The sequence below is a fragment of the Pristiophorus japonicus genome, chromosome 10, assembly GCF_044704955.1.
Source record: "Pristiophorus japonicus isolate sPriJap1 chromosome 10, sPriJap1.hap1, whole genome shotgun sequence".
NCBI classification, from domain to species: Eukaryota; Metazoa; Chordata; class Chondrichthyes; family Pristiophoridae; genus Pristiophorus; species Pristiophorus japonicus.
This window is the reverse complement of record NC_091986.1, coordinates 205,474,662-205,618,840: the sequence shown is the minus strand read 5'-3', so window position 1 is coordinate 205,618,840 and position 144,179 is coordinate 205,474,662. Positions and strand designations below refer to the sequence as shown.

The following is a 144,179-nucleotide window of genomic DNA, read 5'->3' as shown; positions in this document are numbered from 1 at the left end:
GGAGCAAACTAAATGGCAAGAATTCCGATTTCTAAGATACTCCGTTCTACACCAGTTGCTCCAAAAAATCAGGAGCAACTGAGGCCGAAACTTGGGCCCTATGATTCCGGGAGGAAGTCCTCGGCCACAGGGAGAAGACGGTTGAGGAGAACTCTGGCAACAACTTTCCCAGTGACTGATAACAGGGAGATTCCCCTGCAGTTGCTGTAGTCGGACTTGTCCCCTTTTTTAAAGATGGTCACGATCACTGCATCTCTGAGACCTCCCGGCATGCTCTCCTTCCTCCAGATGAGAGTGATGAGGTCATGTATCCGTGCCAACAGTGCCTCTCCGCCATACTTTAGCGCCTCAGCAGGGATTCCATCGCACCCGTTGCCTTGTTATTCTGAGTTGTTTTATGGCTTTGCCTACCTCGTGTAATGTTGGGGTTTCACTGAGGTGGTGGCGGGTCGCATGCTGTGGGATGGAGTCAAGAACACCCGAGTCAAAGGCAGAGTATCAATTGAGGAGATCTTCAAAGTGCTCCTTCCAGTGGGCACTGACAGCCTCGGTATCCTTGATGAGTGTCTCCCCATTCTTGGCCAGGAGTCGGGTGGGGCCTTGGGAATTTGGACCGTAGGTGGCCTTGACTGCAATGAAGAATCCCCACATATCTTGGCTGTCAGCCAGCTGCTGTATCTCCTGTGCTTTCTCCATCCCCCACCTGTTCTTTAGGTACCGGGTTTTTTGTTAGTCCTCAGCCTTGTGCCATCTGTAACATTGCTTTGCTGCTCCCGAGTTGGGTTGTTGCTTGAGGCTCAGAAATGCTCTGTGCTTGCGAACTATTAGTTCTTGGATCTCTTGATCATTTTCATCAAACCAGTCTTGATGATTTCTAGTTGAGTGACCAAGTGTCTCTTCACAGGCACTGGTTATAGAGGCCTGGAGGGTAGACCCAAGCGCTGTGAGCATTCAGCATCTCAGGGTCATCAAGGCACGCCAGATTAGCTGTGAGGCACTCGATGTATAGGGCTCTCTTAGCTGGGTCTCTAAGTGCCCCGGCATTAACTTTTTTGCGGCACTGCTTCTGCTGTCCCCTCTGCTTTGGTGCTATGTTAATGTACTGTTGGAGGTGCCACCTTACTGATGAGATGTTAAACTGAGGCCACACCTGCCCTCTCAGAAAAAGGTGCAACTGAGTACAGTGATACAGAGAAACATGATAAAGTAAAAGATCCCATGACACTATTTGAAAAAGAACTGTGGAGTTCTCCCCAGTGTTCTGGCCAACATTTTTCCCTCAACCAGGATCACTAAAGCAGATTATCTAATCACTCATCACATTGCTGTTTGTGGAACCTTGCTGTGTGTATTAAATTAACATACATTACAACAGTGACTTCATTTCAAAAGTACTTGATTGTACCTGATGACAGGAAGGGTGCTCTATAAATACATCCTTTCTGTTATGTCTATAATGACTCCACAAGGCAATATGTTGTACTTGACCTGCAGTGACCTTGGTCCTTTATTCCAAACTCCAGAGTGCTGTGCCAGCATTGTGTGCAGCCTTTTACACAGGGCCCTGCCACCAGGGCAGGAAACCTCCGGTCTCCACCAGTTGCACCCTCTAGTGGTACCAGCATGTATGTACACGGTGTGAACCTTATTGATATTACATCAGGTAAACAAGTTTCCATCTTATACAATCTCACAATGACTACACAAAGAGTATATCCATAGTCAGCATATTCAAAACTTACTGGACCTAACTCAAGGCAAACAAGCGATCACACCTCGGGCCCACCTTGATCTATAAGTGATCCACTTACAATTTGTACTAAACAACAACAACAACAACAACAACAACAACAACTTGTATTTATTTAGCGCCTTTAACGTTGTGAAACATCCCAAGGCACTTCACAGGAGTATCATGAGAAACAAATTTGACACCGAGCTACATAAGTAGAATTTAGCGCAGGCTTGGTCAAAGAGGTAGGTTTTAAGGAGCGTCTTGAAGGAGGAAAGAGAGGTAGAGAGGCGGGGAGGTTTAGGCAGGGAATTCCAGAGCTTGGGGCCTAGGCAGCAAAAGGCATGGCCACCGATGGTTGAGCGATTATAATCAAGAATGCTCAAGAGGGCAGAATTAGAGGAGCGCAGACATCTCGGGGGGGTTGTGGGGCTGCAGGAGATTACAGAGATAGGGAGGGGCGAGGGCCATGGAGGAATTTGAAAACAAGGATGAGAATTTTGAAATCAAGGTGTTGCTTAACCGGAAGCCAATGTCGGTCAACAACAACTTGCATTTTTATGGCGCCTTGAGCTTAGTAAAACAATTCAAGGCGCTTCACAGGAGCGTTATCAAATAAATTAGCTTCATTAAATCCATTTTTTTTTTGCTTTTTATGGGACCTGGGGGTTTTAAGCAGAAAATTGCTTTCAGAGAACCAGCAGCAGCTATGGAAGCGTAAATAATAAAACCTGATAATCACAATGAGTCATTTCCTTGTCTCATCTACTCTTTATCACCAAATTGGCTGTCACAAGGAACTGTAAAGTCTTTTGGAATGGCCTTCTTCTGTGCCCTATAATATGATATGATATCTATGAACAGGTGTCGTGGCCAATATTTATCCCTCAATCAACATAACTGTTACGCTCATAATAAATGATAAACTGAGTACTGTGAGCAATGAGTAAGTGTGACCTTAGCTCCTTTAATTAGACTCCAGAGTGCAGGTACTGCGTGGGGGGCCTGCTTATATAGAGTGCTCCCAAGTGATGCTGGGATCCCTTGGGACTCCAACAGGTAGGCCCTCTGGTGGTGGTGGTGTGATACAGGTTGCCAAGGGTTAAATACATAACAATAACAAAAACAGATTATCTGGTCATGATCACAGGGCTGTAGTAATACCCGCCCTCCTGTATGGCTCAGAAACATGGACCATATACAGTAGACACCTCAAGCCGCTGAAGAAATCCCACCAATGATGTCTCCGCAAGATCCTACAAATCCTCTGGGAGGACAGACGCACCAGCATTAGCGTCCTCGATCAGGCCAACGCCCCCAGCATTGAAGCACTGACCACACTCGATCAGCTCCGCTGGGCAGGCCACATAGTTCACATGCCAGACACGAAACTCCCAAAACAAGCGTTCTACTTGGAACTTCTTCACGGCAAACGAGTCAAAGGATGGCAGAGGAAACTTTACAAGGACACCCTCAAAGCCTCCCTGATAAAGTGCAACATCCCCACCGACACCTGGGAGTCCCTGGCCAAAGACTGTCCTAAGTGGAGGAAGTGCATCCAGGAGGGCGCTGAGCACCTCGAGTCTCGTCGCCGAGAGCATGCAGAAATCAAGCGCAGGCAGCGGAAAGAGCGTGCGGCAAACCAGTCCCACCCACCCCTTCCCTCATTGACTATCTGCCCCACCTGTGACAGACACTGTGGTTCTCGTATTGGACTGTTCAGCCACCTAAGGACTCATGTTAAGAGTGGAAGAAAGTCTTCCTCGATTTCGGGGGACTGCCTATGATGATGATAAATGCACGTTTTTCTTTTTTCTTTCATGGACCTGAGAATGAGAGGATTCAAGCTTGTGCTTGTCTGCGAAAAGCAACTCCCAGTGTCAGCTGGGAGGTGGAATACCAAGTAATGGTGAGTCACTTACCCGCAGGGAAGAGAGGCTTCTTCACCAATTGGGAACTCTCCTGCCCCTCCCAGCAGTTGGTTACTGAGGCAACCAACAAGGCATGTTTAGATTTACAAACTGCATCAGATGGCATTCACTCAATTCTCTCAATTCTGGCTATAATTCAAGGGAAAAGAAAAACGATTTGCATTTATACAGCTGTGACCTCAGGACATCCCCAAACGCTTCACAGCCAATGAAATAATTTTGGAGTATAGTCACTATTGTAATGTAGGAAACTCAGCAGCCAATTTGCGCACAACAAGCTCCGACAAACAGCAATGTGATAATGACCAGATAAACTGATTTTGTTATGTTGGTTGAGGGATAAATATTGGCCAGGAACACTGTGGAGAACTCCCCTGCTCTTCTTCGAAATCGTGCCATGGGATCTTTTACATCCAGCTGAGGGAGCAGACGGGGCCTCAGTTTAACGTCTCATTAAAAAGATGGCATCTCCAACAGTGCATAAGAACTTAAGAATTAGGAGCAGGAGTAGGCCATATGACCCCTCGAGCCTGCTCCGCCATTCAATAAGATCATGGCTGATCTTCCACTTCAACTCCACTTTCCCGCTCGATCCCCATATCCCATGATTCACCTTGAGTCCAAAAATCCATCTGTCTCAGCCTTGAATATAGTCCCTCTTTACTGCACTGGAGTGTCAGCCGAGATTTTTGACCTCAAGTCTCTGGGGTAGGACTTTTGATGCCACTAGTCAACTCGGAAATGGAGAACTAACACATTGATAGAGTACAAGGGGGCTCTTGTGAAGTTGGGGCTGAGGCCTTTTTCTCCATCTAACAACCCTAGAAACATAGAAACATAGAAAAATAGTAGGACTAGGCCATTCAGATCTTGGAGCCTGCACCGTCATTCAATAAGATCATGGCTGATCATTCCTACAAGACCCCTTTCCTGCTTTCTCTCCATTGGGTGTTGTGTAATGAGAGAGGATTAATTAGCAATCTCGTTGGGGAAGAGTGACCATAATATGGTGGAATTCTACATTAGGATGGAGAATGAAACAGTTAATTCAGAGACCATGGTCCAGAACTTAAAGAAGGGTAACTTTGAAGGTATGAGGCGTGAATTGGCTAGGGTAGATTGGCGAATGATACTTAAGGAGTTGACAGTGGATGGGCAATGGCAGACATTTAGAGACCGCATGGATGAACTACAACAATTGTACATCCCTGTCTGTCATAAAAATAAAAAAGGGAAGATGGCTCAACCGTGGCTATCAAGGAAAATCAGGGATAGTATTAAAGCCAAGGAAGTGGCATTCAAATTGGCCAGAAATAGCAGTGAACCTGGGGACTGGGAGAAATTTAGAACTCAGCAGAGGAGGACAAAGGGTTGGATTAGGGCAGGGAAAATAGAGTACGAGAGGAAGCTTGCAGGGAACATTAAGACGGACTGCAAAAGTTTCTATCGATATGTAAAGAGAAAAAGGTTAGTAAAGACAAACGTAGGTCCCCTGCAGTCAGAATCAGTGGAAGTCATAATGGGGAACAAAGAAATGGCAGACCAATTGAACAAGTACTTTGGTTCGGTATTCACGAAGGAGGACACAAACAACCTTCCGGATATAAAAGGGGTCAGAGGGCCTAGTAAGAAGGAGGAACTGAGAGAAATCCTTATTTGTCGAGAAATTGTGTTGGAGAAATTGATGGGATTGAAGGCCGATAAATCCCCATGGCCTGATGGACTGCATCCCAGAGTACTTAAGGAGATGGCCTTGGAAATAGCGGATGCATTGACAGTCATTTTCCAACATTCCATAGGCTCTGGATCAGTTCCTACCGAGTGGAGGGTAGCCAATGTAACCCCACTTTTTAAAAAAGGAGGGAGAGAGAAAACAGGGAATTATAGACCGGTCAGCCTGACATCAGTAGTGGGTAAAATGATGGAATCAATTATTAAGGATGTCATAGCAGCGCATTTGGAAAGAGGTGACATGACAGGTCCAAGTCAGCATGGATTTGTGAAAGGGAAATCATGCTTGACAAATCTTCTGGAATTTTTTGAGGATGTTTCCAGTAGAGTGGACAAGGGAGAACCAGTTGATGTGGTATATTTGGACTTTCAGAAGGCTTTCGACAAGGTCCCACACAAGAGATTAATGTGCAAAGTTAAAGCACATGGGATTGGGGGTAGTGTGCTGACATGGATTGAGAACTGGTTGTCAGACAGGACGCAAAGAGTAGGAGTAAATGGGTACTTTTCAGAATGGCAGGCAGTGACTAGTGGGGTACCACAAGGTTCTATGCTGGGGCCCCAGCTGTTTACATTGTACATTAATGATTTGGACGAGGGGATTAAATGTAGTCTCTCCAAATTTGTGGATGACACTAAGTTGGGTGGCAGTGTGAGCTGCGAGGAGGATGCTATGAGGCTGCAGAGTGACTTGGATAGGTTAGGTGAGTGGGCAAATGCATGGCAGATTCCGTATAATGTGGATAAATGTGAGGTTATCCACTTTGGTGGCAAAAACAGAGAGACAGACTATTATCTGAATGGTGACAGATTAGGAAAAGGGGAGATGCAACGAGACCTGGGTGTCATGGTACATCAGTCATTGAAGGTTGGCATGCAGGTACAGCAGGCGGTTAAGAAAGCAAATGGCATGTTGGCCTTCATAGCGAGGGGATTTGAATACAGGGGCAGGGAGGTGTTGCTACAGTTGTACAGGGCCTTGGTGAGGCCACACCTGGAGTATTGTGTACAGTTTTGGTCTCCTAACTTGAGGAAGGACATTCTTGCTATTGAGGGAGTGCAGCGAAGGTTCACCAGACTGATTCCCGGGATGGCGGGACTGACATATCAAGAAAGACTGGATCAACTGGACTTGTATTCACTGGAGTTCAGAAGAATGAGAGGGGATCTCATAGAAACGTTTAAAATTCTGATGGGTTTCGACAGGTTAGATGCAGGAAGAATGTTCCCAATGTTGGGGAAGTCTGGAACCAGGGGTCACAGTCTAAGGATAAGGGGTAAGCCATTTAGGACCGAGATGAGGAGAAACTTCTTCACCCAGAGAGTGGTGAACCTGTGGAATTCTCTACCACAGAAAGTTGTTGAGGCCAATTCACTAAATATATTCAAAAAGGAGTTAGATGTTGTCCTTACTACTAGGGGGATCAAGGGGTATGGCGAGAAAACAGGAATGGGGTACTGAGGTTGCATGTTCAGCCATGAACTCATTGAATGGCGGTGCAGGCTCGAGGGGCCAAATGGCCCACTCCTGCACCTATTTTTTATGTTTCTATGTTTCTATACCCCTTGATCCCCTTAACCGTAAGAGCCATATCTAACTCCCTCTTGAATATATCCAATGAACTGGTATCAACAACTCTCTGCGGCAGGGAATTCCACAGGTTAACAACTCTCTGAGTGAAGAAGTTTCTCCTCATCTCAGTCCTAAATGGCTTCCCCTTAATCCTAAGACTATGTCCCCTGGTTCTGGACTTCCCCAACATCGGGAACATTCTTCCCGCATCTAACCTGTCCAGTCCCGTCAGAATCTTATATCTTTCTATACCCCACCTTTTAAAAAAAAATGTTCTCGGGATATGGAAAACACTGTCAAAGCTACATTGATTGTCCAAGGCCAGTTTGCCCGAAGAAAAAGCCGGTTGGTGTTGTCTTTGAACCACTGCAGCCTTTCCACCATCTACAAGGCACAAGTCATGAGTGTGATGGAATACTCTCCACTTGCCTGGATGAGTGCAGCTCCAACACTCAAGAAGCTCGACACCATCCAGGACAAAGCAGCCCGCTTGATTAGCACTCCTTAAACAGTCACTCCCTCCACCACCGGCACACCGTGGCTGCAGTGTGTACCATCTGCAAGATGCACTGCAGCAACTCGCCAAGGCTTCTTCGGCAGCACCTCCCAAACCTGCGACCTATGCCACCTAGAAGGACAAGGGCAGCAGGCGAATGGGAACACCACTACCTCCATGTTCCCCTCCAAGTCACACACCATTCTGACTTGGAAATATCATTGTCACTCGGTCAAAAGCCTGGAACTCCCTGCCAAACAGCTCTGTGGGAGTACCTTCACCACACGGACTGCAGCGGTTCAAGAAGGCGGCTCTCCACCACCTTCTCAAGGGTAATTAGGGATGGGCAATAAATGCTGGCCTTGCCAGCGACGCCCAGAACGAATAAAGTAATTAAGGTAAGGGTACTCCCAGACTGTGGTGTTGGGTCGGGAATTCCAGGATACTGACTCATGAAGGAATGGTGATATTACATTCAAGTCAGGATGTTATGTGACTTCAAGAAAAATTCCGTGAGCACCATCCTCCATCCGTTCCATTAAACAGGAAGCATGGACCGTTCCTCCCATCCCCTGAGCAGAATTTCAGTCATTCCCCCACCCTTTAATTGAGCTGCAATATACCTGCCTACCTCTGATCACTAAGCAGAAAAAATCATGCTAACCTCCCCCACTCAGCTGTCAGCTGTGGCTCAGTGGGCAGCACTCCCACCTCTGAGTCAGAAGGTTGTGGGTTCAAGTCCCACTCCAGAGATTTGAGCACAATAATCCAGGCTGACACTTCCAGTGCAGTGCTGAGGGAGGGCTGCACTGTAGGAGGTGCCACCTTTCAAACGCAACTTTAAACCGAGGCTCCGTCTTCCTTCTTTTTGGACGTAAAAGATCCCATGGCACTATTTGAAGAAAAACAAGGGAGTTCGCCCCGTGTCCTGGCCAATATTTATTACTCAATCATCATCACTAAAACAAATGATCTGGTCATTGTCACATTGCTGTTTGTGGGAGCTTGCTGTGCGCAAATTGGTGACCTTCCACCATGTCTGAGGCGAAAGAAAACCTTACCCTCCACATCAAAGGAAAATGTCAGCCCTGCACACTGAAAGCCAGCTCTTGAGCACAAACTTAAGCTTTCCCTTTACCTTGTGAAAGACAACCCCAAAGCCCACCTCCCCCTACCCCCATTGAGCTCTTAATCAAAAATGTAGTTTTTGACTTCATGGTCTGATTTCAATGTTGATGATTTCTCAAGAATAAGTGAATAGAATCATACAGCACAAAAGGAGACCATTTGGCCTATTGTTCCGGCCCTTTAAAAGAGCCATCATATTATTCCCACTACCCACTCCGGCTCTTTCCCCACAGCCCAAATAGTTATTTTATTTTCAGGTACACGCCGGATTAAAGCACATGGTATTGGGGGAAATGTATTAATGTGGATAGAGAACTGGTTGGCAGACAGGAAGCAGAGAGTCGGAATAAAGGGGTCCTTTTCAGAATGGCAGGCAGTGAAAAGTGGGGTGCCGCAGGGCTCAGTGCTGGGACCCCAGTTATTTACAATATACATCAATGATTTAGATGAAGGAATTGAGAGTAATGTCTCCAAGTTTGCAGATGACACTAAGTTGGGTGGCAGTGTGAGCTGCGAGGAGGATGCTATGAGGCTGCAGAGCGACTTGGATAGGTTAGGTCAGTGGGCAAATGCATGGCAGATGAAGTATAATGTGGATAAATGTGAGGTTATCCACTTTGGTGGTAAAAACAGAGAGACAGACTATTATCTGAATGGTGACAGATTAGGAAAAGGGGAGGTGCAACGAGACCTGGGTGTCATGGTACATCAGTCATTGAAGGTTGGCATGCAGGTACAGCAGGCGGTTAAGAAGGCAAATGGCATGTTGGCCTTCATAGCGAGGGGATTTGAGTACAGGGGCAGGGAGGTGTTACTACAGTTGTACAGGGCCTTGGTGAGGCCACACCTGGAGTATTGTGTACAGTTTTGGTCTCCTAACTTGAGGAAGGACATTCTTGCTATTGAGGGAGTGCAGTGAAGGTTCACCAGACTGATTCCCAGGATGGCGGGACTGACCTATCAAGAAAGACTGGATCAACTGGGCTTGTATTCACTGGAGTTCAGAAGAATGAGAGGGGACCTCATAGAAACTTTTTAAATTCTGATGGGTTTAGATGCAGGAAGAATCTTCCCAATGTTGGGGAAGTCCAGAACCAGGGGTCACAGTCTAAGGATAAGGGGTAAGCCATTTAGGACCGAGATGAGGTGAAACTTTTTCACCCAGAGAGTGGTGAACCTGTGGAATTCTCTACCACAGAAAGTTGTTGAGGCCAATTCACTAAATATATTCAAAAAGGAGTTGATGTAGTCCTTACTACTAGGGGGATCAAGGGGTATGGCGAGAAAGCAGGCATGGGGTACTGAAGTTGCATGTTCAGCCATGAACTCATTGAATGGCAGTGCAGGCTAGAAGGGCTGAATGGCCTACTCTATGTTTCTATATAATCCAAGCAGCTTAATGTAAGACAGTTCGGTAAGTCATATTTAGGAATCTAGTAATTCCTGGAAATAGACTAGCAGTAAACCCCAAATGGTTCCTTGTGACCAAGGTGAAGGGATTAAGGATTTGTCTGGTGCCTTTTGGATTAATATAATAGTTTACTGATCCTTAATGTTCTTACAAAGGTCAGGAGACTATTTGACTTTTCATGGGATGTGGGCGCCGCCGGCAAGGCCAGCATTTATTGCCCATCTCTAATTGCCTTCGAGAAGGTGGTGGTGAGCCGCCTTCTTAAATACAACTGAATGTCTTGCTGGGCCATTTCAGAGGGCAGTTAAGAGCCAACCATTTTGCTGGGGTCTGGAGTCACATATCGGCCAGAACGGGTAAGGATGGCAGATTTCCTTTCCTAAAGGACATTAGTGAACCAGATGGGTTTTTACGACAATCCGGTAGTTTCATGGTCACCATTACTGACACTAGCTTTTTATTCCAGAGTTATTGAATTGAATTTAAATTCCCCAGCTGCTGTGGTGGGATTTGTCTCCGGATCATCAGTCTAGGCCTCTTGGATCACTAGTCCAGCAACATCAGCATGATGCTACCATATGTACGCATGATGTGGATGGGACAACATCCCAGCCCAATCCTGTCCTTGCTCAATACCACCACCCCCCACCTGTACACCCACACACAGACTCACACAAATGCGCACTCGCGCACGTGCACTCGCACACACTCACGCTCACGCACCGCACACGCACTTGCTCATGCACACATACACACGCACCCACACACACACGCACACACAGATTCACACGTACACCCACTCGCTCACGCACACGCACTCGCTCACGCACACGCATGCACACATGCACACACAGACTCACATGTACGCGCAATCGCGCACGCACCCACTCATGCACACACACCGCACATGCACTCGCTCACGCATGCGCATGCATACATACATACCCATACCCCCACACGCACACACGGAGTCACACGTACGCGCACTTGCGCACTTGTACTCGCACACACTCACGCACACACACATACACTCCCTCCCACACACACACGCACACACACGCACACACTGTGCAAAGTGTTTGCTGGATAATGATTGGGAGCAGGAGACCTGGGAGGTTTTTTTTTCTGGGAGGGGATATTTAATTAAGGAAAGAAAGACAATGAAACTGTTTTGTCTTCCTCCCTGCAAGGGAGGAAAAGCAACCAGGGATGTATAAAAAAAACTCTGTTCTGAATAGCTGCCTGTGGCACGAGAAAGGAATTTTTTTACTGGCAGAATAACAGGCATTTGATCTGAAAAGCACTATGTTTGGTGTTAAGCTGAAACAAATTAAATAATGGCCCACCCCGACTTTTCTGTCTTTTCAAGTGGAGAGATTGGTTCAGCAACCTCCAATCCCACAACGGAATAAATCATCCCCAGTACTTGGCCTGCAAAAAAATTCACAGAACTACGTTAAGTATAAAAGGGTTGGGTATTGTTTCATCACATTAATTTTGCCGCGTCACAAGACGTCTTGGCAATTCACTAAAATGTAATCAACTCAGACCGCAATGTCTGAATCATTGAAAAGACTTTGAAACTTGTTGCTTTCTCTTAACTCCTACCCCTCATAGGAAGAAAACAATCGCTGGCTCTTAAGTGGAACAAGTTAAGTTACACTCTGAGGCCATCCCAGCAGGGTGTTCCAGATTGTATTTGTTGGCATATGTCAATAGTTAAGCCTCCTTACGTCTAAGAACAGTAATGCACTCTGGAGGCAAAACAATATTGAATTACGTAGAATTTACAGCACAGAAACAGCCCAATGTTAAATGCAAAGCAGATGTTTATGCTCCACTCGAGCCTCCTCCCTCCCTACTTCCTCTAATCCTATCAGCATATCCTTCTATTCCTTCCTCCATCATGTGTTTATTGAGCTTTCACTTAATTCACCTATACTATTCACCTTAACTACTCTCTGTGGTCGCAAGTTTTGCATTCCAACCACTCTCTGGATGAAGAACTTTCTCCTCAATTCCTTATTGGACTGTCTTATATTTACAGCCCTGAGTTTTGGATTTCGTCCCAAAAGCAGAAGCATCTCTCCGTCTAAACGCCCCATCCTTCTGGTTTGCATTAATACAAAAGCAAAATACTGCGGATGCTGGAATCTGGAATAAAAACAGAGAATGCTGGGAATCTCAGCGGGTCAGGCAGCATCTGTGGAGAGGAAGCAGAGTTAACGTTTCGGGTCGATGACTCTTCGACAGAACTGGAGAGTGTTCGGAAAGAACAGATTCTTAACCAGCACTGAAAGGGGGAGGGGAAGAAAGAACAAAAGGGAAGGTCTGTGATAGGGTGGAAGGCAGGAGAGATTAGAGAGACAAAAGGGATGCTGGGCCAAATTGAAATGGTAATGCCAGGAGTTAGAAAAACATTAGTCATATTTCCAGCATTTTTTGTTTTTATTTCTGGTTTGCATTACCTGGGGTGGGGGGGGGGTAATCTTCCCCCTCACTGCTGGAGAGTAAACTGGTGGAGTGGAACGCCTGGCCATTGCAGGATCCGCTTGCCATTGCTCCCATTGATTTCAAATGGATGAAGGATGAGAGGTGATCTCATTGAAATATGTAAAATTCTTAAGGGGCTTGACCGGATAGATGCAGGGAGGATGTTTCCTCTGGCTGGGGAGTCTAGAACCAGGGGTCACAGTCTCAGAATAAGGGAGCGGCCATGAGATGAGGGGAATGGGACCTGTTGTACAATCTCCTTGCCATTTTTCTCTTCACTCAACATAACAAAAACAGATTATCTGGTCATTATTACATTGATGTTTGTGGGAGCTTGCTGTGCGCAAATTGCCTGCCGCGTTTCCTACATTACAACAGTGACTACACTCCAAAAGTACTTCATTGGCTGTTAAAGCGCTTTGAAACATCCTGTGGTCGTGAAAGGCGCTATAGAAATGCAGGTCTTTCTTTCTTTCTTTCACTGTGACTGGGAAGTGAGTATTTTCCAAGTGCAGTGAAAAAGTAAATCGACTCTCATGTCTAAATTCAGGACTTTTTATTCGGAACCCACCCTTGTTACTTGTGTAAAGGTACAGCCCTTCCAGAATCGCCTTCATATTAACCCTTTCTCTGCTGCTCTTGCTTATGTGTTGCAATAAATAAGTGTTTCAATTGCCCCAACCACTCAGAACATATAACAAACTGAACATGCAATGCAAAGTCAACTTGTCAATCAAGTGTCAAAAAATAACACATTTATCCCCTGAGTCATTAGAAAGAAAGGCTTGCATTTATATACCGCCTTTCACGACCTCAGGATGGTCCCAAAGCGCTTTACAACCAATGAAGTACTCTTGGGGGCTGATTTTCATCAAGGCCTCTGCCCGCCCAAGTGCCGCCCAAAGTGCCGCCGATGGCCGCCGAGGTACCGGATGGTACTTTGGGCGGGATATTCATGGCCAAGGCCCCTCGAAGGTCGGCGGGCGCCAGATGGCAGTGTATGCCACCAATCTAGGTGGCAGCGGGCAGAAGATCTCATTCTCGGCGGCAGAGGCACTTGCCGCCCAAGTGCCACCGAGAATGGAGTCGGGCCCACGGAGGGTCGAAGAGCTGGAAAAAAATATCACCAATAGAAAATACAAAACCTATCCAAAGACCTTCAGGGGACCCCATTCAGGTAAGTCGCTGTTGAAAAAGAGTATTAAAATGTTCACTTACCTTTTATTCAGGTTCTTCATACTTACCGTCGGGGACAGACCAGCCTCCAGCCAGCGATCCACCCCCGTTCTGTCGCCGATTCCCGCCGACTCCCGCCCGCAGGAATCTGGGAGCTCAGTGAGCGGGAGGTCAGTTGCGCCACTCGGCCGTCTGCTGATGTCAATGGGTGGTTCCCGGAGGCTCTCCCCTCCCGCCCACTCCAGGCCACTTCGAAAGTGGCACTGGGTGGATCTTCAGGAGGAATGTCAGCGGCAGTGGGAGGTGAGGTGATGAAAATCATCCTCTCGGGAATATAGGTCTAATATACTCAATCTCTCCTCATAGGACAATTCCCACTCTCCCCGGAATCAGTCTGGTGCACTCCCTCTAAGGCAAGTATATCCATCTTTAGGTAAGGAGACCAAAACTGTACACTGTAAAGTCCTGTCCCCTCAGTACAGATTCATACGAGGCATATAGTGAAGTCAAGGTCACTCTGGACCTGCACCTTTATTTCACAGCTCTGGAATGCTGCACTTGCCTGAGACCTGTCCTTATGTACCTGTCTCTTGCAAGTGCACCCCTGGTGGTAAGGTATGCTGGTGGTTGCAGGTCATATCTTATTACAGTCATGTATTACATGTTAGAATACAGTTATATATAATAATGTAAGATACATGACATACACAGTACTCCAGGTGTGGTCTCACCAATGGCCCAAGGCAGATCAAAGTGGAGGTGAAGCATCCGGGAAGGCGTCGAACTCCTCGAGTCTCTTCGCCGGGAGCACGCAGAAGCCAAGCGCAAACAGCGGCAGGAATGTACGACAACCCAAGCACACCACCCACCCAACCACCGTCTGCTCCACCTGTGACAGAGACTGTAGATCGTGCATTGGACTCATCAGTCACCATCGTGTGGAAGCAAGTCATCCTCGACTCCGAGGGACTGGTTAAGAAGTATATAATTGTAGTAAGACTTCTTTATTCTGACACTCCAATCCTTTTGTAATTAAGACCAACACACCAATTGCTTTGCTAATTGCTTCTTGTACTTGTATGTTAACTTTCTATGATTTGTGTACAAAGACACCCAGGTCCCTCTGAATACCAGCATTACCCTACATTTTCTGGGATTTGGTAAGTGGAGTGGGTCTCCATGGAAGAGACAATGTACACTCTTATATCAGCTCTCCCTATCTCTGCAGCTTCCTCCAGCCCTACAACTGTCCAAGATCTCTGTGCTCTGATGGATTTCATTCGCAATCCAGGGCAATTCATTCTTTACAACCTATATAAGTCTTGGAGAGGGACTGGAAAGCAACACCCTCTACTTTGTCATCATCATTCATGGACTTGCTCCACTTCCGTCTATTACACTTTCCTTGCCCTCCCATCCCCATCACCTTGCCCCTTTTACCTACTTCATTAAACCTCTTGCTTGCCCACAGGATCAGGCCCTCAAATCTGGCACCAAGTTCATGGTCTACAGTGATACCCGCCCTCCTGTATGGCTCAGAGATGTGGACTATATACCGCAGACTATATATCGCTGGAGAAATACCACCAATGATGTCTCCACAAGATCCTACAAATCCTCTGGGAGGATAGATGCACCAACGTCAGTGTTCTCGATCAGGCCAATATCCCCAGCATCGAAGCACTGACCACACTCGACCAGCTCCGTTGAGCGGGCCACATCGTCCACATGCCTGACACGAGACTCCCAAAGCAAGCCACTCTACTCGGAACTCCTACACGGCAAGCGAGCCACAGGTGGACCGAGGAAACGTTTCAAGGACACACTCAAATCCTCCTTAATAAAATGCAACATCCCCACCGACGCCTGGGAATCCCTGGCCCAAGACTGCCCTAAATGGAGGAAGAGCATCCGGGAGGGCGCCGAGCACCTCGAGTCCCGTCGTCGACCAGATTTGAGGGCCTGATCCTGTGGGCAAGAAGAGGTTTAATGAAGTAGCTAAAAGGGGCAAGGTGATGGGGATGCGCAGTTCGAAAATCCACAGCCGCATTTTATTGGAACACCCTAAGGACATGAAAACTAAAAGGGATCGTCCTATACATTTTAAAATGAACACTTTTGGCCAAGTAGTGCACTGTTGTTTTAACTCTATGTATTTTAAATGAACATTTTTGGCCAAGACAAACCCTCAAACCAGGCAGGCTGGGAAACGTGTGGGCGGATACAGACATTGTGGAGTCTGGCTCACAAGCGCGACAGAGGCACTGGCCAATTGGGGAAAAGTACATTCTGGCAGGCCAATCAGGGATTGAGTCGGGCCTGAAGCAGGGAAATCCTCAACCAATGGGACTACCCGGCCCAGTTTGAAAATATGACTCACCCATAATCAACTTATGAATATGGACCATTATCTACCTAATTAATATGGACAATGGACAATAGCCCAGAGATCACTGTGGTAATTGACTCCCGGGACGTTACAATGGACCAACAGATGTTGAGACACCAATGTGCACTGAAACAATACCCTGATCCTCACACCTACCTGTGACATCTTCTGATTACATTGTGGAGTCTGGCTCAAAAGCAAGACAGAGGCACTGGCCAATGGGGGAAAAGTGGATTCTGGCAGGCCAATCAGGGGTCAAGTCGGGCCTGAAGCAGGGAAATCCTCAACCAATGAGCACTAGCCGGCCCAGTTTGAATATAGCAGAAAAAGCAGCTGGAGGAATAGGACCTACAGAACCACAGACAACAACAGAGGAAGCAACATACCATCGTACGGGCTCTGGACTCGACTCGTGTGCAGAATATACAACCCAATTACCGAGAGGCCTAACATCGTCTCAAGCAGCCAAGCCGCACACCGAACAATGCTCCGAGGCCAACCAGCTGAAGAACCGGAGACCAAAGTAACTGGGAGAGGCAACATTCACTCCAGCTACCCCGTAAACCAACCATCCGAAGGCTAAAAATAAACTGTCAAAAGGGATCGTAAGTATTATCCTGGGGTCAGCCTAGGTCAGTCAGGTAAAAAGGGGGCTGTGGGGTGGTGTTGGAACTGTCTTGTAAAGATACAATTGTGTAAGGTTTTCGTTGTGTCTGTTTCTTCCCATAGATTTTCATAGTTTATAAGTGTGTGTCAGATATGTGTTTTGATGAAGTTTGACCTTGTTGGAAACTTACCGTGGTTAATAAATTGGACTTACCCGTTTTTTTGTTACAAGTACCACTTGTCTCTGAGTGTTTTGTTTTCCCCTGTGAAAACTCATAATCCACCAAAATTCTGAGCTTAGAACCAGATAGGGGTGCTAGAGCGCTTCACAACCGCCAGTTTAGTGGTCAGCAAGCCATAAGCTGCTGGACCGTCCCCTGGAAGGGACAGAGAGGCCTAATACACCAACAGCCACCAAAGACCCCCGTAATTGGGCAGAGCAAAAACCCCCTACAGCAGGCAGCGGAAGGAGCGTGCGGCAAACCAGACTCCCCATCCATCCTTTCCTTCAACCACTGTCTGTCCCACCTGTGACAGAGACTGTCATTCCTGTATTGGACTGTACAGTCACCTGAGAGCTCACTTTCTTCATACACTGTTGCTTTGCCTTTGCCTTGTAGGACAACATTTTTCTGCAGTCCCCTACTTATCCATCTGCCTTCCCTCGTTAACCCTCATCCTAAGCTTGTCCTATACTTTATTATAGTACACTTGGGCTTGTTGGCTTTGCTTTGCCAGAGGAACCCGATACTGGAAGTGCCTGAGGGCAGAGGCAGGCAACAACATGAAGAGTACCAATAGGTCAGGGATGGGCCTTATTGCCACCTGAACAATGGACGGAGTTTCATTTTAATTTCTTATCTAAAAATGGGCAGAACAATACGGCATTCCTTCAGAATATAAGAATATAAGAATTAGGAGCAGGAATAGGCCATACGGCCCCTCGAGCCTGCTCCGCCATTTAATATGATCATGGCTGATCCGATCATGGACTCAGGTCCACTTCTCTGCCCACTCCCCATAACCCCTTATTCCCTTATCGTTTAAGAAACTGTCTATCTCTGTTTTAAATTTATTCAATGTCCCAGCTTCCACAGCTCTCTGAGGCAGCGAATTCCACAGATTTACAACCCTCTGAGAAAAGAAATTTCTCCTCATCTCAATTTTAAATGGGCGGCCCCTTATTCTAAGATCGTGCCCTCTAGTTCTAGTCTCCCCTATCAGTGGAAACATCCACTCTGCATCCACCTTGTCAAGTCCCCTCAATCTTATACGTTTTGATAAAATCACCTCTCAATCTTCTGAATTCCAAAGAGTAGAGGCCCAACCTACTCAACCTTTCCTCATAGTTCAACTCCCTCATCTCTGGAATCAACCTTGTGAACCTTCTCTGAACTGCCTCCAAAACAAGTATATCCTTTCGTAAATATGGAAACCAAAACTGCACGCAGTACTCTAGGTGTGACCTCACCAATACCCTGTATAACTGTAGCAAGACTTCCCTGCTTTTATATTCCATCCCCTTTGCAATAAAGACCAAGATACCATTGGCCTTCATGATCACTTGCTGTACCTGCATACTAACCTTTTCTATTTCATGCACAAGTACCCCCAGGTCCCGCTGTACTGCAGCACTTTGCAATCTTTCTCCATTTAAATAATAACTTGCTCTTTGATTGTTTTCTGCCAAAGTGCATGACCTCACACTTTCCAACATTACACTTCATCTGCAAAATTTTTGCCCACTCACTTAGCCTGTCTATGTCCTTTTGCAGATTTGTTGTGTCCAAGTCACACATTGCTTTCCGTCTCATCTTTGTATCATCAGCAAACTTGGCTACGTTACACTCAGTCCCCTCTTCCAAGTTGTTAATATAGATTGTAAATAGTTGGGGTCCCAGCCCTGATCCCTGCAGCACACCACTAGTTACTGATTGCCAACCAGAGAATGACCCATTTATCCTGACTCTGTTTTCTGTTCGTTAGCCAATCCTCTATCCATGCTAATATATTATCCCCAACCACGTGAACTTTTATCTTGTGCAGTAACCTTTTATGTGGCACCTTGTTGAAATGCCTTATGGAAGTCCAAATACAACACATCCACTGGATAACCTTTATCCACCCTGTTCGTTACATCCTGAAAGAATTCCAGCAAATTTGTCAAACATGACTTCCCCTTCATAAATCCATGCTGACTCTGCCTGACCGAATAATGCTTTTCCAAATGTCCTGCTACTACTTCTTTAATAATGGACTCCAACATTCCTAACCACAGATGTTAGGCTAACTGGTCTATAGTTTCACTAAGAACATGGCTGATCTGATCTTGGCCTTCAACTCCACTTTCCTGCCTACTCCCCATATCTCTTGCTTCCCTTAATATTCAAAAATCTATCTGTTATGTATGTAAACTTTATAATAGTGTAAGACTTGCCACCAGGGGGCACACCTGTTGGAGACCCAAGGGTCATCTGCACACCTCATGCAAGCAAGTATGAAAGGTTGTCTGTTATGCTGCTTCTTCACTCTGGAGTTTGATTAAAGAGACTAAGGTCACAACAGTTTGAGCTTACAGCATACAGTCTTGTGGAGTTATTCTGAACATAACACTCAATCTCTCTCTTGAATAAACTCAAAGACTGAGCCTCCACAACCCTCTGGGGTAGAGAATTCCAAAGATTCACCACCCACTGAGAGATTAAATTTCTCCTCATCTCAGTTCTAAATAACCGACCTCTTATTCTGAGACAGTGCCCCCTGGTTCTAGACTCACTAGCCTGGGAAACATCCTCCCTGCATCTACCCTGTCAAGCTCTGTAAGAATTTTGCATGTTTCAATGAGATCACTTCTCATTCTTCTAAACTCTTGAGAATATAGGCCTAGTCTACTCAATTTCTTCTCAAAGGTCAATCCCCCCATTCTAGGAATCAGTCTGGTGAACCTTCATTGCACGCATGCCTGACACAAGACTCCCAGAGCAAACGCTCTACTTGGAGCTCCTATGTGGCAGGCGAGCCCCATGTGGGCAGAGGAAACGTTTCAAGGACACCCTCAAAGCCTACTTGATAAAATGCAACATCACCCCCGACACCTGGGAGTCCTTGGCCAAAGACCGCCCGAAGTGGAGGAAGAGCATCCGGGAGGGCGCTAAGCACCTCGAGTCTCGTCACCGAGTGCATGCTGAAACCAAGCGAAGCAGTGGAAGGAGAGTATGGCAAACCAGTCTTCCAACCCACCCTTTCCTTCAACGACTGTCTGTCCCATCTGTAATAGAGACTGTAATTCCCATATTGGACTGTTCAGTCACCTTAAGAACTTGTCATGTATCTCACAGTCCTGTTCATCAGACCCTTCCGTGGTCGCCAGGGGTAGCCTGCTAAGCGCGTCGGCACAGTTGTCTCTGCCTGGTCTGTGCCTTATGGTGTAATCGTAAGACGACAGCATGAGTTGAATGCGCGCCGAGGCGTTGGCGTTTATTGCCTTGCTTTCGGATAGTAGGGACGTGAGGGGCTTGTGGTCGGTTTCTAACGTGAACTTGGCCCCGAAAAGGTATTGGTGCAACTTTTTGACACCATACACGCACGCGAGCACCTCCTTCTCCACCATTCTGTACCCGCGCTCCACCCACGAAAGTGACCTGAAGGCATAAGCTATGGGTTGTAATTTACCCGCACTATTGACATGTTGTAAAACGCACCCGACCCCGTACGCTGACGCATCACATGTAAGATCTAACTTTTTACCTGGATCAAAGAAAGCCAAAACACTGTTGGAACACAGGAGGTTGCGTGCCTTATTGAAGGCGCGTTCCTGGGCGTCCCCCCAAAACCAATCGCACCCCTTTCTGAGTAGCACGTGGAGAGGCTCCAGCAGCGTGCTTAAGTTCTGCATAAAGTTCCCAAAGTAATTGAGCAGCCCGAGAAAGGCGCGCAGTTCTGAGACATTCCGGGGCCTGGGTGCCAGGCGAATTGCTTTGGTTTTGAACTCTGTTGGGCGGATTCCATCAGCGGCAATCCTTCTGCCCAAAAATTCAACCTCGGGCACGAGAAACAGACACTTGGATTTCTTAACTCTTAGGCCTACCCGATCCAATCGCTTTAGTACTTCCTCCAAATTACGGAGATGGGAGTCAGTGTCCCTGCACGTGATAAGTGTGTCGTCTTGAAATACAACCGTCCCCGGCCTGGACTTGAGCAGACTCTCCATGTTGCACTGGAATATGGCAGCTGCCGACCTGATGCCGAATGGGCATCGATTGTACATGAAAAGACCTCGATGTGTGTTGATGATGGTGAGTAGCTTGGACTCATCGGTCAATTCTTGCGTCATATACGCAGTTGTGAGATCTAGTTTTGAGAAAAGTTTTCCTCCAGCCAATGTGGCAAATAAGTCCTCCGCTCTGGGCAGCAGGTATTGGTCCTGTAGGGAGACTCTGTTTATGGTAGATTTGTAGTCCCCACAGATTCGTACGGATCCATCGGGCTTCATGACTGGGATGATGGGACTTGCCCAGTCGCTAAATTCCACGGGTGATATAATGCCTTCCCGCAGAAGCCTGTCTAGTTCGTGTTCAATCTTTTCCCTCATCACATAGGGCACAGATCTAGCCTTGTGATGGACCGGTCTAGCATCCTGTGTGATGTAGATTTTGACTTTAGTCCCTTTGAAGGTGCCCACACCTGGCTGAAAGAGATGTTAAAATCGCTTTATAACTGTTGAGCAGGAGGTCCGTTCCTCTAATGACATGGTATGGACATCATCCCATTTCCAGTTTAGTTTTGCCAGCCAGCTTCTTCCCAGCTGTGCTGGGGAGTCTCCGGGGACAATCCACAGGGGAAGTCGGTTCACTGTCCCTTTGTGTGTGACTGAGAGCATGGCGCTGCCGAAGATTGGTACGATTTCTTTGGTCTAGGTTCTTAGTTTGGTGTCGACCCTTGTGAGTTTTGGTCTGTCTCTTTTGTGCGACCACAGCTGTTCAAATTGTTGAGCACTTATGAGAGATTGACTCGCTTCCGTATCCAGCTCCATGTTGACGGGTATCCCGCTGAGTAGGACCCTCATCATTATTGGAGGCATCTTGTTGTAGGAGCAGTGGCCATTGATCGTGTTGACCCGTTGTACACCGGTGTCCCGGGTACTGTCCCCACCGTCTTCTGGTCCGCTTTCCGACCCTTCCGATTCGTATACCAGCCGAGCTGCCGTTTTTCTGCCAGATGCCCTGTATAGTCGCAGTTTCTGCAAACAGCATGCTGAAATCGACATCCCGTTGATGAGTGCCTTCCCCCACACCTCCAGCACAGACCGCTTCCATTGTTTCCAAAGAATGAGCTGCGTCTGGCTGATCTCTCTTGAGCTTCTCTCAGTTTGTAGTTAATTGCGCGCATTGTGGGTTGATGAGGTGTGAACGGCCGTTCATGTGGCCCTTGATGGCTTCTGGCGCCACTGCCTGCTGTTGAGGGCCTGCTCTCTTACCTTTGTCTGTGTGTGGAGGTAGCTGCTTGTTTCACGCTGTGAATCCCTTGTTCCAATGTTTCATTAGTTGTCGTACCCGCAGTGTAGATCAACCTCATTTCTTCTTCTCCTGCCAAGAATGTCTGTGCAACCAGTGCTGCTGCCTCTAGGGTCAAGTTCTTGGTCTCTATGAGCTTTCGGAATATGCCTGCGTGGCCTATTCCTTCAATAAAAAAGTCTCTCAGTACTTCTCTCCTTAGTTCATCGGAGAACTCATATAAGCTAGCCAACCTCCGAAGTTCCGCCACAAAGTCGGGTATGCTCTGGCCCACACAGTATCTGTAGTTGTAGAACCTGTGTCTGGCCATATGTAGGCTGCTCGCTAGCTTCAGGTGGTCTCTTACCAGTGTGCTCAACTCTTCAAACGACTTGCTTGCTGGTTTCTCGGGTGCCAGCAGGTCCTTCATTAAAGCGTATGTTTTCGAGCCATAGCTGGTCAAGAGATGGGCTCTTCTCTTGTCTGCCTTGTCATCGCCTAACCAGTCTTTGGTTCCAAAGCTTTGCTGGAGTCTTTCTATAAAGTCCTCCCAATTATCTCCAGCATTGTATTTTTCATCTGAGCCGTTGTTCGCCATTCTGTGGATTCTGTAATCCCATCCTCATCGCCACTGTAAAGTCCTCTCCCTGCAGTACAGATTCACACGAGGCACATAATGAAGTCAAGGTCACTCAGGACCTGCACCTTCATTACACAGCTCTCGAATGCCACACTTGCCTGAGACCTGTCCTTATATACCTGTCTGGGACAGGTATCCAAGTGCACCCCTGGTGGTAAAGTAAGCTTGTGGTTACAGGTCATCTCTAGTTACAGTCATGTATAGCATGGTAAGATACAGTTATGTACAGTAGTGTGAGATACATGACAGAACTCACTTTGAGAGTGGAAGCAAGTCTTCCTCAATTTCGAGGGACTGCCTATGATGATGATCCTTCCTTAGGTAAGGAGACCAAAACTGTACACAATAATCCAGGTGCAGTCTCACCAGGGCCCGATATAATTGCAATAAGATATCGTTAGTCTTATACTCAAATCCTCTTGTAATAAAGACCAACATAACATTTGCTTGCTTAATTGCTTGCTTTACCTGCATGTTAACTTTCAGTGATTGGTGTACAAGAACACCCAGGTCCCTCTGAACACCAATATTTCCCAATCTCTCACCATTTAAAAATACTCTGCTTTTCTATTTTTCCTACCAAAGTGGATAACTTCACATTTCTCCACATTATATTCCATTTGCCATGTTCTTGCCCATTCACTCAGCCTTTCTGTATCCCCGTGAAGCCTCTTTGCATCCTTCTCACTACTTATAGTCCCACCTCACTGTGTACCAGCTATCGCTGGCTGAGGTTTCCGGTTGTTTTCCCATGATATTGCTCCAAGATAGATTTGCTTCAGTCCCAGGATTTCCGCTTCTTGCTCTACTGGTTTTACCTGTCTCATCACACTCTATCACCAGAGCATTTTATACTTCATTTTCTTTCAAATCTCAGGTCGTAGGGCAGTGGCAAAGCTGGTCGACCACAGTTATTAGTCAATTACCCATCTCTGGTTGCCTTGTGAGTGGTCATTATTGATAGGCTATTTCAGAGTCAACCATGTGGTGTGAGGGGATTCCTGTACGGGCTGCTCTGGCATACCCTCCATTTTGCCATCCTCGTCTGCCGTCCGGACACGTCCTGGTGCACCATCCACAGGGCTCCCTCCACAGGAGTCCTCCCATTATCTATTGGGGACTTGGCCTGGAGGGTGTTGCACAGGGCAGTCCCATGCAATAAATTTTAAGTCGGTTGACCGACTCCCAGTCCACCTGCATTTTCTGCGGCCTGGAGGAGTCTATGTTCCACATCCATGTCGACTGTGAGAGGTTGCAGCCCCTCTTCCACTATTTGAAGGGACTGCTCTTCAAGTTTTGGCTGCACGTCAGTCGCACACTCCTGATCTTTGGTCACTCCGTGGGCGGGGGTTGGGGGGAGCGGGCAGGTCAAGGGACCTCCGCGTGGAACTGCTCCTGGGCCTGGCCAAGTTGGCCATTAACCGCTCCAGGCAGCGGGCGGTTGAGGAGGTCGTTCGGCCCGGCCGGCTACCTCTCTTCAATGCCTATGTTCGCGCCCAGGTATCACTGGAGATGGAGCACGCGGTGTCCACTGGCACGCTCGAGGCCTTCCATGACAGGTGGGCACCGGAGGGCCTTGGTTGCATCATCACAACCGGGAACAGAATTTTAATTTAATTTGTTGCAGTTCAATTCAAATTTATGTTAATTTACAGACATTATTTGTCGTGCCCCTTTAAAAAGGGATCACATGCTTGACTTTTAATTGACAATTGCCAGTATTTAAAAGAGTCAACTGTGCAGTGTGAGGCAGGAATAGCCCAGACCAGGTAAAAGAGAAAGAAAAGAACTTGCATTTATATAGCGCCTTTCACGATCATAGGACATCCAAAAGCACTTTACAGTCAATGAAGTAGTTTTGAAGTACAGTCACTGTTGTAATGCAGGAAACACAGCAGCCAACTTGTGCACAGCAAGGTCCCACAAACAGCAATGAGTTAATGACCAGATAAGCTGTTTTCAGTGATGCTGGTTGAGGGATAAATATTGGCCAAGACACCGGGGAGAAATCCCCTCCTCTTCTTCGAAATAGTGCCACGGGATCTTTTACCACCACCTAAGAGGCAGACGGGACTTTGGTTTAATGTCTCATTTGAAAGACAGCACCTCCGCTAACGCAGCTTGCCCTCAGTACTGCACTAGAATGACCAGGTAGGGTTGGCAAGTTCCCATGAAAATCAGGACAAAGCATTTTTTATGATAATCCAATTGGTTATTTAGCTTGGTGCTTTCACACAGATGACCAGATGTATCAAATTCTGTTTCACAACCAGCCACGATGGAATTTGACTTCTAGGTTACCAGTTCAGTACCAAAACCACTGCACTACCATATTACTAGTTATTTTTTATTTTGATTGAAAAAAAATAACTTTATATCGCGCATTTAATGTAGCAATACATCTCAAAGCACTTAACAAGAGCGATATCAGTAAAAACAATTTTGACACTGAGCCACAGAAGGAGATATTAGGACAGATGACCAAAAGCTTGGTCAAAGAGGTAGGTTTTAAGGAGCATGTTAAAGGAGGAGAGAGAGAGAGAGCTCGAGACGCGGAGACGTTTAGTGAGGGAATTCCAGAGCTTGGGACCTTGACAGCTGAAAGCACGGCCACCAATGGTAGACCGATTGAAATTGGCAATGCACAAGAGGCCAGAATTGGAGGGGCACTGAGATCTCGGAGGATTGTAAGGCTGGAGGAGGTCACATAAGGAGGGTTGCTGCCATGGGAGGGATTTGGAAACAAGGATGAGGATTTTAAAAGTGAAATGTTTAATTTTTTTATTTGATGATAATTGGATGCTGAATGAGGGAGTTTCTGGATGACTTAAGATGGCCTCTCTCACCCATGACTATCTAATCTTTTTGTGCACAAGTACCAAGCTCCTTGAAGACTCGTTTTATTAATAATTACCTCCACTAGTATACCAGTGTGAACCGGTATAGTGTACAGAAAACACCCCCTCTCAAAGCAAATTGCCAGCACATGGTGGGGAAATGTGCACTGCTCTACACTCCCAAAACTGCTTTTTCTTATTTACGAAAGTAAAATCGCTTGAGATCCAAGGTAAAGTGTCAAGTTGGTCCAAAATCGGTTCAGTGGCAGGATGCAAAGGATAATGGTTGATGGGTATTTTTGTGACTGGAAGGCTGTTTCCACTGGGGTTCTGCAGGGCTCAGTAATAGGTCCCTTGCGTTTTGTGGTATATATCAATGATTTAGATCTGAATGGTAGGGTGTACGATTAAGAAGTTTGCAGATGACACAAAAATTGGCTGTGTGGTTGATAAGGAAAAAGAAAGCTGCAGACTGCAGGAAGATATAAACGGACTGGTCAATTGGACAGAACAGAGGCAAATGGAATTCAATCCGGTGAAGTGTGAGGTAATGAATTTGGAGATGGCTATCATCATCATCATTATAGGCAGTCCCTCGGAAACAAGGAAGACTTGCTTCCATTCCTGAAGTGAATTCTTTGGTGGCGGAATAGGCCAATAGGAGAGCCACAGACTCTGTCACAGGTGGGACAGATAGTCGTTGAGGGTAAGGGAGGCTGGGACAGGTTTGCCGCACGCTCTTTCCGCTGCCTGCGCTTGATTTCTGCATACGCTCGGCATTGAGACTCGAGGTGCTCAGCGCCCTCTCGGATGCACTTAGGATTGTCTTGGGCCAGGGACTCCCAGGTGTCAGTGGGGATGTTGCACTTTATCAGGGAGGCTTTGAGGGTGAAAGAGAATTCAAACAGGCTGCATTCAGACAGGCTGTGAAAATTCACAGACCCCCCAAGTCAAAGCTGCTACATGCAACTCAGCATGTTGCATGAAGTCATTAATCAACTTGACATTTTAGGACCTTTGGTAGCGAGCCAATTAAAGGTTAACAGGCTATTAAATGAGCCAATAAGGTCAAAGAAGACGAGTTATTTTCTGTAAATTGAACCAGATATAAGTACAGCCATTTTGGCCATGTGGTCTCAGAACGACAAAGGCCTGGCTTAAAGCCAAGAGCTTGTTGCTGCTGCCAAATAAAGTTACATTAAAACTACAACCGGAGTTCGCATTTCATTGAAAATTAAGAGATCTAACAATTTTGGCATCACGAACAGGATCGCTGAGGGAAGAAACTGAATTTTGGACATCGGACCTAATACTGAGGTAAGTATGAGACTCCTCTTTATAAATGTCCTCGGTCAAAAGTCTAAATTCGCCTCTCATTCTACGCGTTTCCGAAAGCCTCCGGTTTGCGAACCCTCCGGTTGGTAGTCGGCTCGAGGTCCCATAGACATCTAACTTCGGCGGCGTGTTAGTTAATTAATCTAATCGGCTGGAAAGCCTACAACTCGAGACCCCAGTAAAGAAATCAGTATTATGGCAGCAGGAGATAAGAGCAAAGAATTGCTTACAACTGTAAAAGGTGGGCAGGCAACACCTGAGGTTTCGATCAATGAAATCCTCCAACAGTTGAAAGAATACATAGAGCAACAATTCAACTTATCTAAAACCTGTATTAAGATCGAACAAAAGTACGGAACCTCCAAAGGACAATGGTTCTTGAACGAGATTAAAAGGGTCTGGGGAAAAACGACCCGTATGAAAAATAAAGAGCGAACTAGATGGTCCTTAGCCGTTATTGGACAGATCCGAAAGCGGAATGAAATTATAATGCGTTCCCAACATGATCGAGAACTGACCAGTACAAAGGACCAATTGCAAACTGTTTGTGCACAGCTGCGACAGAAAAGATTTGAACTTGAAAAGTCAGAAGCGGAAGTTAAAGATCTTAAAGGTGAAATTAAAGAATGGAAAAAATCATGAGGTTAAGAGACAGTAATAGGAAAAGGAAAATGTATCAGTCAATTCCCAGGGTACCCATGTTTGGATAAATTAAAAGCGCAAACCCGAAGACACGACCGAGGAATAGATACGGATTCTGAGTCCTCTGACGATACAGGGTCGGAGGATGAAGAATTAGGGGTGCACTTTGCCCCGTTTAAAAAAAGACAAGTTGTAGTCAAATCAGAAGAGGGCGGAATCAAAAAAACGAAGAAAAGGGTGTATGCAGAATACTTATTTCATGATCCGGCAGATCCAGAGAAAATTGATAAATGGTCCAAGGAGTTGCCCAATCCAAAGAAAGGGGGAGTAAAAACATGGGAACAATTGGACCGCTTAAGAAATATATATATCAACTTCATCCCTGGGACGGAGTGCAAATTTTGACCATAATGGTGCCAAAAACTCAGGGAAGAAAATTGCACGACAAGGTAGAAGAAGCTTTGGGGCAGAATGAGCAAGAATTAAACACAGGATGGGAGGCCATTAAACACTGGCTGCAAGCCTTCAGTCCAGCTAAGACAGACTGGGGAAAAATTGCAGCCTGCCAACAGAAAGGAACAGAGGAGGTCCTGGAGTATGATGAGCGGTTTAGATGCACGTGGCTAGAACATTCGGGTATGAATAATACGGATGAGGAAATAGATGAACAAGTGTTTGGACCCCTGAAAGCAGCTTTCGTGGCAGGTCTAAAGCCAGAACTGTCCAAAATGCTTAAGGTAGTGTTACCGGACTGGGAAGGTAGAGGAACTACTTTTGCAGCATTAGTGGATCGATGTAACCAATTAGATCGGGATATGGGAGCTAAAGTCCGAGCTGTACAGGCTATGGGATGGAAATCCCAGGATTCCGATAAACAGTCATTCGGAAAATTACCCGGAAAATGTCATTATTGTGGGAAAGAAGGTCACTGGGCCAAGACGTGCAGGGCAATACAGCAAGGTCGTGGCTGGGGAAGAGGACGCAGCCATGGATACAATTCAGCCAACAAGCCAGGCTTGTCACAAGATAACGACCTCATAGAAGCATTTAAGCGACTGACAATACAACAACAGAAGGAGTTACTTGGGATAGCAAAAAACGATTAGAGCCCACCCTGGTCCGCCTCCTCGCACTAATACAACAAAAGGGAGATGGGCTATATATAACTGTGAGGGTGGGCGATAAGGATGTGGACTGTCTTTTAGACACAGGGGTGGAATTGACATGCTTACCCCTACAATATAGAGACTTTTTGTCATTGGATGGTAGGGCACGTACAGCCTATGGAGTTTTATGGGCCATAAAATGGAAATTAAAAGGACAACACCGGTACTTATAGGGCTGGGTCCACATGAACTAACCATGCCGGTCTGAATAGGCGCAGTAGACCAACCCCTTTTGGGAATGGACGTTCTAATCCAAGTAGATTCATCGTTGCATTTCGAGGATGGTCGGGTGACATGGTCAATTAGAACTTTGAAGAAAGAAGAATTGAAGGAACACCCGATATGGGCTAAAGATAAGAACGATTGTGGCCTACTCCAGATGGAGCCTGCGTCATTTACCGGGACAAAGCCTCCATGCACTAAACAGTATCCCATCAGTCCAACTGCCATTGCGGGAATCTTACCGGTTATTCAGCAATTGGAGAAACAAGGGGTGCTTATTAAAACGCATAGCTCCTCCAATAGCCCCGTGTGGCCGGTACAGAAATCTAATGAGACTTGGCGTTTGACTGTCGATTATAGGAAAGCTAATCAGTGTATTGATCAAAAAGCTCCTTTGGTCGCAGATCCCTCCACCATTTTTAATGCCCTCAAACCGGAACATAAATATTTCTCGGTTATAGATATGGCCAACGGATTTTGGTCGGTGCCTCTGGCACCGGAGGTTCGACAGTGGTTTGCTTTCACGGTCCAAGGACAACAGTATACTTGGACTCGGTTACCGCAGGGTTTCCACAACAGCCCTACGGAATTCCACATGGCTTTATAAAGCCATTTGCGATAATTACCTCCCCTGTCATCCACAGTCATCCAATATGTAGACGATATCCTGCTAGCTTTAAACACGGAAGAACAGCATGAACAAGATTTATGAGTTTTGCTGGACCACCTTTGGCTGAAAGGACATAAAGCCAGCATCGACAAAGCACAAATATCCCAAGAAGAGGTTGTATACCTGGGACAAAAGATTTCACAAGGAAAGAGAGAACTGCAGCCATTCGGGCTGCTAAAAAAAACCACCACTATTCAGGAACTAAGGTCTTTTTTGGGATTGTGTAACTTTAACAGAAATTGGATTTACTCCTTCACACAGCTTTCTCAGCCATTGAATGATATTTTAAAGGGGAAACGTGCCTCTAAAGAAGCCATCACCCTCACTAAGGAACAGCAAGAGGCCTGCCTGAGTTTGAAAAAGGCTTTGTGTTCGGCACCGGCTCTGGGAATCCCCGACAGTGGTAAGCCATTTACCCTGTTTGTCCATGACAAAGAAGGATATATGACAGCTATACTGACACAAGAACATGGGGATCGGCAAAGACCTATTGGCTATTATTCGGCAAAACTGGATGCGGTAGCCCTCGGATGGGGAAGTTGCCTAAGGGCCATGGAAGCTACATGTCGAGCGGTAATGATCACTGCGGGTCTAGTCCTCGACCAAAAGCTGATTGTCAAGTGTCCCCACACCGTACATGCTTTGTTTTCTATGAATAGAATGTCTCAGGTGACGGCAGCTAGATGGACCCGCTGGACAGCAGTTTTGGAAGCTCCTAATCTCCATATCGTCCGGGCCAGCCCGGTTAATCCCGCAACTATGCTCCTGATGTCAGAATCGAGGGAGCAAGAGGGGGGAAAATGTGAAGAGCACTGCGTGGAGATTTTAAAAGAAACAGAAGAAGCAGCCTTAGCAGCAGAGGAGCCTCTGCACAACCCAGACCTCATCCTGTTTACAGATAGTTCCTCCTTTATTGACAATGGTACCAGAAAAGCAGGATGGGCAGTTACAACCTTATATGAGGTAGTGGCAAAAGGATGTTTACCCTCAGGAACGTCAACACAACAGGCCGAGTTACGGGCCCTGTCAGCAGCATGTCGAATAGCAGAAGGACAGACAGCTAATGTCTACACAGATTCCCGTTATGCTTTTGGAGTCGCTCACGACTTTGGTCTGTTATGGCGGAAAAGGGGATTCCTCACTGCTGCTGGTACACCTATCCGAAATGGAAAAGAAGTCCGAGACTTACTAGAGGCCATACAATTACCTCAGGAAGTGTCCATCCTGAAGTGTAAGGCCCATACCAAGGAAAATATCACAGAAGCACAGGGAAATGCCCTAGCCGACCAGGCGAGCCAATTAAAGGTTAACAGACTATCAAATGAGCCAATAAGGTCAAAGAAGGCGAGTTCTTTTCTGTAAATTGAACCAGGTATAAGTACAGCCATTTTGGCCATGTGGTCTCAGAAGGACAAAGGCCTGGCTTAATGCCAAGAGCTTGTTGCTGCTGCCTGAATAAAGTTACATTAAAACTACAACCGGAGTTCGCATTTCATTGAAAATTAAGAGATCTAACAGAAGGTGTCCTTGTAGCCTCGTTTGCCGTGAAGGAGCTCCGAGTAGAGCACTTGTTTTGGGAGTCTCGTGTTTGGCATGTGGACTATGTGGCCTGCCCAGCGGAGCTCATCGAGTGTGATCAGTGCTTCAATGCTGGGGATGTTAACCTGAATGAGGATGCTGATGTTGGTGCACCTGTCCTCCCAGGGGATTTGTAGGATCTTGTGGAGACATCGCTGATGATATTTCTCCAGATACTTGAGGTGTCAACTGTACATGGTCCATGTCTCTGAGCCATACAAGAGGGCAGGTATTACTACAGCCTTGTAGACCATGAGCTTGGTGGCAGTTTTGATGGCCTGTTCTTCAAACGCTCTTTTCCTCAGGCAGCCGAAGGCTGCACTGGCGCACTGGAGGCGGTGTTGGATCTCGAAGTCGATGCCTGCTCTTGTTGATAGGAGGCTCCCGAGATATGGGAAGTGGTCCATGGTGTCCAGGGCCGCGCCATGGATCTTGATGACTGGGCCGTAGTGCTGTACAGTGAGGATAGGCTGATGGAGGATCTTTGTCTTACAGATGTTGAGCGTAAGGCCCAGGCTTTCGTACGCTTCAGTAAATACGTCGACTATGTCCTGGAGTGCAGCCTCTGTATGTGCGCAGACGCAGGCGTCGTCCACGTACTGTAGCTCAACCACAGAGGTTGGAGGTGGTCTTGGATCTGGCCTGGTGACGGTGCAGGTTGAACAGCTTCCCACTGGTTCTGTAGTTTAGTTCCACCCCAGCGGGGAGCTTGTTGACTGTGAGGTGGAGCATGGCGACGGGAAAGATTGAGAAGAGGGTTGGGTCGATGACGCAGCTTTGTTTGATCCCGGTCCGGACGTGGATTGGGTCTGTAATTACGTGGTAAGGATCACGGCCTGCATGTCATCGTGGAGCAGGCGGAGGATGATGACGAACTTTTGGAGGCATCCAAAACGGAGGCGAACACTCCATATACCCTCACAGTTGGCAGTGTCAAAGGCCTTTGTAAGGTTGAAGAAGGCCATGTATAAGGGCTGGCGCTGTACTCTGCATTTTTCCTGTAGCTGTCAAACTGCAAAAATCATGTCTGTTGTGCCCCGTAGGGGACAAAATCCGCACTGCGACTCTGGGAGGAGCTCCTCGGCCACGTGAAGAAGTCGGTTGAGGAGGACTCTAGCGATGACCTTCCCAGTGGCTGATAGCAGGGAGATTCCTCTGTTGTTGCCGCAGTCAGACCTGTCCCTTTTTTAAAGATGGTCATAATTACTGCATCTCTGAGATCCCCCAGCATGCTCTCCTCCCTCCAGATGAGAGAGATGAGGTTGTGTATTTGCGCCAACAGTGCCTCTCCACCATATTTTAATGCCTCAGCAGGGATTCTGTCCGTACCCGTAGCCTTGTTGTTTTTGAGCTGTCTTATGGCTTTTTCTACCTCGTGCAGTGTTGGGTCTAACCGGGATGGAGTCGAGAACCTTTGAGTCAAAGGCAGAGTCTCGATTGAGGAGATCTTCAAAGTGCTCCTTCCAGCGGGCCCTGACTGCCTCGGTGTCCTTGATGAGCGTTTCCCCGTTCTTGGCCAGCAGTGGGGTGGAGCCTTGGGTGTTTGGCCTGTAGTTGGCCTTGACTGCGATGAATAATCCTCGCACATTATGGTTGTCGGCTAGCTGCTGTATCTCCTGTGCTTTCTCCATCCCCCACCTGTTCTTTAGATCCCGGGTTTTTTGTTGGACCTCAGCCTTGAGCCGTCTGTAATGTTGCTTATCTGCTCCCATCTTGGGTTGTTGTTTAAAGCTCATAAATGCCCTGCGCTTGCGATCTATTAGCTTTTGGATCTCCTGATCATTCTCATCAAACCAGTCCTGGCATTTCCTGGTTGAGTAACCGAGTGTCTCTTTGCAGGCACTGGTTATTAAGGCCTGGAGGGCAGACCATTCGCTGTGGGCATTCTGCGTCTCGAGATCGTCAAGGCACGGCAGGTTAGCTGTGAGGCGCTGGCTGTATAGGGCTGTCTTAGCTGGGTCCTTAAGTGCTCCGGCATTAACTTTTTTGCAGCACTGCTTCTGCTGCCTTCTCCGCTTTGGGGCTATGTTGATGTCAATGATGGATCGGATTAGGCGATAGTCCGTCCAGCAGTCGTCAGTTCCTGGCATGGCGCGGGTGATGCGCACATCCTTGCGATCCCTGGCTCGGACAATGACACAGTCGAGCAGGTGCCAGTGCTTGGAGCGAGGCTGTTGCCACGATATCTTGCATTTGTCCCTCTGGCGGAACCAGGTGTTGGTGATGACAAGTTCATGCTGTAGACATTTTGTCAGGAGTAGGGTACCACTGGAGTTGGCTTTCCTTAGCCCCTCTCTGCCAATCACACCCCCCCAGAGGTCTGTGTACTTGCCAACCCTGGCGTTGAAGTCACCGAGGAGGATCAGTTTATCACCCGTGGGGACACAGGACAGGGATTTTTCGAGGTTGGTGTAAAAACCCTCTTTGGCCTCATCAGTTGCATCGAGTGTTGGGGCGTACGCACTGATGACTGTGACGCACTGGTTCCGGGATCGGGTAAGTTGGAGAGTCATGAGGCGTTTGTTAGCCCCCAGGTCAACCAGCTCATTCTTGATGGCGAATCCGACTCCATGGAGGCGGCATTCTTCTTCTGGTTTCCCTTTCCAGAAGAAGGTGTAACCTCCACCTTGTTCCTCGAGCTGCCCACTGGGTCTCGCTTAGGGCGGCGATGTTGACATCAAAGCGTCTAAGTTCCTGGGCAACTATGGCGGTGCGGCATTCCGGCCTGTCGCTGTTGGGGTTGTCCATGAGGGTCCTGACGTTCCAGGTCCCGAACTTCCGTTAATGGAGTGGAAGATGCCTGTGCGTGAGTTCTTTTAACGTGGGGTGGTCATTGCACACTGGCTAATACACAGGCTTAGCTGAGTGAGGTGTTGATCCAGTGGCAAGGGGGTCCAAGACGACTGGAGACCAGGCACTGCTATATGGGCCTAGTTGCCTGCGACGAGATGTTGGCCACAGGCTCGGCGCTGGGTAGCGCCCTAAATTGTAGGTGATCCGAGGCCTGGTTGGGGACAGGCATTGGGAGGGTCAGGAGTCCACCGGGGTTCAGGGTGGGAGGGCAGGGGGGGTCACAGCCATGGAACTCACCACGTGATGGAGATGGAGAAGAGGCCAGGTTGCCGGTGGGGAAAGAGAGCTCCAGTCGTCACTGAAGGAGGAGGGGGGGCCAGTCGCCGATGTGGGTGAGGGGGACCCAGTCGTCCTTGAGGAGGAGGTCGTCTGTCGCCATGGGAGGTCCAGCCAACAAGACAAGGGAATACACAATAAATGGTAGGACACTGAGAAGTGTAGAGGAACAAAGGAACCTTGGAGTGCATGGCCACAGATCCCTGAAGATAGCTGGCCAGGTAGATAAGGTGGTTGAGAAGGCATATGGAATACTTGCCTTTATTAACCAAGGTATAAAATATAAGAGCAGATAGATTATGCTTGAACTGTATAAAACACTGGTTAGGCCATATTAAATCTTGTATAACGAGTCAGACTAGATGCTGCAAGCTCAAAGTAAGGTGTGACCGTAGTCCTTTATTACAGATCTCAGAGATCCTATCCAGCTTGTGAGGTCTCCTTATATACAGGTGCTCCCAAGGGATTGTGGGATCACTTGGGACACCAGGGGATAAGCGCTCTGGTGGTCAGACATGGTATTTACAGGTTTACTTACATAACAGGCCACAACTAGAGTACTGCATGGAGCTCTGGTCACCACATTGCAGGAAGGGTGTGATTGCACTAGAGAGGTTACAGAGGAGATTTATGAGGATGTTGCCTGGACTGGAGAATTTTAGCTATGAGGAAAGATTGGATAGGCTGGGGTTGTTTTCTTTGGAATAGAGGAGGCTGAGGGGAGACCTGATTGAGGTGTATAAAATTATGAGGGGCCTACAGTCGATAGGAAGGACCGATTTCCCTCAGCAGAGAGGTCAACAACCAAGGGGCTTTGATTTAAAGTAATTAGTAGGAGGTTTAGAGGGGATTCGAGGGGAATTTTTTTTCACCCAGAGGGTGGTGGGGTGCTGGAATTCACTGCCTGAAAGGGTGGTAGAGGCAGAAACCTTCACCAAATTTAAAAAGTACTTGGATATGCACTTGAAGTGCAATAACCTACATCATCATCATCATCATCATAGGCCGTCCCTCGGAATCGAGGACACATAGAAACATAAAAAATAGGTGCAGAAGTAGGCCATTCAATAAGATAATGGCTGATCATTTATCTCGGTACCCCTTTCCTGCTTTCTCTCCATTACCCTTGATCCCTTTAGCCGTCCGAGCCATATCTAACACGCTCTTGAATATATCTAATGAACTGGCATCAACAACTCTCTGCGGTAGAGAATTCCAGAGGTTAACAACTCTCTGGGTGAAGAAGTTTCTCCTCATCTCGGTCCTAAATGGCTTACCCCTTAACCTTAGTCTGTGACCCCTGGTTCTGGAACTCCCCAGCAAAGGGAACATTCTTCCTGCCTCCAACATGTCCAGTTCCGTCAGAATTTTATATGTTTCTGTTATATATGTAAACTTGTATATATTTTGTACAGCCAACAGAGGGCTCACCCCTGGAGTCCCAAGAAATCCCATAATTCCTTAGGAGCACAGGTATTTAAGGAGGCCTCACAGGTTGGAGAGGCACTCTGGAGACCTGCAATAAAAGACTACAGTCACACTTTACTTTGAGCTCACAGTGTTCAGTCTGACTCTTTCTCCATACTTAACAACTGGCGACAGATAGGCGAGATACAGATATCGAACCCAAAGATGCAGAGAACAGTGGGAATCCTGGAGAAATTTTCGGAGGGAGATGATTGGGAAACCTTTGGGAGCGACTCAACGAATAATTCGTAGCCAATGAGCTGGATGGAGAAGAGAACGCTGCCAAATGAAGGCGGTCCTCCTCACCGTCTGTGGAGCACCAACGTATGGCCTCATGAAAAATCTGCTTACTCCAGCGAAACCCACGGAAAAATCGTACGATGATTTGTGTACACTGGTCCGGGAGCATTTGAATCCGAAGGAAAGCGTTCTGATGGCGAGGTACCTATTCTACAACTACGAGAGGTCTGAAGGCCAGGAAGTGGCGAGTTATGTTGCCGAGCTAAGATGCCTTGCAGGACATTGCAAATTTGAAGGACATCTGGAGCACATGCTCAGAGACTTTTTCGTACTTGGCATTGGCCACGAAACCATAATTCGCAAACTTTTGACTGTAGAGACCCCAACCTTGAGTAAAGCCATAGCGATAGCCCAGGCATTCATTGCCACCAGTGACAAAACTAAGCAAATCTCTCAGCACGCAAGTGTTACTACCAGTACTGTGAACAAAGTGATGTTGTTTTCAAATCGCAACATACAGGACAGGCCCCACGTGCCTGCAGCTGCACGTCCGCAGATGTCTCAGAGTCCACCATCAAGGGTGATGAATGCAAGGCCAATAACACCTTGTTGGTGCTGCAGGGGCGATCATCATTTCCATTCATACCGCTTCAAAGGGTACATTTGCAAGGGCTGTGGAGCAATGGGACACCTCCAACAGGCGAGCTGCAAATCATGTTAAACCTGCAAACCACCATGTTGCAGAGGAGGACAGATCCACTGAGGATCACGACGAACCAGAGCCTCAGACCGAGGAGACAGAGGTACATGGGGTGCACACATTCACCACAAATTGTCCCCCGATAATGCTGAATGTTTAACGAAATGGACTCCCCGTGTCAATGGAGCTGGACATGGGCGCAAGCCAGTCCATCATGGGCAAAAAGACTTTCAAGAAATCGTGGTGCAGCAAGGTCTCAAGACCAGTCTTAACTCCCATTCATACGAAACTAACAACCTACACAAAGGAACTGATTCTCGTAATCAGCAGTGCTATCGTAAAGGTCTCCTTCGATGGATCGGTGCACAGGCTACCACTCTGGGTGGTACCGGGCAATGGTCCCACGCTGCTCGGCAGGAGCTGGCTGGGAAAGATACGCTGGAAATGGGATGACATCCGAGCCCGCTGACAACACTTCGTGTGCCCAGATCTTAAACAAGTTTTCTTTTATGTTCGAAACAGGCATCAGGAAATTCCAAGGAGCAAAAGTGCAGATCCACCTAATTCCGGGGGTGCAACCCATCCATCACAAGATGAGAGCAGTACCGTACATGATGAGAGAAAGAATGGAAATTGAGCTAGACCGGCTGCAAAGAGAGGGCATCATTTCCCTGATCGAGTTCAACGAGTGAGCCAATCCGATTGTTTCTGTCCTCAAGGGAGATGGCACCGTCAGAATATGTAGCGATTACAAAGTAACTATCAATCGTTTCTCCCTGCAGGACCAATACCCACTACCAAAGGCCAATGACCTCTTTGCAACGCTGGCGGGAGAACAGATGTTCACAAAGCTGGATTTGACTTCCAGTCTACATGAAGCAGGAACTGGAGGAATCATCGAAGGGTCTCACCTGCATCAACACGTACAGAGGACTTATATTTATAAGCGGTGCCCATTTGGAATTCAATCAGCGGCGGCGATATTCCACAGAAACATGGAAAGCTTACTGAAGTTGATCCCGCGCACCGTGGTCTTCCAGGACGACATCTTGTTCACAGGTGGGGACACAGTCGAGCATCGAAAGAACCTGGAGGAGATCCTTAGTCGACTCAAATGCGTGAGGCTCAGGTTAAAACGCTCGAAGTACATTTTCCTAGTGCCTGAAGTGGAGTTCTTGGGGAGGAGGATCGCGGCGGACAGCATCAGGCGCACCGATTCGAAGATAGGGGCAATCGAGAACGCACCGAGGCCACAGAACGTGATGGAGCTGCGGTCGTTTCTAGGACTCCTGAACTACTTTGGTAACTTCTTACCGGGTCTCAGCACACTGTTAGAACCACTGCCTGCCTTACTGCATAAAGAGGACGAATGGGCATGGGGCAAAAGCCAAGAAATATCTTTGTAAAAGCTAGAATATTGTTATGCTCAAACAAAGTGCTTGTGTTGTATGATCCATGTAAGCGTTTGGTAGTGACATGTGATGCATTGTCGTATTGCTTCGAGTGTGTATTGCAACAAGCTAATGGTTTTGGGAAATTGTAACTGGTTGCTTATGTATCCAGGAGTCTGTCTAAGGCTGAGCGAGCCTACAGCATGATTGAAAAAGAAGCGTTAGCATGTGTCTATGGGGTAAAGAAAATGCATCAAGATCTTTTTGGGCTGAAATTCAAATTAGAAACTGACCATATACCACTTATATCCCTGTTTTCCGAGAGTAAGGGGATAAATACTAAGGCGTCGGCAAGCATCCAGAGATGGGCACTCACGTTGTCCGCATACACCTACACCATCCGCCACAGGCCAGGCACAGAAAACTGCGCCGATGCTCTCAGTAGGCTGCCATTACCCATCACGGGAATAGAAATGGCACAGCCCGCAGATTTAGCCATGGTTATGGAAGCATTTGAGAATGAGCAATCATCCGTCACTGCCCGGCAGATCAAAATCTGGACAAGCCAGGACCCCTTATTATCTCTAGTCAAAAGCTCGGTGCTTCACAGGAGCTGGTCCAGTGTCACAATGGAAATGCAGGAAGAGATAAAGCCGTTCCAGCGGGGCAAAGATGAAATGTCTATACAGGCAGACTACCTTCTGTGGGGCAATCGAGTAGTGGTCCCCAAAAAGGGCAGAGACACCTTCATCAATGATCTCCACAGTACCCACCCAGGCATCGTAATGATGAAAGCGATAGCCAGATCCCACGTGTGGTGGCCCGGTATCGATGTGGACTTAGAGTCCTGGGTTCACATATGTAATACATGCTCGCAGTTAAGCAATGTACCCTGGGAGGCGCGGCTAAGCTTATGGTCTTGGCCCTCCAAACCGTGGTCTCGGGTACACGTCGACTATGCAGGCCCGTCCTTGGGTAATATGTTCCTTGTGGTTGTAGACGCGTAATCGAAGTGGATTGAATCTGAGATAATGTTGGCAAGCACGTCCGCTGCCACTACTGAAAGCCTGTGGGCCATGTTTGCCACTCACGGCTTACCCGATGTCCTGGTGAGTGACAACGGGCCATGTTTTATCAGTGCTGAGTTCAAAGAATTCATGATCCGTAACGGGATCAAACATGTCACATCTGCCCCGTTTAAATCAGCGTCCAATGGTCAGGCAGAGAGAGCAGTGCAAACCATCAAGAAAGGCTTGAAGAGGATAACTGAAGGCTCTCTGCAGACTTGCCTATCCCGAGTCCTGCTTAGCTATCGGACGAGACCCCACTCACTCACTAGGATCCCACCTGCTGAACTGCTCATGAAAAGAGCACTTAAGACAAGGTTCAGCCTGATCTACATGAACAGGTAGAGAGCATTCGGCTTAAACAAAGTGCTTACCATGATAGCGTAAATGTGTCACACGAGATTGAAATCAATGATTCTGTATTTGTCTTGAATTATGGACAAGGTCCAAAGTGGCTTCCCGGCACTGTCGTGGCCAAAAAAGGGAGCAAGATGTTTCAGGTCAAACTTTCAAATGGACTCATTCACTGGAAACACTTGGACCAAATCAAACTCAGATTCACGGACTATCCCAAGCAATCCACTTTGAAACCTACCTTTTTGACCCCCCAACATACACACCAGTGGCAACCGGCACTACGGTTGGCCACAAAGCAGAACTCATCATCCACAGCAGCCCAGCAGGACCCAACACACTAGGCAGCCCAGCAAGGCCAGCTGCACAGCTGCACAGTAGCCCAGCGAGGGCCCAACAATTGACTCACCAACACCAGCTTTCACACCTAGAAAATCAACCAGGACAAGAACATAAGAACATAAGAATTAGGAACAGGAGTAGGCCATCTAGCCCCTCGAGCCTGGTCCGCCATTCAACAAGATCATGGCTGATCTGGCCGTGGACTCAGCTCCACTTACCCGCCCGCTCCCCATAACCCTTAATTCCCTTATTGGTTAAAAATCTATCTATCTGTGACTTGAATACATTCAATGAGCTAGCCTCAACTGCTTCCTTGGGCAGAGAATTCCACAGATTCACAACCCTCTGGGAGAAGAAATTCCTTCTCAACTCGGTTTTAAATTGGCTCCCCCGTATTTTGAGGCTGTGCCCCCTAGTTCTTGTCTCCCCGACCAGTGGAAACAACCTCCCTGCCTCTATCTTGTCTATCCCTTTCATTATTTTAAATGTTTCGATAAGATCACCCCTCATCCTTCTGAACTCCAACGAGTAAAGACCCAGTCTACTCAATCTCTCATCATAAGGTAATCCCCTCATCTCCGGAATCAGCCCAGTGAATCATCTCTGTACCCCCTCCAAAGCTAGTATATCCTTCCTTAAGTAAGGTGACCAAAACTGCATGCAGTACTCCAGGTACAGCCTCACCAATACCCTATAAAGTTGCAGAAGGACATCCCTGCTTTTGTACTCCATCCCTCTCGCAATGAAGGCCAACATTCCATTTGCCTTCCTGATTACCTGCTGCATCTGCAAACTAACATTTTGGGATTTATGCACAAGGACCCCCAGGTCCCTCTGCACCGCAGCATGTTGTAATTTCTCCCCATTCAAATAATATTCCCTTTTACTGTTTTTTTTCCCAAGGTGGATGACCTCACACTTTCTGACATTGTATTCCATCTGCCAAACCTTAGCCCATTCGCTTAACCTATCTAAATCTCTTTGCAGCCTCTCTGTGTCCTCGACACAATCCGCTTTCCCACTAATCTTTGTGTCGTCTGCAAATTTTATTACAGTACACTCTGTCCCCTCTTCCAGGTCATCTATGTATATTGTAAACAGTTGTGGTCCCAGCACCGATCCCTATGGCACACCACTAACCACCGATTTCCAACCCGAAAAGGACCCATTTATCCCGACTCTCTGCTTTCTGTTAGCCAGCCAATTCTCTATCCATGCTAATATATTTCCTCTGACTCCACGTACTTTTATCTTCTGCAGTAACCTTTTGTGTGGCACCTAATCGAATGCCTTTTGAAAATCTAAATACACCACATCCATCGGTACACCTCTATCCACCATGCTCATTATATCCTCAAAGAATTCCAGTAAATTAGTTAAAAATGATTTCCCCTTCATGAATCCATGTTGCGTCTGCTTGATTGCACTATTCCTATCCAGATGTCCTGCTATTTCTTCCTTAATGATAGTTTCAAGCATTTTCCCCACTACAGATGTTAAACTAACCGGCCTATAGTTACCTGCCTTTTGTCTGCCCCCTTTTTTAAACAGAGGCGTTACATTAGCTGCTTTCCAATCTGCTGGTACCTCCCCAGAGTGCAGAGAATTTTGGTAGATTGTAACGAATGCCTCTGCTATAACTTCCGCCATCTCTTTTAATACCCTGGGATGCATTTCATCAGGATCAGGGGACTTGTCTACCTTGAGTACCATTAGCCTGTCAAGCACTACCTCCCTAGTGATAGTGATTGTCTCAAGGTCCTCCCTTCCCACATTCCCGTAACCAGCAATTTTTGGCATGGTTTTTGTGTCTTCCACTGTGAAGACCGAAGCAAAATAATTGTTTAAGGTCTCAGCCATTTCCACATTTTCCATTATTAAATCCCCCTTCTCATCTTCTAAGGGACCAACATTTACTTTAGTCACTCTTTTCCCTTTTATATATTTGTAAAAGCTTTTATTATCCGTTTTTATGTTTTGCGCAAGTTTACCTTTGTAATCTATCTTTCCTTTCTTAGTCATCTTTGCTGTCGTTTAAAATTTTCCCAATCTTCTATTTTCCCACTAACCTTGGCCACCTTATATGCATTGGTTTTTAATTTGATACTCTCCTTTATATTCTTGGTTATCCACGGCTGGTTATCCCATCTCTTACTCTTTTTCACTGGAATATATTTTTGTTGAGCACTATGAAAGAGCTCCTTAAATGTTCTCCACTGTTCCTCAATTGTGCCACCGTTTAGTCCTTGTTTCTAGTCTACTTTAGCCAACTCTGCCCTCATCCCACTGTAGTCCCCTTTGTTTAAGCATAGTACGCTCATTTGAGACACTACTTCCTCACCCTCAATCTGTATCACAAATTCAATCAGACTGTGATCACTCATTCCGAGAGGATCTTTTACTAGGAGGTCGTTTATTATTCCTGTCTCATTACACAGGGCCAGATCTAAGATAGCTTGCTCCCTTGTAGGTTCTGTAACATACTGTTAGACATAGAAACATAGAAACATAGAATATAGGTACAGGAGTAGGCCATTCGGCCCTTCTAGCCTGCACCACCATTCAATGAGTTCATGGCTGAACATGCAACTTCAGTACCCCATTCCTGCTTTCTCGCCATACCCCTTGATCCCCCTAGTAGTAAGGACTTCATCTAACTCTTTTTTGAATATATTTAGTGAATTGGCCTCAACAACTTTCTGTGGTAGAGAATTCCACAGGTTCACCACTCTCTGGGTGAAGAAGTTTCTCCTTATCTCGGTCCTAAATGGCTTACCCCTTATCCTTAGACTGTGACCCCCTGGTTCTGGACTGCCCCAACATTGGGAACATTCTTCCTGCATCTAACCTGTCTGAACCCATCAGAATTTTAAACGTTTCTATGAGGTCCCCTCTCATTCTTCTGAAATCCAGTGAATAAAAGCCCAGTTAATCCAGTCCCGCCATCCCGGGAATCAGTCTGGTGAACCTTCGCTGCACTCCCTCAATAGCAAGAATGTCCTTCCTCAAGTTAGGAGACCAAAACTGTACACAATACTCCAGGTGTGGCCTCACCAAGGCCCTGTACAACTGTAGCAACACCTCCCTGCCCCTGTACTCAAATCCCCTCGCTATGAAGGCCAACATGCCATTTGCTTTCTTAACCGCCTGCTGTACCTGCATGCCAACCTTCAGTGACTGATGTACCATGACACCCAGGTCTCGTTGCACCTCCCCTTTTCCTAATCTGTCACCATTCAGATAATAGTCTGTCTCTCTGTTTTTGCCACCAAAGTGGATAACCTCACATTTATCCACATTATACTTCATCTGCCATGCATTTGCCCACTCACTTAACCTATCCAAGTCACTCTGCAGCCTCATAGCATCCTCCTCGCAGCTCACACTGCCACCCAACTTAGTGTCATCCGCAAATTTGGAAATACTACATTTAATCCCTTCGTCTAAATCATTAATGTACAGTGTAAACAGCTGGGGCCCCACCACAGAACCCCACTAGTCACTGCCTGCCATTCTGAAAAGTACCCTTTTACTCCTACTCTTTGCTTCCTGTCTGACAACCAGTTCTCAATCTATGTCAGCACACTACCCCAATCCCATGTGCTTTAACTTTGCACATTAATCTCTTGTGTTGGACCTTGTCGAAAGCCTTCCGAAAGTCCAAATATACCACATCAACTGGTTCTCCCTTGTCCACTCTACTGGAAACATCCTTAAAAATTTTCCTGAAGATTTGTCAAGCATGATTTCCCTTTCACAAATCCATGCTGACTTGGACCTATCATGTCACCTCTTTCCAAATGCGCTGCTATGACATCCTTAATAATTGATTCCATCATTTTACCCACTACTGAGGTCAGGCTGACCGGTCTATAATTCCCTGTTTTTTCTCTCCCTCCTTTCTTAAAAAGTGGGGTTACATTGGCTACCCTCCACTCGATAGGAACTGATCCAGAGTCAATGGAATGTTGGAAAATGACTGTCAATGCATCCGTTATTTCCAAGGCCACCTCCTTAAGTACTCTGGGATGCAGTCCATCAGGCCCTGGGGATTTATCGGCCTTCAATCCCATCAATTTCCCCAACACAATTTTGCGACTAATAAGGATTTCCCACAGTTCCTCCTCCTTACTAGACCCTCTGACCCCTTTTATATCCGGAAGGTTGTTTGTGTCCTCCTTAGTGAATACCGAACCAAAGTACTTGTTCAATGGTCTGCCATTTCTTTGTTCCCCGTTATGACTTGCCCTGATTCTGACTGCAGGGGACCTACGTTTGTCTTTACTAACCTTTTTCTCCTTACATATCTATAGAAACTTTTGCAATCCACCTTAATGTTCCCTGAAAGCTTCTTCTCGTACTCCATTTTCCCTGCCCTAATCAAACCCTTTGTCCTCCTCTGCTGAGTTCTAAATTTCTCCCAGTCCCCGGGTTCGCTGCTAATTCTGGCCAATTCTTATGCCACTTCCTTGACTTTAATACTGTCCCTGATTTCCCTTGATAGCCACGGTTGAGCCACCTTCCCTTTTTTATTTTTACGCCAGACAGGAATGTACAATTGTTGTAGTTCATCCATGTTCTAAGAAACAATCCCGTATGCATTCTATGAATTCCTCCTCCAGGCTACCCCGTGCGATTTGATTTGACCTATCGATATGTAGGTTAAAATCCCCCATGATTAATTCCGTTCCTTTTCCACATGCCTCCATTATTCCCTTGATTATTGCCCGCCCTACCGTGAAGTTATTATTTGGGGGCCTATAAACTACACCCACCAGTGACTTTTTCCCCTTACTATCTCTAATCTCCACCCACAATGATTCAACATTTTGTTCATTAGAGCCAATATCGTCTCTAACAAATGCCCTGATATCATCCTTTATTAATAGATCTCCCCCACCTCCTTTCCGTTCTTGTCTATCTTTCCGAATCGTCAGATGTATGTTTAATTCCCATTCTTGGCCACCCTGCAACCACGTTTCTGTAATGGCCACCAAATCATACCCATTTGTAATGATTTGTGCCGTCAACTTATTTACTTTATTTCGAATGCTGCGTGCGTTTAGGTAGAGTGTTTTAATCCTCGTTTTTAAACCATGATTTTTAGTTTTGACCCCTCCTGCAGCCCCTTTATATTCAGTGGCCCTTTTTGTTTTTTGCCTTGGGTTTCTCTGCCCTCCACTTCTCCTCATCTCCTTTCTGTCTTTTGCTTTTGTCTCCTTTTTGTTTCCCTCTGTCTCCCTGTATTGGTTCCCATCCCCCTGCCATATTAGTTTAACTCCTCCCCAACAGCACTAGCAAACACTCCCCCAAGGACATTGGTTCCGGTCCTGCCCAGGTGCAGACCGTCCGGTTTGTACTGGTCCCACCTCCCCCAGAACCGGTTCCAATGACCCAGGAATTTGAATCCCTCCCTGCTGCACCATTGCTCAATCCACGTATTCATCTGCGCTATCCTGCGATTCCTACTCTGACTATCACGTGGCACTGGTAGCAATCCCGAGATTACTACTTTTGAGGTCCTACTTTTAAATTTAGCTCCTAGCTCCTTAAATTTGTCTCGTAGGACCTCATCCCTTTTTTTACCTATATCGTTGGTACCAATGTGCACCACGACAACTGGCTGTTCACCCTCCCTTTTCATAATGTCCTGAAGGGCCCCAGATCGACTCACATTGTAAATAGTTACACTATTGACTTTGGCGGGCGGAATGTTGTTGTATATGTGGACTTGTATATACTCTGTGCAGCCACCAGAGGGCGCATCCCGTGGAGACCCAAGGGATTGCATAATCCCTTGGGAGCACAGGTATTTATGGAGGCCTCACAGGTTGGAGAGGCACTCTGGAGACCTGCAATAAAAGATTACAGTCACACTTTACTTTGAGCTCACAGTGTTCTGTCTGACTCTTTCTTCATTCACAATAGTTTCTATGAGATTCCCTCTCATTGTTCTAAACTCCAGTGAATACAGGCCTAGTCGATCCAGTCTCTCGTCATATATCAGTCCTGCCATCACGGAAATCAGTATGGTGAACCTTTGCTGCACTCCCTCAATAGCAAGAACGTCCTTCCTCAGATTAGGAGACCAAAACTGAACACAATATTCCAGGTGAGGCCTGACCAAGGCCCTGTACAACTGCATTAAGACCTCTCTGCTCCTATACTCAAATCCCCTAGCTATGAAGGCCAACATGCCATTTGCCTTCTTCACCTGCTTGCACTCCCGAAGTGAGTCCTTAGGTGGCTGAACAGTCCGATACGAGAGCCATAGACTCTGTCACAGGTGGGACAGACAGTCGCCGAGGGAAGGGATGGGTGGGATTGGTTTGCCGCACGCTCCTTCCGCTGCCTGCGTTTGACCTCTTCACGCTCTCGGCGTTGAGACTCGAAGTGCTCAGCGCCCTCCCGGATGCACTTTCTCCACTTAGGGCATTCTTTGGCCAGGGACTTCCAGGTGTCAGTGGTGATGTCGCACTTTATCAGGAAGGCTTTGAGAGTGTCCTTGTAATGTTTCTGCTGCCCACCTTTGGCTTGTTTGCCGTGAAGGAGTTCCGCAAATAGCACTTGCTTTGGGAGTCTCGTGTCTGGCATACGAACTATGTGGCCTGCCCAGCAGAGCTGATCAAGTGTGGTCAGTGCTTCAATGCTGGGGATGTTAGCCTGGATGATGACACTGATGTTGGTGCGCCTGTCCTCCCAGGGGATTTGCACAATCTTCCGGAGACATCGTTGGCGATATATCTCCCGCGACTTGAGGTGTCTTCTATGCCTCTGCCTCTGAGCCATATAGGAGGATGGGTAGTACTACCCGCCCTTCCTGTAGACCATGAGCTTGGTGGTAGATTTGAGGGCCTGGTCTTCGTACACTCTTTTCCTCAGGCAGCTGAAAGCTGCACTGGTGCACTGGAGGCGGTGTTGAATCTCCACATCAATGTCTGCTTTTGTTGATAAGATGCTCCTGAGGTATGGGAAATGGTCCACGTTGTTGAGGGCTGTGCCGTGGATCTTGATGACTGGGGGGCAGTGCTGTGCGGGGAGGACAGGCTGGTGGAGGACCTTTGTCTTACGGATCTTTAGCCTAAGGCCTATGCTTTCACATGCCTCAGTAAATACATCGACTATATCCTGAAGTTCAGCCTCAGAATGTGCGCAGAAGCAGGTGTCGTCCGCGTACTGTAGCTCAACGACAGAGGTTGGGGTAACATTGGACCTGGCCAACCTATAGGGCTATCACCAAGTGTTCGAAATTGGGATTAGGCTGGATAGCTCTTTGTCGGCCGGCACAGACACGATGGGCCGAAATGGCCTCCTTTCGTGCTGTCAATTTCTATGATCTCCAAATAACATAGGTGTCAGACTGAACACCAACAGTAACTTCTAAACTCTCTCCTCATGGGCAGAAAAAGTACAAGAAAAAGCTGCCTAGCCTCATAGTTAATCTGTATTTTTTTTATGTTGCTTTGAGCTTTTTTTAAACAGCATTTTTACAAATCAGCCATCTGTTCTCAACATATTTCTTCAGCACAGCGAGCTCCACCTCACCAGGGTGGGGTCTGGTGCAGAAGTTAGTAGCTTTCACAACAAGGAAATCCTTGGCACTCCTCTGTCAATTTCGACTGGGCGTCGCCTCGTCCCGCCCAGACTTGAGGGGAGCTGTCGATTGGTGAAGCAGGGGGTTCGGGGTTTCTAATTGGAGGACGGAGCTGTCAGTCAGATGGATTGATTGACAGGAGCCCGGTGAGTCACGGTTTGAGCAAATATAGTTCCAGAAATTAACCGCCCCGCTCCGCCCGGCACGCAAAGTTATTCAAATAAAGTTTTAAATTTCGGCGAAAGTATTTGTGTATCGCATGTTTCTGCGGGAAAAAGTTGTCACCTTAGTTTAAATTTTGCAAAATGTTGATTTTGAAAAGTTGTCTCTTTGTCTGCCTGGCATTTGTTTTTGTCAGCACAAACGGTAAGACCTTTATTTTACTTTAACCCCCTCCCCCCAATTATGCATGTATATGTGCTTGTTTCAAAATTGTTTACATGTCTTTTTCTAGGTGATTGAGAGCCGAGGACGAAAGCTTCATTTTAGCGCCTCGCCCCAAATCTGAAGTTGCCTCTCTGGCAATAAAAAGTAATATTGCCATATCTAAGATAAAGCAGAGGGAGAGGATTGCGGAAATAGTCATTAGCGTCGTCAGCAAACTGTAAAGGGCAAGATGTGTTTAAAGTTTCGGGTGGAGAACCTTGGCTGAAACCACTTCTGTTAACTGGCACATCTTTCAGCACAGGCACGACGGGCCGAATGGCTTCCTTGTGTGCTGTAAGTGTCTGAGGGAGGATGTCTAAGTAGGAGAGGAAATTGTGCAGTGGCTGAACAAGTGGTCACACTGATATAAAAGCACGAAAATAGTGGAAGCAGTCAGCAGGTCAGGCAGCATTTGTGGAGAGAGAGAGAGAGAGAGAGAGAAAGCGAAAGAAAGAAAGAAAGGAAGAGTTAATGTTTTGTCAGAACTGGCAAAAGTAAGAGCTGGAACATGTTTTAAGCAAGTGCAGGGAGAGGTAAGGAAAGAACAAAAGGGAAGATCTGTGATAGGGTGGAAGGCAGGACAGATTAGAGAGACAAAAGGGACGATGGCGTGAGGCGGAAGGAGATGGTAATGTGACAAGTAAAGAAACAAAAGATGGGTCTCGTGGAGGCAGAATCGTTAACCGCGCCCGCTGTCTGATAAATGTAAGCCATGGCTGTGATCTGAAATTGTTGAACTCAATATTGAGCCTGGAAGTTGGTTTGTTGGAGGGAAGTGAGATGAGCCAAGAGTGGGAGATGCATGCTGGGTTGTATGCTTGGAGGAGATCACTGAAGTAAGGTGTGGCAAGGCCATGAGGGGATGAGAATTGATGTGCCAAGTTTACTGCCACATGAGCAGCCAGTGGAGCTTGGGAGGATGGCAGTGGGGTGAAGGCACAGGCTGCATTGCTTTGGATGAGTTGAAGCTTGTGGAGGACTCTCGCCAAAGAGTGTTCGAGCTTCAAAACAGCAAAAACATGGACCAGGCAACAGGGGCAGAAAGAAAGACTTGCATTTATATAGCACCTTTCACGACCTCAGGACATCCCAAAGCGCTTTACAGCCAATCAAGTACTTTATTGAAGTGTAGTCACTGTTGTAATGTTAGGAAATGTGGCAGCCAATTTACACACAATAAGCTCCCACAAACAGCAATGTGATAATGACCAGATAATCTGTTTTCAGTGATGTTGATTGAGGGATAAATATTGGCCAGGACACCGAGGATGTCCCTGTAACGCAAGAATAAATAACTTGCATTTATATAGCGCCTTTCATGACCTCTGGATGTCCCAAAGTGCTTTATAGCCAATGAAGTACTTTTTAAATGTAGTCACCATTGTAATGTAGGCAAGTGCAGCTATAACTCTCACACAGGGAAGGACCCACAAAAAGCAATCAGACAGTTAGTGCTTTTGGTGGTGATGGTTGAGAGAGAACTGCCCTGTTCTTTGATCAGTGCCACGGGATCTTTTACATCCATCTGAACAGGCAGATGGGGCCTTGAGTTAATGTCTCATTTGAAAGACAGCACCTTTGGCAATGCAGCACTCCCTCAGTACTGTACTGAAATATCAGCCTGAATTATATGCTCAAGTCCAGAGTGGGGTGTGAACCCAGAATCTTTTTTTTTAAGGAGGTAAGAACATTGCAAAAGCAAAGCTGCATGCTGAAGCTCATCCTATACTCCCAGATGCGTCAATAAGTGATAATATTTTGATGAGAAGGTGAGGGACCATGGGTACATAAGAACTTAAGAAATAGGAGGAGGAATAGACGTACGGCCCCTCGAGCCTGCTCCGCCATTCCATAAGATCATGGCTGATCTGATCTTGGCCTCAACTCCACTTTCCTGCCTGCTCCCCTTAACTCTCGACTCCTCTGGTGTACACTGGATGTGACTGTGCAGGTGGAGGAAGCAAAACTGTCAGAGGCTGCAGTCTGACAGGTAGATGGACTGCAGAGGAACATATATTTGTTTAATATTAACCCATTTCTCAGTTCTGGTGAAGAGAATTAACCCAAAATGTCACCTGATTGATCTGCTATGTGTTTCCAGATTTCGAGCATTTGTAAAATTTTGCATATTATCCAATTTCTTTCCTATGAAACCTGCTCTCTGTGTCCATCAGTTTTTTTTTGAGGTTTTGCCTCTTGCTCTGCTTTTTAATCTAAGATTTCCCAATTCATCATCATTCGTACATGGCCCAGTGCTGATGATATGAATAGAAGGATTGTTAAATGTGCAAAGCTGCCTCTAAATTAGTTTTGCCAAAAAATTGTGTTAGATCTCTTAATTTCCAATGAAATACGAACTCCGATTGTAGTTTTAATGTAACTTTATTTTGGCAGCAGCAACAAGCTCTTGGCTTTAAGCCAGGTCTTTGTCCTTCTGAGACCACATGGTCAAAATGGATGTACTTATACCTGGTGCAATTTACAGAAAAGAACTTGTCTTCTTTGATCTTATTGGCTCATTTGATAGTCTTTTAACCTTTAATTGGCTCACTACCCAAAGGTCCTAAAATGTCAACTTGATTGATGACTTAATGCAATGTGCTCAGTCGCACGTAGGTATGGGAGTCTGTGTTTTCTCAACCTGTCTAAATGCAGTCTGTTTGAATTCTCTATCAAATTGCAACAGAAACCTCACCATTTACACCTGATCTTTAGTAAGTGTCTGAATGTATCATACGATTTACAGGGTGATGAGGAAAGAGTGGGGGAGTGGGACTAATTGAAGAGCCGGCACAGGCACGATGGGCCGAATGGCCTCCTTCTGTGCTCGATGATTCTATGATTTTTAACTTTACTGAGAAACACGACCATCTTTGAACAGAAATGACTAGTCTTTTTTTTAGTGGTATTCTATTTCTCGTTTCATGCACAATGCTGACTGAAACCTTTTACTAATAATGTGCACAATACCAGGTTTTGTCATCAGTTAGTAATTTGTATGGAGCAGTCAACAATATCAGAAGAAAGAAATAAAGACATGTATTGATATAGTGCCTTCCACGACCATCAGACGTCTCAAAGCACTCTACAGCCGATGAAGCACTTTTGAAATGTAGTCACTGTGATAATGTGGGACATGCGGCAGCTAATTTGCGCACAAGCAAGCTCCCACAAACAGCAATGTGATAATGACCAGATAATCTGTATTTTTGTTATGTTGATTGAGGGACAAATATTGGCCAGGACATCAGGTATAACTCCCCTGCTCTTCTTCGAAATAGTACCGTGGGATCTTTTACATCCGCCTGAGAGGGCAGACGGGACCTCGGTTTAACGTCTCATCCAAAAGACGGCACTTCAGTGCAGTGCTGAGGGAGTGCCGCACTGTCGGAAGTGTCAGCCTAGATTTTTTGTGCTCCATTCCCTGGAGTGGGACTCGAACCCACAACCTTCTGACTCACAGGCGAGTGTGCTATCCACTGATGTGGCACCATGTTCAGTATTGGCACCAATGTCTTTTCATTTAAACCCACCCTCAAATATTTTTTGTGCGTGTGTGTATCTCAAAGTGTACAGAGAAACAAAGAAACATAGAAAATAGGTGCAGGAGTAGGCCATTCGGCCCTTCGAGCCTGCACCACCATTCAATAAAATCATGGCTGATCATTCACCTCAGTACCCCTTTCCTGCTTTCTCTCCATACCCCTTGATCCCTTTAGCCGTAAGGGCCATTTCTAACTCCCTCTTGAATATATCTAACTAACTGGCATCAACTCTCTGCGGTAGAGAATTCCACAGGTTCACAACTCTCTGATTGATTGAAGAAGTGCCTCCTCATCTCGGTCCTAAATGGTTTACCCCTTATCCTGAGACTGTGACCCATGGTTCTGGACTTCCCCAACATCAGGAACATTCTTTCCGCATCTAACCTGTCCAGTCCCATCAGAATGTTATACCTTTCTATGAGATCCCCTCTCATTCTTCTAAACTCCAGTTGGGGTCCCAGCACTGAGCCCTGTGGCACCCCACTAGTCACTGCCTGCCATTCTGAAAAGGACCCGTTTATCCCGACTCTCTGCTTCCTGTCTGCCAACCAGTTCTCTGTTGTAAGGGGTGGTTTTCAGGGGGTCAGCTTTCCCTTCTGACTTTGTATGAGCGGTTCCGAGTCGCTCCCACACCCTTGGTTCTAGACACTGGAATTATGAAGGGACTGTGACAGACTTGGACAGACAATCGGTTTCAAGGTAGGAAGCAGGTATGGCTTTATTGTGTTTAAAAAGAAGTAAAAAGGCACACCTTTAATAACACACACACAATAGTAATACCAATACACCCTGCGGGGTACAACACATTGAATAAAATGTCAAATTGCAGCCTGTGGGGAAAAGAATACAGCTTAACTCTAAATGGGGTAAAGAGGAGAATGCAGATACATTTATACAAGTTATCCCAGCCTCCCCCCTCCCAATTCCCCTAACTAACTAAGTTATAGCTCTGGGGGTTCAGGGGCTATACTCACCAATTCCTTTAGACAGTTGCCGGTGAATCGCAGTTTCGGGATTCGCTGCACTTGGCCTTCTAGGCGAGCCGGACGGAGGAGAGGAGAGGACTTCGGACTGCGTAGTCTTCAGTTGGGGTGCGTCCGATGATGAGGTATGTTGCGTTTTGGATGTATGGGGTAAGCACCCACTTTCTTTGGTTAGGAATAGTTTTAGTTAGTCCTTTTTGGTAATTTCTCACCTGTTGGGTCGTTCAGAAGTAGATTGTAGAGTGGAAATAAATGTTGATTCTTCGGTTTTTGCTGAGTTGGTTTCGGTTGGTCGTTTCGCTGGTTGTGGTAGCCCGGGTTTGTCAATTTGGATGCTGACAAACTTCCATTTCGTGGGCCTCATGCTCGGTCGGTCCTTGACGATTACTTGTAGTTTCCTTCATGACTCCATTTCTTCACTCCGGCTGCTTGTGTCTCTGTCTGTGTTCAAGTCTGTGTCCTGTAAGTTTGTGTTCTGTTAGTTTTTCCTTGTGATAATTGGGGGATAGATATACCCCAAAAAGGCTTTCTTATCTCCCTCCACCCCCTTCCCCCCCCCCCCCCCCCGAATCTTGCCCAGCTCTTTGTTTCGATTGTGCAGCCCAGCTAACTGAAACTTGATTAAGTGGTTTTAATCTGGTGTTAATAGGCTTTTCGAAGTTGATAAGCTTTCGTCCATTGTGCTAGTCTGGCCTGAGTCAGATATTTCTATGCCTGTTGAAAAGGTGTTGGAATATGTATGTGACATTTGGATCCTCTGGGTGGGGTGATACTGTTTCTTCCATGGTCGATTGTTTAAATGCTAATGTTTTCTAGGGGCAAGTTTCGAGGGTGAACAGTTCCCAGACAATTTGATTAGCTCCAATGTCCAAATTGAGTGAAGTCCCAACCCCCTGTTCTGGCAGTCTGTTCCGAAATGCTCCTTTAGAGATCTTAAACTTGTAAAGCTCTTGGGTATCTTCCTCAGAGTTTTTCCTAGGATACCAAAATGTTCATCGAGTTCCAAATTAAATTCCCTTTCCGATGAGTCCAAACCCTGGGGGGAGGGGTCTCCATGAATGCAGCCCCTTTTATCCCCTGCAGGCTTCGTATCCCCCTTTAAAACTCATTTGTGTCCCAAAGTTTTTTCCTTCCATTTTAAAAGTCCAGAAAGGGATTCTTCTCTGCAGGGGAAAGGTACCAGGAATCTTTGCGAAATATTGGTAAATTCTACACTATCCACGTCAATAGATTACACCCAATATCATGTGCTTTAATTTTGCACAACAATCTCTTGTGTGGGATCTTGTCAAAAGTCTTTTGAAAGTCCAAATACACCACATCCACTGGTTCTCCCTTGTCCACTCTGCTAGTTACATCCTCAAGAAATTCCAGAAGATTTGTCAAGCATGATTTCCCTTTCATAAATCCATGCTGACTTGGACCGATCCTGTTACTGCTTTCCAAATGCGCTATTTCATCTTTTAATAATTGATTCCAACATTTTCCCCACTATCGATGTCAGGCTAACCGGTCTATAATTCCCTATTTTCTCTCTACCCCTCTTTTTTTTTTATTGAACATCCTTTTACATAAAACGTTACCATTTTCAACCACCCTTGGTTTAGTTCTCGCTGCACTGGAAATGGAACGAAGTGTGGAACTGCTCTGCTGATATCTGAAACCACAATAAGGACACATGCAGATCTTGAGCTGGTACCAGATTTTTTTTCCATTCTCGTTTCAACATTTGACTCATCTTGACAGTTCTCTACCCAGCCTACTTTCAACGTTGACATATTTGTGTGTGATTAAGAGCTTTCTCCTTCAAGTATTTATTGAATTCTCTTTTTTTTTTTTGAAGGCTACTATTGAATCTGTATCCAACCTCCTATCAAGCAGTGCTTTCCAAATCCTAACCAAATGTTGCATAAAGTTATAGAGCTAGCTGGCTTCAAGACAGAAAGCAGAGAGTGGGAGTAAACGGTAGCTATTCACAGTGGCAGAAGGTGGGTAGTGGTGTTCCACAAGGATCACTGCTGGGACGATTGTTGTTCACAATTTACATTAACGATTTAGACTTTGGAATCAAAAACACAATTTCTAAATTTGCGGATGATACCAAATTGAGGAGGGGGTGGGGGGTGGTTGGGGGGGATAGTCAATACTGAGGAGGACTGCAACAAATGACACGAGGACATTAATAAACTTGCAGAATGGGCAAATAATTGGCAAATGAAGTTCAACACAGATAAATGTAAGGTAGTACATTGTGGTGGGAAGAATAGGGATGTCACGTATTATTGGAGGGTGAGCGCCTAGGTGAGGTAGAGGAACCAAGAAATCTCGGAGTACAAATACACCAATCGCTAAAAGTTGTGCCGCAGCTTAGCAAGTTCATTTATACAAAAAAAAGCAAACCAAGCACTAGGGTTTATTTCTAGAGGATTAGAATTGAAAAGTAGGGAAGTTATGCTAAACCTGTATCAAACCTCGGTTAGACCACAATTGGAGCACGGTGTGTAGTTCTGGTCGCCGTATTATAAAAAGAATATAGGGTTTAATTTCCCCAGTTATTTGTGCTGTTTTTTTGGCGCACGCTGCTTTTTTTGGTCTAAATTTAAATACCCAAGTTTCCCCAAAGATTGTACGCCAGTGTAACTCGGTTAGTTACAATTGTTTTAGATTAGTTTTTGTTACCTCATTGGGGGCGTAACCTGCCACCTGTGCCAATTCTGGCCATTTAAGCAAGTTTGATCAGCTCCGATTTACTCCAATTTTACTTAGGATGGCATATGTGACCGCTGTGGAAAAACTTTCTGGGCAGTTAAGAAAATTGGTGCAGGTAAAGAAATCAGCCCAGCAGATGCAGTTCCAGGGCCCGGACAGCAGCAGCAGAGCGTGAGAGTGGGGAGGCCCTTCGGCCAGGGATAGTAGTGGGTACCAGCAACAGGGGGAAGGCTGAGGGATGACCGAATAAGAGGTCTTTAAAATTATGAAAAGGTTTTGATAGAGTGGATACATAGAGAATGTTTCCATTTGTGGGGAAGAGCATAACTAGAGACCATCAATATAAGAAATCCAATAGGGAATTCAGAAGAAACTTCTTTACCCAGAGAGTGGTGAGAATGTGGAACTCGCTACCACAGGGAGTGGTTGAAGCGAACAGTATCGATGCATTTAAGGGGAGGCTAGATAAGGCTATAAGGGAGAAGGGAAAAGAGGGTTACACTGATAGATTTAGATGAGGAAAGACGGGAGGAGGCTCGAGTGGAGCATAAACGCCAGCATGGACTGGTTGAGCTGAATGGCCTGTTTCTGAGTCGTATATCCTATGTAATCATGTCGTCTTTGGTTCTTTTGCCAATCACCTTAAATCTGTGCCCTCTGGTTATCAACCCTTCAGCCATCTTTATTTACTTTATCTAAACCCTTCATAATTTAAAACCCCTCCATTAAATTTTCTCTTGGCCTTCTCTGCTCTAAGAACAACCACCCCAACTTCTCTAGTCTATTTATGTAACTGTAAGAACATGAATTAGGAGTAGGCGATATAGCCCCTTGAGCCTGCTCTGCTACTCAATAAGATCATGGCTGATCTTTGACCTCAACACTTTCCTGCCTGATCCCCATATCCCTTGAATCTATCTCTCTCAGCCTTGCATATATTCAACGACTGCGCATCCACAGCCCATTGGCCTGGAGAATTCCAAAGATTCACAACCCTCTCCTGGTGGAGGGGGTGTTGAGAAATACCCCCTCATCTTTCTTAAATGACTGACCCCTTATCCTGAGTCTATGCCCCCTATTTCTAGACTCTTCAGTCAGGGGAAACAACCTCTCACCATCTACCCTGTCAATCCCCTCAGAATCGTATATGTTTTAATGCGATCACCTCTCGTTCTTCTAAACTCCAGAGAGTATGGGCCCAATCTACTCAATCCTCATCCCAAGAATCATTCTAGTAATCTCTCATTCCTGGAAACATTCTAGTAAATCTCTTCTGTACCCTCCAAAGCATTCATACCAGCCTGTATTTGGGTCATCATCATCATGGGCAAGCCCTCGAAATCGAGGAAGACTTGCTTCCACTCTCAAAATGAGTTCTCAGATGGCTATACAATCCAATGCGGGAATTAGTCTCTGTCACAGGTGGGACAGACAGTGGTTGAAGGAAAGAGTGGGTGGGGAGCCTGGTTTGCCACACGCTCCTTCTGTTGTCTGCACTTGGTTTCTGCTTGCTCTTGGCTTGAGGTGCACAGCGCCTTCCCAGATGCTCTTCCTCCACTTAGGGTGGTCTTGGGCCAGGGATTCCGAGGTGTCGGTGGGGATGTTGTACTTTATCAAGGAGGCTTTGAGGGTGTCCTTGAAAAATTTCTTCTGCCCACCTGGGGCTCGCTTGCCGTGTAGGAGCTCTGAGTAGAGCGCTTGCTTTGGGAGTCTGTGTCGGGCATGTGGACAATGTGGCCCACCCAACGGAGCTGGTCGAGTGTGGTCGGTGCTTCGATGATGGGATGTTGGCCTGATCGAGAACACCGACGTTGGTGCGTCGATCTTCCCAGAGGATTTGCAGGATCTTGCGGAGGCAGCATTGGTGGTATTTCTCCAGCGCTTTGAGGTGTCTATGGTCCACGTCTCTGATCCATATAGGAGGGTGGGTATCACTACTGCCCTGTAGACCATAAGCTTGGTGCCAGATTTGAGGTCTTGGTCTTCGGACACACTCTTCCTCTGAACCTCCGACTAGCTCCGAACACGGGTTTGGGCCTGACCCCTCTCCGCCCTCACGCTCGGGCCTTCCTTCCTCCCTCCGGCAACGTTCGGGCCTCCCCCAGGAAGCTGGTCCCATTCAGCCGCAGAGCCTCTGGCGAGCACGTGGTGAGCAATTCAGGTAATGAGTGTGAAAGCACTTGTTTTTTTCTGGAAATTACGATCTGCCAAGCTCCTTGTTGACCTTTGTAAATGTGCTTTCATAATAGAATGCATTGCAAAAAATAGCCTTTGGTTGCAAGTATTAAATGTTAGATATCATAGTTTCATAAATATTTTTTTTTTTTTTGTAGCTGGAATTAATGAAACTACAATTCATTTTGAAATGATTTTATAGCTTGTGATGATAATGTTATACGAAAGAAAGAACAAATTGCATTTATATAGCAGCTTTCCTGACCTCAGGACATCCCAAAGCATTTTACACTGTTGTAATGTGGGAAACGCGGCAACCAATTTGCGCACAAGCAAGCTCCCACAAACAGCAATGTGATAATGACCAGATAATCTGTTTTTATGTTGATTTGAGGAATAAATATTGCCCAGGACACCGGGGGGGATAACTCCCCTGCTCTTCTATTGAAATAGTGCCGTGGGATCTTTTACGCACACCTGAGAGAGCAGATGGGGCCTCGGTTTAAGGTCTCATCCGAAAGAAGAGACCTCCGCCAGTGCAGCACTCGCTCAGCACTGCACTGGAGTGTCAGCCTAGGTTTCAAGCTCGGGTCTCCAGAGTGGGACCTGAACCCACGACCTTCTCCCTTTTAATCTTTTAGATTGAAGGGAGTTTCCAGCTGCTTGCTTGTAGCAGCTGCGTTCATGGCAAGCAAATGCTCGGCTGCGTTCTGTTTATAAGCGCTGTAATTGTAAACCGTTTATAATGAGCTGAGCGCTTGCTGAATGTAGGGCCAGCTGTTCCAGTACAGCTACAAACCATCTTCAGCGGTAGACCGACTTAGAACACCAGCACTTTAAACTGTGCTGCTAATTTGAAATGACGCCATTAGGAAGGCAAATGGCATGTTGGCCTTTGTTGCAAGCGGCTTGGAGTACAAGAGTAAGGAAGTCTTACTACAGTTGTACACAGCTTTGGTGAGACCACAGCTGGAGTACTGTGCACAGTTTTGGTTTCCTTATCTGAGAAAGGATATACTTGCCTTGGAGTCAGTGCAGCGAAGGTTCACTAGATTGATTCCTGGGATGAGAGGGTTGTCCTATGAGGAGCGATTGAGTGGGTTGGGCCTATACTCTGGAGTTTAGAAGAATGAGAGGTGATCTCATTGAAGAAAAAAAGATTCTGAGGGGGATTGACAGGGTAGATGCTGAGAGGTTTTTCCCCTGGCTAGAACTAGGGGGCATAGTCCCAGGTGAGGCGGCCATTTAAGACTAAGATGAGGAGGAATTTCTTCACTCAGAGGATTGTGAATCTTTGATATTCTCTACCACAGAGGGCTGTGGCTGCTGAGTCATTGGCCCCAAGTTTCCACACGCTACAAAATGGGCGTCCCTCCGAGTTTCCCGACGGCCTCCCCCCCCCCCCCCCCGCCGTCGGGAATGGCTGCTCAACTTGTGAGGCTTCCTGCAGCCTTCTCACTTTCTCCTTCCCCCCCCCCGCCCGCCGTCTGGAACGACTTCCTCCCCCCCCGCTGCGTTCGGTCGGTCGGGCCCGCACTCCCTCACTCCCTCCCTCCCGCCCACTCGCCGTCTGGAACGGGTTCCTCCTTCCCCACCCCCGCTGCGGTCGGTGGGGCCCGCACTCCCTCCCTTCCTCTTCCCCCCCCGCCGTCGGGGACGAACGGCTGCCTCAACTTGTGAGGCTTCCTGCACCATTCTCCCTGGCTGAAGCACTTTCACACAGGTAGGAAGATGGTTTATTTAATCTTTTCTTTGATTATAAATTTTTTATTCAGGTTGGATTTATTTGTATAATATTTGTATAAGTATAAATAAGGATTTATTGTAGAATTTAATGACTTCCCTCCCCCCCCCCCCCCCCACCCCCACCTCGTTCTGGACGCCTAATTTGTAACCTGTGCCTGATTTTTTAATGTGTAGACAAGGTTTTTTCAGTTCTACAAAAATCTTCACTTGCTCCATTCTAAGTTAGTTTGGAGTACATTTTCACTGTGGAAACTTTGAAATCAGGCGTCAGTGGCCGGACATGCCCCCTTTTGAAGAAAAAATTCTGTTCCAAAGTGAAACTGTTCTAACTGACTAGAACTGCAGAAAAAAAAATGTGGAGAATTGCGATTTCTAAGATAGTCCGTTCTCCACCAGTTGCTCCTAAAAATCAGGCGCAAATCATGTGGAAACTTGGGGCCATTGAGTGTATTCAAGGCGGAGATAAGTAGATTTTTGGACTCCGAGGGATTGAGCGGGAAAGTGGAGTTGAGGTCGAAGATCACCCATGATCTTATTGAATTTCGGAGCAGGCTCGAGGGGCCGTATGTCCTAACCCAGCTCCGAATGTGTTCTTGTGCAGTAAGCGGCGTTGAGCTTTTTTCAGTTGCTGGATACTCTCCCGAATATTGCACCGACTTCTTTCCTCTCATTGGGAGGATCAATGGAGCTTTCTTGGCTGCAAACATTACCAGAGCAAGTTCTGAGGAAGGGCCCAGACCTGATGGGTCTCCTCTGTCTGCGGATGCTGGTTGACTTGCTGAGTGTATCCAGCAGTTTTGGTACCAGAGGATTTGGCTGGAATACGGCCGAAATAAACTGCAGCAACTCGCCAAGATTTCTTCGGCAGCACCTCTCAAACCCACGACACTTGCCCTTTAGAAGGACAGGGGCATGGAAACGCCATCGCCTCAGAGTTCCCCTCCAAGTCACACACCATCCTGACTTAAATCGCCGCCTTTGCAATGTCGCTGGGATCAAAATCCTAGAACTCCTTACCGAACAGCACCTTCACCACATGGGACTGCAGCGGTTGAAGAGGTCCTATCGCCACCTTCTCGAGGGCAACTTGAGATGGGCAATAAATGCCGGCCTTGCTAGTGATTCACATCCTGAGAATGAATAAAAAATTGATCTCGGTACGGGCAGACAACAATATGTCATATTTTAGTGCTATTTATTCGTAGCAAACTGTGCTTTGGCAAACTAAAGTTACTTTCTGCCTTGGTTAATCTTTTGATCGTGCTAAAGTGACATCGTAAAAAGGTTATTTGTACATAAAAAGTGAATAACGAACATTTCTGAAATATATATAAATACAAGGAAGAGAATGGATGAGACATTCTCAGATTAGGGGACAGTCCCGGAGTATATTCAAGGCTGAGATCGCTAGATTTTTGGACTCTAGGGGAATCATGGAATATGGGGATCAGGTGGGAAAGTGGAGTTAAGGCCAAGATCAGATCAGCTAAGATCTTATTGAATGGCGGAGCAGGCTCGAGGGGCCAGTTGGCCTACTCCTGCTCCTATTTCTTGTGTTCTTATGACATTGAAAAGTGCTATCCCCAGGAATCACTGCAGGAATGCCAATTTTTTTTTTACTGTATATAGAATGATACAGGACAGAAGGAGGCCACTCGCCCTATCGTGCCAGTGCTGGCTCTTTGACAGAGCTATACAATTAGTTCCACTCCCCTGTCTCTACCCGCAATTTTTCCCCTTTAAGTATTTATCCAGTTCCCTTTTGAATGTTATAATTGAATCTGCTCCCACCACCCTTTCAGGCAGTGCGTTCCAGATCATAACAACTCACTACCAATGTTCCCCATAATTCTTTTTGGGTGCATGGCCCCTTTAAGGGGCTGCGCGGTCCATTCACAGTTGTGTACATGCGCAAACTTTAGCATTACAAAAGCTGGTCCCGGGCTGCATGGCCGCACAGTTGATAGGGAACGTTGCTCGTTAGCAAATTTGTTTTTCCTCATGTCGCTTTTGGTTCTTTTGCCAATGACCTTAAATCTGTGTCCTCTGGTTACCGACCCATCTGTCACTGGAAACAGTTTCTCTTCATTCACATAAATACTGTGGCTACAAGAGCAGATCAGAAGCTGGGTATTCTGCGGTGAGTGACTCGCCTCCTGACTCCCCAAAGCATTTCCACCATCTACAAGGCACAAGTCAGGAGCATGATGGAATACTCTCCACTTGCCTGGATGAGTGTAGCTCCAACAGCACTCTGAGCTCGACAACGTTGAGGACAAAGCAGCCCACTTGATCGGCACCCTATCCACCACCTTAAACATTCACTACCTCCACCACCGGCACACCGTGGCTGCAGTGTGTACCACCTACAAAATGCACTGCAGCAACTTGGCAAGGGTCTCTTCGACAGCAGCTAGGGGGTATAATCTTAGAATAAGGGGCCGCCCATTTAAAACTGAGATGAGGGGGAATTTCTTCTGAGGGTTGTAAATTTGTGGAATTCGTTGCCTCAGAGAGCTGTGGAAGCCGGGACATTGAATAAATTTAAGACAGAGAAAGACAGTTTCTTAACCGATAAGGGGTTATGGGGAGCGGGCAGGAAGTGGAGCTGAGTCTGTTATGTTCAGAATAACTCCACAAGATTGTATACTGTAAGCTCAAACTGTTGTGACCTTGGTCTCTTTAATGTAATTCCAGAGTGAGGAAGCAGCATGGCAGACTGCCTTTTATACCTGATTGCCCAGGATGTGCAGGTGACCCTTGGGTCTCCCACAGGTGCGCCCCCTGGTGTCAATTCTTACACACTAGTAAAGTTTACATATATAACAGAATCCATGATCGGATCAGCCATGATCGTATTGAATGGGGGAGCAGACTCGAGGGGTCGTATGACCACCTACTGCTCCTATTTTTTATGTTCTTTACCACCTAGAAGGAGTAGCAGGCACATGGGAACACCATCACCTCCATGTTCCCCTCCAAGTCCCACACCATATTCACTTGGACATATATCGCCGTTCCTTCATTGTCGGTGGGTCAGTATCCTGGAACTCCCTCCCTAACAGCACTGCGTACCTTACAGCACGGATTTTAGCAGTTCAAGAAAGTTACTCCCCACAACTTCTCACGGGCAGTTAGGGATGTACAATAAAGGCTGGCCTTACCAGCGACCCCCACGTCCCACGAATGAATAATCAAAAACTATCAAAACCCTTCCTGATTTTGAGCAGCCGGGAATCTCCCTTTAATGTTCTCTGCTCCAGGAAGAACGGTCCCAGTTTCTATCTCCTCTCCATGTAAATGAAGGCTTTCATCCCTGGCACTGTTCTAGTAAATCCCTCTGCACCCTCTCTCAGGCCCTGACCTCCTTCCCAAAGTGTGGTGCCCAGAAATATCCTGGAATTGGGAATAGAGGGAAGTGTATCCAAGTTTACAGTCAAGAAGCTAAAAGGCATAACGAGTCATGAAGAGCAAAATAAATTGAAAAAGGACATTGGTCATTTGAGTGGCTGAAACGTTCTTTAAAAAGGGAAGGATCCACAAGTCCAGCCAGAGAAAAGCTTGTGGAGTGATCTTCACTGATTGTATTGAGAAACGAGCCCTGTATAATTGCAGTAGGATACCTTTACTCGTAGTCCTGTTATGTATGTAATAACTCGATAGACTGAATACTGTAAACTAACACAGGTACAAACCTGGCTCTGCTTTATTAGGGCTCAAAGGAATTACATTACATGATGGCTTGCCTTTTATACCCGGGCCGCATGCGTACAGCCCAATGACCTCTGACAGTGGTGCCACCTGGTGGCGAGTAACCCCAAGCATACATACATGACCACTCCAATCCCTTGGGAGGAACGGTGAGAGATCGTGGTGGAGGAGCGGCAAATGAGGGTGCGGGGCCCAGAAGAGATGTGGGCCCAGGGACAGCACAGGCCAGCCCGCACTGCGATGTGTGTGCACACTATGTCTGCGCAGCAACAGTCACGACATGTTTTTAAAAAAAAAAAAAAAAAAAAAATCCACCACTGGAGTTCAGGACTGGAATAGCGGGTCCTTCATTGAAGTATCTTTAAATGCATCCCTTTTGGTGTGGAAGCAAGTCATCCTCGTTCGAGGGACTGCCTATGATGATGATGATTGAAACAATGGCTGATGCAGTGTAATATAATGAAGAGTCTGAAATTGTGCAGGTTGGATGCAAGGAATGCAGTCTAAATGTGAAAGCAGTAAGTGGGAGAGGACTAAATGAACAAAGGTATTTAGTGGTGCAGGTATATAAGTAATTAAAAGCTAGTTCATTGATGCCAAAAGTTGGGTTGGAATGTTGGGCTTCACCATGTGGCAAAAGCAAACAAGCACCACAATTATACAGAGCATTGGTCCGAGTGCATTTGGAATATGGTGTTCAGTTTTGGGTACCCCACCTTTAAAGATGATATACTGGCTGTGGAGAAAGTCCATCCTTGATTTCTGAAGCTCATAGCTGGGTCGAAGTAATTGAGCGGAGATAAGAGATTGGATATTCGCGTGATGTGAGCATTGCTGACCAGGCCAGCATTTATTGCCCGTACTTAGTTGCCCTGGAGAAAATGTAGAACAAGGGTAAATAATCTTTAAAATTCAATCGATGATGGTTAAAAGCAAATGTGGAATGCGTTGTCCTGTAACCCTGTAAGCGCAGCATGAATTGGAAGTGTTTAAAAAGCAGATGGGGAGTAAGGGTATTGGGAATATGGAGAAAGTGTGTTAAATTTGATGTAACAGGATAGAGCTGCCATGATGGGCAGAATGGGCTAAATGGCCACCAACAACAATAACTTTTATTTCTATAGCGCCTTTAACATAGTAAAACGTCCCAAGGTGCTTCGCAGCAGTGTTCTGAGACAAAACAAATAAATTTGACATCGAGCCACATAAGAAGAAATTACGGCAGACCTTGGTCAAAGAGGTAGGTTTTAAGGAGCGTCTTCAAGGAGGAAAGAGAGATTTAGGGAGGGAGTGCCAGACTTGGGGCCCAGGAAGCTGAAGGCAGTCATGATATTGCATGACATCTGTGTTCCGTTGTGGCACATACCACAAATGTAGGTTCTCTGCACATGAGAGGAGGCATGTGCAAGAATGGTATGCACAGAAAGGAAGCGAAATCGGAAACATAGTCATTTGTGCTATTTCTGTCACAAATTTTGCATTACTGCCTACTGTCACGCACGGATGAGTGACTGGCAATGCTGCACAGTCCTTCTGCAGAGAATGGAATACTGTGCTGCATTTTGCATTTGTCTGTCGATCTTGGGTCCAGTATCTCTAGCAGTCAACAAAACGTACCCAAGTTGATTCACGAGTCATGGGTTGTTGGTGGCTTGCCCGCACATTATTTCAGAACTCAAAAAGTCTTATTGGGGAGTCTAGAACCAGGGGTCACAGTCTCAGAATAAGTGGTCAGCCATTTAGGACTGAGATGAGGAGAAACTTCTTCACTCGGAGGATGGTGAAGCGTTCGAATTCCCTTTTCCCCCCCCTCCCCCAGAGGGCTGTGGAGGCTCAGTCATTGAGTATATTCAAGACAGAGATCAGTAGATTTTGGGGATATTTAAGAGAATCAAGGGAAATGGGGACAGTGCAGGAAAGTGGAGTTGTGGTAGATCATCAGCCATGATCTCATTGAAGTGGGCTCGAGGGGCTGAATGGCCTACTCCTATTTCTTATGTTCTAGCATGTTGTTCTTTATGCCATTCAGTGCATATTTAGTGGAGTGGCAGTTTTATATTATACAATCTTGGGATGTGCCAGGCTAGCATTTATTGCCCATCCCTAATTGCCTTTGAGAGGGTGGTGATGAGCCGCCTTCTTGACAACTGAGTGGCTTGCTGGGCTATTAAGAGTTTACCACATTGCTATGGGGTCTGGAGTCACAGAAGAATGGCAAATTTCCTTCCCGAAAGAACATTAGTGAACCAGATGGGTGTTTAAGACAATCCAGTCGTTTCATTACTGATACTAGCTCTTTATTCCAGATTTATTTAATGAACTGAATTTAAATTCCCCAACTGCGGTGGTGGGATTTGAACTCCGGATTACTAGTCCAGTAACATAGCCACTGTGCCACCGTTCCCAATATGGTCTCGGTGATCAAGGTGGCACTGGCTGGCCTGCTGCTGGCCAAGACTATATTTGCTGAGGCCTAAGCAATGGTCTCTATCTACCTGCTGGACATCTGCAACACTTCATGCCATGCTTCAGGCAGTCATTTGTATCCTTCTGATACTTGTGACCCATCATGCATTCACAGGACTCATTTGACTAATTTTCCATTCTCCAGCTCTCCAATTATTGGGTAGTCAGCCACCAAAGAACTCCCTTCAGGAGTGGAAGCAAGTCTTCCTTGATTCTGAGGGACTGCCTAAGATGATGATATGATGATGATGGCATGCAATAGAAAGAAAGACTTGCATTTATATAGTGCATTTCATGACCACCAGACATCTCAAAGTGCTTTACAGCCAATTCAATACCTTGAGTGTAGTCACTGTTGTAATGTGGCAGCCAATTTGCGCACAAGCAATCTCGCACAAACAGCAATGTGATAATGACCAGATAATCTGTTTTTTTTGTTATGTTGATTGAGGGATAAATATTGGCCAGGGCACTGGGGATAACGCCCCTGATCTTCTTCTGAGAACGCAGACGGGGCCTCAGTTTAATGACTCATCTGAAAGACGGTGCCTCCGACAATGGAGGACCATCGCAGCATTGCCCTGGAGTGTCAGCCAAGACTTTTTGTGCTCAAGTTGCTGGAGAGGGACTTGAACCCGCAATCTTCGGACTCCGAGGCCAGGTGGTGAAATTATGCTGCATGAATAAGTATAGCCTGCAGCTGGCATACATTCTCCACTGATAGGGGTGGCACAGCACGAAGATGGCCATTTGGCCCCTCGAGCCTGTGCTGGCTCTCTGCAAGAGCACTTCGGCGAGTCCCACTCCCCCGCCCTTTCCCCGTAGCCCTGCAAAATTTTTTCCTTCGGGTATTTATCCAATTCCCTTTTGAAAGCCATGATTGAGTCTGCCTCCACCACTCGGGCCGTGCTTTCCAGATCCTAACCACTGCGTAAAAAGGTTTTTCCTCATGTCGCTTATGGATCTTTTGTCAGTCACCTTAAATCTGTGTCCTATGGTTCTTGACCCTTCCGCCAATGGGAACAGTTTCTCTCTACCTATTCTGTCTAGACCCCTCGTGATTTTGAACACCTCTATCAAATCTCCTCTCTAACCTTCTTTGCTCTAAGGAGAATAACCCCAGCTTCTCTAGTCGATCCATGTAACTGAAGTGTCTCATCTCTGGAATCATTCTCTCAAATCCTTTCCGCATCCTCTCTAAGGCCTTCACATCCTTCCGAAAGTGCGGTGCCCAGAATTGAACACAATACTCCAGTTGATGCCAAACCAGTGTTTTATAAAGGTTCATCGCAACTTCCTTGCTTTTGTACTCTGCCTCTATCTATGAAGCCCAGGATCTCACCTTCTCAACCTGCTCTGCCACCGTCAACGATTTGTGCTCGTACACCCCCAGGTCTCTGTTCCTGCACCCCGCCCGGTATTGCGCGACCTTAACTGTGGGTATGTAGCATTTGTGTTGCAGTGAAATTTCCTTAGTCAATTCTGCTCTGAAACATAAGATCGTACACAGGAAAAGACCCACTGGTCCATCTAGCCAGTCCCACAGAGTTGTGATGTCCTATGGTTTGATGGTCATCTGCAAGCCTTCTACTACTTGACCCAGTTGTTCGTGTGTGAACCTTGGCGGTGAATGTTGGGGGTTACTTCTCCATGAGGGGCATCACAGTGGGCCTCTTGGTCCTGTGCATGCACTATACAACAGTGGCAATGCGCTAATATTCTCTTCCATCCAACCCACCTGCCCTGGCTGAGACCAGCTAACTCAACAGAGAACGAGAGATTGAATGTGGGGCCTTTTTGACAGCACAGAAGGAGGCCATTTGGCCTGTTGTGCCCACATTGGCTTTTTGAAAGAGCGGTTGTGCTTGGTCTCGCACTCTCGCCATTTTTCCATATCTCGAAGTTCCTCATCCTCCAGTACATAAGAAATAGAAGCAGGAGTAGGCCATTTGGCTGTTCGAGCCTGCTCCACCATTCAACAAGATCATGACTGATCTATCTTAACTCCACCTTTTCGCACTATCCCCAAAGTACCTGTCCAACTCCCTTTTAAAACTAATTATGTAATCACCTTCCACCAACTTTTCAGGAAGAGCTTTCCAGATCCCAATTACTCAGTGAAAACATTTCTCCTCCTCGCCCTTCTCGAACTTTTGCCAATGATTTTAAATCTATGAGCTCCGGTTATTGACCCACTCACCAGAGGAAACAGCCTTTCTCTCCTTATTCTATCAAAGCCTTTCATCATCTTGAAAACCTCTATTAGGTCGCCTCTTCACTTTCTCTGTTTCAAGGAGAACATTTCCAATCTCTCATCATAGCTGAGGTCCCTCATCCCTGGAAAGCTCCTGGTAAACCTCCTCTGTAAATGCATGGCTTCCCCCCAGTGATGTCATTGGCTGGCCTGCACACGGTGCCTCTGCTAATGGTGTGGCTTATATTGAGAACTTGTTACGTCAAATTGTGAATGCGTAATGTTCTGCCACTCCGTTCAATAAGCTAATATCTCAATGAAGTGCTGTACAATCTATATTAACAACTTGGATGAAGGAACAGAGTGTAATGTAGCCAAGTTTGCTGACGATACCAAGATGAGAGGAAAAGCAATGTGTGAGGAGGACACAAAAAACTTGCAAAAACACATAGACAGGCTAATTGAATGGTGAAAAATTTGGCAGATGAAGTATAATGTTGGAAAGTGTGAGGTTATGCACTTTGGCAGAAAAAAAATCAAAGAACAAGTTATTATTTAAATGGAAAAAGATTGCAAAGTGCTGCAGTACAGTGGGACCTGGGGATACTTGTACACAAAAGGATAGTATGCAGGTACAGCAAGTGATCAGGAAGGCCAATGGAATCTTGGCCTTTATTGCAAAGGGGATGGAGTATAAAAGCAGGGAAGTCTTGCTACAGCTATACAAGGTATTGGTGAGGCCACACCTGGAATATTGCGTGCAGTTTTGGTTTCCATATTTAAGAAAGGATATACTTGCTTTGGAGGCAGTTCAGAGAAGGTTCACTAGGTTGACTCTGGAGATGAGGGGGTTGACTTATGAGGAAAGGTTGAGTAGGTTGGGCCTCTACTCATTGGAATTCAGAAGAATGAGAGATAATCTTATCGAAACGTATAAGATTATGAGGGGGCTTGACAAGGTGGATGCAGCGAGGATGTTTCCACTGATAGGGGGCACAATCTTAGAATAAGGGACCGCCCATTTAAAATTGAGATGAGGAGGAATTTCTTCTCCGTGGGTTGTAAATCTATGGAATTCGTTGCCTCAGCGAGCTGTGGAAGTTGGGTCGTTGAATAAATTTAAGACAGAGATGGACAGTTTCTGAACCGATAAGGGAATAAGTGGTTATGGGGAGCAGGCGGGTAAGTGGACCTGAGTCCATGATCGGATCAGCCATGATATTAAATGGCGGAGCTGGCTCGAGGGACCAAATGGCCTGGATGGTGTCGAGCTCCTTCAGTGTTCTTGAAACTGTACTCATCCAGGCATATATGCCCCCACAATTAACACAATGGGAAACTGTTACAGCTCCCAATGAAAACGTGAGTGAATTGAACTATTTACAAGTTGTAACTAAATGTTTGATCAAATTTCTGTCTAATTACAGTCCTGTGAATCACCTTGGGATGTTTACTATGTTGAAGGTGCTATATAAAAGCAAGATGTTGTAATATCAAGTGACTTTTTTTTGCCTTTCAGAGGATGATCATGGGTTTGACCTTAGTGATGCTTTGAAAGATGATCCCACTGAACCTTGGGGTATGTATTGATGAACTGCCATTTTGTGAGTAGGATTTGGTTGTAATTTACCAATTCCGCTAATATTTCACCAACATAGGCAAGATTCAGGGTGGCTCCCGGGCGAGCCAGGATGTGCCCTGAAGCTCTGGCTCACAGGATATCAGCGGAACAACGTATATAATGGAAATGCATGCCACCACTCTCCATATCTCTAGCCACTCTGACTCTTACCCTTGTTGGTCATACATTGGTGGAGCCTTGCATTACCTTAGATTGAAGGCATTCTGACAGCTTCTTGGGGAGTGAACATTTGATTTGCTGATAATCCAGTGCTGATGGTCGCGAATTGGTTGAACATTCAGAGACTGCTAGCTGATGACATTGGGAAAGGAACATGCTGTATCGCATTACAACAGTTCCTACAATATGAGGGTGACTACACTTCAAACGCACTTCATTGGCTGTAAAGCGCTTTGGGTTGTCTTGAGGTTGTGAATGGTGGCGTATAAGAACGAAAGAAAGACTTGCATTTATATAGCGCCTTTCATGACCACCGGACATCTCAAAGCACTTTACAGCCAAATATGTACTTTTGGAGTGTAGTCACTGTTGTAATGTGGGAAAAGTGGCAGCCAACTTACGCACAGCAAGCTCCCACAAACAGCACTATGATGATGACCAGATAATCTGTTTTTATTATGTTGATAGAGGGATAAATATTGGCCAAGACACGGGGGATAACTCCCCTGCTCCTCTTTGAACTAGAGCCATGGGATCTTTTACGTCCACCTGAGAGAGCAGATGGGACCTCGGTTTAACGTCTCATCCAAAAGACGGCACCTCCAACAGTGCAGCATTCCCTCAGCACCGCACTGGAGTGTCAGTCTGGCTTATGTGCTCTGTATGAATGCAAGTCTTTCTTTCTTTGCTTGCAATCAATAACTCCCTAATGGCCCCGGCCTGCTGATGGTCTTGTAGGCCATGGGCCTAGAAGGAGCAGCGTGTTGTGGCCCGGCCCAAAAATCGACGCTGTCCTGGCCTGCAAGACCATCAGCAGGCAGGGGCCATTAGAGAAAGCAGCGTGCTGCTGCAGGAGGGCAACGGCTGATTGGAACGTGGGCAGATACAGCAGGAGCGACGAGGTCGGGACGAAGGAGCGTCAAGAGTTCGTAGAGGGATGTGATTGAGTCCCAGGAGAGACGAACATTTGGGTCCCAGAAGAGGCGAGGGCCCAGGGGCAGCACGGGCCAGCCCACACTGCGATATGTGTGCACACTAGGTCCGTGCAGCAGAGCAGGTCTCCAGTCGTCCTGGGTAATCCTTGCCACTGGGCCAAGACCTAGCTCTGTCAAGCCCGTCTGGTGGCTGGTGTGCAACGGCCACCACACGTTAAAAAAAATCCACGCACAGGCATCTTCCACCCTTCAGGATGTAGCTCCGGATCCGGAATATCATTGAAACACCTGTGAACTCATCTGTTTTCGGCATGGAAGCAAGTCATCCTCATTTCGAGGGACTGCCTATGATGAGACCTTTGGAAATCCTGCTGTTCAGTAAAATTGTGAAGCCTTCTCGGGCTGATGCTGGTTATCCAGGAACAGCAAACAAAGCATCATCGTCTCTTACTTTATACATCTACGTACGACAAATTGACTAATATCACCAGTGACACCTTGGTGTGATCTAGAGCAACAACAACTTTTATTTACATAGTGACTTTAACATAGTAAAACGTCACAAGGTGCTTCACAGGAGCGCTATCATACAAAATTTAACAAAACCGAGCCACAGAAGGAGATGTTAGGGCAGATGATCAAAAGCTTGGTCAAAGAGGTAGGTTTTACGGAGCATCTTAAAGGAGAAGAGAGAGGTGGAGAGGTTTAGGAAGGTTACAAGTTGTTGATGTTGAATTCAGAGTTTGGGGCCTTGGCAACAGAAGGCACGGCCACCAACAGTGGAGCGATTCAAATCGAGAATGCTCAAGAGGACAGAATTGGAGAAGTGCAGATATCTCGCAGGGTCCTTGAACGTGTTGTCGCCTCCCAAATCCGTGCCCATCTTTCCCGCAATTCCATGTTTGAATCCCTCCAATCCGGTTTCCGTGCCTGCCACAGTACCGAAACGGCTCTCATCAAAGTCACAAATGACATCCTTTGTGACTGTGACGAAGGCAACCTATCCCTCCTTGTCCTTCTTGACTTGTCTGCAGCCTTTGACATGCTTGACCGCTCCATCCTTCCCCAATGCCTCTCCACTGTCATCCAGCTCGGTGGGACTGCACTCGCCTGGTTTCACTCTTATCAATCTAATCGTAGCCACAGAATCACCTGCAACGGCTTCTCTTCCCTCCCCCGCATCGTTGCCTCTGGTGTCCCCCAAGGATCTATCCTTGGCCCCCTCCTATTTCTCATTTACATGTTGCCCCTTGACGACATCCAAAAACACAGCGTCAATTTCCACATGTACACCGATGACACCCAGCTCTACCTCACTACCACTTCTCTCGACCCCTCCTCCGTTTTAAAGAAGCGTCTTGAAGGAGAAAGAGAGGCGGAGAAGTTTAGGGAGGGATTTCCTGAGCTTAGGGCCTAGGCAACAGAAGGCACAGTCACTAATGGTTGAGCGATTTATAGTCAGGGATGCTCAAGAGGGCAGAATTAGAGGAGCGCAGATATCTCGGTGGCGGCAGTGGTTGGGGTGGGGGTGCGGTGTTGGTGGTTATGGGGCTGGAGGAGAGAGGAGATTATAAAGATTGGGAGGGGTGAAGCCATGAAGGGATTGAAAATAAGGATGAGAATTTTTAAATTGAGTTGTTGTTTAACGGTAGAAGTTGGGGACTGTTGTCACTTCACAGCCGCTGGCAGTGCCGTAGTTATGGGCAAGTTTGGCTGCAGGTCATCTTACGGCAGATGGCACAGCTCATTCACAAGCTCCCTTCAGAATCACAGATGGTGCAAGTCTTGCTTCTCTTAACAGATGTAAGTTTGTATGTCTGTCTGTAAATGCAGGTCCTAGCATGTTGGTGTAAAGTGCCTCGGGTGCTGCTGACCTGTTTCGCACCTGTCCACTGGTTTCACCTCTCCATCCTCCAAAAAACCCAGTGGTCAGATTCTCATGGAGAACAAATTGTAACGGTTGTGGGAGGGGGGCGGGGCGGTGGGGAATGACAATCTGAGTAGCAGCAGCAAAATATTAATCAATAAAAGTGATTGAGAAATGCTTTGGAAATTGTACAATGAATTGTCTTACAAGACTCACTGAATTTCATATACAGCTTAATCCCCAGAAAAACCTGGAAGACTTTTATATGATGGATACATGAATCACTGTTAAAAACAAAAAGCCTACGGAAATTGCGTTGATGTCTAAATAATGTCGTTAGGACAGTATTCAAGAATTGAACTGTAACTCTCAGCTCCTGTGCCCATCAACCTCAACCCACGGGTAATTTAAATATATGTACCTGTGTGTATGCTCACAGGTTTTTTAGAGCTATTGCATTGTGAGTGGCTTAGCCAGTCATGTGATGTTCACAAGCCTCAATAAAATCCCAGTCAGTTGAGTCCAGGTCATCCACCATGAAGTATGCAATTGTGAGCCTAGTGGATGACCTGATGTGATTGTTAAACCTTTGTTAATAAACCAACTAGTTCTCAATGGCAATGTGGTGCCAAGAATTCTAAAGCAAAGAATCCATGAAGCAAATACATTACAGTAATGCATATCATGTGCTGAGGAGACACGAGTGGCTGCTTGTGGCTGGGATATTTGTTGATGAATGTCTGTTGTTTGTCTGCTGGCTGTGGATGGATGGGTTCTCGTGCCCGGGTGCTGATGGTAACTTGCTGACTGGCTTATGGTTCGGCCCTCTGGTGGTTGTGGATGAATGTGTGAAATTGTTGGGCAGGAAAAGACCAGCTGGTCTTTCGAGCCTGTCCACGCCCTAAGACACCCACTGCACTATGGGTTATAACTGAAAGTTGAAGTAAGTTGAACTGACTGTTACCATTTCCCTTCCAGATGACGGTGATGGGTTTGATCTTAACGATGCTCTCAAAGATGATCCTACCAAACCCCCGAGTATGTATTGATGAGAAATGTTTTTATAGAAAGATTGGGTTGTAAATTGATGAGTAGCAATACTCACATTTTTCAAAGTGGTTTTTATGTTTTTTGCACAAAAGATTACATTTGAAGTCGTCGTCATCTTCATAGGCAGTCCCTCGAAACGAGGATGACTTGCTTCCACGCCAAAAATGGATGAGTTCACAAATGTTTCAATGAAGGACCTGATATTCCAGGTCTTGAACTACATCTTGAAGGGTGGAAGATTACTGTGCATGGATTTGTTTAATGTGTGGTGGCCATTGCACACCAGCCACCACACATGACAGAGCTAGGCCATGGTCCAGTGGCAAGGATTAACCAAGACTACTGGAGACCAGCTCTGCTGCATGGACCTAGTGCACACGCAATCGCAGTGTGGGCTGGCCTGTGCTGCCCCTGGGCCCGCGCCTCGAACTCGCGCCTCTCCTGGGCCCCGAACTCGCGCCTCTCCTGGGCCCCGAACTCGCGCCTCTCCTGGGCCCCGAACTCGCGCCTCTCCTGGGCCCCGAACTCGCACCTCTCCTGGGCCCCGAGCACAGAGTAAAGCTTCCCCTACACTGTCCCATCAAACACTCCCAGGGCAGGTACAGCACTGGGTTAGATACAGAGTAAAGCTCTCTCAACACTGTCCCATAACACCTTGAAGTACAGTAACTGTTAATAGAGGAAAATATGTCTTGAGTTGATGAGATGACTTAAATGTTCGATGGAGAGTTTTGAAGTGTAGTCACTGTTGTAAAGTGGAAAATATGGCAGCCAATTTGTGCACATCAAACTCCCAGAAATGAGCTATGTCCTCTGGTTCTCGACCCTTCTGTCAATGGGGTCAATTTTTCTCTCTCTCCTCTGTCTAGACCCCTCGTGATTTTGAACACCTCTATCAAATCTCCTCTCTAACCTTCTTTGCTCTAAGGAGAATAACCCCAGCTTCTCTAGTCGATCCATGTAACTGAAGTGTCTCATCTCTGGAATCATTCTCTTAAATCCTTTCCACATCCTCTCTAAGGCCATCACATCCTTCCTAAAGTGCTGTGCCCAGAATTGAACACAATACTCCAGTTGATGCCAAACCAATGTTTTATACACGTTCATCACAACTTCCTTGCTTTTGTACTCTGCCTCTATCTATGAAGCCCAGAATCTCACCTTCTCAACCTGCTTTGCCACCGTCAACGATTTGTGCTCGTACACCCCAGGTCTCTCGGTTCCTGCACCCCGCCCGGTATTGCGCGACCTTAACTGTGGGTATGTAGCATTTGTGTTGCAGTGAAATTTCCTTAGTCAATTCTGCTCTGAAACATAAGATCGTACACAGGAAAAGACCCACTGGTCCATCTAGCCAGTCCCACAGAGTTGTGATGTCCTATGGTTTGATGGTCATCTGCAAGCCTTCTACTACTTGACCCAGTTGTTTGTGTGTGAATCTTGGCGGTGAATGTTGAGGGTTACTTCTCCATGAGGGGCATCACAGTGGGCCTCTTGGTCCTGTGCATGCACTTTACAACAGTGGCAATGCGCTAATATTCTCTTCCATCCAACCACCTGCCCTGGCTGAGACCAGCTAACTCAACAGAGAACGAGAGATTGAATGTGGGGTCTTTTTGACAACACAGAAGGAGGCCATTTGGCCTGTTGTGCCCACGTTGGCTTTTTGAAAGAGCGGTTGTGCTTGGTCTCGCACTCTCGCCATTTGTCCATATCTCAAAGTTCCTCATCCTCCAGTACATAAGAAATAGAAGCAGGAGTAGGCCATTTGGCCGTTCGAGCCTGCTCCACCATTCAACAAGATCATGGCTGATCTTCTACCTTAACTCCACCTTCTCGCACTATCCCCAAAGTACCTGCCCAACTCCCTTTTAAAACTATTTATGTAATCACCTTCCACCAACTTTTCAGGAAGAGCTTTCGAGATCCCGATTACTCACTGAGTGAAAACATTTCTCCTCCTTGCTCTTCTCGAACTTTTGCCAATGATTTTAAATCTATGAGCTCCGGTTATTGACCCACTCACCAGAGGAAACAGCCTTTCTCTCTTTATTCTATCAAAGCCTTTCATCATCTTGAAAACCTCTATTAGGTCGCCTCTTCACCTCCTCTCTTTCAAGGAGAACATTTCCAATCTCTCATCATAGCTGAGGTCCCTCATAGAAACAGAGAAAATAGGTGCAGGAGTAAGCCATTCGGCCCTTCGAGCCTGCACCACCATTCAATATGATCATGGCTCACCATGCAACTTTAGTACCTCATTCCTGCTTTCTCTTCATACCCCTTGATCCCTTTAGCCATAAGGGCCACATCTAACTCCCTTTTGAATATATCTAATGATCTGGCCTCAACAACTTTTTGTGGTAGAGAATTCCACAGGTTCACAATTCTCTGAGTGAAGAAGTTTCTCCTCATCTCGGTCCTAAATGGCTTACCCCTTATCCTTAGACTGTGACCCCTGGTTCTGGACTTCTCCAACATCTTCCTGCATCTAATCTGTCTAATCACGTGAGAATTTTATATGTTTCTATGAGATCTCCTCTCATTCTTCTAAATTCCAGTGAGTATAAGCCGAGTCGATCCAATCTTTCTTCATATGTCAATGGTAAGCTCCCGGTAAACCTCTTCTGTAAATGCATGGCTTCCTCCCAGTGGGGTCATTGGCTGGCCTGCACACGTTGCCTCTGCTGATGGTGAGACTTATATTGAGAACTTGTGTCAAATTGTGGATGCGAATAATATTCTGCCACTCGGTTTCATTAGCTAATATCGCAATGAAATGCTGTAATATGCAGACAGTGGCTCCTATGGGTTACAAAAACATTCTGAGACATATTTGACAATGGAGATAATTCCAGTTGGACTCGGGTACTTTGACAATAAGCTGAAGGGTCTAGATAGGCTTAAACAGCTGAAAACAAAAAAAAACTTTGGAGACCGCATCTATCCCAGGGTACAAAGAGAGACTAGGGATAAAATTTGTGAAGTGCTGGCGTCCAACTGCAGCGAGGCCCTAATGCAGGGATGTTTTAGTCGATTGGAGAGCAGCTAATTCAAAACACATTGCAAAAAGGAAATGAATCTAATTTGCACAACTGCAGAGCTATTGTAAGAATTCTCATAGTCATCAATTATCAAGAACTGTAGGGACTGTAGAATTTGGGTGGAAGCACTCGAGAGATGTTGGAGGGGCACATGGATGGTACCAACTTTGAACTGTGCATATGTGCACTGGGACCCAAAACACTGCTATAAATGTGCATAGTTGGCATTTTTTTAACTTCATTTAGATGTGGGCGTTGCTGGCAAGGCCGGCATTTATTGCCCATTCATAAATGCCCTTGAGAAGGTGGTGGGGAACCGCTGCAGTCTGTGTGGTGAAGGTTCTCCCACAGTGCTATTAGGGAGGGAGTTCCAGGATTTTGTCCCAACGATGGTGAAGGAACAGCCGATGTATTTTCAAGACCGGACGGTGTGTGACTTGGAGGGGAGTTTGGAGGTGGTGGTGCTCCCTTGCGCCTGCTGCCCTTGTCTGTCTCGGTGGTAGAGGTCACGGGTTTGGGAGGTGTTGTCGAAGAAGCCTTGGCGAGTTGCTGCAGTGCATCTTGTAGATGGTATACACTGTGCTGGTGGTGGAGGGAGTGAATGTTTACGATTGGTGAATGGGGTGCCAATGGGCTGGGGGGGGGGGCTGCTTTGTCCTGGATGGTGTCGAGCTCCTTCAGTGTTGTTGGAGCTGTACTCATCCAGTCACATATGCCCCCAAAATTAACACACTAGGAAACTGTTACAGCTCCCACTGAAAACTTGAGTAAATCCACCTATTTACAAGTTGTAACTAAAAGTTTGAGTAAGTTTTTTGTTTCTGTCTAATTACATTGAAGGCGCTATAAAAGCAAGTTGTTGTAATTTAAAATGATATTTTTTGCCTTTCAGAGGATGATCATGGGTTTGACCTTAGTGATGCTTTGAAAGATGATCCCACTGAACCTTGGGGTATGTATTGATGAACTGCCATTTTGTGAGTAGGATTTGGTTGTAATTTACAAGTTCCGCCAATATTTCACCAACATAGGCAAGATTCAGGGTGGCTCCCAGGCGATCCATAGAAACATAGAAAATAGGTGCAGGAGTAGGCCATTCGGCCCGTCGAGCCTGCACCGCCATTCAATGAGTTCATGGCTGAACATGCAACTTCAGTACCCCATTCCTGCTTTCTCGTCATACCCCTTGATCCTCCTAGTAGTAAGGACTACATCTAACTCCTTTTTGAATATATTTAGTGAATTGGCCTCAACAATTTTCTGTGGTAGAGAATTCCACAGGTTCACCACTCTCTGGGTGAAGAAGTTTCTCCTCATCTCGGTCCTAAATGGCTTACCCCTTATCCTTAGACTGTGACCCCTGGTTCTGGACTTCCCCAACATTGGGAACATTCTTCCTGCATCTAACCTGTCTGAACCCATCAGAATTTTAAACGTTTCTATGAGGTCCCCTCATTCTTCTGAACTCCAGTGAATACAAGCCAAGTTGAACCAGTCTTTCTTGATATGTCAGTCCCGCCATCCCGGGAATCAGTCTGGTGAACCTTCGCTGCACTCCCTCAATAGCAAGAATGTCCTTCCTCAAGTTAGGAGACCAAAACTGTACATAATACTCCAGGTGTGGCCTCACCAAGGCCTTGTACAACTGTAGTAACACCTCCCTGCCCCTGTACTCAAATCCCCTCGCTATGAAGGCCAACATGCCATTTGCTTTCTTAACCGCCTGCTGTACCTGCATGCCAACCTTCAATGACTGATGTACCATGACACCCAGGTCTCGTTGCAACTTCCCTTTTCCTAATCTGTCACCATTCAGATAATAGTCTGTCTCTCTGTTTTTACCACCAAAGTGGATAACCTCACATTTATCCACATTATACTTCATCTGCCATGCATTTGCCCACTCACCTAACCTATCCAAGTCACTCTGCAGCCTCATAGCATCCTCCTCGCAGCTCTCACTGCCATCCAACTTAGTGTCATCCACAAATTTGGAGATACTACATTTAATCCCCTCGTCTAAATCATTAATGTACAATGTAAACAGCTGGGGCCCCAGCACAGAACCTTGCGGTACCCCACTAGTCACTGCCTGCCATTCTGAAAAGTGCCCATTTACTCCTACTCTTTGCTTCCTGTCTGCCAACCAGTTCCCAATCCACGTCAGCACACTACCCCCAATCCCATGTGCTTTAACTTTGCACATTAATCTCTTGTGTGGGACCTTGTCGAAAGCCTTCCGAAAGTCCAAATACACCACATCAACTGGTTCTCCCTTGTCCACTCTACTGGAAACATCCTCAAAAAATTCCAGAAGTTTTGTCAAGCATGATTTCCCTTTCACAAATCCATGCTGACTTGGACCTATCATGTCACCTCTTTCCAAATGACATCCTTAATGTCCAGGATGTGCCCTGAAGCTCTGGCTCACAGGATATTAGCGGAACAATATATATAATGTAAGTACATGCCACCACTCTCCATATCTCTACCCACTCTGACTCTTGCCCCTGTTGGTCATACATTGGTGGAGCCTTGGATTGAAGGCATTCTGACAGCTTCTTGGGGAGTGAACATTTGATTTGCTGATAATCCAGTGTCAATGGTCGCGAATTGGTTGAACATTCAGAGACTGCTAGCTGATGACATTGGGAAAGGAACATGTTGTATCACATTACAACAGTTCCTACAATATGACAGTGACTGCACTCCAAATGTAATTCATTGGCTGTAAAATGCTTTGGGACATCCTGAGGTTGTGAATGGTGGCGTACAAGAAAGAAAGACTTGCATTTATATAGCGCCTTTCACGACCACTGGACATCTCGAAGCACTTTACAGCCAATGATGCACTTTTGGAGTCTAGTCACTATTGTAATGTGGTAAATGCGGCAGCCAATTTATGCACAGCAAGCTCCCACAAACAGCAATGTGATAATGACCAGATAATCTGTTTTTGTTAAGTTGATTGAGGGATAAGTATTGGCCAGGACACCGGGGATAACCTCCCCTGCTCTTCTGCAAACTCGTGCCATGGGATCTTTTATGTCCAACTGAGAGAGCAGAGGGGGCCTCGGTTTAACGTCTCATCCGAAAGACGGCACCTCCGACGGTGCAGCTCTCCCTCAGCACTGCACTGAAGTGTCAGCCTAGATTATGTGCTCAAATGTGAATGTACGTCTTTCTTTGAGTGCAATCAATAACTTCCTAGGCCTTTGGAAATCCTGCTGTTCAATAAAATTGTGAAGCCTTCTCGTGCTGATGCTGGTTATCCAGGAACAGCAAACAAAGCATCGTCTCTTACTTTATACATCTACGTACAACAAATTGACTAATATCACCAGTGGCACCAGAGCAACAACAACAACTTGTATTTATATAGTGACTTTAACATAGTAAAACGTCCCAAGGCGCTTCACAGGAGCGCTATCAAACAAAATTTAACAAACCCGAGCCACAGAAGGAGATATTAGGGCAGATGATCAAAAGCTTGGTCAAAGAGGTAGGTTTTAAGGTGTGCCTTAATGGAGTAGAGAGAGGTGGAGAGGTTTAGGGAGCGAATTCTATAAAGACAAGTCGTTGTTGAATTCAGAGTTTGGGGCCTTGGCAACAGAAGGCACGGCCACCAACAGTGGAGCGATTCAAATCGAGGATGCTCAAGAGGACAGAATTGGAGAAGTGCAGATATCTCGCAGGGTCCTTGAACGTGTTGTCGCCTCCCAAATCCGTGCCCATCTTTCCCGCAATTCCATGTTTGAATCCCTCCAATCCGGTTTCCACGCCTGCCACAGTAACGAAACGGCTCTCATCAAAGTCACAAATTACATCCTTTGTGACTGTGGCAAAAGCAAACTATCCCTCCTCGTCCTTCTTGACTTGTCTGCAGCCTTTGACACGGTTGATGCCTCTATCCTTCTCCAACGTCGTTTCACCGTCGTCCAGCTGGGTGGGACTGCACTCGCCTGATTCCATTCTTATCTCTCTCATCGTAGCCAGAGAATCACCTGCAACGGCTTCCGTTCCCACCCCTGCATCGTTGCCTCTGACGTCCCCCCAAGGATCTATCCTTGGCCCCCTCCTATTTCTCATTTACATGTTGCCCCTTGGCGACATCATCCAAAAACACAGCGTCAGTTTCCACATGTATTCTGATGATATCCAGCTCTATCTCACCACCATTTCTCTCGACCCCCCCCTCCCCTCCGTTTTTAAGAAGCGTCTTGAAGGAGGAAAGAGAGGCGGAGAGGTTTTAGGCAGGGAGTTCCGGAGCTTGGGGCCTAAGCAAGTCTTTCTTTGCGTGCAATCAATAACTCCCTAGGCATTTGGAAATCCTTTCGTTCAGTAAAATTGTGAAGTCTTCTCGTGCTGATGCTGGTTATCCAGGAACATCAAACAAAGCATCGTCACTTACTTTATACATCTACGTACAACAGATTGACTAATATCACCAGTGGCACCTTGGTGTAATCTAGAGCAACAACAACTTTTATTTATATAGTGACTTTAACGTAGTAAAACATCCCAAGGTGCTTCACAGGAGTATTATCAGACAAAATTTGACACCGAGCCACATAAGGAGATATTAAGACAGATGACTGAAAGCTTGGTCAAAGAGGTAGGTTTTAAGGAGCATCTTAAAGGAGGAGAGAGAGAGGTTTAGGGAGGGAATTCCAGAGCTTGGAGCCTTGACAACAGAAGATACGGCCGCCAGTGGTGGAGCGATTATAATCAGGGATACTCAAGTGGGTAGAGTTAGAGGAGCGCAGGCATCTCGGTGGAGGGTGTGGGGGGGGGGTGTGGGGCTAAATGAGATTAGAGATAGGGAGGGGTGAGGCCATGAAGCGATTGGGAAAACAAGGATGAGAATTTTTAAATTGAGTCGTTGCTTAACAGTAAAGGTTGAGGGCTGTTGTCACCTTCACAGCCGCTGGCAGTGCCATGGTTATGGGCAAGTTTGGCTGCAGGTCATTTTACGGCAGATGGCACAGCTCATTCACAAGCTCCCTTCTGAATCACAGATGGTGCAAGTCTTGCTTTTCTTAACAGATGTAAGTTTGTATGTCTGTCTGTAAATGCAGGTCCTAGCATGTTGGTGTAAAGTGCCTCGGGTGCTGCTGACCTGTTTCGCACCTGTCCACTGGTTTCACCTCTCCATCCTCCAAAAAACCCAGTGGTCAGATTCTCATGGAGAACAAATTGTAACGGTTGTGGGAGGGGGGGCGTGAAGTGGGGGGGAATGACAAAGTCAGAGTAGCAACAGCAAAATATTAATCAATAAAAGTGATTGAGAAATGCTTTTGGAAATTGTACAATGTATCGTCTTATGGGTCTCGATGAATTTCATTTCCAGCTTAACCCCAGCAACGCTGGAAGACCATTTTATATGGATGGGTAGATGAATCACTGTTTAAAAACAAAAAGCATATGGAACTTGCGTCAATGTCTAAAAAAAACGTTGTTAGGACATTATTAACAAATTCAACAAAACGCTCAGCTCTTGCGTCCATCAACTTCAACCCAGGGGTAATTGTCTTGTGAGTATGCTCACAGGTTTGCAGATGTTCAAGACTCAATAAAATCCCAGTCAGTTGGGTCTCGGTCATCCAGATGAGGTATGCAGTTGTTGCAGTCCACACTGTAAATCGGGTGTTGTGGATGTACCGCACACTGTATAGTTGCATAATATGGAGACTTAGTACATCAGGTAACATCCAGAAGGTTTACACTATGTATATACTATGCTGGCACCACTAGAGGGTGGCAGGGTTTCCTGCTCCTGTGGCAGAGGCTGTCCACCAGAGGGCACTGCGGCGGGACATCTGAGGGTCAGCTGTGCAGGGTCCAGTATAAAAGGCTGCCCACCATGCTTGTGCCTCACTCTGGAGTTATGAATAAAGGACCAAGGTCACTACAGTTTGAGTGCAACACATTGCCTCATGGAGTCATTCATAAGTGCATTACAGACATAACAGCTGGTCTCCAGTCGTCTTGGTTAATCTTTGATACTGGACCAAGACCTAGCTATGTCAAGCCCGTGTGGTGGCTGGCGTGCACTGGCGTGCAATGGCCACCACATGTTAAAATCCACGTGTAGGCATCTTCCAACCTTCAATATTTAGTTCGGGACCTGGAATTTTAGGTCCTTCATTGAAACACCCGTGAACTTTTTGACGTGGAAACAAGTCATCCTCGATTCAAGGGACTGCCTATGATGATGATGTAGTTGTGAGCCTCGTGGATGAACTGGTAATGTGTAGTGTGATTGTTCAACCTTTTGTTAATAAACCAACTAGTTCTTAATAGCAATGTGGTGCATTGAATTGTTAAGCGAAGAACCCATGAAGCAAATACATTACAGTAATGCATATCATGTGCTGAGGAGACACGAGTGGCTGCTTGTGGCTGGGATATTTGTTGATGAATGTCTGTTGTTTGTCTGTTAGCTGTGGATGGATGGGTTCTCGTGCCCGGGTGCTGATGGTAACTTGCTGACTGGCTTATGGTTCGGCCCTCTGGTGGTTGTGGATGAATGTGTGAAATTGTTGGGCAGGAAAAGACCAGCTGGTCTTTCGAGCCTGTTCACGCCCTAAGACACCCACTGCACTATGGGTTATAACTGAAAGTTGAAGTAAGTTGAACTGACTGTTATCATTTCCCTTCCAGATGACGGTGATGGGTTTGATCTTAACGATGCTCTCAAAGATGATCCTACCAAACCCCCGAGTATGTATTGATGAGAAATGTTTTTATAGAAAGATTGGGTTGTAAATTGATGATTCACAATACTTGCATTTTTCAAAGTGGTTTTTATGTTCAAACGTGCCCAAAAGGTTTTGCACAATAAAATACTTTCGAAGTATAGTGACTATTACTGAGGAAAATATTTCCTAAGTTGACGTGGAGACGATTTAAATGTTTGATGGAGAGTTTATTCAGAAGTTTTCATGGTTGCTGATACTGATGTTGTTGAAGTTCTACTTCAAGAAGCTAGGCCAAGGAGAGAAGCTCCTTTTTGGCAGTGCGCCACTGAGAGCTACAACGGGTCAGTAAAAGATGTCCAGGGAATGGCAATTAAAAGCCCCATGCACCTCGTTCGATGTTGGAAAAAGTTTAATAACCTTACCAGGTCAGGCAAGATAAAAGGATCCTGATGCCCCTTCTAAGGTTACACTGTATTAAGCATTTGGCCATTCTCAATGGCCTAGAATCTTACAGCATAGGAGGCCATTCGGCCCATCGTTCATGTGCCAACTCTTTGAAAGAGCTATCTCAGTAGTCTTTCTCTTTCCCCAAATCTTTCCTTTTTGGCTAAATATCTTATTGTCTTTTGTCCCCTCCACTCACACTGTTCTGCAGTTGCTTATCCTTGCTCCCCCTATGGTGGCGTGATGTCCTTTACATTCTTGTTTTTCACCTGGAAACCCCTCGGCATCGAGTGATGCCAGTCCTTTGCAGCAAGGACCCTCATTCACTCACTCTCAGTCCCAAGCACTAGCTCGGAGACTATTCACATCGGGGGAGCCAGGAGAAGGGGAGTGAACTCGGTGATGAAAGGCATGAGTGAGCAGGAAGAACTGATGGTGGCAAAAATGACAAGGGAGTGCTGCTCTGTCGGAGGTGCCGTCTTTCGGGTGAGACGTTAAACCGAGGCCCCCCCTCTCTCCTCTCCGATGGATGTAAAGGATCTCCGGCCACTACTTGGGGAAGGAGCCGGGGAGTTCTCCCCAGTGTCCTGAACCAACATTTATCCCTCAACCAACAGCACTAAAAATACAGATCATCAGTTATCATTACCATTATCACTTTGCTACTTGCAGAAGCTTGCTGTACGTAAATTGGCTGCCACGTTTCCTACATTGCAACAGTGACTGCACTTCAAAAAGTACTTCATTTGCATTCACATCATTACCGTCTCATCTGTATTCAGCTGCTCCGGTTTGGGCGAACACTTCCCCACGTCAACTGAATTGTAGGCGGAGTTCCAGGGAAACTGAACCGATGCCCATTTCTTGCTACTGGTGGTCTGATTCACGCTGCAACAAAAGAGTGGCGAGAATGTGGAACTCGCTACCACAAGTAGGAGTTGAGGTGAACAGCATAGATGCATTTAAGGGTAAGCTAGATAAACATGAGGGGAAAAAGGACGAGTAGGATATGCTGATAAAGAGATGAAGAGGGTGTGAGAGGAGGCTCATGCGAAGCGTAGACCAATTGGGACAAATGGCCTGTTTCTGTGCTGTAGATTCTATGTGGCATGTTGTAACAATGGGACCAGAGTGGAAAATCCATGCTGAAGTCTTCTTACAATATGCACTCGTAGGACAATTCTCTTCTCCCTCCCCTCCCCCCCCCCCCCCCCCCCCCACCTCCATCCCAGGAATCTGGTGAACTTTCGTTGCACTCCCTCTGTAATATATGCACTGGTAAATATGCTCACAGTTTTGTAGAGCTGTTACATTGGGAGCGGCTTAGCCAGTCACATGATGTTCACAAGACTCAATCAAACCCCAGTCAGTTGAGTCTAGGTCATCCACAGTGAGGTATGCAGTTGTGAGCTTAGTGGATGAACTGGTAATGTGTAGTTTAATTGTTGAACCTTTTGTTAATGAACCAACTAGTTCTTAATAGCAATGTGTTGCTATGAATGATGAAGCAAAGAACCCATGAGGCAAATAAATTACACGCACCATCTTTCCTTGGGCAAGGAGACTAAAACTGTACACAGTACTCCAGGTGTGGTCTCACCAAGACCCTATAAAATTGCATTGACTTCTTTTGTAATAAAGGCTAACATACCATTTGTTTCCCTTGGGGTATCTTTTCACCTTTTAACATCACAGTGCCCTGCCATGCAGCCACCAGATGCCAATGGGGGAAGAGGATAAAATTGCTTCCTCTAATAAATAATGCATCTTCTGACTTTATGCATCTGTTCACAACTAATTGCTTAAGGTTACCAATTTTCCCCCCAGTGGCAGTCGAGAATGGCACTGCAGCATAACCGTTCAGGGCTGCTGTACTCTTGATAGCCACACAGTGCTTATGGTGGAGGTAGGATCATAGAAATGTATGGCACAGAGGAGGCCATTCGGCCCATCGTTTCTGTGCTGGCTGAATCCCGCTTTCCAGCTCTTGGTCCATAGCCCTGTAAATGACGACACTTCAAGTGCACATCCAAGTACTTTTTAAATGTGGTGAGTGTTTCTGCCTCTACCACCCTTTCAGGTAGTGAGTTCCAGACCCCCACCACCCTCAACTACCCTCTAATTACTTTAAATCTATGCCCCCCTGGTTATTGACCTCTGCCTAACCCTAAACCTAACCCTAACCCTTCCTATACACTCAATCTAGGCGCCTCCTACTTTTATGCACCTCAATCAAGATTCCCCTCAAGCTCCTCTCTTCCAAAGAAAACAACCCCAGCCTATCCAATCTTTCCTCATAGCTAAAATTCTCCAGTCCAGGCAACATCCTCGTAAATCTCCTCTTTACCCTCTCTAGTGTAATCACATCCTTCCTATAATGTGGTGACCAGAACTGCACGCAGTACTCCAGCTGTGGTCTAACTAGTGTTTTATACAGTTCAAGCATAAACTCCCTGCTCTTGTATTGTATGCCTCGGTATATATTCTCTGCCTGGGCTGTTGGGAGTGCTGCTGCATGGGCACAGCTCGATAACCGTTTCCTTTTGTGTAGTATATCTTCTGCTAAGCCCTGCTCCTGGGACGACTGGGGTTGGCGTGGGGGGGGGAGCACCTCTGCATATTCTGCAGCACCGGTGGGCAGGTACCATGCTCCAGTGGGTGCAGAGGAGATTTACGAGAATGGTACCAGGGACACGGGACTGCAGTTGTGTGGAGAGACTAGAAAAGTTGGGGTTGTTCTCCTTTAGAGCAGAGCCGATTAAGAGACAATTTGGTAGAGATATTCAGATGGTTTTGATAGAGTAAATAAGGAGAAACTGCTTCTAGTGGCAGAAGGGTTGGTAACCAGAGGACACAGATTCAAGGTGACATGAGGATTTTTAAAATGCAGCGAGTTGTGATTTGGAACGCACTGACAGGGCGGTGGAAGCAGATTCAATAGTAACTTTCAAAAGGGAATTGGATATATACTTGAAGGAAAAAAGATTGCAGGGGAGTGGGACTAATTAGATAGCTCGACCTAAGAACTGGCACAGGGGTGATGGGCCGAATGGCTGCCTTCTTTGTGCTATCTTTTTCTTCTTCTTCCTTCCATCCACTCCCCCCTCCCCCCCCCGCCGCTACCACTTATTTTATTGCAGGCACATTTACGCCAAGTGTAGCAATTAAATAACTACTCCAGCCAAGGTCGGCTAACTCAGCTCAGACCTGGGATCCTCCTGATCTTTGTGGCTCAGACACTGTGCCTTCCTCCCAATTCGGCCACTGGGAAGTGCTGATCCTTACCATTTTCTGAAGCGTATCTCAGTCGACCTGCGCTCTGATGGTGATCGGAGGTACTTCTTCCGATTGGTTGGTGCCAAGCATATGTTTAGCTGGAATCAATCAGACCTGAGGATCATATTCCTCCAAAACTGGGCAAATATTGCACAAGAACATAAGAATTAGGAGCAGGAGTAGGCCAATTAGCTCTTTGTTCCTGCTCCGCCATTCAATGAGATCATGGCTGATCTTCGACCTCAACTCCTCTTTCCCGCCCGATCCCTTGATTCCTCTGGGGTCCGAAGTTTTGACATCAAAGATGAAAATTTAAGTACGTCTCCTAGGACCGGAAATTGAAGAACTTACCGCCCACTGCCGCCGACATTCCTCTGGTCGAAGCACCCAGTGCCACTTTCGACGTGGCCTGGAGCAGGCGGGAGGGGAGAGCCTCCGGGAAGCGTCTGCCGACGTCAGCGGACGGCCGAGTCGCGCAACTGACCTCCCGTCCGCCGAGCTCCCAGATTTATGCGGGCAGGAGTCGGCGGGACGTGGCGGCAGAACGGGGATGGACCGCTGCGAGGAGGCTGGTCTGTCCCCGACGGTAGGTGGGAAGATCGGGGGGGGTGGGAAAGGTGGTGCACTTTCTTTTTGTAATTTTTTTTCTTTACAGGGACTCACCTGGATGGGGGTCCCCTGAAGATCTTCAGATGGTTTTAACTTTTTTTTTTTAATGCTTTTGCTTTTCAGGTCTTCGACCCTCCGTGGGCCCGACTCCATCTTCGGCGGCACTTGGGCGGCAAGTGCCTCTGCCGCCGAGATTGGGAGCTCCCGCCCGCTGCTGCCGCCCAGATTGGCGGCGTATGCCATCCATTTGCCGCCCGCTGACCTCTCCGATGAAAACCCCGCTCAAAGTACCGTCTGGTACCTCGGCGGCCATCGGCAGTGCTTTAGGCGGCACTTGGGCAGGTGGAGGCCTTCATCAAATCCAGGCCCCTAATATTAACATATTGTAACTGAAAGCTTTATGGAGCAAATTGGAGTAACTGTAAACATTTACTTCACAGGTTCTGATGATGGCTTTGATCTTAGCGAAGCTTTGAATGGTGACCCCATTAAGCCAGCAGGTGTGTATTGATGAACAATGATATTTTATGTGAAGGTTATGGTAACCGCAGCAAGTATTTTGCACACAGTAAGATCCTACAAACAGAAATGATCCGAATGTTGGCCAGAACTTTGGGGGGGGGGGGGGGGGTGGAAAACGCACTGCGTGTCTTCAAAATAATGTTGGGAGACATTCACCTCGACAAGCATCCCGCGGCTTTGGTTTAACGTTTTATCTCCCAAAGGTAGGTAGTTCTGACACTGCAGCACTTCTGCGGCCCTGTACTAGAATGCCAGTCCAGATGACGGGCTCAAGTCTTGGAGTGGCATGGAAACTCGCATCCTTCTGACTCCGAGATGAGCGCGTTACCAGCTGATCCCAAGCTGACACACAAGCTTGGATTGTCCTATCGGGTGTAAGCTTGACTGGAAGAAGGGTAATGTGTGTTTCATGGCCTGGTCTCATTTTTTGGTCTTCCTTATTTAAGGAGGGGATATACTTGCATTGGAGGCAGTTCAGGGAAGGTTCATTAGGTTGAGTCCTGAGATGAAAGGGGTTGTCATATGAAGGAAGGTTGGGCCTGTACTCATTGGAGTTTAGAAGAATGAGAGGTGATCTTATTAAAACGTATAAGATTCTGAGGGGGCTTGACAGGGTAGATGCAGAGAGGATACTTCCCCCTCGTGGGGGAAACTAAAACTAGGGGGCATAGTTTCAGAATAAGGGGTCACACATTTTAAACAGAGATGAAGAGGAATTTCTTGTCTGGGGGTGGTGAGTCTTTGGAATTCTTTACCCTCGAGAGCTGTGGAGGGTGAGTCATTGAATATATTTAAGGTGGAGATAGACAGATTTTTGAACTACAGAGGAGTGAAGGGTTATGGGGAACGGGCAGGAAAGTGGAGTTGAGGCCAAGATCAGATCAGCCATGATATTGAATAGCGGAGCAGGCTCGAGGGGCCAAATGGCCGCCTCCTGATCCTGTTTATGTTCTTTTGTATGCTGTAACAGTAATGTGCCGATCCCATACAAATTTCTGAATGCTTCCACCAGCCCCTGACAATACCGTACAGGTACTTGAAAGTTAGCAGGTCCAGGCTGCTTAAGATTCAGCTGCTGAGAGGCAACGGTTGGCCTCAAATCCAAGAGGTCTGTATATATTCACAGATAGCAGCCAGCCACTTCAGATACTCCCTTCAGCGAGGTAATATCCGCTCATCCAGAACTGGATGTCGGACAAGCAGTCTGACAATTAAAGAGAGCTTCAGTGTTTAGTAGGGAGTGTTCCGAGACACGAGTTCAGATACATTGTTGTTGTTAACCTGTTCTGCCTTATACCTGGGAGCACTTTGAGTGCTGTATGGGGAGAGCTCTATTCTGCCTCTGATTTGTTCTATACAGAAACAGAGGCGATATAGGCAACCTTTTACACAGCAAGTTGTGACCTGGATGATCGGAGATGTCAGGACCATCAGCAGCAGGTCGGGGCTTTCAAGGAGTTTCAGCGCGAGCTAGTGCAGGAGGGTGAAGTCTGTGAAGAGGCTGACCGGATTGGACGTCAGCAAAATCCAGGTCGCTTGATTGGAGCGTGGAACGGGTACAGCAGGAGCGGCGAGGTTGGGGCAAAGGAGCGGCGAGAGATCGCGGAGCAAAGTGATCGGGGCCCAAGAGAGGCGCGACTTCGGGGCCAGAAGAGGCGAGGGCCCAGGGGCAGCACGGGCCAGCCCACACTGCGATATGTGTGCGCACTAGGTCCGTGCAGCAGAGCTGGTCCCTAGTCGTCTTGGTTAATCCTTGCTTACTGGACCAAGACCTAGCTCTGTCAAGCCCGTGTGGTGACTGGTGTGCAACGGTCACCACACGTTAAAAAAAAATCCACGCACAGGCATCTTCCACCCTTCAACATGTAGTTCGGGATCTGGAATATCGGGTTCTTCATTGAAACACCTGTGAACTCATCCTTTTTTTGGTGTGGAAGCAAGTCATCCTCCCTTCGAGGGACCTCCTATGATCTAAAAGAAGCAACAGACAAGGGTTAGGTGCACATGCGTTATACAGTGCTTCCCCTTGTCGATAGTGTGTAAGTAAAATATAGACCCTCATGAATGTAAAGAAAAATATGGTAGCAGTGAAGTTGATGTGTACAGGATTCTTGCCAAGTTTTGCCAGCATACATCATCTGAGACATCATCCAGAAATTTGTCCGTTTTAGGGACATTGGAGCTGAAGTCCTATTTGGAGGCATAGGGAACAAGGTAGACTTCGCCAATGGGGTAGGCAACTGTATGCAGATTAATGCATTCCTCGTGGAGTAGCCTGTTGAGTGTGAAGGGGATGCTCAGCCAATTTCCTGACCAACATTTTATCATCTCTTGGAATTCCAGCCAGCAATATTGCTTTAACAATATCTATCAACTCACCTGAGCGAGAATGCAGTTCACTAGGTTCATCATCATCATCATCATCATCATCATCATCATCATCATCATCATAGGCAGTCCCTCGGAATCAAGGAAGACTTGCTCCCACTCCTGAAGTGAATTCTTTGGTGGCTAAACAGTCCAATATGAGAACCACAGACTCTATCACAGGTGGGACAGAGGCAGTGTGACTGATCATTGGGTGTCCCATCAATGCCTAGGTGAAGCTGGTGGAGCAATAAAAGCCAGAATAAGAGAGTGTGTGTGCAACTTTGTGAAGCACTAGCTGTGGACTTGTGTGGGGGAAAATTCAACCTGGAAAAAATGGAGACAGAGAGCAAAATCCCAGGAAAAAGTTATAACGATAGGGACAACTTGAACAACAAAGTGAGACACTAGGAACAAGAGGAAAGAAGATGGACCTTCAGAGCCGGAATAAGATTGTGGAAATGTCTCCCATAGTACTTTAGAAGAAGCACATCTACAACCTGACTTAGGTTAAGATTGGGAAATGTTGGTCTTCAGAGGGACCTGGGTGTCCTTGTACAGAATCACTGAAAGTTAACATGCAATTAAGAAAGCAAATGGTATGTTAGCCTATATTACAAAAGGATTGGAGTATAAGAATATAGAACTCTTACTATAAATATATAGGGCCTTGGTGAGACCACACCTGGAGTATTGTATACAGTTTTGGTTTCCTTACCTAAGGAAGGATATACTTGCCATAGAGGGAGTGCAATGCAGGTTCACCAGACTGATTCCTGGGATGGGGGATTGTCCTATGGGGAGAGTATGAGTAGACTAGGTCTATATTCTCTAGAGTTTAGAAGAATGAGAGGTGATCTCATTGAAACATACAAAATTCTTACAGGGCTTGACAGAATAGATGCAGGGAGGATGTTTCCCCTGGCTTGGGAGTATAGAACTAGGGGTCACAGTCTCCGAATAAGTGGCTGGCTTTAAACCAGTGAATGTGTTGCAACATAAACTGGAGCTATTTACTTGAATTCCACCTCCCTGTCCTTTCCCATAGCCTTTCATAATCACACTTTTTTTTTTTCAAAATGGTATCCCATTCTCTCTTCATGGATATCAGGAGAAGATAGAAAGGGCAGGCATGGAAGAAGAAAAAATAAGCAGGGGTTTCATTTCAATCCTGGGCTTCCTGCAGAATGACTGGATATTGGGCAGGGAAAGTCCCATTGCGGTCAGAGAGAGCGACGATTCGCTGACCGGACTGCTGAGACTTTTAACTATGAGGAAAGATTGGATAGGCTGCGGTTGTTTTCTTTGGAACAGAGGAGTCTGAGGGGAGACCTTATTGAGGTGTATAAAATTCTGAGGGGCCTAGATAGAGTGGATAGGAAGAGCCTATTTCCCTCAGCAGAGGGGTCAACAACCAGGGGGCATAGATTTAATTGGTAGGAGGTTTTGAGGGGATTTCTTTTCACCGAGGGTGGTGGGGGTCTAGAACTCACTGCCTGAAAGGGTGGTAGAGGCAGAAACCCTCACCACATTTAAAAGATACTTGGATGTCTACTTGAAGTGCCGTAACCTACAGGGCTACAGAACAAGACCTGGAAAGTGGGATTAGGCTGGATTGCTCTTTGTCGGCTGGTGCGGACACGATGGGCTGAAATGGTCTCCTTCTGTGCTGTAAATTTCTATGATTATATATGTAGTGTATGTAGCACACACATCAATGACTCCACACGGTCTGGTGTTGATCTAACTGCTGTGACCTCAGTCCTTTATTGAACAGCTCGAGTGCTCCACAGGTGTGGTGGGCAGCCTTTTATACTGCCTCGTGCAGGTACATTCAGGTCTCCCACCACAGCGCCCTCTGTGGTGCACCATTGCACTTATCATACATTTAATGTACCACCAGAGTAATATACATCACTGCTCCCCCCAGTTCAAAAAGCCGTTGCTTGAATCCCCTAAATCGAAAAACGCATTAGCCCATTGGTAATGTTGATCATGGATCCACGTCCCTGAATTTAAACACAGTGACCATTCAGCATTGAAATATTAACTCTTGTCGTAATTCGCAATTCATGTCCATTATTTTAAACACAGTGACCACCCAGCATTAAAATATTGTTTCTGGTCATGAATCCATCATCCTACATTCACATAGCACACTTAGATTTGCTCTAGCCCTACAAAAGTCCAAAAGTCTTTGAGGACCGCAGTGGTGTGAGGCCCTTTTAAGACTCCCGGGACCATTTCCCTTTTAAGACGCCATCTTGTGGCTCCCACGAGGCTTCCGTTGGGCGCCGCCATCTTAAGTGTTCTGCTGGCCTAGAAAGAAGAAGAAGAAGAAGAAACGAGGAAGGAGGGAAAGGGAATTTTGCAGTGTGTTTAGGAAAGGTGCGGTATTTCCAGCGGAGGTGAGTGAGTTATGGAGAAAGCAGTGTGCAGCAGAGGTGTACTTGGAGAAGACACTGGCCCTGATCACCCCCGACGCCATCGACAACGCGGAGGAAATCGAAGAGATCGTTCTCCGACCCGGGTTCACCATTCTTCAGTTTGCTTGCTGCCGACCCCGTTGCTGCCTCCGCTCCCGCCGTGGCCGCCCCTCCTGTGGCTGCCACCATCGCTGCCGCTGCCCGACTGTTCCACTGCGTGGGTCCACCGGCCATCTACGGGCCTCCAGCTTCTCGCCCGCAGAGCCCTGCCGGCCCGCACCCCAGCAATAGGCCTGAACCTGTAACTTTGAGTGGAGGCTGATCTGCAAACCTGTTCTTCCAGGGTCTCTTCGTCTGTGGAGGCTGAGGCTGCAGGATTGCTTGGGGTCCGGAGTTCTGGGCTGCTGTTGCCTGTGTGTGGATTTAGGCTGCAGCTCCAGCTCGGTTGGCGCTGCTCTTTGGAAACCCGGGGAGCAGCAGTCTGTGGAGGAGTGAAGTCTTCCCAGCTCCCACGGACCTTCCCCATCCATCTTCTGTCGAGGAGCGTTGGTCCATCGCCCGCAATGACCCACAAAGGTAAAGCGTGCGTATCGCCCCCGTGAGATACCTGCACCATCGCTCTGCCGAGAACAGGTATCAGTTCCTTGGTGTAGGTACGCAGCTTTGCCGTGACCGGGACCAGCTTGGGTCGTGCGGCCGGGTTACCCCACAGTTTATCAAAAGTTCTCCGACTCATCAACGACGGTCCCGATCCTGTATCCAGTGCCATACTCACTGGGACTCCGTCTATTTTTACTTCCATTATCACTGGGGCGAATAGTCTGTGTATGTATACAGTCCCAACACCTTATCATCTTCTGCCTGCTCCTCGCTGAACAGTGGATCATCCCCCATCTCCTCAGCCACATGGTGAGTCAGATTTCTTTTACACATGTGCTGAAGGTGGCCTTTAACGTGGCAGGTATTGCACGTATACTCCGCAAACCTGCACCGGTGAGCCCCATGGCTTCCTCCGCAGCGCCAGCATGGTGCTGCTTGATTGGCCCCCCTCGGCGGACTCTGAGTTCCAGGACCCCGAAGTCCGTGCTCTCTGCCCCGGGAACAGCCACGTTCTGCAGTTTTGTCCGTGGTGGGTGCTATCCTGTGGACAGTGCCTGCCGGGTTCGAGACTGTGTGGATCATTTGCTTGGTGCTGCACATCGAGGTCATATATGTTCAGCTTGATGGTGATGGCCTTTGTCTGTGGGTCCCGTGGCCAGCAGCTTGTGAAGGAGGCCTTCGTGGCCAATCCCCATAACGAAAACGTCACGCAGCGCCTCGTCAAGGTGTGCCCCAAAATCACACGGCGCCGCGAGTCTCCTGAGGTCCGCAGCATATTTGGTGATATCCTGGCCCTCAGGTCTGCAGTGATGGTAAAATTTGTATCTGGCCGTGAGGATGCTCTCCTTCGGTTTCAACTGGTCATGAATGAGTACGACCAGCTCCTCATGACTTGTCCCTGGCGCTCGCGGGTGCCAGCAAATCCCTGACGAGACAGTTAACCTCATCGCCCCAACAATATTGCCTTACGCTTCTCTCTCAGTGCGTTCATGTCCTCCGTCAGGTCGTTTGCTGTGAAGTAGTACTCGAGCCTTCCCAATCATTGCCCACCGTAAAATCCTTTAGCGAGCCCAGAGTAGCCATGGTTGCGTGGAGTTCCCGCTTCCTCGTTGCCAATGTAGTGTATGCAGCACACAAATCACTGACTCCACACGGTCTGGTGTTGATCTAACTGCTGTGACCTTCGTCCTTTATTGAACAGCTCCAGAGTCTCCACAGGTGTGGTGGACAGCCTTTTATACTGCCTCATGCAGGTACTTTCAGGTCTCCCACCACAGCGCCCTCTGTGGTGCACCATTGTACTTATCATACATTTAATGTACCAGAGCAATACGCAACATATATGAATCACCAAATTTGAGAAGAAATATTTGGAGTCCAATGTTGTACTGCTTCCATTTATTCCCTTTTTAAAAAAAAAAATAAAATGTTATCTTTTAATATCTTAATGTTCCTACATTACAATAGTGACTACATTTCAAAAGTACTTAATTGGCGGTAAAGCATTTTGGGACATCCTGAGGTCGTGAAAGGCGCTATATAAATGCAATCTTTCTTTTTTACGGCAGGTGGTGATTTTGACGATTCTGATCTTCAAGATGTTATAAATGGTGATTATAAACCCGAGAAGACCAATTGTAAAGGTAGCCCTGACAAGACCAATTCTAAGGGTAAACCTGACAAGACTAACTCTAAAGGTAACCCTTTATTTCAGTCTGTATTTGTATATGCAAAGGAATCAGACAGCACATCGTAGCGTATTATTATTGAATAAATGGTGAGGAGTACTGACAGAAAGGATTCTAATTTAAAATACATCCTTATTGAGGGACACTAGTTTAGCAGACATTTGCTATGCACTCAATCCTGATGATTCTCTCTGCAGTTAATCTCGATGACATCATTTGGTCTGGTTTTTGGGAGAGTTTCACGATTAATGAGTGAGCTAGTACTGATGGGTGGCACAAACCAAACCCGCGAAGGTAAACAAACGGCTGAAAATGCAGGATTTATGAATTAAAGGCAGAAAATACTAGCACTCCACAGTAGGCCCATTAGCACCAGAAAAGAGCAAATGGATTAATCTTTGATTCACTGCCATATCTCTTCCAGAATGCCAACCCATTTATCATCCTGTTAATCATCATTGGTATTCTCCTCCTCCTTGTTTGTGACTCCTTGTCTAACAAAACCCAGTCTGGGAACGGTAGCACAGTGGTTATGTTACTGAACTGGTAATTTAGAAGTCTGAGCCAATGATCCAGTGATATGAGTTCAAATCCCACCATTGCCCCCGGGGAATTTAAATTCAATTGATTAAATTAATCTGGAATTGTCGTTAAAAACCCATCTGGTTCACCAAAAGTCCTTTAGCAAAGGGAATTCTGCTGCACTTACCCGGTCTGGCCTCTATGCAACTCCAGACCCACAGCAACGTGGTTGACTCTTAATTGTGCCCCTCTGAAATGCCTAGCGAGACACTCCGTTGCCAAGAAGGTGGTCCACCCACACCACCTCGAGGGCAATTCGGAATGGGCAATAAATGCTGGCCTTCCCAGCCAGGCCCACATCCCGTAAATTAATTTTTAAAAAACTGCTTCTTTGTCATAGTATTTAGCTTAACTCTTTGTTGTTTCCTCCCCTCTTCTTTTCTTCATTCCATTAAAGGGGCTGCCTTATTTCCCAGCTTCGATTTCTAATGAAGAGCCTGTCCCCAAAACGTCAAATCTGTCTTTTCTCTGTTTCGATGCTGATAGACCTGCTGTCTATTTCCAGCATTTTATTCCCTTGCGTTTAGACGGCTGAGGGGTGGTGTAATCGAGGTGTTTAACATGATAGTCACTTTATCAGGGAGATACAGAGAAACAAATTCCTCCATGGAGATTTTAAGATTCGCATTTATCCACATTATATCTTAAAATTAGAGCTCGGCCATCTAGATTGAAATCAGTAAACACTTTTGCACACAAAGGGTAGTGGAAATGTGGAACTCTCTCCCCCACGACTGAGATTAATATATTTTGGTTAGGCAAGGTTATCCAGGGATATGGAGCAAAGGCGGGTAAAAGGGTTGGAAAGGCCAATTGGCCATGATCTAATTGAATGGCAGAACAGACTCAAGGGGCTGAATGGCCTATTTCTGTTCTTTTGCTTCTGTATTCCTGCATACAGCATTTGATGTATTTTTTATATTTATCTCTACTATTTGGATGTTTATAGTTTGCTACAAAATTAGGGTTTATGGGATTGGGGGTAATATACTCGCATGGATTGAGGATTTGTTAACGGACAGAAAACAGAGAGTAGGAATAAAGAGTTCATTTTCGGGTTGGCAGGCTGTAACTAGTGGGGTGCTGCTGGGATCAGTGCTGGGGCCTCAGCTATTCATAATCTATATCAATGATTTGGATGAGGGGACCAAATGTAATATATCCAAGTTTGCTGATGATACAAAGCTAGGTGGGAATGTAAGTTGTGAGGAGGATGCACAGAGGCTTCTTGAGTGGGCAAGAACATGGCAAATGGAATATAATGTGGAGAAATGTGAAGTTATCCACTTTGGCAGGAAAAATAAAAAAGCAGAGTATTTTTTAAATGGTGAGAGATTGGGAAATGTTGGTGTTCAGAGGGACCTGGGTGTCCTTGTACACGAATCACTGAAAGTTAACTTGCAGGTGCAGCAAGCAATTAAGAAAGCAAATGGTCTTTATTACAAAAGGATTTGAGTATTAAAGACTTCTTACTGCAATGAGATAGGGCCCTGGTGAGACCGCACCTGGAGTATTGTGCACAGTTTTGGTCTCCTTACCGAAGGAAGGATATATTTGCCGTAGAGAGTGCAACGGAGGTTCACCAGACTGATTCCTGGGCTATGGGGATTGTTCTATGAGGAGAGATTGAGTAGACTAGGCCTGTATTCTCTAGAGTTCAGAAGAATGAGAGATGATCTTATTGAAACATACAAAATTCTTACATGTGAGATGCAGGGAGAATGATTCCCCTGGCTGGAAAGTCTAGAACCCGGGGTCACTGTCTCAGAATAAGGGATCGGCCATTTAGGACTGAGATGAGGAGAAACTTCTTCACTCAGAGGGTTGTGAATCTTTGGAATTCTCTACCCCAGAGAGCAGTGGATGCTCAGCCGTTGAGTATATTCAAGACAGATTTTTGGATATTAAGGGAATCAAGGGATATGGGAATAGTGCAGGAAAGTGGAGTTGAGGTAGAAGACCAGCCATGATTTTATTGAATGGCGGAGCAGGCTCGAGGGGCCGAATGGCCTGCTCCTGTTCCTAGTTCTTCTGTTCTTATGCAGCATGCTTTGCTGCCGATGTATATTGAATGTACCCTTGCCACAGGATAAAGGCCTAGCTCTGTCAAGCCCGTGTGGTGGCTGATGTGCAACGGTCACCACACGTTTTTTTTTAAATCCACGCACAGCCATCTTCCACCCCCTCAATTGGAGTTCAGGACTGGAACATCAGGTCCTTCATTGAAATATCTGTGAACTCTTGTGGAAGCAAGTCATCCTCGTTCGAGGGACCACCTATGATGATATTGAATGTACTTTGCCTTGTATCTCCGTATTATGCCGCGTCTTAAGCAGCATTACGTTTCAGATCAAGTGTCAGACCCTCCGACAGCGATTGACCTAGTCAGTGATCTGGTGATGGCTTTAATCGGTGGAACATCTGAACAAATCAAGAGGCTGTGCTTCAGTTTGCTGGGTAAGATTGTTGCTTGGCCTGCCAGCGTGCCACCTCATGGAATTGAGCTGCTGCTGGTTGGATGCGTTGGCAGAGCTATCCAATTAATCCAACTCATTTTCCATAGCCCTGTTGGGGCCGAAATTCAGGGTCCGGATAAGGCCCGTTACCGCCGTTTTGTGGGAGAATGGAGTGGCCGCCGTATTGCAGTCCATCGGCTGCCAGGACCCAACTTCAGATCGGGGATTTTTCGGCCTGTTCCCACTTCCGCCCTGCTGCTGCCGACCGCCGCAAGTGCGTCATCAAAGCGCGCACCGCTGATCTCCAGCACGCTCTGCCCCAAATTTACCTGCAAAAATCTTTGCTCCACCATCCGCTTTCTCTGTCGGTGCACCTTGTTCCGTGTGTGTGCAGCGCGGCGGCCCTTCAAGGGGAGGGTGCACTGCCGCGATCGGCCAGACAATTATGGCCCAGGGTTTCGGCCAGGCAGCCTGGCACCCGTTGGCGGCCTGGCCGGAACCCTCCCTGGTGGCCCAGCGGCCGAACCTAGAGACTCGCCGATTTTCTCTCCCCCTTTTGAATGAGAGACGCGGGGACGCAGACGCGCACTGACTTCACCACCGCTCCGGTGCTGATCGGCGGCAGAGACTCTATCCCGCCCCAACTTCCATCCCGCACTCGGATTTACTGCCGCACTTCCGCCCCCATTTAGATCGACTTCCAGTCTTGTCAAAAAAAAAACGACAAAGACCTGAAGATTGATCAGGGGGTGACCTCTTCCCATGCGGCGGTAAAAACAGGTAAGGAATCGTAGGTGCTCTGGTTTCTGGCGTGCCTGAATTTCGGCCCCGCTGCCTTCAAGTCTGTAAAACTTCTTGGCTTGGTTTTTGTATATGGAGCTGCTGTGAATGAACTAGACCCAGATTTGTTATGTAACTGATCGATAAATGGGAACGATAGTGTTGTGTATGGAAAAAGAGTCAGATTGAACACTCTGAGCTCAAAGTAAAGTGTGACCGTAGTCTTTTATTGAAGGTCTCCAGAGTGCCTCTCCATCCTGTGAAGCCTCCTTAAATACCTGTGCTCCCAAGGGATTAAGGGATCCCATGGGACTCCGGAGAATGAGCCCTCTGGTGACTGTACAGAGTAAATACAAGTCCACATATATAACAGATAGCATAGTGGTTGTGTTACTGGACTAATAACCTAGAGGCCCAGGACTGATAATCCAGAGACATGAGTTCAAATCCCAGCACGGCAGCTGTGGAATTAAATTCAGTTAATAAAAAAATCTGGAATTTAAGAGAAAAGCTAGTATCAGTAATGGTGACCATGAAACTACCGGATTGTCGTAAAAACCCTTCTGGTGCACTAATGTCCTTTAGGAATTCTGCCGTTTGTACCTGGTCTGGCCTATGTGTGACTCCGGACCCATAGCAACATGGTTGACTCTTAACTGAGGCTCACCACCACCTTCTCAAGGGCAATTAGGGATGGGCAATAAATGCCGACCTTGCCAGCGACACCCACATCCCAGGAACAAATAAATGGAAAATAAAATTTACTGCTATGCAAGCTGCGTATTGGAAGAAAGAATGAACAACACTGGCTTATAATGAAGTGAATAGAATTAGCAGTGGAGGGCTTGATGGAGTCCTGGGATTAACAATAGACTTTCAGTGTCCAGACAACATGGGGGGTGGGGGGGAACATAAAATGTTTGGGTACAGAGCCAGGTCCATGAGGTATACATATAGAGGTTTTGCTGAGATAGTTATAATGCACTGGTCAAACCTCACGTGAAGAACTTCTGTACCGTTTTGGTCACTCTGCTTCAAAAAGGATACAGGTACAGCGGAGAAAATCTGGACTCTTGGAATGTTCCGGAATCCGGACTCCGGACCCCGGACCGATCGGTGGCAGGGTCGTCCAGAATCTGGACCCGCCGACCCTGCTGACCTTTGGGCCCTGCCGCTGCCCGACCGCGGGCCTCTCCCCGCTCGCCGCCACTGCCCTTGCCTCGGGGCCTCTTCACGTTTCCTTGGCGGCAAGGCCCCGCCCAAACAGCTGCACTTCAGCGGGGCCCGCCTGGACAGATCCTTGGCAGCACCACCCCCTGCTGCTTTGTGACGTTCCGAAATCCGGAAATACCCGATCCAAAGTCTGGAAAAGCTTGGAATCCGGAATGGCTTTGGTCCCGAGGATTCCGGATTTTGGACGCTGTACCTGTATTCGTACATTGGAAAGGGTGTGAAAAAAGCAAAAAGAATTGTACTCGGTATAAAAGTGTAGGGCCATCGAAAATTGATTTCAGTCAAGGTTCTGACAATGAAGAAACAAATTATGATATATTTTTTAAATCAAGCAACATTAATATGGTAGTGAATGCAGATGCTGCATTAAGATTAGAGAGAGGAACAAATACTAGATGTCGTGATATTATAATGGGAGGGTAACTGAGAAAAATCTGCTCTGATACAACATGACATTTGTCTGAATTGATGACCGAGCCAACGAAAGCAAACGTATTCTCTTACTCACTAATTTATTCTATTTATATTACCAGAAATGTTGACTGACCAGTACACTAATGCGCAGGACCAGTGAGAGAACACTCATGGTATGTATACAGTCACCAAATGTAACCGAGTTTCTCCATCAGGAACCCTTTCAGATCGCAAGCATTACAAAGAATTCTGATTAATCCCAATATCCTTTTTTTTTGTGTGTGTAAAAACAGCAAGTGTTGTAAACGCTCAGCAGGTCAGGCAGTTTCTGTGGAGATACTGAAACGTGAGCTCTGTTTCTCTCTCCACAGATGCTGCCTCACCTGAGTGTTTCCAGCATTTTCTGATTATATTTCACATTGCCAGCATTCTCAATTTTGTTGTTCATCATAGAATGGTTCCAGCACGGAAGGAGGCCATTCGGCCTGTCGAGCCCGTGCCGGCTCTCTGCAAGAGCACCTTAGCTGGTCCCATCCCCCCGCCCTTTCCCCGTAGCCCTGCAATTATTTTTCCTTCAGGTATTTATCCAATTCCTTTTTGAAAGCCACGATTAACTCTGCCACCACTTCCCTTTCAGGCAGCGCATTCCAGATCCTAACCGCTCGCTTCGTAATTATTTTTTCCATCATGTCGCCTTTGGTTCTTTTAAATCTGTGCCCTCTGGTTCTCGACCCTTCCACCAATGGGAACAGTTTCTATCTACTCTGTCCAGACCGCTCATGATTTTGAACACCTCTCTCAAATCTCCTCTCCATCTTCTCTGCTCTAAGGAGAACAACTCCAGCTTCTCCAGTCTCTCCACGTCACTGACGTCCCTCATCTCTGGAATCATTCTCGCAAATCTTTTCTGAGATGGGGCCCCAGCAATGTAGTCACCTGGGGCATGGGATTGCAGAATTATGCCAAGGATTGCAGGATTTGATGGGCATTTCGGGGAATTTTGAATCCCTCCAATCAGGTTTCCACCTCGGCTACAGTCCCGAAAGGGCTCCCATCAAAGTCACAAATGACGTCCTCTGTGACCGTGACAAAAGCAAACTATCCCTCCTCGTCCTTCTTGACTTGTCTGCAGCCTTTGACACGGTTGACCACTCTATCCTTCGCTAACGCCGCTCCACCGTCGTCCAGCTAGGTGGGACTGCACTCGCCTGGTTCCATTCTTATCTATCTAATCGTAGCCAGAGAATCACCTGCAACAGTTTCTCTCCCCGCCACCTCTAGTGTCCCCCAAGGATCTATCCTTGGCCCCCTCCTATTTCTCATCTACATGTTGCCCCTTGGCGACATCATGCGAAAACACAGCGTCAGTTTCCACATGTATGCTGATGACACCCAGCTCTACCTCACTACCACTTCTCTCGACCCCGCCGCAGTTTCTAAATTGTCAGACTGCTTGACCGAAATCCAGTTCTGGATGAGCAGAAATTTTCTCCAATTGAATATTGGGAAGACAGAAGCCATTGTTTTCTGTCCCCGCCACAAACTCCGTTCCCCAGCCACTGACTCCACCTCCCTCCCTACCTTCTGTCTGAGGCTGAACCAGACTGTTCGCAACATTGATGTCATATTTGGCACTCCTGGCTGGCCTCCAGCATTCTGCCCTACGTAAACTTGAGATGATCCAAAACATGGCCACCTGTGTCCCAACTCGCACCAAGTCCCGCTCACCTATCATCCAGTGCTCGCTGACCTACATTGCCTTCCGGTTAAACAAAGCCTCAATTTCAAAATTCTCATCCTTATTTTCAAATCCCTCCATGGCCTCGCCCCTCCCTATCTCTGTAATCTCCTCCAGCCCCACAACCACCCGAGATGTCTGCACTCCTCTAATTCTGTCCTCTTGAGCATCCCTGATTATAATCACTCAACTATTGGCGGATGTGCCTTCTGTTGCCTCGGCCCCAAGCTCTGGAACTCCCTGTGTAAACCTTTCCGCCTCTCTACCTCTCTTTTCTCCTTCAAGACGCTCCTTAAACCTACCTCTTTGACCAAGCTTTTGGTCACCTGCGCTAAATTCTACTTTTCTGGCTTGGTGTCAAATTTTTTATCTCCTAATACTTCTGTGATGGGCCTTGGGACATTTCAGTACGTTATAGGCGCTATATAAATGCAAGTTATTGTTGATCAAACCCTGGCGTGCTATGGATACTCCGTAAACAAAAGCTGAACAGTTTAATATTTCACAACTGTTTCTGCTCAACTTCCTCCTTTTGATGGGTTTGTTTGGCACGAGGTAGAAAGACTTATGAGCGCACGATCAATAACGGACAGGTAAAGACCCTCTGGCCCATCGAGCCTGTCCCACACAATTGCGATACTTGTGTTTCACAACATGTACACTCCCCACCCCACCCGAAACCATCTGATCAGGGAGAGACACAAAACCAAGTTTTAAAAAAAAAACCACCCAGGTCAGTTGAGGGGGGGGGGAAGGTCTGGTAAATTCCTCTCCGACCCATCTAGGCGATCGAAACTAGTCCAGGAGATTACTCTGGCCCTGAATTCCCTGCAGTACCTACCTTCTGTAAGAGGTGATCTCTGCCCCAGCCAGAAACGGGTCCAGCTCTCGCTTTCAGGAATTTGGCAAATCAGCGTCCACTGCACGAGACGGCTGCCTATTCCAGAGGTCCACTTTCTCTGGGAAAAGAACCACCTCCAGACATCTAACCTAGATCTGGCTTTGTATAACTTAAAATTATGACCCTCTGGACCTCCTTAACCTATTTAATTAGAACAAACTATCAACTGGAGCACAATCTATTCCCTTCATAATCTTATAAATCTCAATCAGATCACCTCTAAGTCTACGTTTCTCTTAAAGTGTTGAGTCCCAAATCTTTTAACCTATCTTGATAATCAAGATGTTTTAAACTGGGAAATAGTCTAGTGGCCCTCCCCTGCACCCTTTCCAGAGTCTCAATATCACCCATCATGTGAGGGGACCAAAACGGGACAGAGTATTCCAAGTGAGGTCTGGCAAAGGTCTTGTACAAGGACAAAATAGTCTGCCTCGTCTTGTAATCAGCTGACCTATAGATATACACTAACACCCTATTTGCTCCAGCTATCGTTTCACCTTTAGAGATGTATTTATATTTATATAGCGTTTACATAGCGTCTTTCACGATATCGGGACATTCCAAAGCGCTTCACGGCCAATGAAGTACTTTTGAAGTGTAGACACTGTTGTAATGTAGGAAATACTATGCACACTTTATAATACTCCGAACACACTACTGCGAGGGATGTGGTTACCAGCACAGCGACAGAACTGCCATTGAAAAGAAACGTAATAATTCTTGGCTATGCATTAACATTAACAGTCGGCACATGCTTTGTGAGCAAATGAGGTCAAAGTAGCATATCAGAAGACCAGGAGCAGCCAGTGACAGAACAGAGACTTAATTTTATAACTGTCAATAACAAGCCACTCACAGCAGAGAGACAGCCAACCTTTCGACAGAGCAGTGAGCTCAGCCAACCCTAGCAACCACAAGAAGGATATGTCTTGCTATTTCCTCAACCGAGGATTCCCCTCGACCGTGGTTGACAGGGCCCTCGACCGTCTCCCTCCCATTTCCTGCACTTCTGCCCTCGCCCCTTCAGCTCCCTTCCCAGAGCCACGATAGGGTTCCCCTTATCCTCACCTTCTATCCCACCAGCCTTCATATTCAAGGGATCGTGTCAGCCAATGGCTCAGTGGGCAGCCCTCTCGCCTCTGAGTCAGAAGGTTGCGAGTTCAAGTCCCACTCCAGGGACTTGAAGAAAAGAATCTTGGGCTGAAACTGTAGTGTAGTACTGAGGGAATGCTGCAGTGTCTCCTTTCAGATGGGGCGTTAAACTGAGGCCCTGTCTGCCAGTGTTGGGTGGATGTAAAAGATCCCATGGCACTATTTCGAAGAAGAGCACTGTTGTAATGTAGGAAACATGGCAGCCAATTAGTGCACAGCAAGCTCCCACAAACAGCAAATTTTTTTTTGTGATGTTGATTGAGGGATAAATATTGACCAGGACACCGGGGATAACTCCCCTGCTCTTCTGCAAAATAGTGCCGTGGGATCTTTTACATCCACCCGAGAGGGCAGACGGGGCCTCGGTTTAACGTCTCACCCGAAAGACTGCACCTCTGACAGTGCGGCACTCCCTCAGCACTGCCAAACATCCTCTGACTGCAGCCAGCCACATAAGGCAATGGGTAATAGAACAGGGCATTTGATATTCATTGCAGGAGCAGCAACAAGCATCTGTTTAACTGTAAATGCTGAGAAATTAGCATTGACCCCAACCTCGGAGTCTTCTGTGATTTTATAGTGACCGGATTTTAAATTATGAAAGAACAATCGTGTCTGTTTAACCTGGGCTGTCCGAGCTGGAACTGTAGCGCGTTATCCTTCATCCGCCCCCTGCCCCCGCCCCCCCCCCCCACTCCATCCCAGCCCGAGAGTGTTTAAGACCAATTGTAACGCTCATACCACAATTCCAGCTCAGATCCGCTAATTCACCACTGACCAGGGATAAAAATTGGGGTCTTTGTGTAGTATTTGTGTGTTTCTCTGTTCTACACTAGGCAGCATTTTTCCAGGGGATATTCGCTCTTCTTATCAACGGTATGTTCTGCGCAATATGTGGTGTCAGCTGTGGCTCAGTGGGTAGCACACTCACCTCGGTATCAGAAGGTTGTGGGTTTAAGTCCCACTCCAGGGACTTGAACACACAAATCTCGGCTGATGCTCCAGTACAGTGCTGAAGGAGTATTGCAGTGTCGGAGGTGTCGTATTTCGGATCAGTCTGCTCTCTCAAGTGGACGTAAAAGATCTCATGGCACTATTTCAAAGAGCAGGAGAGTGTCCTGGCCAATATTTATCCCTCAATCAACATAACTGTCATGTATGTACATGCTGTTTGTAGCCACCAGATGGTGTAATTGTCAGTGGCCACTGAGCAGCATGCACATGGTGCTGCTCTGGTATAAAAGGCCAGCCATTTTGTGAGTCAGGCACTTTGGGCCATAATAAAGCAGAAGCAAGGGTGTACCTTGTTCAGTTAAACAGTATTCAGTTTGAACCTTTATTGCATACATAACAATAACAAAAACAGATGATCTGGTCATTATCACATTGCTGTTTGTGGGAGCAGATTGGCTGCTGCGTTTCCCACATTACAACAGTCACTGCACTGCAAAAGTACTTCATTGGCTGTAAAGCGCTTTGAGACGTCCAGTGGTCGGGAAAGGTGCTATATAAATGCAAAGCTTTCTTTCAGTTGTCTTATACTACTTGGAGCAAAGACCATTAATGAGTTTCTCTGTGTGTTTTCCCACCCCAGCTTGCAATACTCTTCTGCAAAACACCTTTTGGAAGGACCCAGAACAATCACTGAAACCGAGACTGCTGGTTGCAGTCCAACTTCAGACATTTTGTTTTAAATTATTTAACTTTTTTTGTTGGTTTGGAATATGTTCTTGATGATGTGAATTTTCTTTGTGTGTCTTTGTTTTCAACACCTTCATTTTCAAAAGATATTCTTTACAGCTCTTGGTAATGAAATTGCAGAGTGCCACCACCTTAACGATTCACTCTCTCCACCACTGGCGCACCGTGGCTGCAGTGTGTACCATCTACAAGATGCACTGCAGCAACTCGCCAAGGCTTCTGCAGTAGCACCTCCCAAACCCGGGACCCCTACCATCAAGAAGGACAAGGGCAGCAGGCGCAGTGAAACACCATCACCTGCAAGTTCCCCTCCAAGTCACACACCATCCTGACTTGGCAATATATCGGCCGTTCCTTCATCGTCACTGGGTCCAAATCCTGGAACTGCCTCCCTAACAGCACTGTAGGAGCACCTTCACCACACGGACTGCAGCGGTTCAAGAATACGGCTTACCACCACCTTCTCAAGGGCAATTAGGGATGGGCGATAAATGCTGGAATTGCCAGCGATGCCCACATCCCAGGAACAATTTTTTTTTTTTTTTTTAAATGGTTGCCCGTATGCACTACTAAATAGGAATTCAAAATATGGCACAACACTGTCTGTTACAGCTGTAAATATATTAATTTTTATAGAAATGTTAAACTTTAAGATGCCTGTGCTTAATTATACATTTTTTCAAGACTGCACCTCCGTGTGTGGTGAGCCTTGGTTGAAGATCATGGAATAGATAATGATGAATAGTTGATGGAATGTATTGAGCACAGAGTGGCTGGTTCAAAGGCTTTAGAGCCTGGCTTTAGACGATGTTTGGACGTGTGCATCTATCAGCTCTCAAAAGAACTAGACCTTAGTTCCATTGAGGGAGTGCAAAGAATCTTCACCAGACTGATTCCTGGGATGGGGGGGGATTGTCGTACGAGGAGAGATTGAGTAGACCAGGCCTATATTTAGAGTTTAGAAGAATGCGAGGTGATCTCATTGAAATGTACAAAATTCTTACAGGACTTGACAGGGTAGATGTAGGGAGGATGTTTCCTCTGGCTGAGGATTCTAGAACCAGGGGTCACAGTCTGAGAATAAGGGGTCGGCCATTTAGGACTGAGATGAGGAGAAACTTCTTCACTCAGAGGATGGTGAATCGCTGAAATTCTCTACCCCAGAGGACTGTGGGGGGGGCGCAGTTTTTGAGTATATTCAAGACCGAGATCAATAGATTTTTGGATTTTAAGGGAAGCCAGGGATATGGGGATGGTGAAGGAAAGTGGAGTTGAGGTCGAAGATCAGCCATGATCTTATTGAATGGCTGAGCAGGCTCGAGGGGCCGAATGGCCTACTCCTGCTTCTAATTCTTATGTTCTTGGGAGTTACTGGTCATGACATTAGTGCATAAACGATGAATACATTTGTATCACTTTCCTCTATTTCAGTGGAGGCATTAGTTCAACAACAACTTGCATTTATGTAGAGCCTTTAACATCAGAAAACATCCCATGGTGCTTCACAGTAGCATTATCAAACAAAATTTGACACCAAGCCACATACGGATATTTTAGGACAGATGACCAAAAGCTTGATCAGAGAGTTGGGTTTTAAGGAGTGCCATAAAGGAGTAGAAGGAGGTTTAGGGAGGGAATTCCAGAGCTTGGCATTTGGGCAGCTGAAGGCTTGGCCGCCACTGGCGGTGCGAAGGAAACTGGGAAGCACAAGAGGCCAGAATGTATTTGTTTATTTTAAATGAGTTGTTGCCTCTGCTAAAATAGCAGACTAGAGAATCTCATACGTGTTGCGTTTATATATCGGTCAGACTTTTTGCAGGGTCTTGTGTTTATATATTTGTTTTCAAAGTGTGAGTGTTCAGAAATGACACTCAAAATGTTTATGTAAGATTTCATGAAGACGTGTAGCTGCGCATCTTTCGTTGGTGTAATAGAGTGTAAACCTGTTGGGGATTGTAGTGTTTTATTTTGAGGAATAATTGCTTATTTCCTGCTCGGTATGTTCTATAGGGTTTGCTTACAGATTAGAGAAAGGAGAATAAGGGGGAGTATGCTGGTGCTTTGTGTGGAGTGAAAGGGGTAGAGTGTGTAGAGAGGGTTGCTCATTAAACGACTTGATGGTGCTCGAAGAAGCTCCATAGAAACATAGAAAAAAGGTGTAGGCCATTCGGCCCTTCGAGCCTGTACCACCATTCAATAAGATCATGGCTGATCATTCACCTCAGTACCCCTTTCCTGCTTTCTCTCCAAACCCCTTGATCCTTTTAGCCGTAAGGGCCATGGAGGGAAGTGATGAAATCCACCTAAGTCTCCATTTGTTCGGTTATTTTTAAATCGCTCCCATTGTTGACTTGAAGAAATCAAATTCGAAGTGCTTTCAAGCAGGAACATTTTACAGTTGGATAGATTTCATTTATAGTTGTTCAGTTGAATTTGCCGCAAGTGCTGACAGCCTTGGGTTGTGTGAAGTATTCTTTGCACTGTATCCTGATTTGCAGGATGTAGCTGGTATGATGGAACAGCGATCGGTCACGTTTCAAGTCACAAAAAGACGATGCTTTAATATTTATTTATGGGATTTTATAATGGGTAAGTACTTGCAACTAATTTAAAATTAGTTACAGTGAGCTCAGCATGAGGTGGAATATGTAAAGCTGTCTGAATTAGGACTCCGACCGTGAATGGTTCGTAACTATGCAAATAAAGTGCCTTTGCCTTCTCATTCTCTGCTGTTATTGATTACATTTAAAGGAATATGTAAGATTTGTGGGTGGGGCTGGCTTCCAGCACGATGTTTTTTAAACCACCGCAAAAAAGATCGATTTGCACCGGACGTAACTCCGTGTCGGCCGTGGCTCAGTGGGTAGCACTCTTGCCTCTGAGTCAGAAAGTCATGGGTTCAAGTCCCACTCCAGGAACTTGAGCACAAGAATTGAGGCTAACACTCCCAGTGCAGTACTGAGGGAGCACTGCACTGCCAGAGGTGGCGTTTTTTGGATGAGATTCTAAACCGAGGCCCCGTCTGCTCTCTCGGCTGGATGTAAAAGATCCCGTGGCACTATTTTGAAGAAGAGCAGTGGAGTTATCCCCGGTGTCCTGGCCAATATTTAACCCTCAATCAACATAACAAAAACCGATTATCTGGTCATTGTTTGTGGGAGCTTGCTGTGCGCAAATTGGCTGCTGTGTTTCCCACATTACAATAGTGACTACACTTCAAAAAGTACTTCATTGGCTGTTGAGCACCTTGGGGCATCTGATGGACGTTAAAGGCACCATATAAATCCAAGTGTTTTTCATTTTAACATGCGCTTGAAATTCCTCAATCTTTTGATCTGATCTGGTTGATTTTGGGTGAATTGCTGGCAGAAACTCTACCACAGTATATGTGTATACCAAGTGGCCATTTTGCGTGCGTGTCTGGAGTGCTGCTAGTCTGTTTAACAGAAGGAGATCACTTTCCAGTCCAAGTTTGTCCTCCACACTCTCGCTCACCTTCCAACAGTGTCACGGCATAGCGATCAGGAGCAAGAGCAGGACATGTCTTTTCTTTCTCTATCTTAAAAGCAATGTACTCAATTTCTAGCATCTGAGATCTGTTACCTCGGTACAGAACAGGATGGAACCTCCTGGTCTATATGGTAGTTAACATTATTTAGAAAAAAACTTGCGCATAGCTTTTGCAAAATCCCAAAGTGCTTCACAGCCAACGAAGTACTTTTGAATTCTCATCGCTCTTGTAATGTAGCAAACAAAGTGTGTGATCCACATAACATTATGGCATTGTCCATTGCCAAGTGGGCCTAAGGCAGCATTGAGATAAATGACCAAATAATCTGCTTTTGAAGAAAACAAGCTTGGCGACACGCAATCACTATTTACTGATTCATCTAATCTTCTCTCCTAATCTTTTCATCCTTGGTAATGACTCTCACTCTTGGCATTCGCCTCTCGCGTTGTTTGCCGTGCTCCGTTTGGGTTGTCAGTCCCTGCTGCAACATCGCCAAAGTCAAGAGAGAGGTGTCGTCAAACTGTAAACCTGGATAAACCCGTCTCGCCATCTTCCTCTCTGATAATTCACTCACGGAATTACACTGGACCCGCCCTTCTCTGCATAAGACATTGTACCACTTCGCTCGGTCCCTGAAATTTCATGTCGCATCGTGTAAATACTGTTTTATTTTGCCTTGCTGGTAGCCAATTTCAGATGCAAAGCCTTATTTATCATAGACGTTTACAGCACAGAAGGAGGCCATTCGGCCCATCGTGTCCGTGCCAGCTGACAAAGGGCTATCCAGCCTAATCCCTCTTTCCGTCTCTTGGTCCATAGCCCTGTATGTTACAGCACTTCAAGTATACATCCAAGTATTTTCTAAATGCTATGCGGGTTTCTGCCTCTACCAGCATCCTCTGGGTGAAAATGTTCTCAGATCCCCTCTAAACCTCCTACCAATTACTTTAAATCTATGCCCCCTGCTTATTGACCACTTTTATGAAAGAAAGACTTGCATTTATGTAGCGCCTTTCACAATCACCGGGTGTTTCAAAGCGCTTTACAGCCAATGAAATACTTTTTGAAGTGTAGTCACTGTTGTAATGTGGGAAACGCGACAGCCAATTTGTGCACAGCAAGCTCCCACAAACAGCAATGTGATAATCAGCAGATAATCTGTTTTGTGTTATGCTGGACTGTTATTATGCCAAGAGATTTTGAACATTGTAAATGTTCTTGTTTTTTTTTTTACACACCTGTTGCAGAAGCAACAGAATGTCTCGCTTCCTCTGGATTTTTGATTTTTCCATGATTTTCTCTCCTTTCCTAAAGAGCTGTGCCATGCTAGGGGATAGATTACACAAGTGACAGACCTCATCTGGTACCTCAACCACGTTTGGCAGTCTTCAGCTGTGAGACTAGACGGGGAGCGTTGCTATGGGAGCAGCACATTTGAACCCGATCCTGTTGTCATCTGATACCCACTTGTACATATTATGGCACCGACCATTGAGCACCACACAAGGAACGGGAACATTTGCTTGATCTTTCCCCAGCCTATTGATGCTGAGACTAATTGTAACACCTATACAGCTCCCTTTCCAAAATCAACTAATTCAGCGGCAGACCAGGAACTCAACCTGGCTTCTTGCTGCCTGCAAAGGTTCGTCCAAAGAACTTGTTGAAAATGCCACCATGGTAGTTAGACTAATTTGAAATTCTCTATCAGCCAGGGGCTCAGTGGGTAGCACACTCGCCTCTGAGTCAGAAGGTTGTGGGTTCAAGTCCCACTCCAGGGACTTGAGCACAAAAATCTAGGCTGACACTCCAGTGCAGTGCTGAGGGAGCGCTGCACTGTCAGGAAGCGGTGTCTTTCAGAGAAGTTAAACCGAGGCCCCGTCTGCCCTCTCGGGTGGATGTAAGAGTTACCATGGCACTATTTCCAAGAGTTATCCCTCGTGTCCTGGCCAATATTTATACCTCAATCAACATCACTAAAAATAGATTATCTGGTCAGCATTATCACATTGCTGTTTGTGAGAGCTTGCTGTTTGCAAATTGGCTGCCGCATTTCCTACATGACAACAGTTACGGCACTCCAAAAAGTACTTTATTGGCAGTAAAGCGCTTTGAGACGTCTGGTTGTCATGAAAGGAGCTATATAAATGCAAATCTTTTTTAAAAATCTGAAAATAAAAAGCTGGTATCAATAGAAAAAAAGTGTTGAATTGTCATAAAATCTCAACTGGTTCACTATAATACCTTTGGGAGAAAGATGTTTGCCGTCCTTACCTGGTCTATATGTGAGCCCAGTAACGGCCCAACATGATTGTTGACTTCTCTCTGGAATGGCCTAGCGAGCCTTGCCAGCGAACATCGAGAAGGAATTAAAAATAAAACAATAGGCAGCACATTTTCCCAGTCAGTGTTAAGGAGCTCAATCCCTGATTTTGCTTTGTGTACATAGGTATTCTTCCTGGGGTTCATTCCCCTCTTTGGCCTCTGGGGGGTGCAGTTTCAATGGGATCACTTAAACATGTCTGCAACAGCGTTGGACACAACACAGGAAGAAGAAACAGCCATCTGCTCCATCTAACTGACCTGCTCACCGGATCAATTGAGATGGGTTTTAATCTTCTCCCTCCGGCTTTGTGTCCATTTAACATCATCATCATCATCGGCAATCCCTCGGAATCGAGGAAGACTTGCTTCCACTCTTAACATGAGTCCTTAGGTGGCTGAACAGTCCAATACGCGAACCACAGTCCCCGTCACAAGTGGGACAGATAGTCGTTGAGGGTAAGGTAGGGTGGGACTGGTTTGTCGCACGTTCCTTCCGCTGCTTGCGCTTGCTTTCTGCATGCTCTTGAGGTGCTCAGCGCCCTCCCGGATGCACTTCCTCCACTTAGGACAGCCTTTGGCCCAGGTGTCAGTGGGTATGTTGCACTTTATCAGGGAGGCTTTGAGGGTGTCCTTGCAATGTTTCCTCTACCCACCTTTGACTCATTTGCCATGAAGGAGTTCCGAGTAGAGCGCTTGCTTTGGGAGTCTCGTGTCTGGCATGCGAACAATGTGGCCCGCCCAGCAGAGCTGATCAAGTGTGGTCAGTGCTTCAATGCTGGGGATGTTGGCCTGGTCGAGGACACCAATGTCGGTGCGTCTGTCCTCCCAGGGGATTTGTAGAATCTTGCGGAGACATCGTTGGTGGTATTTCTCCAGCGACTTGAGGTGTCTACTGTACATGGTCTATGTCTCTGAGCCATACAGGAGGGCGGGTATTAGTTCGGCTCTGTAGACCATGAGCTTGGTGGCAGTTTTGAGGGCCTGGTCTTCAAACACTCTTTATCTCAGGCAGCCGAAGACTGCATGCGCACTGGTGGCGGTGTTGAATCTCGTCGTCAATGGCTGCTCTTGTTAAGAGGCTCCTGAGGTATGGGAAATGGTCCACGTTGTCCAAGGCCGCACCATGGATCTTGATGACTGGCTTGGGTGGTGGGGGGGGCGGGGTCAGTGCTGTGTGGCGAGGACAGGCTGGTGGAGGACCTTTGTCTTACGGATGTTTAGTGTAAGGCCCATGCTCTACGTCACATTCAACAAGCTCCCTGCTGGAGTGGAACTAAACTACAGAACCAGTGGGAACCTGTTCAATCTTTGTCGTCTCCAGGCCAGGTCCAAGGCCACCCCAACCTCTGTCGTCGAGCTACAATACGCGGACGACGCCTGCGTCTGCGCATACAGAGGCTGAACTCCACTTAACATGGAGCAGCTGGAGTTACCAATATCAAAAGGGGTTTTACAAAGTGGTCTGCTGCCCGTATACGGTGAGGATGTGAGGCCTATCGGGTTGCTAAGAAAGATGTGGTGATCCGTTAATCGGAGTACCAAAACAGATGCTGTAGTATAAAGAACAAAAAGATTGAGGGCTGGATTTTGGCAGTGCTCAGAGGGTGGGTTCGGAGGCGAGTCCTCTGTTAAAATCTAAAAGATTGAAAGCGTGTTGACAGCCCGTGGCGATCCCGCCTCCGTGTCAGTTTCCCAAGTGTCGGTTCTGCCTGCGCTTTACAAACCCGGCAGAAAGGGACGGGTGAGCCGGTTGCAATAGTTAAGAGGGTCTTTAAAGGTACTTAAACTGCATTTTACCAAATACAAACCATTTTATTCGCCTTTTGATCACTTTCGATCGGGGAATGCGAGCCGCTTAGAGTTTGCTCTCCTTTTAATTACTGTGAAAGTTTTCCACTCCTGCAGCCATGCTGATCTGCGGTCGTTTACCACAGTCCAGATGGAGTGCCATGGCATCTGCTTTCCCTGGTGAGTACTCGAGGGCATCACGTCAGGTACGTAGGTCGGGTGTTCAATGACTCTCCATTGCTCTGAATAGGTGACAGCTGCAAAGAAGGAAGTAAAGGGTGGTATCAAATTGAAAAAGGCACACAATGTTGCAAAGATTAGTGGGAGGCCAGAGGATTGGAAATTTAAAAAATAACAGCAAAAGATGACTAAAAAATAATAGGAGAGAAGATGGATTATGAGAGTAAACTAGTAGGAAATATAAAAACAGATAATAAGAACCTCTACAGGTATATAAAAAGGAAGAGAGTCGCTTAAGTAAATGTTGGACCCTTGGAGGATGAGACTGGGGAATTAATAATGGGGAACAGGGAAATGGCAGAGACTTTGGACAAATATTTTGTATCAGTCTTCACAGTAGAGGACACTAAAAACATCCCAATAATTGATAATCAAGGGGCTATAGGGAGGTGAGAACTGTAAGATTTCTAAATCTCTGGCATTAAATTTGACAGTGAGACAATTCTTATAAAACAATTGGAAAAGTTTATTAAAAAAACACACACATTCACATCCACCTTAGTTACAACAGATACAATGAGGATATAATAAAGAGTGATATACGTTACTTCCATTTGGCTGGCTGGTTCAGGAGAGAGAAAAGTCTTTGGCTGAGTTCTTTTAAACCTCTCAACAGCCATTGTCCCTACGAACACCTCACGATTGGACCTTGGTTCCAGGGCTGTTCCTTATTGGCTCTCCTCACACATGTGGCTGTATGGTCTGGCTCAGCCATCTCTTGATTAATTTAAATGGCTTTCCAATACACAAAACCCATGCAGCTCTCTGGGCTTCCATTTTATTTCTTTCAAAATGCAGCCCACGCTGGCAAACTGTGGGTTTTCATTTTGTTTCATCATAAACAGGCTTTTCTATATAACCTACTTATTCATACACAGAATCACTTTTAATCATTAATAAATATTTTTATTCTTACAGAACTTAAAACAATCACTGTCAGTAAAGAGAAAGTACTCGGTAAAATAATAGGACTAAAGGTGGACCTGATAACCTGCATCCTAGGATCTTAAAAGAAGTGGCTGCAGAGAAAGTGAATGCATTGGTTTTAATCTACCAAAATTCCCTGGATTCTGGAGAGGTCCCAGTGAATTGGAAAATCGCAAATTTAAAAAAGGAGGGAAACAAAAAGCAGGAAACTATAGACCAGTTAGTCTAACATCTGTTGATGGGAAAATGCTGGAGTCCATTATTAAGGAAGCAGTAGCAGGACATTTGGAAAAGCATAATACAGTCAAGCAGAGTCAGCATAGTTTTATGAAGGGGAAATCATGTTTGACAAATTTGCTGGAGTTCTTTGAGGATGTACTGAGCAGGGTGGATAAGGGGAAACCAGTGGATGTGGTGTATTTGGATTTCCAGAAAGCGTTCGATAATGTGTCACATAAAAGGTTACTGCACAATATAAGAGCTCACGGGGTTGGGGCTAATATATTAGCATGGAGAGAGGATTGGCTAACTAACAGAAAACAGAGAGTCGGGATAAATGGGTCATTTTGCGGTTGGCAAGCAGTGATTAGTGGGGTGCTACAAGGATCGGTACTGGGTCCTCAACTATTTACAATCTATATTAATGACTTGGATAAGGGACCGAGTGTAATATAGGAAAGTTTCCTGATGATACAAAGATGGGTGGGAAAGCAAGTTGTGAGGAGGAAACAAGGAATCTGCAAAGGGATATAGACAGGCTAAGTGAGTAGGCAAAAATTTGTCAGATGGAGTGTAATGTGGGGAAGTGTGAGGTTATCCACTTTGACAGGAAACAATAATAAAGCAAATTATTATTTAAATGGAGAGAGATTACAAAATGCTGCAGTACAGAGGGACCTGGGGGTCCTTGTGCATGAAACACAAAAATGTTAGTATGCAGGTACAGCAATTAATCAGGAATGTTGGCCTTTAATGCAAGAGGGATGGAGTATAAAAGCAGAGAGGTATTGCTACAACTGTGCAGGGTATTGGTGAGGCCACACCTAGAGTACTGTGTACAGTTTTGGTCTCCTTATTTAAAAAAGTACTCACTTGCATTGGAGGCTGTTCAGAGAAGATTCACGAGGTTGATTCCTGAGATGAAGGGGTTGAATTATGCAGAAAGGTTGAGCAGGTTGGGTCTGTACTCATTGGATTTTTGAAGAATGAGGTGATCTTATTGAAACATATAAAATACTGAGGGGGCTTGATAGAGTAGATGCAGAGAGGATGTTCCTCCCCATGGAGAATCTAGAAATAGGAGGCATAGTTTCAGAATAAGGGATCACCCATTTAGAACTGAGATGAGAAGGAATTTCTTCTCTGAGAGTTGTAAATCTATGGAATTCTCTGCCCCAGAGAGCTGTGGAGACTGGGTCATTGAATATATTTAAGGTGGAGATAGACAGATTTATGGAGTCAAGAGTTATGGGGAGCGGGCAGGGCAGTGGAGTTGAGGCCAAGATTAAATCAACCATGATCTTGAACGGCGGAGCAAGCTTGATGGGCCTAATGGCCTACTCCTGCTCCAAGTTCTTATGTTCTTAAAATTGTACCCTTTAGTTCATATTGCCTCTCCTCTTTGTTCCTACTACTTCTCTTTTCTCTGTGTTAAGTTGCTCCGGACATGTGCCTGCCCATTTCACCAGTCTGCCTACGTCCTCCTCCAACCTGTTTACTACATTTATGAGTTTCGTATCATCGGCACACTTTGAAATTATGCCCTGTATACACAAGTCCAGGTCATTAATATATATCAAAAATAGCAGTGGCCCTTGGAGAACACCACTGTTCCAATCTGGAAAACCAGCATTCACCACACTATACCATGGGGAGTGGGCAGGGAAATGGAACTGAGTCCAGATCAGCCATGATCTCATTGAATGGCGGAGACAGTTCAAGGGGCCAAATGGCCTACTCCTACTCCTATTTCTTGTGTTCTTGTATTCTTATCTGCTTTCTGTCCTTGAGCCAATTTTGTATCCACATTGTCACTCTCCCTTTCATCCCATAGACTTTAATTTTATTAAGGAGTCTATTATGTGGTACTTTATCAAACGCCTTTTGAAAGTCTATATACACTATACAACTTCAACCACACTACCCTCATCAACACTTTCCGTTACTTCAATGAACTCTATCAAGTTAGTCAAACAGGATTTGCCTTAACAAATCTGACGCTGACTTTCATTTATTAGCCCATACTTTTCCAAATGGCAATTAATTTTGTCCTGAATTATTGTCTCTAGAAGTTTCCACACCATTGTAATTAGGCTGACTGGCCTGCAGTTGCTGGGTTTATCCCTTTCCCCTCTTTCGTTAGTTCAAGCTATCTCTCATGCAGGCTGCTCTCTCCATTCCATTCAAAGTTGTGTCAGCCCTGGCTCAGTACACTCACCTCAGAGTCAGGAGGTTGTGGGTTCAAGTCCCACTCCCGAGAGTTGTCCACAGAAATCTAGGCTGACACTCCCAGTGCTGTACCGAGGGAGTACTGCACTGTCAGAGGTGCTGTGTTTCGGATGAAACATTAATAAACCTAGGCCTTGTCTGCTCACTCAGGTGGATGTAAAAGATCCCGTGAAGAAAAACAGGGGAGTTCTCCCTGGTGTCCTGGCCAATATTTATCTCTCAACCAACATCTGATCAGTAAAGATGTGACTTGGAAACAGCTCCACCTATACAAATGCTGTCCCAGTGTTGGAGCCGGTCTCTGCATCCACCTCACTTTATAAAGGGGGTGAATTCGGCACAGTCTGCTGATATTAGGGAAGCCCTCACTATTGGAATGGTGGTATTAAAAAGCTAAAGAGTTCATAGACGTCTCCACTATTTCAGTTTGTTGCAAGCAATGAGCTGTTATGATCGGGGAACACAGGCCGCTTAGAGCTTGCTCTCCTTTTAATTACCGTGAAAGTTTTTCACTCCTGCGGCCATGCCGACCTGCGGTCGTTTACCACAGTCCAGATGGGTTGCCATGGCATCTGCTTTCCCTGCTGAGTATTCTAGGTGAGCGACTGCCAGCCACACACTCACAGTTCCTGCACAAAATCCCTCGGACCCGAATCAAAGGAAGCAGGCCCCCTTTATCAGGAGCCACGAGGCTCTGGAGTCTCCGTCAACCCACAGTTCTCAGCAGGATAAAGGATGTCATGGCAACCCAGCAGGCCTCAATCAGCGAGCACGCGCATGTTCTGGCCACAGCGCTAAGGAACGGTGACAGAACCATCACAATAATTAAAAGGGCAGAAAAGTCCAATTGCAATAAGCACAACTTGCATTTATATAGCGCCTTTAATGTAGTCAAACACCCCAAGGAGAGATTTTTTGAATTTTTTTACTCATTCATGGGATGTGGGCGTCGCTGACAAAGCCGGCATTTATTGCCCATGCCTAATTGCCCTCGAGAAGGTGACGGTGAGCCGCCACCTTGAATCGCTGCAGTCCGCATGGTGAAGGTAAGCCCACAGCGACTTCGTCCCAACGGTTTGGTACACCTGAGTGGGATGCTAGGCCATTTCAGAGGGCAGTTAAGAGTTAACCACATTGCTGTGGGCCTGGAGTCAAATCTTGGCCACACGGGGTAAGGATGGCAGATTTCCTTCCCTGAAGGACATGAGTGAACCAGGTTGGGTTTTTACGACAATCTGGTAGTTTCATGATCACCATTATTGATACTAGCTTTTGTCTTTAATTAACTGAATTTAAATTCCCCGCTGCCATGGTGGGATTGGAACTCATGTCTCCGGATTATTAGTCCAGTGACATAACCACCACGTTACAGTACCCGTTATTATCAAACAAAACTTGACGTTAAGCCACATGAGATATTAGGGCAGCTTGGTCAAAGAGGTAGGCTTTAAGGAGCGTCTTAAATGTGGAGAGAGAGAGAGAGGTAGAGAGGTGGAGAGGTTTAGGGAGGGGATTCCAGAGCTCAGGGCCTCGGCAGCCACCAATGGTGGAGCGACGGAAATGGCGCATGCGCAAGAGAGCAGAGTATCTCAGAGGGTTGGAGGAGGTTACAGAGATAGGGAGGGGCGAGGCCATGGAGGGAACTGAACACCAGATGAGAATTTTAAATTCGAGAGGTTGCCCGACCGAGAGCCAATGTAGGTCAGCGAGCACTAAGGGTGATGGATGAGGCCAGTGTCATTGGCAGGCTGGTTTCAATCTAGCCAACAGAATGGGTTAAATCATAGCTCCAGAGCCACGGAATAGAGAGTCATCCAGGGTTCCTGATTTCTTTCCAGTGACACTTGATAGAAACGAGTGAAAGAAAGAAAAGACTTGCATTTATATAGCGCCTTTCACGACCACCAGACGTTCAAAGCGCTTTACAGCCAATTGAGTACTTTTGGAATGTAGTCGCTGTTGTAATGTGGGAAGCGCGGCAGCCAATTTGCGCACAGCAAGCTCCCACAAACAGCACTGTGATAATGACCAGATAATCTGTATTTTGTTATGTTGATTGAGGGATAAATATTGGCTGGGACACCGGGGATAACTCCCCTGCTCTTCTTCGAAATACTGCCCTGGGATCATTTACGTTCACCTGAGAGGGCAGACGGGCCTCGGTTTAACATCTCATCCGAAAGACAGCACCTCCGACAGTGCAGCACTCCCTCAGCCCTGCACTGGAGTGTCAGCCAAGATTTTTTGTGCTCAAATCCTTGGACCTTCTGACTCAAAGGCAAGTGTGCTATCCACTGAGCCACAGCTGACACAGTGCGTGAGGATGTCAGAAAGAGGATAGGATAGGATAAGAATATAAATAGGAGCAGGAGTAGGCCATTTAATCCCTTGAGCCTGCGCTGCCATTCAATAAGATCATGGCTAATCTGATCATGTAATCAACTCCACTTCCCTGCCTGCTCCCCATAACCCTTTATTCCCTCGTCGCTTAAAAATTTGTCGATCGCCGCCTTAAAAAGATTCAAAGACCCAGCCTCCACAGCTCTATGGGGTAGAGAATTCCACAGATTTACAACCCTCTGAGAGAATCAATTCCTCCTCATCTCAGTTACGATTGGACAACCCCATATTCTGAAACTATGCCCCCTAGTTCTAGATTCCCCTATGAGTGGAAATATTCTCTCCGCATCTACCTTGTCGAGCCCCCTCATTATCTTATATGTTTCGATAAGATCACCTGTCATTCTTCTGAACTCCAATGAGTATAGGCCCAAACTACTCAATCTTTCTTCATAAGTTAACACCCTCATCTCTGGAATCAACCTAGTGAACCTTCACTAGGGGGGTAGTGCTGGACAGGCTAATGGGACTCAAGGTAGACAAGTCCCCTGGTCCTGATGAAATGCATCCCAGGGTATTAAAAGAGAGGGCCGAAGTTATAGCAGATGCATTCGTTATAATCTACCAAAATTCTCTGGACTCTGGGGAGGTACCAGCGGATTGGAAAGCAGCTAATGTAACGCCTCTGTTTAAAAAAGGGGGCAGACAAAAGGCAGATAACTATAGGCCGGTTAGTTTAACATCTGTAGTGGGGAAAATGCTTGAAGCTATCATTAAGGAAGAAATAGCGGGACATCTGGATAGGAATAGTGCAGTCAAGCAGACGCAGCATGGATTCATGAAGGGGAAATCATGTTTAACTAATTTACTGGAATTCTTTGAGGATATAACGAGCATGGTGGATAGAGGTGTACCGATGGATGTGGTGTATTTAGATTTCCAAAAGGCATTCGATAAGGTGCCACACAAAAGGTTACTGCAGAAGATAAAGGTGCGCAGAGTCAGAGGAAATGTATTAGCATGGATAGAGAATTGGCTGGCTAACAGAAAGCAGAGAGTCGGGATAAATGGGTCCTTTTCGGGTTGGAAATCGGTGGTTAGTGGTACGCCACAGGGATCGGTGCTGGGACCACAACTGTTTACAATATACATAGATGACCTGGAAGAGGGAACAGAGTGTAGTGTAACAAAATTTGCAGAAGACACAAAGATTAGTGGGAAAGCGGGTTGTGTAGAGGACTCAGAGAGGCTGCAAAGAGATTTAGATAGGTTAAGCGAATGGGCTAAGGTTTGGCAGATGGAATACAATGTCAGAAAGTGTGAGGTCATCCACTTTGGGAAAAAAAACAGTAAAAGGGAATATTATTTGAATGGGGAGAAATTACAACATGCTGCGGTGCAGAGGGACCTGGGGTTCCTTGTGCATGAATCCCAAAAAGTTAGTTTGCAGGTGCAGCAGGTAATCAGGAAGGCGAATGGAATGTTGGCCTTCATTGCGAGAGGGATGGAGTACAAAAGCAGGGAGGTCCTTCTGCAACTGTATAGGGTATTGGTGAGGCCGCACCTGGAGTACTGCGTGCAGTTTTGGTCACCTTACTTAAGGAAGGATAGCTTTGGAGGGGGTACAGAGATGATTCACGAGGCTGATTCCGGAGATGAGGGGGTTACCTTATGATGATAGATTGAGTAGACTGGGTCTTTACTTGTTGGAGTTCAGAAGGATGAGGGATGATCTTATAGAAACATTTAAAATAATGAAAGGGATAGACAAGATAGAGGCAGAGAGGTTGTTTCCACTGGTCGGGGAGACTAGAACTAGGGGGCACAGCCTCAAAATACAGGGGAGTCAATTTAAAACCGAGTTGAGAGGAAATTTCTTCTCCCAGAGGGTTGTGAATCTGTGGAATTCTCTGCCCAAGGAAGCAGTTGAAGCTAGCTCATTGAATGTATTCAAGTCACAGATAGATTTTTAACCAATAAGGGAATTAAGGGTTATGGGGAGCGGGCGGGTAAGTGGAGCTGAGTCCACGGCCAGATCAGCCATGATCTTGTTGAATGGCGGAGCAGGCTCGAGGGGCTAGATGGCCTACTCCTGTTCCTAATTCTTATGTTCTTATTATGTTCTTATGTTCTCTGAACGGCCTCCAATGCAAGTCATCATCATAGGCAGTCCCTCAGAATCAAGGAAGACTTGCTTCCACTCTTAAAATGAGTCCTCAGGTGGCTGAACAGTCCAATACGAGAACCACAGTCCCTGTCATTGTCATTGTGGGTAAGGGAGGGTAGGACAGATTTGCCGCATGCTCTTTCCGCTGCCTGCGCTTGATTTCTGCATGCTCTCGGCGATGAGACTCGAGGTGCTCAGTGCCCTCCTGGATGCACTTCCTCCACTTGGACTGTTTTTGGCGAGGGACTCCCAGATGTCAGTGGGGATGTTGCACTTTATCAAGGAGGCTTTGAGGGTGTCCTTGTAACGTTTTCTCTGCCCACCTTTATCTCGTTTGCCGTGAAGGAGTTCCGAGTAGAGCACTTGCTTTGGAAGTCTCGTGTCTGGCATGCGGACAATGTGGCCTGCCCAGCGGAGCTGATCAAGTGTGGTCAGTCCTTCAATGCTGGGGATGTTGGCCTGGTCGAGGGCAATAATGTTGGTGTGTCTGTCCTCCCAGGGGATTTGCAGGATCTTGCAGAGACATCGTTTGGTGGTATTTCTCCAGCGACTTGAGGTGCCTACTGTACATGGTCCATGTCTCTGAGCCATACAGGAGGGCGGGTATTATTACAGCCCTGTAGACCATGAGCTTGGTGGAAGATTTGAGGGCCTGGTCTTCGAACACACTTTTCCTCAGGCGGCCGAAGGCTGCACTGGCGCACTGGAGGCGGTGTTGAGTCTCGTCGCCAATGTCTGCTCTTGTTGATAAGAGGTTCCCGAGGTATCGAAAATGGTCCACAATGTCCAGGGCCGCGCCGTGAATCTTGATGACTGGGGGGCAGTGCTGTGCGGCGAGGACAGGCTGGTGGAGGACCTTAACGTAAGGTCCATGCTTTCGTATGTCTTAGTGAATACGTCGACTATGTCCTGGAGTGCAGCCTCTGTATGTGCGCAGATGCAGGTGTCATCCGTGTACTGTAGCTCGACGACAGAGGTTGGTGTGGTCTTGGACCTGGCCTGGAGCCGGCGAAGGTTGAACTGGTTCCCACTGTTTCTGTAGTTTAGTTCCACTCCAGCGGGGAGCTTGTTGACTGTGAGGTGGAGCATGGCAGCAAGGAAGATTGAGAAGAGGATTGGGGTGATGACGCAGCCCTGTTTGACCCCGGTCCAGACGTGGATTGGGTCTGTAATGGATCCATTGATAAGGATCACTGTCTGCATATTCTTTCTTAAATAAGGAGACCAAAAGTGTACACAGTACTCTCGGTGTGGCCTCACCAATACCCTGTATAGTTGTAGCAGAACTTCTCTGCTTGTATACTCCATCCCCCTTGCAATAAAGGCTGACATTCCATTTGCCTTCCTGATCATTTGCTGAACCTGTATACTAACTTTTTGTGTTTCATGCACAAGGACCCCCAGGTCCCTCTGTACTGCAGCATTTTGTAATTTCTCTCCATTTAAATAAGAATTTGCTTTTTTATTTTTTCAAAAAGTGCATGACCTCACACTTTCCCACATTATACTCCATCTGCCAAATTTGTTCCCACTCACTTTGCCTGTCTATAATCCATTTGCAGATTTTTTGTGTCCTCCTCATAATTTGCATTCCCACCCATCTTTGTATCATCAGCAAACTTGGCTACATTACACTCAGTCCCTTCATCCAAGTCATTAATATAGATTGTAAATAGTTGAGGTCCCAGCACCGATCAGCTCTGGCACCCCACTGGTTACTGTTTGCCAACCGGAAAATGACCCATTTATCCCGTCTCTCTGTTTTCTGTTAGTTAGCCAATCCTCTATCCATGCTAATATATTACCCCCAAACCCATGCAGTGACTTTTTATGTTGCACCTTATCGAATACCTTCTGGAAATCCAAACACACCACATCCACTGGTTCCCCCCCGGCCCCCCCTATCCATCCTGCCCATTATATCCTCAAAGAACTCCAGCAAATTTGTCAAACATGATTTCCCTTTCATAAATCCATGCCGGCTCTGCTTGACTACATTATGTTTTTCCAAATTCCCTGCTACTGTTTCCTTAATAATAGACTCCAGCATTTTCCTAACGACAGATGTTAGGCTAACTGGTCTATAGTTTTCTGTTTTCTGTCTGCCTCCTTTTTTAAATAGGGGCGTTACATTTGTGGTTTTTCAATCTGCTAGGACCTCCCCAGAATCCAATAAATTTTGGTGGATTACAACCAATGCATCCACTATCTCTGCAGCCACTTCTTTTAAGACCCTAGGATGCAAGCCATCAGGTCCAGGGGACTTGTCCACCTTTAGTTCCATTATTTTACCAAGTACAATTTCTTTTGTGATAGTGAAAGTTTTAAGTTCCTCCCCCCCTATAGCCCCTTGATTATTTGGATGTTTTTAATGTCTTCCGTGAAGACCGATACAAAATATTTGTTCAAAGTCTCTGCCATTTCCCTGTTCGCCATTATTAATTCCCTAGTCTCATCCTCTAAGGGATCAACATTTACTTTAGCCACTCTTTTCCTTTTTATACACCTGTAGAAACTCTTACTATCTTTTTATATGTTTTGCTAGTTTACTTTCATAATCTATCTTCCCTCTCTTTATAATTTTTTTAGTCGTTCTTTGCTGGTTTGTAAAAGTTTCCCAATCCTCTGGCCTCCCACTAATCTTGACCACTTTGTATGCCATTGTTTTCAATTTGATACCATCCCTTCTTTCCTTAGTTAGCCAGGGATGGTTATCCCTTCTCTTACAGTCTTTCCTTCTCATTGGGGTATATTTTTGTTGAGAGTTATGAAATAGCTCCTTAAATATCCGCCATTGCTCATCAACTGCCCCACACTTCAATCTATTTTCTCAGTCCACTTTTGCCAACTCCGCCTTCATACCTTTGTAGTCTCCTTTATTTAAGGTTAGAGATCCTGGTTTGAGACACTGGTTTGAGATCCAACTTTCTTCTGAATTTCAATCTAATGGAATGGTACAGGATGGAATCATACCGCATAGAAGGAGGCCTTTATGCCTGTGCTCTTTAAAAGAGCTGCCCATTCCCACTCCTCCTTTCCCCATAGCCCTGCAAATTGCTCCTTTTCTGGTATATTTTTCCTCTTCCGGATCTGGCACATACTTGAAATCAGGAAACTTAACAGCTAACATCTGCCACAAGAGTCTGCTGATGGTTTCTTTGTTAGGTGTACAGTGTTACTGAGCTATAGAAAGGGTTAAAGTCCCAGGACATGAACTGCTGTGTTAGGGCCAAGGAGATTTTAAATTCCAGCCTCACCTCCAAGGGCTCCTTCGCTCTCCTGCCCGAGCCCAGTGGGCAGCAGGCAGCTGGATGGTAGGCGGGCAGGAGGAGGACACTGGCAGGGTCATGAAGAAAAGGTTCCCCTTCCTACAGCTCTGAGCTAAGTGGTTGGGAGGTTGGGAGGGAGCGAGGGTCTTGTGATCGGGGGAAGGAGAAGGGAATCGTGGGATGAGTTGGCCCAAGATTTCCTTGTGGGGCTCGGAGCAGCACTCCCCGCTTGATAGAGAATTCAAGCTCTGCAGCCCGGCTGCAGTTTTTGAAAAAACACAGACCACATTGCATTAAGTCATCAATCAACTTGACATTTTAGGACCTTGGGTAGCGAGCCAATTAAAGGTTAACAGACTATCAAATGAGCCAATAAGGTCAAAGAAGGCGAGTTCTTTTCTGTAAATTGAACCAGGTATAAGTACAGCCATTTTGGCCATGTGGTCTCAGAAGGACAAAGGCCTGGCTTAAAGCCAAGAGCTTGTTGCTGCTGCCAGAATAAAGTTACATTAAAACTACAACTGGAGTTCGTATTTCATTGGGAATTAAGAGATCTAACAATTTTGGTGTCACGAACACGATCGCTGAGGGAAGAAACTGCATTTTGGACATCGGACCTATATACTGAGGGAAGGACTCCTCTTTATAAAAGTCCTCGGTCAAAAGCCTAAATTCGCCTCTCCTTCTACGCAATTCCAAAAGCCTCCGGTTTGCGAACCCTCGGGTTGGTAGTCGGCTCGAGGTCCCATAGACGTCTAACTTCGGCGGTGTGTTAGTTAATTAATCACCGACCTACTGATCGGCTGGAAAGCCTACGACTCAAGACCCCAGTAAAGAAATCAGTATTATGGCAGCAGGAGATAAGAGCAAAGAATTGCCTACAACTGTTAAAGGTGGGCGGGCACCACCTGAGGTTTCGATAGATGAAATCCTCGAACAGTTGAAAGAATACATAGAGCAACAATTCAACTTATCTAAAACTTGTATTAAGGTTGAACAAAAGTACAGAACCTCCAAAGGACAATGGTCCTTGGACGAGATTAAAAAGGTCTGGGGAAAAACGACCCGTATGAAAAATAAAGAGCGAACTAGATGGTCCCTAGCCGTTATGGGACAGATCCGAAAGTGGAATGAAATTATAATGCGTTCCCAACATGATCGAGAGCTGACCAGTACAAAGGACCAATTGCAAACTGTTTGTGCACAGCTGCGACAGAAAAAACTTGAACTTAAAAAATCGGAAGCGGTAGTTAAAGATCGTAAAGGTGAAATTAAAGAATGGAAAAAATCATTAGGTCAAGAGACAGTAATAGGAAAAGGAAAATGTATTGGTCAATTCCCAGGGTACCCATGTTTGGATAAATTAAAAGCGCAAACCCGAAGACTCAACCGAGGAATAGATACGGTTTCTGAATCCTCCGACAATACAGGGTCGGAGGATGAAGAACTAGGGGTGCGCTTTGCCCCGTTTAAAAAAAGACGAGTTGTAGTCAAATCAGAAGAGACTGCGGATGAGGGCGGAACCAAAAAAAACGAAGAAAAGGCTGTATGCAGAATACTTATTTATGATCCGGCAGACCCAGAGAAAATTGATAAATGGTCCAAGGAGTTTCCCAATCCAAAGAAAGGGGGAGTGAAAACGTGGGACCAATTGGACCGCTTAAGAAATATATATCAACTTCATCCCTGGGACGGAGTGCAAATTTTGACCATAATGGTGCCAAAAACACTGGGAAGAAAATTGCACGACAAGGTAGAAGAAGCTTTGGGGCAGGCTGAGCAAGAATTAGACGCAGGGTGGGAGGCGATTAAACACTGGCTGCAAGCCTTCAGTCCAGCTAAGACAGACTGGGGAAAAATTGCAGCCTGCCAACAGAAAGGAACAGAGGAGGTCCTGGAGTATGACGAGCGGTTTAGATGCACGTGGCTAGAACAAGTGTTTGGACCCCTGAAAGCAGCATTCGTGGCAGGTCGAAAGCCAGAACTGTCCAAAATGCTTAAGGTAGTGTTATCGGACTGGGAAGGTAGAGGACCTACCTTTGCAGTATTGGTGGATCGATGTAACCAATTAGATCGGGATATGGGAGCTAAAATCCGAGCTGTACAGGCTATGGGATGGAAATCCCAGGATTCCGATAAACAGTTATTAGGAAAATTACCCGGAAAATGTCATTATTGTGGGAAAGAAGGTCACTGGGCCAAGACGTGCAGGGCAAAACAGCAAGGTCGCGGCCGGGGAAGAGGACGCAGCCAGGGATACAATTCAGCCAACAAACCAGGCTTGTCACAAGATACCGACCTCATTTAAGCGACTGACAATACAACAACAGAAGGAGTTACTTGGGATAGCAAAAAACGTTTAGAGCCCCCCCTGGCCCCCCTCCTCGCACTAATACAACAGAGGGGAGATGGGCTATATATAACTGTGAGGGTGGGCGATAAGGATGTGGACTGTCTTTTAGACACAGTGGCGGAATTAACATGCTTACCCCTACAATATGAAGACTTTTTGTCGTTGGATGGTAGGGCACGTACAGCCTATGGAGTCGGGGGCCATAAAATGGAAATTAAAAGTTCAACACCGGTACTTATAGGGCTGGGTCCACATGAACTAACCACGCTGTCTGGATAGGCCCAGTAGATCAACCCCTTTTGGGAATGGACTTTCTAATCCAAGTAGATTCATCATTGCATTTCGAGAATGGTCGGGTGACATGGTCAATTAGAACTTTGAAGAAAGAAGAATTGAAGGAACACCCGATATGGGCTAAAGATAAGAACGATTGTAGCCTACTCCAGATGGAGCCTGCGTCATTTACCGGGACCAAGCCTCCATGCACTAAACAGTATCCCATCAGTCCAACTGCCATCGCGGGAATCTTACCGGTTATTCAGCAATTGGAGAAACAAGGGGTGCTTATTAAAATGCATAGCTCCTCCAATAGCCCCGTGTGGCCGGTACAGAAATCTAATGAGACTTGGCGTTTGACTGTCGATTATAGGAAAGCTAATCAGTGTATTGATCAAAAAGCTCCTTTGGTCGCAGATCCCTCCACCATTTTTAATGCCCTCAAACCGGAACATAAATATTTCTCGGTTATAGATATGGCCAACGGATTTTGGTCGATGCCTCTGGCACCGGCGGTTCAACAGTGGTTTGCTTTCACGGTCCAAGGACAACAGTATACTTGGACCCGGTTACCGCAGGGTTTCCACAACAGCCCTACGGTATTCCACATGGCTTTACAAAGCCATTTGCGAGAATTACCTCCCCTGTCATCCACAGTCATCCAATATGTAGACGATATCCTGCTAGCTTCAAACACGGAAGAACAACATGAACAAGATTTACGAGCTTTGCTGGACCACCTTTGGCTGAAAGGACATAAAGCCAGCATCGACAAAGCACAAATATCCCAAGAAGAGGTTGTATACCTGGGACAAAAGATTTCACAAGGAAAGAGAGAACTTACCCAGGATAGAACTGCAGCCATTCGGGCTGCTAAAAAAACCACCACTTTCAGGAACTAAGGTCTTTTTTGGGATTGTGTAACTTGAACAGAAATTGGATTGACTCCTTCACACAGCTTGCTCAGCCATTGAATGATATTTTAAAGGGGAAACGTGTCTCTAAAGAAGCCATCACCCTCACTAAAGAACAGCAAGAGGTCTTCCTGAGTTTGAAAAAGGCTTTGTGTTTGACACCGGCTCTGGGAATCCCCGACAGTGGTAAGCCATTTACTCTGTTTGTCCATGAGAAAGAAGGATATATGACAGCTATACTGACACAAGAACATGGGGATCGGCAAAGACCTATTGGCTATTATTCGGCAAAACTGGAATGTCTCAGGTGACTGCAGCTAGATGGACCCGCTGGACAGCAGTTTTGGAAGCTCCTAATCTCCATATCGTCCGGGCCAGCCCGATTAATCCCACAACTATGCTCCCGATGTCAGAATCGAGGGAGCAAGAGGGGGGAGAATGTGAAGAGCATGACTGCGTGGAGATTTTAAAAGAAACAGAAGAAGCAGCCTTAGCAGCAGAGGAGCCTCTGCACAACCCAGACCTCATCCTGTTTACAGATGGTTCCTCCTTTGTTGACAATGGTACCAGAAAAGCAGGATGGGCAGTTACAACCTTATATGAGGTAGTGGCAAAAGGATGTTTACCCTCAGGAACGTCAGCACAACAGGCCGAGCTACGGGCCCTGTCAGCAGCATGTCGAATAGCAGAAGGACAGACAGCTAATGTCTACACAGATTCGCGTTATGCTTTTGGAGTCGCTCACGACTTTGGCCTGTTATGGCGGAAAAGGGGATTCCTCACTGCTGCTGGTACACCTATCCGAAATGGAAAAGAAGTCCGAGACTTACTGGAGGCCATACAATTACCTCAGGAAGTGTCCATCCTGAAGTGTAAGGCCCATACCAAGGAAAATACCACAGAAGCACAGGGAAATGCCCTAGCCGACCAGGCAGCTAAAGATGCCGCCTCACAGGGCGTTCCCCCAGAAGAACCAACACAGATGTGCAGATTGAAAGCACTCAGGACTCTGACACGAGAACTTCAAACAATGCAAGGCGAGTGCTCCCGAGAGGAAAAATGGACATGGATTGAGGCAGGAATTAAGCTATGTGAAGATGGTGTCTGGAGACAAAGAGTTACGACAAGCCAGTCGCACCACAAGCGCTTATGCCTTTTTGAACCCAACAGATCCACTCGTGGGGACACTTGGCCTCACAACAGATGACAGCACGGTTCCAGAAAAGCTGGTGGGGTCGGGGATTTAAAAAACATGACCTTCTGGTAACAGACCGCTGTGTGGTCTGCCAGAAAAATAATTCTGGACCCATCACGGTAATGCCCCAACTGAGGCCCCCTGCCCCTGTCGGACCATTCCAGCATCTGCAGGTTGATTATATATCTCTTCCTTCATGCCAAGGATACACTAACATTCTTGTCATGGTCGACAGATTCTCTAGATGGGTAGAAACTGTCCCAGCTAAAAGAGCCACAGCCAATCACACTGCAAAGGTCTTGTGCAAGGATTACATTCCCCGATGGGGAGTCCCGAGTAGCATTGACTCAGATCAGGGAACACATTTCACAGGTGCTGTCTGCCAAGAAGTCTGTAGGTTACTGAACATTATGTGGGATTTACATTGTCCTTATCATCCATAATCATCAGGACAAGTAGAGCGAATGAATCGAACTCTGAAACAACGGCTTGCCAAATATCACCAAGAAGGAACACCATGGCCCCAGGCACTACCAATAGTGTTATGTAGCATTAGGGCAACCCCGAACAGAACTACAGGCCTAAGCCCATTTGAAATGATAACAGGAAGACCCATGTCACTGCCAGGAACTATCGATTTAAGGAAAGCTGATGTTCACTTAATGAGTGACACTTTGTTATCATACTGTCAGAACCTAACCAATGCTATTAGTTCTGTTTCCCGACAGGTATCGGCAGCTTGGGGTAATCCACCCGAAGGAGGACACCACATAATCCCGGGAGTCTGGGTGTATGTGAAAAAGTTGCATAAAGAACCTTTGGGTGCCAAGTGGGAGGGACCTTATCAAGTGTTATTGACCACCCAGGCAGCTGTTAAAGTCCAAGGAAAGAAAGCCTGGATCCACGCTTCACGAGCACCTATCACTGAAGCTGAAATCTAATAAGGACAATTATTTTTTGCCAAAATGTATAAATTTACTGTATTACTGATTGTAGGTATTCTAGGCATAGGCCTACTTCTTACTAGCCGACCCTCTGCACCAAAGGGAAATAGTAGGGTAGCAAGGGAATTACATGTAAATACATTTTTATGTATGTCATACATTTATGCCAAACAAGGTAACATTTCTAGTTGCTGGGTATGTGCGCATATTCCTATTCACTCAAAGGGAGGGATTCCCTTGAGGCCAGTTCCCTTGAATATCTCGGAAATGGCTGAGTGGATAATTAATCAAAACAAAACAGGCAATGCGTTTCAGGATACGGAAAACTGGGCACGTAAATGGAAGTCAGCAGGTTACAATCTGACTACCTTTGAAGGGGGATACCAACCGTGCTACAATAATTCCAAACGGCCCCCATTTTTTGTTATCACTAATATAACGGGAATAGGAAGACCGGGGGAATCGGTCTGTCTGATTAGAAACATCAAAGGAGGGCAAAATATGGGGTATAGTAACTGCTCCCAGAATTATAATATAATCAAGCCACGGAACTGTCCAAACTGGGCCGATGTGGGAATTTTTAATGTAACGGGGCTTCTGAATAAAACAGATGGAAAAGCCTGGACAGGCCCCGGAGTGTTGCTGACAAAGAAACAGCTGACATTCATTGCATATAATGGCACCTATTGGGTGTGTGGCCACAAGGCCTACCCTTGGCTGCCCCAGAATTGGACGGGATCCTGCTATTTAGCCTACATTATGCCTTATATGTATCATATAAAGTCACTGTCAGAATATTTACACCATCCTAAGAGAGCTATCACAGAAACAGAGAGGTTCTTTGCCATTCTGATCCCCAGGTATGGGACCGCCAGACTGGCAAGGGAATCCATTAACATGGCATCCGTTGTGGAACGGGTAGCCAATGATACCTCAGAGGCCCTAGTTAAAATCAATGCAGAAGTGGTAGCAATTCGCACAGTAGCCCTACAGAATAGACTGGCCCTTGATTACATCCTGGCTGAAAAGGGAGGTACTTGCGCCCTACTCGGAACTGAGTGTTGCACATATATCCCAGATAGCTCCGAAGAAATTACCCACTTAGCGGAGCATATCCAAAAGGAGGTAGAAAAACTTAAGCAACCCCCATCATTCACATTTGGAGCGGAGCCACTGAATGGCTAGGTTCAATAGGAACTTCATTGGTGGAAGGTTTAATTCTAGTCGTTGTAATTATTTTACTTTTATATTGTTTGTTTATGTTGATTAAATGTTGTTGCGACCAGGCGGCTGTAGCTGCTGTCCCGCAGGTGAGACATCTTGCAGGTCCCAGCAGACCATCTGTACGTGGCACAGGGGTATGTTATGCTTAAGGGAAGGTTGTTTACTGGTTGAATTAAGATATTGGTTTGTATTAAATTGGAATAAGGTTAATTAACCTACTAAAACCAGACTTCCATTGTGGCCACGATGGAACTCGGGTTGGTGTAAATTTGTGTGGAAGTTACTAGTCCGGACACGTAGCGAAGCACATCAACAAATTTTAGAAGGAAACTCAATTAACATGTATGAAATTATTTTGTAGAATGTTTAACCAGTGATAGCCGATGTTTTATGATTCAGTTTGTGAAAGAATCAAAGGGGGGATTGATAGAGAATTCAAGCTCTGCAGCACGGCTGCAGTTTTGAAAAAAAACAGAACACATTGCATTAAGTCATCAATCAACTTGACATTTTAGGACCTTGGGTAGCGAGCCAATTAAAGGTTAACAGACTATCAAATGAGCCAATAAGGTCAAAGAAGGCGAGTTCTTTTCTGTAAATTGAACCAGGTAGAAGTACAGCCATTTTGGCCATGTGGTCTCAGAAGGACAAAGACCTGGCTTAAAGCCAAGAGCTTGTTGCTGCTGCCAGAATAAATTTACATTAAAACCACAACCGGAGTTCGTATTTCATTGGAAATTAAGAGATCTAACACCGCTCCTCCTGGCCCACAATCAAGCGAAAGAATAAATAGAATTGACCTTTCTGGGCCTCTTCCAGGCCCGGCTCGACCTTCTGTCAGCTTGACCTGGTGGAAAAGCCACAATTGCTTGCCCAGGGGAGGCCTCCGGTTAATGTTGCAGTTAGGCCCCACGAGGTCGGCACAGGAGTGGACTAACCATGGGGTGGATCGGGCTGCAGCCCCAGGCCCACCAAAGAACATAGGCGCACCAAATAAATGTAGGAAAAAATATATCAGGCCTCCCAAATAGGCTGAATAGAATAGACAATAAAAGAGAAAAGACAAGACCGAGGAAAATATTGTTTATTAGCCTAACGTGTACATACCTATTTTTGCAGATACAAAATCTTTACTATTTATCTGTGTTATTATTTAACTGTGTTTTCATGCTCAGAATCAAAATCGTATACGTAATTAATCAACATGAACAAATATAACTGTAGGCCCATTTGGATCAGTTTGCCCCCGGCCCATCAGGCCCTTAATTCAGCCCTGGGTCGACAGGGTTAAAATCGCCTGTTGAGTAACAGCAGACTATTTGACAGTGGGTGATGTCACAGCCAATGTTCTCCTCCCCAGCCCAGTGACACGGCGGCCGGTTGTTGCATTGGCTGAGATCAGCTACCTCAGCATTGACCAAGGGTCGAGGGTATAAGAGGAGGAGTCACTTCAAGATAAAGCACGAGCCGTTCCAGGAGTGCGACGGCTTTGAGGAGGGTGACTGGCTGATGTCACCAAAACCCAGGTTGCCAATTGGAGTGTGGGGCAGGAACTTCGGCGGGGCCCAGGTACAGCAGCGGTGCGGCAAATGACCAAGGCAGAGGAGTGGAGAGAGATCGGGGCCCAGGAGAGGCGAGAGTTTGGGGCCCAGAAGAGGCAAGGGCCCATGGGCAGCACGGGCCAGCCCACTCTGCCAGTCGTCTTGGTTAATCCTTGCCACTGGACCAAGCTCCCCTGCCCCGGTCATTCGCCACACCTCTGCTGTACCTGGGCCCCGCCGAAGTTCCTGCCCATACTCCAATCGGTGACCTGGGTTTTGGTGACGTCACCCAGTCACCCTCCTCGAAGGCGCTGCCCTCCTGGAACAGCTCGCGCTGTGTCTTGAAGTGGCTCCTCCTCTTATACCCCCGATCTGTGGCTGGCGTTTCCTCTCAGGTCGGAGTGCCACGCTGTCTTGAATATACTCAGCGACTGAGCCTCCACAGCTCTCTGGGGTAGACAATTGCAAAGATTCACAACTCTCTGGTGAAGAAATTTCTCCTCATCTCAGTCCTAAATGGCCGACCCCTTACTCTGAGACTGTGACCCCTGGTTCTAGACTCCCCAGCCAGGGGAAACATCCTCCCTGCATCTACCCTGTCAAGCCCTGTAAGAATTTTGTATGTTTCAATGAGATCACCTCTCATTCTTCTAAATTCTGGAGAATATAGGCCTAGTCTCCTCAATCTCTCCTCATCGGACAATCCCCCCAACCCAGGAACCAGTCGGGTGAATCTTCGTTGCACTCCCTCGATGGCAAGTATATCCTTCCTTAGGTAAGGAGACCAAAACTGTACACAATACTCCAGGTGTGGTCTCACCAGGGCCCTATGTAATTGCAGTAAGATGTCTTTACTCTTATACTCAAATCCTCTTGTAATAAAGGCCAACATTCTATTTGCTTTCTTAATTGCTTGCTGTACCTGCATGTTAACTTTCAGTGACTCGTGTACAAGGACACCCAGGTCCCTCTGAACACCACCATTTCCCAGCCATTCACCAGCTTTTCTACTTTTCCTACCAAAGTGGATAACTTTTCCTACCAAAGTGGAAAAGTCTACTATAACGCAATTATGCCATGTGTAAGTGATGGTAAAATTGATTACTTTAGCTTTGTAAACAGAGCTCCCTCATAATTCCATTTACCGCCATGCCATTTATTTCACATGTCAACAGCTCCCTCTAGTGGCTGACCCGTATTTAACTCTGTGCTCCCAGAAAAAGCTGACCTTAAGTTTTGAAGTCACTATGAATGGACAGGGGCGGAGATTACATCATACAAGAGGAAGGTACCGTGTAATATAAGTCCTGGTTGATGTGGCCTATTTGATTAGTTTTGAGCTACTGGCCTCAGAGAGGAATTTTCTAGATTGTGTCAGTGGATTGCCTCTGAGTCAGAAGGTTGTGGGTTCATGACCCACTCCAGAGACTTGAGCACAAAAAAATCTAAGTTGATACTCCGGTACAGTGCTGAGGGAGTGCTGCACTGTTGGAGGTGCCGTCTTTCGGATGAGCCGTTGAACCGAGGCACCACCTGCCTCTCAGGTGGACATTAAAAAAATCCCATGGTACTATTTCGAAGAAGAGCAGGGGAGTTATCCCCGGTGTCCTGGCCAATATTCATCCCTCGTCCAACATTGCTAAAACAGATTATCTGGTCATTATCACATTGCTGTTTGTGGGCGCTTGCTGTGCGCAAATTGGCTGCCGCACTTCCCACATTACAACAGTACACGCCAAAAGTACTTCATTGGCTGGAAAATGCTTTGGGATGTTGTGAAAGGTGCTATATAAATGCAAGGGCTGGAATTTCCTATGGCTTACTGCCCGGTTTCTGGGCAGTATTGGCCATTGTGGGCGGTAATCCGGTGAGCGACAGTTTACGCCGGCGGTTTCAAGGTCCCGCTGGGGAGCGGCCCGCCAGCGTGCACAGTCCTCAGATCGCCCTGGCGCGATATTTGGCTCAGCGGGGACCCGTATAAGTTTAAAAAAAACACCCACGGGGATCAGCAGAGCTGGGCGATCGGTGAGTACTTCAGCAAGAAAAAAAGGTTAGTGATTGTTTTTTCTTACTAATTATTTAAAAAATCTGTTGTGATTTAGTTTAAAAGGAGCTTGGGAATTTTGTTTTGATTTTTTTTTAGGTGATGTTTTTGGAAAAATTAATTTTATTGTTTTTCTGCTGCTAGGCCCAGCCCGCAGCCACGGGGTAATTTTATTGATTTAAAAAAAAATTTATCATCCATTTTGTTTAGGAATCGCCCAATCATCCCTAAATTGCAGTTTTTCGTCCAGAATGGGGGTAACAAGGCCGAGGTTTCTTGCTCGGCGGATTTTTACATTTTTGGGAGGGAAGTTTTCGCTGGCGATAAACTTCCCAATCTTAACGGCCTTTTGGGTGGCGATCGGGCGCTAGTGGGCTGACTGGAAATTCTAGCCCCTAGTCTTTCTTTTTTTTTTCTTAATTGGCCGTGGTTTTTTTTTCCTCTCGCCCAGGAGGTTACTTTCAATGGAAAAGATCATCAGGTGGGGTTTAGAGATGCTGCATCAAGACAAGTTTCATAGTAGTAGTAAGGGTAATAATCGAGCGAGATGCCTCAGAAATACATGCAAACTGGGGTCCTGTCACTCACGTGGGACTCCGAAGCAATTTTCATCGTCGTAGGCAGCCCCTCGGAATTGAGCAAGACTTGCTTCCACTCCAAAAGTGAGTTCTCAGGTGACTGTACAGTCCAATATGGGAATTACAGTCTCTGTCACAGGTGGGACAGACAGTGGTTGGAGGAAAGGGTGGGGTGGGGAGTCTGGTTTGCCGCAAGCTCCTTCCGCTGCCTGTGCTTGTTTTCTGCATGCTCTCGGCGATGAGACTCGAGGTGCTCAGCGCCCTCCCGGATGCTCTTCCTCCTCTTAGGGCGGTCTTTGGCCAGGGACTCCCAGGTGTCGGTGGGGGTGTTGCACTTTATCAGGGAGGCTTTGAGGGTGTCCTTGTAACGTTTCCTCTGCCCACCTGGAAGAAAGAACATAAGAACATAAGAACATAAGAATTAGGAACAGGAGTAGGCCATCTAGCCCCTCGAGCCTGCTCCGCCATTCAACAAGATCATGGCTGATCTGGCCGTGGACTCAGCTCCACTTACCCGCCTGCTCCCCGTAACCCTTAATTCCCTTATTGGTTAAAAATCTATCTATCTGTGACTTGAATACATTCAATGAGCTAGCCTCAACTGCTTCCTTGGGCAGAGAATTCCACAGATTCACAACCCTCTGGGAGAAGAAATTCCTTCTCAACTCGGTTACGGGGAGCGGGCGGGTAAGTGGAGCTGAGTCCACGGCCAGATCAGCCATGATCTTGTTGAATGGCGGAGCAGGCTCGAGGGGCTAGATGGCCTACTCCTGTTCCTAATTCTTACGTTCTTATGTTCTTATGTTCTTAAATTGGCTCCCCCGTATTTTGAGGCTGTGCCCCCTAGTTCTAGTCTCCCCGACCAGTGGAAACAACCTCTCCGCCTCTATCTTGTCTATCCCTTTCATTATTTTAAATGTTTTGATAAGATCACCCCTCATCCTTCTGAACTCCAATGAGTAAAGACCCAGTCTACTCAATCTATCATCATAAGGTAACCCCCTCATCTCCGGAATCAGCCTAGAAAGAAGACCTGCATTTATATCGCGCCTTCATGACCTCAGGACGTCCCAAAGCGCTTTACAGCCAATGAAGTACTTTGCGAAGTGCAGTCACTGTTGTAATGTAGGAAACGGGGCAGCCAATTTGCGCACAGCAAGCTCCCACAAACAGCAAAGTGGTAATGACCAGATCATCTGTTTTTTTGTGATGTTGAGCGAGGGATAAATATTGGCCAAGACACCAGGAGGAACTCAGATGCTTTTCTTCGAAATAGTGCCGTGGGATTTTTTTTTTATGGCCACTTGAGAGAGCAGATGGGGCCTCAGTTTCATGTCTCATCTGAAAGACGGCACCTCCGACAGTGCAGCACTTCCTCAGCACTGCACTGTCAGCCGAGATTTTTGTGCTCAGTTTCTTGGAGATAAAACTTATCTTGGTGAGGTTTGGAGAGCTTCTCCGGGGCCCACAAGGAATGTTTGGGCCTCTGGCACCCAGGAATAGACCCCCCTTTCCCAACTGAGAAGCCCTCCCAAATTCCCCCCCTCCAATGTTCCCGCTAAGGTGTATGATCGCGCACTGATCGTGAGGTCACGCACGGGCTGCTCACCAGCTGATGTTGCCGGAAGGGACAACACGAATCGCAGTCACGTAGCAAATTTAAAAGGCCTGCGTAGAGAAAAGAAAAATTAGAGAGAATGCTGCCTCCATAAGAACATAGGAAATAGGAGCAGGAGTAGGCCATATGGCCCCTCAAGACTGCTCCATCATCCAATGACATCATGGCTGATCATCGACCTCAACTCCACTTTCCCGCCTGATCTCCATATCCCTTGATTCCCCATGACTCCAAAAATCTATCTGTCTCAGCCTTGAATATATTCAGAGACTCAGCAGCCACAGCCCTCTGGGCCCAAGAATTCCAAAGATTCACAACTCTCTGAGTGAAGAAATTCCTCCTCATCTCTTTCTTAAATGGCCGACCCCTTAGCTTGAGATTGTGGGCCACCCTGAGTTCTAGATGCTCCAGCCAGGGGAAACAACCTCCCAGCATCTACCCTGTCAATCCCCCTTGGAATCTTAGAAAGAGAGAAATCTACAGGGCAGAAGGAGGCCATTTTGGCCCATCGTATCCGCGTCGTCTGACAAAGAACCGCACGGCCCTCGGTCAGTAGCCCTGAAAGTTAAATATAAACCCATGAACAATGAGCAGTCTTGTATGTGTCAATGAGATACCCGTAAACTTCACGGCAAGTGCCGCAGCCTGCAGCCTCTTGGCATCCATTTCCGGCGAGCAGCTGGCCAGTGAAATGTTAATGAGGCCCAGCCATTACAATTGACCCGGTCTCCCACGGCAACTCCTGGGGGCTGGAGGTCCAGTACTTCTCCCAGGCTTTTTGCCCGGGAGATAAAAGTCTCCGCTTGGGAGTCTGAAACGGAAAAGCGTTCCGTTTCCAAGAAGTGGTAACCTTCACGCTGCAGACGACCATGAAAATTAATCCCAATTAACTCCGGGCTCTTAGCATTTGTACTTATTGTTTTGTAAACTGAAGCCACTAATCCGCAGTGTAATGCATCTCTATGTTGTCTTTGTTAAATAACCAGAGTTTCAAAATGTGTTTGGAAAGAATCCATTCTCTATTATGCTTTCCAGACAAATAAAGGATTTGTTTCTTTTTCTATTCACTCAGCTCCTTTCTTCATTAGGGTTTCCAACTCTGGTTGGACATTGTAATGTATAAGAACATAAGAACATAAGAAATAGGAGCAGGAGTAGGCCATGCGGCCCCTCAAGCCTGCTCCGCCATTTAATACGATCATGCTCCTCTAATCATGGACTCAACTCCACTTCCCTGCCCGCTCCCCTTAACCTGTTATTCCCTTAATTTTTAAGAAACTGTCTATTTCTGTATTAAATTTATTCAATGTCCCCGCTTCCACAACTCTCTGAGACGGCAAATTCCACAGATCCACAACACTCGGAGAGAAATTTGTCCTCATCTCAGTTTTAAATGGGCGGCCCCTTATTCTAAGATTATGCCATCTGGAAACATAGAAACATAGAAAATAGGTGCAGGAGTAGGCCATTCGGCCCTTCTAGCCTGCACCACCATTCAATGAGTTCATGGCTGAACATGCAACTTCAGTACCCCATTCCTGCTTTCTCGCCATACCCCTTGATCCCCCTAGTAGTAAGGACTTCATCTAACTCCTTTTTGAATATATTTAGTGAATTGGCCTCAACAACTTTCTGTGGTAGAGAATTCCACAGGTTCACCACTCTCTGGGTGAAGAAATTCCTCCTCATCTCGGTCCTAAATGGCTTACCCCTTATCCTTAGACTGTGTCCCCTGGTTCTGGACTTCCCCAACATTGGGAACATTCTTCCTGCATCTAACCTGTCTAAACCCGTCAGAATTTTAAACGTTTCTATGAGGTCCCCTCTCATTCTTCTGAACTCCAGTGAATACAAGCCCAGTTGATCCAGTCTTTCTTGATAGGTCAGTCCCACCATCCCGGGAATCAGTCTGGTGAACCTTCGCTGCACTCCCTCAATAGCAAGAATGTCCTTCCTCAGGTTAGGAGACCAAAACTGTACACAATACTCCAGGTGTGGCCTCACCAAGGCCCTTTATAACTGTAGTAACACATCCCTGCCCCTGTACTCAAATCCCCTCGCTATGAAGGCCAACATGCCATTTGCTTTCTTAACCACCTGCTGTACCTGCATGCCAACCTTCAATGACTGATGTACCATGACACCCAGGTCTCTTTGCACCTCCCCTTTTCCTAATCTGTCACCATTCAGATAATAGTCTGCCTCTCTGTTTTTGCCACCAAAGTGGATAACCTCACATTTATCCACATTATACTTCATCTGCCATGCATTTGCCCACTCACCTAACCTATCCAAGTCGCTCTGCAGCCTCATAGCATCCTCCTCGCAGCTCACACTGCCACCCAACTTAGTGTCATCCGCAAAGTTGGAGTTACTACATTTAATCCCCTCGTCTAAATCATTAATGTACAGTGTAAACAGCTGTGGCCCCAGCACAGAACCTTGCGGTACCCCACTAGTCACTGCCTGCTATTCTGAAAAGTACCCATTTACTCCTACTCTTTGCTTCCTGTCTGCCAACCAGTTCTCAATCCACGTCAGCACACTACCCCCAATCCCATGTGCTTTAACTTTGGACATTAATCTCTTGTGTGGGACCTTGTCGAAAGCCTTCTGAAAGTCCAAATATACCACATCAACTGGTTCTCCCTTGTCCACTCTACTGGAAACATCCTCAAAAAATTCCAGAAGATTTGTCAAGCATGATTTCCCTTTCACAAATCCATGCTGACTTGGACCTATCATGTCACCTCTTTCCAAATGACATCCTTAATGTCCAGGATGTGCCCTGAAGCTCTGGCTCACAGGATATCAGCTGCTACAACATCCTTAATAATTGATTCCATCATTTTACCCACTACCGATGTCAGGCTGACCGGTCTATAATTCCCTTTTATCTCTCTCCCTCCTTTTTTAAAAAGTGGGGTTACATTGGCTACCCTCCACTCCAAAGGAACTGACCCAGAGTCAATTGAATGTTGGAAAATGACTGTCAATGCATCCACTTTTTCCAAGTCCACCTCCTTAAGTACTCTGGGATGCAGTCCATCAGACCCTGGGGATTTATCGGCCTTCAATCCCATCAATTTCCCCAACACAATTTCCTGACTAATAAGGATTTCTCTCAGTTCCTCCTCCTTCCTAGACCCTCCGACCCCTTTTATATCCGGAAGGTTGTTTGTGTCCTCCTTAGTGAATACCGAATCAAAGTACTTGTTCAATTGGTCCGCCATTTCTTTGTTCCCCGTTATGACTTCCCCTGATTCTGACTGCAGGGGACCTACGTTTGTCTTTACTAATCTTTTTCTCTTTACATATCTATAGAAACTTTTGCAATCCGTCTTAATGTTCCCTGCAAGCTTCTTCTCGTACTCCATTTTCCCTGCCCTAATCAAATCCTTTGTCCTCCTCTGCTGAGTTCTAAATTTCTCCCAGTCCCCGAGTTCGCTGCTATTTCTGGCCAATTTGTATGCCACTTCCTTGGCTTTAATACTATCCCTGATTTCCCTTGATAGCCACGGTTGAGCCACCTTCCCTTTTTTATTGTTACGCCAGACAGGAATGTACAATTGTTGTAATTCATCCATGCGGTCTCTAAATGTCTGCCATTGCTCATCCACTGTCAACCCCTTAAGTATCATTCGCCAATCTATCCTAGCCAATTCACGCCTCATACCTTCAAAGTTAGCCTTCTTTAAGTTCTGGACCATGGTCTCTGAATTAACTGTTTCATTCTCCATCCTAATGCAGAATTCCACCATATTATGGTCACTCTTCCCCAAGGGGCCTCGCACAATGAGATTGCTAATTAATCCTCTCTCATTACACAACACCCAGTCTAAGATGGCCTCCCCCCTTGTTGGTTCCTCGACATATATGTCAAAAAAACCATCCCTTATGCACTCCAGGAAATCCTCCTCCACCATATTGCTTCCAGTTAGGTTAGCCCAATCTATGTGCATATTAAAGTCACCCATTATAACTGCTGCACCTTTATTGCATGCGCCCCTAATTTCCTGTTTGATGCCCTCCCCAACATCACTACTACTGTTTGGAGGTCTGTACACAACTCCCACTAACGTTTTTTGCCCTTTGGTGTTCTGCAGCTCTACCCATATAGATTCCACATCATCCAAGCTAATGTCCTTCCTAACTATTGCCTTAATCTCCTCCTTAACCAGCAATGCTACCCCACCTCCTTTTCCTTTTATTCTATCCTTCCTGAATGTTGAATACCCCTGGATATTGAGTTCCCAGCCCTGATCATCCTGGAGCCACGTCTCCGTAATCCCAGTTCTAGTCTCCTGTATCAGTGGAAACATCCTCTCCGCATCCACCATGTCAAGCCCCCTCATAATATTACACGTTTCGATAAGATAGCCTCTCATTCTTCTGAATTCCAATGAGTAGAGGCCCAACCTACTCAACCTTTCCTCATAAATCAACCCCTGCATCTCCGGAATCAACCTTATGCACCTTCTCTGAACTGCCTCCAAAGCAAGTATATCCTTTCCTAAATATGGAAACCAAAACTGCACACAGTATTCCAGGTGTGGCCTCACCAATATCCTGTGTAACTGTAGCAAGACTTCCCTGCTTTTATACTCCATCCTCTTTGCAATAAAGGCCAAAATACCATTGGCCTTCCTGATCACTTGCTGTACCTGCATACTATTCTTTTGTGTTTCATGCACAAGTACCCCCCAGGTCCCACTGTACTGCGGCACTTTGCAATCTTTCTCCATTTAAATAATAACTTGCTCTTTGATTTTTTTCTGCCAAAGTGCATCACCTCTCACTTTCCAACATTATATTCCATCTGCCAAATTTTTGCCCATTCACTCAGCCTGTCTATGTCCTTTTGCAGATTTTTTGTGTCCTCCTCACACATTACCTACCTTTCCTCCTATCTTTGTATCGTCAGCAAACTTGGTTACATTACACTCGGTCCCTTCTTCTAAGTCATTAATATCGATTGTAAATAGTTGGGGTCCCAGGACTGCCCCCTACAGGCATCTCCCTCCAAAACAGATACACCGCTTTGGGTATTGTTGGGGGAGATGACTCATCAGGGGAAGGCAGCAGTAGCCAACTCCATGGCACCAGGGGTGGCTCTGATGCACAGGAGGGCAGGAAAAAGAGTGGCAGAGCCATAGTGATAGGGGATTCTATTGTAAGGGGAATAGAGAGGCGTTTTTGTGGCTGCAAATGAGACTCCAGGATGGTATGTTACCTCCCTGGTGCAAAGGTCAAGGATGTCTCGGAGCGGCTGCAACGCATTCTGGAAGGGGAAGGTAAACAGCCAGCTGTCATGGTACATATAAGTACCAACGATATAGGTAAAAAACAGGATGCAGTCCTACAAGCTGAATTTAGAAAGCTAGGAGTTAAATTAAAATGGCAGGGAGATGGGAATCTATGCAGGGAGACAGAGGAAAATAAAATGGAGGCAAAAGCAAAAGATAGAAAGAAGAAAAGTAAAAGTGGAGCGCAGAGAAACCCAAGGCAAAAATCAAAAAGGGCCACATTACAGCAAAATTCTAAAGGGACAAAGTGTGTTAAAAACACAAGCCTGAAACCTCTGTGCCTCAAAGCGAGGAGTATTCGTAATAAGGTGGATGAATTAACTGCACAGGCAGCTATTAACAAATATGATATAATTGGGATTACAGAGACATGGCTCCAGGGTGACCAAGGCTGGGAACTCATGTTCCAGGGGGATTCAACATTCAGGAATGATAGACAGAAAGGAAGGACATTACTGGTTAAAGAGGAAAGTAACACAATAGTAAGGAAGGACATTAGCTTGGATGATGTGGAATTGGTATGGATGGAGCTGTGGAATACGAAAGGGCAGAAAACGCTAGTGAGAGTTGTGTACAGACCACCAAACAGTAGTAATGAGGTTGGGGACAGCATCAAACAAGAAATTAGGGATGCGTGCAATAAAGATACAGCAGTTATCATGGGTGACTTTAATCTACATATAGATTGGGCTAACAAAACTGGTAGCAATACGATGGAGGAGGATTTCCTGGAGTGTATAGGGATGCTTTTCTAGACCAATATATCGAGGAACCAACTAGAGGACTGGCCATCCTAGACAGAGTGATGTGTAATGAGAAAGGACTAATTAGCAATCTTGTTGTGCGAGGCCCCTTGGGGAAGAGAGACCATAATATGTTAGAATTCTTTATTAAAATGGAGAGTGACACAGTTAATTCAGAGACTAGGGTCCTGAACTTAAGGAAAGGTAATTTAGATGGTATGAGACGTGAATTGGCTAGAATAGACTGGCGAATGATACTTAAAGGGTTGACGGTGGATAGGCAATGGCAAAAATTTAAAGATCACATGGATGAATTTCAACAATTGTACATCCCTGTCTGGAGTAAAAACAAAACGGGGAAGGTGGTTCAACCGTGGCTAACAAGGGAAATTAGGGATAGTGTTAAATCCAAGGAAGAGGCATATAAATAGGCCAGAAAAAGCAACAAACCTGAGGAATGGGAGAAATTTAGAATTCAGCAGAGGAGAACTAAGGGTTTAATTTGGAGAGGGAAATAGAGTATGAAAGGAAGCTTGCTGGGAACATAAAAACTAACCGCAAAAGCTTCTATGGATATGTGAAGAGAAAAAGATAAGTGAAGGCAAAGTGCAGTCAGAATCAGGTGAATTTATAATGGGGAACAAAGAAATGGCA

General features: G+C 46.3%; 1 protein-coding gene across 2 annotated transcripts; it reads left to right on the top strand.

Moving 5' to 3' along the window:
• Nucleotides 1-47,688: 47,688 nt before the first annotated feature.
• LOC139275277 (CD99 antigen-like protein 2) lies at nucleotides 47,689-108,496 on the top strand. 2 transcript variants are annotated; one of them, XM_070892527.1, is made up of 10 exons: nucleotides 47,689-47,898; nucleotides 69,007-69,066; nucleotides 73,069-73,128; nucleotides 77,077-77,136; nucleotides 82,848-82,907; nucleotides 87,655-87,714; nucleotides 94,698-94,826; nucleotides 97,749-97,856; nucleotides 100,402-100,455; nucleotides 105,668-108,496. In XM_070892527.1, the coding sequence occupies exons 1-9, from the start codon at nucleotides 47,838-47,840 to the stop codon at nucleotides 100,440-100,442; spliced, it is 639 nt and encodes a 212-aa protein (XP_070748628.1). In that variant the 5' UTR covers nucleotides 47,689-47,837; the 3' UTR covers nucleotides 100,443-100,455; nucleotides 105,668-108,496. The 2 variants fall into 2 exon arrangements, with proteins under 2 accessions (XP_070748628.1, XP_070748629.1); XM_070892528.1 differs by lacking the exon at nucleotides 97,749-97,856.
• Nucleotides 108,497-144,179: the final 35,683 nt, after the last annotated feature.

Excerpts from the sequence above, each read along its gene's own strand:
- LOC139275277 (XM_070892527.1), top strand. The coding sequence starts at position 47,838 with ATGTTGATTTTGAAAAGTTGTCTCTTTGTCTGCCTGGCATTTGTTTTT. Across the intron at positions 82,908-87,654 it reads TGATCCTACCAAACCCCCGA|GTTCTGATGATGGCTTTGAT; the intron begins GTATGTATTGAT and ends TTTACTTCACAG. Across the intron at positions 87,715-94,697 it reads TGACCCCATTAAGCCAGCAG|GTGGTGATTTTGACGATTCT; the intron begins GTGTGTATTGAT and ends TTTTTACGGCAG.